The 144,179-nt window shown below is 36.7% G+C and overlaps 1 protein-coding gene across 2 annotated transcripts; it reads right to left on the reverse strand.

The window, feature by feature from the left end:
- Window positions 1–6,387: 6,387 nt before the first annotated feature.
- On the reverse strand, window positions 6,388–79,119 carry PLSCR4 (phospholipid scramblase 4). Of its 2 annotated transcripts, XM_081077002.1 has the most exons (9): window positions 78,901–79,082; window positions 45,638–45,665; window positions 44,291–44,389; window positions 24,317–24,552; window positions 21,396–21,438; window positions 20,203–20,429; window positions 11,150–11,311; window positions 9,702–9,860; window positions 6,388–8,505 (listed from the first exon to the last, which is right to left on the reverse strand). In XM_081077002.1, exons 2-9 carry the CDS (start codon window positions 45,642–45,644, stop codon window positions 8,458–8,460), a joined length of 981 nt encoding a protein of 326 aa, XP_080933128.1. In that variant the 5' UTR covers window positions 45,645–45,665; window positions 78,901–79,082; the 3' UTR covers window positions 6,388–8,457. The 2 variants fall into 2 exon arrangements, with proteins under 2 accessions (XP_080933128.1, XP_080933129.1); XM_081077003.1 differs by lacking the exons at window positions 44,291–44,389; window positions 45,638–45,665 and having other exon boundaries at window positions 78,901–79,119.
- Window positions 79,120–144,179: the final 65,060 nt, after the last annotated feature.

Below are 144,179 nucleotides of genomic sequence, written 5' to 3' on the forward strand. Positions count from 1 at the left end.
TGAATTCCTTCATATGTATATTAGAATGTAGAGCAGATAGTCTTCAATGCCCTTTCTAACTCTAAAATCCTTTGATTCTATTCGTTAAAATTTACAGATTAGTACCAATATATTCTTAGCTGAAAGAAAAAAATGTACAGTTTACTGAAAACATCCATGAGCTGCTGCTGCCCCCTATAGTAGACTGGCATGGAGGGGTGGGGCTGCAAAACCAGGTAAATATTTTGTCTTTCTAATTGCTTTTCTCTGCAGTCCTCTATGTGCCTACTGCTGCATAATCAGGAGTTTTAAAAACTGTGTAATTTCTAGCTGTCTGTTTTCAATCTGTCAAATGAAAACCATTGAAACAAATAAATTATATTTAATGACTGTTAGCCAGGACAATTTGAGCAAACATGTTCTTAAAACTGTTCAAGAAAAGGATTGTTTCTGTAATTTCCCAAAATAAATTTATCTGCGCCTGGATTGCAGAAGAGCTGGCACCATTTTAAATGAGTCTCTTTTCACCTAACAACAGTATTAGAAACATTAAACATATTTTAGGGAATCTGGAATTCAATAATATGATGATACGAAGATAACATATGCTACCTTAAATATAAAATAAAAATTTAGTTGTAAATTAGGTCTCCCAAATAGTAGTAATTTACAAGTTCAAAATTGTTTTAAATTTTGTATTTATATTAAAGCTTATCCCCTGAATATTTCATAATAAAATTGTGTTCTGTTTTTTTTAAAACCTAGGTTATTTCTATTGCTGGCAATATTGCAAACTAGATCATCTTAAACTTCTTGCTATAGAACACCTCGAAAATCTGGCTAAAATATAATAAAAAGTTATTTAAATGCAAAAGTGTAGCTCCTACGAGAGTCAGAGAATTTAGTAGGGGTCAAAACCAGGAACAATCTGAAATATTGGAGTATGAAGCACAGGCTAACACTTTCTTCGGCATCCCAGGTAGGAGATACCCATCTCCATTGGCAAGGGGTTTAGATTTCACCTACAAGATGAGGCAGAAGATGAGGTTTTGTGCTTAAGCAAGATAGACTGTTGAAACAGATTCCCAATAAAATGGGAACCCTTAAAGAGACACACTCCAGGGTAAAAGGTGAACTACAAAAAAATTCACCTACTGGCTAACAGATTAAAAAACATCTAGACTGTTTTGGCCTGTGCCATAGGTAGAGAAACAATTTTTCACTGAGAATTCATAACCCAGAATTGTTCTCAGTTGTTTTGGGGTTCATATTTAAAATACACACATGATTTGAGAAAGCACAAAAATGACAGCATAACATAAAAGTGGTCTTCAATTGGAAACACCATTGAGGTATCCACAGAAGCAAAGCAAACCTCTCAGAGAGCACACCCCCCCACACAAGACCTTTTTGGAGCCCCATGAGCTTCCCAGCCAAAATCCTAAACTTAGAACATGTGAGATAACACACCACCATTTTACTTTATTTCTATTTCCCTATATTTCTGTGTTAACACACAAAATACATATCTCGTAGACATAAAAGAAGCACAGGGCATAGTGGTTTAAGGTGTAGCCTGCAGAGCCACCTTCAGATAACGGTTTTGTGGAATAAGCTAGCTGGATTACTTTGTGCAAGATACCCAAATCTCTTTTTTTGCATCTGAAAATGGGAATAGTTACAGTAATCTATATTATAAAGCTGTGAGAATTAGATCGATTAATAGACGGAAATTCTTAGACAGAATCATGTCTACCTTGTAGGGAAGCACTAAAGAATTAGCTGGTATCATCATCGTCACCATCATTGTTATTATAGGTAGTTGATCACCTTATCCCACCTCGCTCATGATTAGGTTGGCTTTTCTCCATAATGCTCAGGTGTATAGCCTAGCCATCTGGCCTGGAATTAAATCTTGAGGTAAAGCTAGCAAATACACATCTGAAAATTATAGGATTTCACACAACTGGCTCCTGTGTTGAAAAGCAGCCAAACTAAGACCTGTAGGAAAATGTAATGGACAAGCACAAAGCTAGCTCTAATTACAGAATGTTTTTAGAACTTGCTGCTTACTTTTTGTTTAGATATTATGGGCAGAGGCACTACCATCACCCCAGCCTTAGCACTTACACCCGTCCACCACACATACTAGTGAATACTCACCGCCAACCACTCTGAACAACCGGGGAAAATAGTAGGCTGCTTGACCAGGTCTCCAGCTGGAAAGCATTAGCTGAATTCCACCTGTGCTGCTCTCCCTCTCCCTAACGCTTTCATATGTCTCACCTTTTACTCAATCCTTCAGTTCTCCTTCATTACAATTACAGCAGAAAGAAGAAAATCCTTTTCATTTGTCTCCTTGAACACCTGGCATGGTTTCAGACACAGTAAGGCTCTTTTTATTCATTTTCAACAAATGTTCATTGAGCATCGTAGATGTATCACTCTCCTGGGCTCAGCGTTTACTGTAAACAAACAATCCCTACTTTGCGTGATGAAAATGTATTTGGGATGTATTTTGAGATGTGTACTTGCTAGGTTTACCTCAAGATTTAATTCCAGGCCAGATGGCTATGCATCTGAGCATGTATGGAGAAAATAAACAACCTAATCATGAGATAGGTGGTATAATTTGACCTTCCAATTGTATTTACCATGCATTCAGCCTGCAGACAAGACTGTAAAATGCATCATGTATCTTATTCCCTCCAGCAGCGCCAAGAAATTCACCTGGGCATATGACACAACCAGCCAGCCTAAACTGCTGATTAAATGGGACAGAAATACATAGCCTGTGAGAGCTGCTAGTGACACGGCCTCTCCTGAATGGGCCAACATCCCACTGAACACACGTCTTCTGTGGTCCTCAGAGACCACAATGCATTTTGTTTGTTTAAATGTCTGTCTCGTACATTTGCCTGGGAACCCTGAGGGTAGAGATTATGTATTTTTCACCTTTGCATTCCCTCTGCCTTCAGAAATAGCTCAAGTGCCTGAGGTTAGTGGATGTTCCATAAAGGAATCATTGATAGAGTCGAATAGCGGAGAGGAAGAGAAGATTTTTGACTGGCAACTATAACAAATATTTCGGTAACATATTGTCGTGCGGGGCGTCCGGCGGGGCCTCTGGTCCCGTTCCCCACATAAGAACGCAGGACACAGTGAGGCCAAAAAGGAACACCCACGGAGCCATAGGTAGGGGAATCATATCACTATATTTTCACCAGCGGCATCCGCCTCTCAGCAATCCGCTCTTGCTAGCCCCCATTCTTTTTGCTAGCGTAGTCACGGCAGTTATATTAGTGGCCAATGGCTTATGGGTTACAGCTGACGGCCAACTAGCCACAGCTGATGGCCATCCAATCACAGTTGATGGCCATTTACTACCTGAGCCAGCACCTTTCTATGTGAGGCCGAGAGCCTGGAAACAGTTTTTGGGGGCTTTGTCCCCACACATATCCAGACTGTACTGTTAGTCATTAGGCAGATACTGAGTGAGGGTCGCCAAGGGCTGTTATTAACCATGCTAAGTGTTATCACGCTCCTCACACATTGTGATGCCTCACTTTGACTACACCGAGAATGCAGCATCCTGTTTTTCTCTTTTCTGGGAGTTATAAACTTAAGAGGCCTAGGGGAAAATGGGAAATGCATTCTGGGTGGATCAATCAAGTTATGGGAAAATACTCATTTTCAATATTAGCTATCACTACCCAAAAAGCTGAATTTGGTATTAGTTTACTAAATCCAGATCTATGGGTTTCCCAAGCTTGCATCTTTCAATATAAATTAAATTAAACCTTGAACACTGGGCGCAGAGACGAGGGGGAAGAGGGGGCGCGGGAAGGCCTGAAAAGTAGCCAGCTGTCCCAACACAAGCAGAATGCCATTTTCTGGAATCACTTATTCTATACTTGAACTTAACATCCAGTTGGTTAAAAATTCAACTACTAAATTAGTCGGGCAACCAGGTTTTTGTGTAATTTCTGGGAAATCTGGTCATTAAAAAAAGCACTGTTTTAAAATGCATCCTTCACTGACATTACAAATTCTAGCAGCTTTCCTCCATGATATACTGGCATCAAAATCATACTTAAAATTTAAATGTGTTCTACATAAGTGGATTGAAAATAAGAATTTATAAATAACATATATGTATCAGAAAGCTAGTTACTACTATGCAACACTACAGAAATGACTCTATTTTATTCAACTTATATAAGAAATTTGATAATTTGAAATTACTTCAAAAGTCCCTTTGGAAAAAAGTATCCTAAGACTGTCAGTGCATTTGGGCTTCTATAACAAAAATACCGTAGACTGGGTTGCTTATAAGACAACAAAATTTATTTCTCAGAGTTCTAAAAGTTTTAGATCAAGGCCCTGGCAGGTTCTGTGTCTGGTGAGACCCACTTCCTGGTTCCCAGAGGGGTGTCCTCTGTGTCCTCACATGGCAGACGGGGAAAGGGAGTTTGCTGGGTTCCCTTCGTAAGGGCACTTAGCCCATTCATAAGGGCTCTACTCTCTAACCACCTCCTAAGGGCCTCATTGTCAAATACCACCACATTGGGGGTTCGATTTCAACATTTGAATTTCGGGTGACACACACAATGTCTAAAGCATCCAGTCCCTGGTCAGGACAAAATTTCATGTCCTTCTCACATTCAAGATACACGCATTCCATCTTAACAGCCAAATGTCTTAACTTGTTTCAGGAACAATTCAAAAGCCTAAGTCCAAAGTCTCATATATCATCTAAATCGGATATGAGTGAGACTCAAGATATGACTCAGCTTGAGGCAAACTGCTCTCTGGCTGTGAACCTGTGAACCAAACAAATTAGGTGCTTCCAAAATACAATTGTGGGACAGGCATAGCATCAATATTCTCATTTCAAAAGGGAGAAAGAAGAAAGGAGTGACAGGTCCCAGGTAAGTCCAAGATCCAACAGGACAGACACCGTTAAACCTTAAAGCTCAAGAACAAGCTTTGACTCAATGCTCTGCCTTCCGGGCCCACTGGGGTGGCCACATCACCCAAAGGGCTGGGAAACATGTTCCTGCAGCCCCTACGCCTGGGTCCCATGGCTCTCCAGGGTGAGGGTTCTGAGCCCAAGGCTCCCCCAGGTAGCTGTCCTTTGAAATCTAGGTGGAGGCAGCCACACCCCCGTGGCCTGTGCAGTCTGCACTCCAGTGGAGAAGGGGTCACAGGGACACCACCAGAGTTGACAGCCTGTGCCCTCTGGAGGGGTGGCCACTGAAGCTCCTGCCACACCAGAGCTGCATGTGGGGTGGTGGAATAGCATGGCCCCAGAGTGCAGAGCAGAAACCCCATGTGAGGGAGCACCAGGCATGTGCGGAGGTTCCCACAGGGGCTGGTGGCCCCTCTGAACTGCTCAGCCCCCCAACCCCAGGACCTTGATAGGGGGCCTAGAATGTGAGTGGCAGCTCTGCTGATCACTGAATGGCCTTGGGGTCATTTTCCCATTATCCTGGAGAACAGCACTGCGACTCCCTTGGGATGCTGATCCATGTCAATCTCCTTGGCCACACCGAGTGTTGTCATTTGTCCGCAATATGGATAGGATGAGAATTTTGCAAATCTTTAAATTCTGCTTCCTTTCTTGCTTAATTAATTCCATCTACAAGTCATTTCTCTCTGCTCGCATTTTACTATCAGCAGTCAGGGGGAGCCAAAGCACATCTTAGACACTTGACTTAGAACTCGCTTTAGCGAAACATCCAGTTTCATTGCTTGGAAGGTTTACGTTTCACAAAATACTGGAATACGGACACAATTCAGCCACGCTCTTTGTTACTTTATCACAAAGATGCCTCTCCTCCAGTTTCAGGAACCCGTTGCTTATTTCCAGCTGAGACCTCATCAGAATGGCCTTCACTGCTCATATTTCTACCAAGATTCTGTTCGGGGTTACTTAGATAGTCTCTAAAAAGATTTAGCTACAGCTCTTCTCTTCTCTTCTCTTTTCTTTCCAAGTTCTCACCAGAATCATCTTTAAAATTCTGTACATGGCAATCTAGGATTTTTCAAAATTCTTCCAGTCTCTACCAGTTACCTAGTTTCAAGGCTACCTCCATATTTTTAGGTATTTGATACAGTAGCACCTCCCTTCTCAGTGCCAATTTCTGTCTTAAACCGTTTGGGCTGCTTTAACAAAAATACCATAGATGCGTTTGTTTAACCAAAAAGCTTTTATTTCTGGAGGAGGGGAAGTCCAAAGTCAAGGCGCTGGCAGATTATAAGGGCACTAATCCCATTGTGAGGGCTCCACCCACATGACCTATCACCTCCCAAAAGCCTCACCTCCAAAAACCATCACATTAGGGTAATTCGTAAACTTTGGGGCAAATACAAACATTCAGCCTATAGTAAAGACTCAATCATAAGTCAAAAAAAAAAACCTGTTTTATTTTACTGTAAGTCATATTTTATTTATCTAAAAGCCAAAAACAATATGATGATGCATGAAGACACAAATTTCAGAGAATATCTTATTTTTTAATCAGTATCATCAATTTTACATAATGAAATACCATTAAGAAATATAGAACTTATAATATGAACTGTAGTATAAAAATATGGCACATGGTATTAAAGAAAAAGAAATTATAACTATAAGAGACATGTTAATATCACAAAAACTTTAAACAGAAATTTAAAATGTCATACGTTAAAAATAATTTTTTCTTAGTATTATGCAGTAGGTCGTGGAATGAGATGGAGGCGAGTAAAAATGAAAAGTTTATATAGATAAATTTTCTGAATACTATTTGTCTCATTTTCTATAGAAAATGTCAGGCATTATTATAAGAAATAATACGTACGTCTAAAACTGCAACTGCATTTTCAAATATAAGGTAATTAGTATTTTAGAAAGCAGCAGCTTTTACATTTTTCTTAAAAAGCTAGTAGTCACGCATACAAATGAACATTATGAGAAACTGAGTAAAACAAGTTTTGCCATGAAAAGATGAATATAATTAAAAAGTGAGGCACCTTTCTTTCATTTCAATAAGAACTGTGGGTAAGGGCCCTCATCTCAGAATAAACAATCTAAAAACACTCATGTTTCTTTAACACTCCATGTTTACCTCACATGGAGCAGAAGAATACATTCCATCCTCTGTGCTGTGTGGAAAGAACACGGTCCACGTTCCGGTAGGAAGTGCACAGAAGCAACTGCAGATTGATCAGAGTACACTCACTAACACATTCTGCTGTTAATTAGTTAACACAAACAAGTACAATTTATACTTTAACTACGTTGATCCAATACAAACAAGTACAATTTATACTTTTAACTACGTTGATCCAACACAAATAACTACAATTTATACTTTAACTACGTTGATCCTATACAATCTGTACTAATAAGCTATAGATCCCAGATAAGTAGCATGTTTACTGTTTTATTATTTTCTTTGCACAAGTACAGATTTATTTAAAAAGCAGCAAAGCAATATTAAGCAGTGTCAGAATTTATAGTTTGGGCTTTTACAAAGTGCCACACAGACTGTCACATTTCAAAATTTAAAAACAAAATAGCAACTCTTGCAGTTAAAACACCACAGTGAATATCAGGGATCTTCTTGAAAGAAAAAAACAGTTACCTTCTCAGTGTCACATCAAACGAGATACAAAGTTTCCACAGGCAATCTCAGAGATTTGGCCAAACATATTTTACACATAAGGCATCTGTGACCAAGAGAGGTTAAATGTATTAAATGCAAGCTGCTAATAAGGGCACTGATGTCTCTAAGTTGCTAAAAGATATAGAACGACCATGGCCTTGGTCACCTCTCTTCTTGATAGTCGGACCTTGTCTTCACATAAGGCAGCGCCTGATTGTCCATACTAGCGAATAAAGGAACGGGCATGGAAAACATAAACCTTACAATAAAAAAAGTTTTATAACATAATCACATTGCCCATTCAAACTTTTATGAATTTTACAAAATGAGGCTTTGATACATGTACACAAGTGAAATTTTCTGTACAATAAAACATAGTATTTTGGTCTGCCTTTCTTTTGTTTTTAAAAATGAAGAATATCATTCTTTTTACCTCAAATCAAATTTGTCTTCGGTAACAGTATGTTGATGGACGTTACCTGTTAATATGAGAGCTCTGGGATTCGTTTCCCCCTATCTCATGCTAAAGTGTTTTCAAGCTCATTGTACCTATATTTATTTGGTTAATGAGTCATAGCTTTTCCAGCATGACTGAAAGTCATAGCTTTTTCTTAGTCTAAGGAATAGACAAATAGACAGATAGTCAATTGAAACACACATCAGATTGTGTTCTTACTCTCTCAGCCTACCTGTCAAAACTAATACCAATAAAAATAATCTGTAAAAGCAGATAAATGCATTTGCAAATAATTGAGGGTTGACTGTAAGCCCAATCCAACTTTTCTAAACTTTTTTTTAACCATACTTCCTGATTTGCTGTGTCCATTTATCTTGACGAATGTTGTACTGGAGATCTTTCAAAATACATGAAGTCCTGAAATTGGAAAAAAATAATTTTATATATATAATTGTATGTATATAAGTAGATAATTAGATGTAATGTATAAAATACTATCCTTTATAATTTATCTGGCAATTCTTCCATTCCAGTTAAGAATAAATTCTGGGGGTCCCCCAAAAATGTATACAAGTGGACACTTTGGTCAAAGTTGCTCAGGCAGTAGTTCGCCGTAATCAGAAGTGTCTGGATGCTGATGGTAATCACTTTGAGCACCTCTTGTAATTGCAGAAGTCAAATGTGACTTGTATTCATCTTTTGTTGTCAGTATGTGTTGAATATACAATTTTAATACAGTGTTCCTTTCTTAAAATGTCTATACATTTTTTTGGTACCCTCTGTAAATTTACAGAATCTCAGTCCACCCCACCCCCAGGACATAAACTGAATCAGCATCTGAATTTTAACAAGATCCCCAGGGGATTTGTATGTGCAAATAAAGTTTGAGAAAAACTGGAAGAAAAAAAGAGTAAATAAATCTAATAAATCTTTATAAAGTGGACCTAATACCAAAAGCAGGAATTACAAATAAACTTCCCCTTTGGGGTACTAATTAACTAGATTTTTACTGTTCGGAAAGGGAGGAAAAACTTGATAATTAATATCAAACATGTTAAATATACCAATTATAATATGCTAATTAGATTTTTTTGGTAAGTACTGTCAATTTTATTTCTATTCTTTACTTATGAATATTAATAATTAGTCAGAAATAGAGCAAGGAAACTGCACCTAATAAACCTAAGGGTAGAACAACCCCAAGTAGTAGTACACTGACAGAGAAGCTTTAAGGCAGAGGGAGGGGAAGGACCTCAGTATTAGAGTGATTTTCTTTCATTACGACATCACAGGACAGACATTTTCAAGTAATGAGAATAATAAACATGCGGTGACGACAATATACCCACTGGATGCCTAATATGCACTCTCCTGGCCCTTTTTCTCATGATAATTAATATTCATAACCATGCAAATACAAGTATTTTTATCTCCACGTTACAGATGAGGAGACTGAGGATTCCAAGTATTAAACACTTTACAAAACACCTAACTAGTAAGTGGTAGAGACAGAAGTTGGTCTGGTGTTAAAGCATATTGGCTTTCTACTACACAACACGGCTTCTCATCAGAAAGACAATTCTCTCAAGGTAAGTCAAGAACAAAAGGCTTACGATGAGGAAGCAAGCTCCAAAAATCATGGCTTTCATCTTCACATCCAGGTCTAAGGGGAAGCGAATGTCAAAGTGGTCAGCATTGCCCATGCCCGACATCAAACCGTTCCACTTCCTGATGATGCTGCCGATGTTAGACACGCGGTCGAGGGAGGTGACCTGGACAGGTAAGGATTTGACTTTCAGGGACTGAAAATATCATACTGCACGATGTATTCTGCTGGCAAGCAGCTTCCACTGAGATAGCATAAATACAGCACAGGAAATGAATACCGTAATAACATAATTTCAAACTGGGAATGATGGCCAAGAAGGATTCTGTGCTCTGCAATTGGTTAATAACTGAGCTAGGGTACATCAAACACTTCTCACACTGCTCTTTCCTCATCCTCAAACGAGTTAACAGAGAGGTCTGATTGATTCTGAAGTTCTGCTCCACCTAGCAAAGGGGGGAACTGGGGATTGGGAGGGGATCTTGACCAGTCTAGGGAAACCCATGAGCAAAAGCAATGAGGCATGGCTGTGTGCATTTCACAGACTCCACATAATCACTTAAGCTTTTGTGGGCCAAAGGAGCCTACCCCATCTTTTTAAATTACGCCAGGATCTGTAAGGACTTCAGCTTCTAAAAGGAGGACACTGGCACTTGCCAGAGGAAAACACTCAGATACTAACTTGGGGTGATCAGAATGATCCCACACATCCTGCCCTTGGAACTGGCTTATCTACATTTTCTATTGCATTGCATGACCTTTTAAAAAATAAGCAGTGTTGGATGACATGGTGACGTAAGGAAGGTGTCATAGGAAATACCTGAATGAGCAATTTTAGATGATAAGCCTTGCCAAATTGCAAGGCATTTAGAAGGATTAAGAAGCTCAGGAAAAATGTGGAGGAATCTCCTTTGCCAGATTCACAGGATTATAAGCAATCATTTAATATCCAGAGATAAACACAAAACAGAAGGATTTTTCTCTTTTTCCTGATAAAATGTTATAAGCTATTATGAGTTGCACCCATGTGATGAGTGCTGTCCTATTTCTTCAGGACACAGACAGAATTCTATCCTGCAATTAAGCAGTTTGCACAGCCTGCACGCTGGGCACATTCGTTACTCAGGACCTACTCTCTGTCCCTGGAAACCTTTGATAAAAGTGTTTCATTAAATACAATCAAGAAGAAAATAAATAGATTATGTCAGGCTATTTCTTCTCAGCTTTAATGGCTTCATGGTGTCTCTTATCTTTATCAAACAGATCATAAAAAAGGAGCTCACGTTGGGAAACAGGAAGCAATCCACAAACCATAATTTGAAAATCATCTGATGTCAGCCAGTTAACTCTTTCTTCATGAAAAAATCATCTAAAACCAAATCATTCTAAAATCTGTTAATACATGTACATGTAGGAAAATAAAATAGCAGAAACATGGTTTTCACATTTGTTTACCTCAAAAACAGAATCTGAACCACAGCCATAGGTTGAACACGGCCCACGCACATGCATCATGTTTTCTTTCTTTGCGTTTTGGATGCTGTAAACCGCCCTGCACAGGTTCCAGTGCTCCAAGACAAAGCCAATGGTGACACCGGGAGGACACTGCACCTCCAGCTGCAAATGAAGCAGTGACAGAGGTGAGGATGCTGCGTACATGTACACACACGCACACACGCACACACACACACACACACCCCTAGATGTGTTCTTAATCCATTTGAGGACTGGGGAAATTGTTACCGGGGAAGAGTCTTCCATTTTACCTGGGCTATTTCCTAGGCTTGTATTTCAGTGAACAGTCTGGAGAGATGAGATCATGCTTCCCTTTGGGACAAAGTTACTACTAATCATATAATGTCCAGAAGCTTGGCGTTTCTCAGCTACATATGGGGTATCTGCCTGGGCTCCTGAGTCAACTCCACTGGAGTTGGGACAAGGGGACCTAAACACACATGCTAATGTTCATGCTGCTTTTTGTGCTGTAACACGGATCTCTGTCTCTAATGGAGGTGTCTCTGGCATAATCGACACATCTTCTGGCATAATCGACAAAAACGTAACAAGCAAACTTCTTAGACTGACAGACATGACAATTATAATAGAAAACAAGAGAAAGGAGACATTCTGAAAACTGTATATTGGAAAATCAACAGGATGTGTTATGGGTATATAAAGCCATTTTTAAGAGTTTTAAAATACTGTCCACTACTCTCTTTTCAGCTAATTATCTTTATAACATTCCTTTGTGGAGAACTAAGATCTTCATATCTAATTATAACAAAACTCACAAAATTGAATTATTTTGTAAAAGACGCAAGTAAAAGTTCTACTCACAATTATCGTGTCATATATACTTTCCTAAGAATTTTGATTCTCCTGGGTCTCATCACCGGGCAGGACTACCCAGCTCAAGAATTGTCAAACCAAGGTACTATTCATATACATACAATCACACATATATACAAAGAAAGAAATTTAATAGCTTCTGAAGATTGAGATTTCACATAAATTTACACTTGATAAAAAAAAATCAAAACTGTACACAAATAAATTATTTTTAAAATAATTTGTATCAAAATGGCAGACTGAGGTGAGTCTCTGGAAATCTCCCCTAGAATTTACACCAAATCAAACAACTATAACTCCACAAGGGACTCCCTGCACAGCAGACAGGCAAGACAAAGACTCTGACTGCTGAATTCACCTAAAGGTGGGCAAATCTTGTGAGCGGGGGAGGAGGGAAGGGAGAAGTGCAGAGAGGGAGCCACGCGGGTGCAGGACGCAGACCTAGCTCAGTGCTCCGAGCTCGCTGCATCCCAGAACTACCACAGCTGCGGGAGAGGGAAGAACTCGGACTGCGAGGGCTCCGCTTATGGCCCACAGGGCTGAGGGGGCAGCATATAACACGGCTGAACCCAACGCTCACCACAGAAACCTTGGAGAAAAGACTTAGGGAAAAGGCTGAAAACGGTGGTTTAAGCCCTCACTGCCGAGCAGAGAACGAAAGCCTTAGGCACTGAGACTAGCTATCCCCTCCCTACCCTCCCAGAGCTCGCCCAGCCTCCACCTGCCCGGTGCTAGAAGCAGAACAGTAGCAGTGTCAGATCAAAAGAACAGAACATTTGCTGTTCTGAGAACTGTGAACCGCAGTCACAGATTCGCAGCCCAACTACTTCCGGCAAAGGGGAGGGAGCTGTTGAAGTGGGACCAGATCTGGTGGTGGTCGCTGCCATTGCTCTGGGCCACCTCTCACAACTCACCCCGCCCCTGGCCCCACCTATCTGGGTGGATCCCTACAGGAGGAAATAGAACTGCTTGCTAAAACATAAAAGCTCTGAATCTGGTGCAGGAAGAGCTTTGGAACTTCAAAAGCTCTCCGCATGCCCACAGGGATGCAGCCCCCTATAACCCAGGTGGACTGTTAACAGAGGAGAAGCCCGCCTTCCAGAGAATCCCCCTGTTGTGTAAGAAGCTGGAATAGTGCAGAGAAAACATAACACTACTGTGTGAGACAGAAAAAAGGGCTGCAGTCACAGAGAAAATAAAACATTCTACCAACACGTACTGGAAAACAAAAGAAAGAGCTCTTCCTATCAACCTGTTGCAGAAGCCACACTTGTAGATGTCTAGGAAGAGAAATAATAAATAATTAATTGCCACGAATAACCAATGCAACATGACAGCTCAGAAAGAAAAAGTACCTCCAGAAAATGAGGTTAAAGATACAGAAATATGTGACTTAAACGACAGAGAATTCAAGATTGCAGTTCTGAAAACACTCAATGAGATGCAAGAAAACACAGAACGGCAATTTAATGAGCTCAGAAAAACAATCAAAGAACATGAGCATTTTACCAAAGAGATTGAAATTTTAAAAAAGAACCAAAGAGAATTTCTGGAGATTAAGAACTCAATAAAAGAAATTAAGAATGAAATAGCCAGCTTAGAAAGTAGAGTTGACCAGATAGAAGACATAATCAGTGACATCGAAGATAGAAACCTGGAAATTACATGAATGGAAGAAGAAAGAGACTTGAGACTTAAAAGAAATGAAAGAACTCTACAAGAACTTTCTGACTCCATGAGAAAAAGCAATATATGAATAATGAGCATACCAGAAGGAGAAGAAAGAGAGAGGGGAATAGAGAGAATAATCAGACAAATAGTCAATGAGAACGTTCCAAACTTCTGGAAAGAACTGGATCCTCGAATCCAAGAAGCAAATAGAACACCTAATTACCTCAATCCCAACAGGCCTTCTCCAAGGCACATTGTATTGAAGCTGTCTAAAATCACGGACAAAGAAAGAATCCTCAAGGCAGCCACGGAAAAGAAGACGGTAACCTACAAAGGAAAGCCAATTAGATTATCACCAGATTTTTCAGCAGAAACTCTACAAGCCAGGAGGGAGTGGAACCAAATATTCAAACTATTAAAAAAGAGAAGTTATGAACCAAGGATAATATATCCAGCAAAGATATCCTTTAAATGTGAAGGAGGAATACAGACCTTTCCAGTACTACAGAAGCTGAAGAGATGTTCTAATACACGACCTGCACTATAAGAAATACTAAAGGAGGCTATTCAACCACCATCAACAGGGACAACTTTTGGAAACCAGACAGTAAAAAGAGGGAGAGTAAAGGCCTGAACCAGAATATGGGAATGGAGAGAGAAGAAAATGGGATACTCTAAATATCAAACTTTCTTTACATAAACTTAAGGGTATCGGCTCAAAAATAAATCCAGAACTGAAATATATACTGTAATAAATGAAGAAACAGAGGGAAACATCATAGAATACCACCACACACAAAAAAAATAGACAACAACAAAAAGGCAAAGAAACCATGGAGACACAGCCTTACCAGAAAACTAAAGATAGAATGACAGGAAATCTTCACATATCAATAATCACCCTAAATGTAAATGGACTGAACTCACCAATAAAAAGGTACAGACTAGCAGACTGGATCAAAAAACTAAACCCAACCATGTGCTGTCTCCAAGAGACACATCTCAGCTACCAAGACAAGCATAGACTCAAAGTGAAATGGTAGAAATTGACACTCCAAGCAAATGGTACCCAGAGAAAATCAGGTGTAGCTATACTGATAGCAGATGAAACAGACTTTAGGGTGAAAAAAGATAACAAGAGACAAAGATGGACATTTCATAATGGTAAAGGGGACTATACAACAAGAAGACATAACAGTCATCAATATTTATGCCCCCAATCAGGGAGCACTGAAATATACTAAGCCACTACTAACAGAACCAAAGGGAGAAACTGACCAAAACACAATTATACTAGGGGCCCTAAACACATCATTGACAGCTATGGATGGATCATCCAAACAGAAATTAAATAATGAAATAGGAGCCCTAAATGACACATTAGATGAAATGGACATAATTGACATTTATAGAGCACTTCATCCTAAAACATCAGACTATACATTTTTTTCTAGTGTACATGGAACATTCTCAAGGATAGACCATATACTGGGACGTAAAACTAACGTCAGCAATTTAAGAAGACTGAAATCATACCAAGCATATTCTCTGATCACAAGGCTTTGAAATTGGATATCAACTGTACAAAGAAAGCAGGAAAAAACACAAATACATCGAGATTAAACAATATACTTTTAAAGAACGACTGGCTCAAAGAAAAAATTAGAGGAGAGATCAAAAGATACATAGAAACAAATGATAACGAAAATACATCCTACCAAAATGTTTGGGATGCAGTGAAAACAGTTTTAAGAGGGAAATTTATATAGTTACAGGCCTATCTCAACAAACAAGAAAAATCCCAAATAGATAACCTCACGTTAAACCTTAAAGAACTAGAAAAAGAAGAACAATTGAAACTCAAGGTCAGCAGAAGTAAGGAAATAACAAGTATCTGAGCAGAACTAAGTGAAATAGAGAACAAAAAGACAATAGAAAAAATTAATGTGACAAAGAACTGGTTCTTTGAAACGATTAACACAATTGGCAGACCCTTGGCTAGGCTCACTAAGATAAAAAGATAAAAGACACTAATAAACAAAATCAGAAATGAAAAAGGGGAACTTATCACGGACACCACAGAAATACAAAGGATCATCCAAGAATACTATGAAGGACTATATGCCACTAAATTCAATAACCGGGAAGAAATGGACAACTTCTTAGAAACATATAGCCTTCCTAGGCTGAACCATGAAGAACTGGAAAATCTAAACAGACCTATCACCAGTAACGAAATTGAATCAGTCATCCAAAACCTTCCCAAAAGCAAAAGTCTGGGACCAGATGGTTTCACTAGTGAATTCTACCAAACCTTCAAACAGGATCTAATACCAATCCTGCTCAAAGTCTTCCAAAAACTTGAAGAAGAGACAGTACTCCCTAACTCATTCTACGAGGCCAACATTACCCTGATACCAAAACCTGGCAGGGACAACACAAAAAAAGAGAACTACAGACCAACATCTCTGATGAATACAGATGCAAAAGTCCTAAACAAAATTCTAGCAAATCAAATGCACCAATGCATTAAAAAGAGTGTTTATCACGACCAAGTGGGGTTCATCCCAGAGGCACAAGGATGGTTCAACATCTGCAAATGCATCAATGTGAAACATCACATAAACAAAATAAAGGACAAAAATCATATGATTATATCAATTGATGCAGAAAAAGCATTTGACAAGATACAACATCCATTTATGATTAAAACACTTAATAAAATAGGTATAGAAGGAAAATACCACAACATAATAAAGGCCATATATGACAAGCCCTCAGCTAATCTCATAATTAATGGTGAAAAACTGAAGCCATTTGCTCTACGTTCAGAAACACGACAGGGCTGTCCCCTATCACCTCTGCTTTTCAACATACTGTTGGAAGTCCTTGCCAGGGCAGTCAGGCAAGAGAAAGAAATAAAAGGCAACTAAATTGGGGATGAAGAAGTTAAATTGTCACTCTGCCCATGACATGATGCTATATATAGAAAACCCTAAAGACTCCACCAAAAAGCTGTTAGAAACAGTCAACGAATACACTAATGTGACTGGCTACAAAATCAACTTTCAAAAGTCCATTGCATTCTTATATACTAACAATGAAATCTCAGAAAAAGAAATACAAAAAACAATTCCTTTTGCAATTGCAGCAAAAAGAATAAAATACCTAGGAATAAACTTAACCAAGGATGTGAAGGACTTACATGCTGAAAACTATAAGACATTTTTGAAAGAAATTGAAGAAGACACAAAGAAATGGAAAGACATTCCGTGCTCATGGATTGGAAGAATCAACATAGTTAAAATGGCCATATTACCCAAAGCAATATACAGATTTAATGCAATCCCCATCAAAATCCCAATGGCATTTATTAAAGAAATAAAACAAAAAATCACCAGATTTGTTTGGAATCACAAAAAACTCCAGATAGCCAAAGCAATCTTAAGAAAAAATAACAATACTGGAGTTATCACACTCCCTGACTTTAGCTTGTACTACAGGGCTACAATAATCAAAACAGCGTGGTATTGGCAGAAAAACAGACACGTAGACCAATGGAATAGAATTGAGAAGCCAGAAATAAACCCCCATCAATATGGACAGATAATTTTTGTCAAAGAAGCAAAAAACATACAATGGAGAAAAGACAGCCTGTTCAATAAATGGTGCTGGCAGAACTGGAAAGCAACGTGCAAAAGAATGAAACTAGACTGCTATCTGTCACCATGTACCAAAATTAATTCAGAATGGATAAAAGTCTTAAGCATATGACCTGAAAAAATAAACTGCATAGAAGAAAACAGGTACTAAACTCATGGATCTTGGGTTCAAAGAGCATTTTATGATTTTGACTCCAAAGGCAAGGGAAGTAAAAGCTAAAATAAATGAATGGGACTATATGAAACTTAAAAGCTTCTGCACAGCAAAAGAAACCATCGACAAAATAAAGAGGCAACCAACTGAATGGGAGAAGATTTTTGCAAACAGTGCCTCCAATAAGGGGCTAATATCCCAAATATACAAGGAACTCATAAAACTCAACAACAGAAAAACAAACAACCCAATTGAAAAATGGGCAGAGGACCTGAAGAGACATTTCTCCAAAGAGGACATACAAATGGCAAACAGACATGAAAAAATGTTCAACATCACTAATCACCAGAGGAATACAAATAAAAACCACAATGAGGTATCACCTCACCCCAGTTAGAATGGCTATCAACAAGACAAATAGTAACAAGTATTGGAGAGGCTGTGGAGAAAAAGGAACCCTCATACACTGTTGGTGGGAATGCAGACTGGTGCAGCCACTATGGAAGGCAGTGTGGAGGTTCCTCTAAAAATTAAAAATAGAATTACCGTATGATCCAGCAATCCGACTCCTAGGTATCTACTCAAAAATTCTGAAAACATTAATCCATAAAGACATGTGTGCTCTAATGTTCATTGCAGCTTTATTTATGGTGGCCAAGACATGGAAACAACCAAAATGTCCTTAGATAGATGAATGGATAAAGAAGTTGTGGTATATATACACAATGGAATACTATTTGATGGTAAGAAAAGATGAAAAAGGACCATTTGTGACAACATTGATGAATCTTGAGAATATAATGCTAAGCGAAATAAGTCAGACAGAAAAAGCATAGAACAGTATGATTTCACTGATACGTGGTATATAACCCAAAAACAATAAAAGAACCAGACAAACAAATGAGAAACAAAAACTCATAGACACAGACAATAGTTTAGTGGTTACCAGAGGGTAAAAGGGGAGGAGGGTGGTAGTTGAGGGTATAGGGGATCAAATATATGATGATGGAAGGAGAACTGACTCTGGGTGGTGAACACACAGTGGGATTTATAGATGATGTAATATAGAATTGTGTACCTGAAATCTATGTAACTTTACTAACAATTGTCACCCCAATAAACTTTAATGAAAAAAAAAAGAATTCATATCATTCAACCATAAAAAGGAATGAACTATAATATATGTCCGAGTTGCATAAATCTCTCGGTAATGACATTTGAAAACAACCAATCCTAAAAGGTTCCAAACTATGTGATTCTATTTTTGTCATTCTTGAAATAAAAAAATTATAGATGGAGAGCAGATTAGTGGGTTCCAGGGGTTAGGGATGAAAAGAAGGGAGGGAGATAGGGATAGTTATAAAAGGGTTGGTTGTTTTTTTGTTTGTTTGTTTGTTTGTTTTGTGGTGTTAGAACTATTTGGTATTTGAATTGTGGTGGTGAATAAAGAAATGCACATAGTTGATAAAACTAAAGACACACACATGAATACAAGTAAAACTGGAAAATAAAAAAAAATCTAGATAATGTTGTGGACAAAAGTTCCGTCCATTGGACTAAGACTGTAATATTGATTTGTTTAACTCTATCCTGGCTTCCTATAATCTTGGAAGGCTGCACTTAGAGGCATTGATATGCAACGCCCAACTCACAAATACAAAAATATAGTATGCAAAAGCATCAAAGATAGAGGTGCAAATTCACCTCAAATATAAGGTTGTGTGTGTGTGCATGTGTGTATGAGAAAGGAGTAAGATATCTGACAATAGCTAATATCCATTGAACACTATATAGCCAGGCACTGTGCTAAGCAGCTGACATTCATTTATAATACTACTTAATCCTCAAAACAATCATCACATGAGATAGATACTATTAATATCTTTATTTTACAGGTGAATAAATCAAAGCACAGAGAACGCTGTAAATAAATTACTACTGTAAATGCTGGTACTTAACATATCACTTCAATATCCCAGTAATCCGAGGGGGTATTTTTCTGCCCAGCTTATGTACAACACTGAGGCTCAAAGAGGTTAACTAAATTGTACAAATGTAAGTAGGTGACATATCTAAAATTCAGATTCTAGCGGACCTCTCTCTAAACCACTTTTCCTTCCCTGTAGTAAACAACGTTCCCGAAGCTGCACAGGTTGCAGAAGAGTAACCAAACTGTCAATCAGAATACCTGCTGTCTAGTTCTAGCACTGTCACCTACCGAGTATAACACCATCTGCAGGCATTTAGTCTTGTTTTTTCTTTATTTACAGCAAGGTGTAGATTGTGACGGGTAGAGTAAAAGGACCCACAATCCCTTACAATTCTATAAGCGTATACTTACATTTAGCTTACTTTCTTTGGGGACACTTAGATAAACGTGTGTGACTACTGTAATATAGGCGATAGGTTAATTTCTAACTCAGTACACAACTGATAGAATTGTGGTCACTGAATCAATAATTTGTGCTTGAACCACCAAGTAGCACCGAAGAGCCAGAACCCCCAAGGAAAAAGCCCTTTCTAATTTTCCTTAGGTGAGACAATCTGGCTTCCTCCTTCCTCTCTATCTGCAGAGCCAGTGAAAAAAACCTCCTGTGTAGTTTGCAAAGGAGCATAACTATGTTGGGAAGACCTGGATCAGGAAGAAACAATGGAAACTTCCATCCTCTGACCTCTTGCCTGGTGGAGGGACAACAGAAGCAACAGCAGGTGCATCTGAACGGTCTCTGCATTGTCATGATTTCGCGGCCCATGTAGTCAGTGACCCGGAGGACAAAGGGCCGCAGTGTCCGATAAGCATTCCTGGTAAAGTCGTCTGTATCTTCAGTTACAGTGTAAACCATCTGGTCCAGGTTATTTTTAATATCATATTTATTATTAGTTTCAAAACATGTCATCACTAAAAAACAAAATGAGATAGCCATGTTAAATTAGAAGTAGTTAAAATGGGCCTCAAGAGCAATAAGAGGTATAAACCTCCAGTTATTACAAACAAAAAAGTCATGGGGATGTAATGTAAGGAAAACAGTATTATCGTAATAATTATGTGTGGTGACAGATGGTGACTAGACTTATTTTGGTGATCATATTGCAAGGAATATAAATGTTGAATCACTATGTTGTACACTAGAAACTCAACTATACTTTAATAAAAATAATAGAAAAGAAGTCCTTTTAGGGGCTTAAAGCAAAATAGCTTTTTAAAAACTTGAGGTAAAATTAGAAGACCAATATAATTCATACTTCCTATAAGTACTTAAGTAATTTTGAAAATTTAAAACATTTATTTTAAGAAGTTCAGTGTAAAATGATTTTTGAAACTTTTCCACATGACAGCAAAGATTAGAACTATTTTCCTAGAGTACCTGCATTCAGAAAACATTAATTATAAAACCATTTACATATGTAGATCTGGAATGACGGCCCATAATCTTGCAAGGATGAACTGAGAACAAATAGGATTATGTTTCCTGTGATTTCTTCCTACTTCCAAAATAAGGGAACTGGACTGGCACTCAGCACATTAGATTCTATTTCCATCTCTGCCAGATTAGTTGACCCTGGCTAACTAACGTAGCCCCTCAGCTGCCTCCTTTTCTCATCCATGAGAACTTAACATGGAGGAGCTGGGATGGGTAAAAGGTAGGGCGGTTGAGCAGATAAAATGAAAATCCTTTTCAAGTCTGAGTTTACATATGATGCACAAATAAACAAAATAATTATCTTTCTTACTTTCTTAAAAAGCGGATATCCTTTTCTCTTTGAACCACTAACAAGTGGTCAATATCAATAAGGAACTAGATACTGGATAATGCAAATTTCTACCTGATTCCAATACTGCTGAACACTACTGAATTATACGTACTTTCCAGAGGTTCAAAATGTTGAAGAACATGTATGTTGTCCAGCTGTTGGGACAGAACAAAGAAATTAGGGGAGAGAAATAACACAATTAAATCAAACCAGCATTAGAAAAGAAAACTGATGAGATCGATCAATACCGAAATATCTTTTTGAAACTGAATGGAATATATTTTTGTAATCCAGTGGAATTAGCCTATCTGCACCTCACCAGATGGTTATTAGGAGAGCTGTCCAGATAGGAAAAACACTTCTGCAGCTCCATGGTAAAAGATTGAAACATTTGTCTAAAATATCAGAAAATCACCTTCCTGCCACAGTAACAGCATCTAGGAGAAGCTGGTTGACATAGACTGTTCCTAGCTCAGTTCCCCCTCCCTGGTCTCTCCGACGTGTTACCCACAGATTGGAGTGGCTCAGGAAATTCAGGATGGAACTAACACAGCCCTGGCCCTGAGAAAGCACTTTTCTCAGTGGCTCAGGGGAGTGAATCGGCCAGGGTGCACTCCACACAGGAGTGCCCAGGTACTTCTAAGAGATGACTGTACTGATTTCCATCCACTTGAGGCCCTAAGTGCCAAGACCTCCTCAGGGGCACACTGCAGTAACGGAGGGCCCGAGAAGGCAGGAAGCATCTGAGTAAGATTAGGGCGAAGGATGGGAAACTTTCTGGGGTGGCATCCCTGGAGAAAGGAGGTTGGGACTATTAAATAAACTCTACCTTAACGTTACTTAGGAATCACTCTACAGAGAGACAGTTTAATGTGCCCATTATCTGTTATACTTGAGAAGATTCTAGCAGAAGAGAAAAACCTCCATGAGGACAGACTGATCACACCTATACAATTTTAGACACCATAGGTCATTAGATCATTCCTAATTCCTGAGACCGGAACACTGCCCCAAATGCCATATTTCACCAAATTTTTGTTGAATACATTAATAAAAATATACTAATGTAGTAATAAGTCAAATTTAAAATAACTACACATGAATGTTTTGTGATGTGATTGATTACAGGAAAATACAGAGAGCATATAATCCTTCATTAAAATTTTTTTCTATATGAAAACACAATCAGTCAGGTGAGAGGGTCTAAACATGTCTTAAAAGATATCAAAAGTAGGCACTAAAAAAGATCTAGAATATTAAAATCTAGAACTAAGCAGTAAAAATATTCACTGCAACCAATTTCGGGCAAAATATTCTAAAGAAATGATATTCCCGTTAATGTGGAAGAGTTTTGCCCAGTAAGACACTCCGGCTGTTAAGGGGCAGCTCTCCAACAAACTGGGGAATCACTGGCCAAACCAATACTCCAGAAATAACACAATCCTGAAACGACTTGATAGTCCTAAAAAAGATTCACATAATCTGCAATGAGATTGCCAGAAGATTAGGATAAAGAAAATGATAAAAACATGACTGGCTCTGTCTCCCGCTCACATACAAGAACTAATAATATCCATACAGCTAGTACCATCCATTGGGTGAGCCCCATGTGCCATAAACATCAGGCATATTACAAACCTCCTTCAAGGCTGTAGAGTGAGGAGGGAGTAGAGCTAGAATTAAAAACCAGGTTTGTCTGGCTCCAAACCTGCTTTGTTTCTTTTTCACTTTTTTTTTTTTTTTAAGGTCAAAACATTCCTGAAAGGGAAGACAGAATTCATGAAATATGTTAATGTAACTTCCGTCAGAGTAATAGAAGAAACTGAAAAACTGTTATTTTAATATTTCAATGAACAATATTAACGCTATACATTTTTAAAAGAGAAATGACTCCAGATCTTGTATTTCCAAGAACAATTTGTTACTTCTCATCAAGTTGTATAAAGACTTTATAAACTTGATTAACTTAGAAATATTTTATAAGTTTCTAAAATAATATAGGTGTTTAGCACTTTACTTGAATGACTGGCTTCACATTTTGTCAATAGTTTGCCAAAGAATTTAATACAATTTTTGGCACACATAAAATCCAAATTTTCCTGATCCAACTGTACTTTCAAATATCAACATTGTAACATTGTACCAATGGTTTTCAATGCACAGGATTAACAGGGTCTCTGTCAGCATAGAAAATTGAGAAGAGAAACATGTCAACTCCAAGGAACATTTGGTTGTTTATATGGGAAGACACATATTAAATTGGCAAGTCCCTTATTGTAATGCATTTGTATGCTTCCTTTTTTAAAACGTGAAACATGACTCAGTTTCTAAGGGATTCCCAATAATAGCTTTATCTTACTTTCTTTAAGCAATCTTTTTGAGTTTCTGACACGGGTCTATAAACAATACCATTTGGTATACTGGGCACGTTGCCCAGTTCTGATCTGGATATCCTGGTAGTTCCAGGACATCTGTACAGTCACTGTGTTGTGGGAAGGGGTTCTCTGGAACTTGGCCTGAAGCAATATCTTTGGTAAGTCCCCTATTTTTATTTACATTGCATGTTTTGGGGGATGATAGGCATGGATGATAAAAACTATGGGTGGTGAAAAAATGCAATGGACTAAGTAAGGCACTCGATAATTCACTCGCTGTTCACTGCTTTGCTCGTTTTTATGTTGCTTTTCTTGATGTTAATTCTACTTCTAAGCAAATGGCACCCTGATTAGCATCTTTGATACTTTTTCTTATATTCATACTCCTTTGTCAACTTTCTTCAACAGGCATCATAAAGCTTAAATTCAACATACGTCCCTTACAAAAACTACACTCATCCCACCGATATATGCCTATACTTTTTGATCTCCCTTCACATTTCTGAAATTAGCACCATCACACAGTGATGTCAGATGTCACAGCTAGACATCTGTCATCACTGACCCTCATTTTATCCATTCAGTCCAGCCTTTTGTCTTTCGCTGGATCCTCAGTCACACTTCATGAGAAAACATGAATTGGATTTGTGTAGAGTACCTGGGTTAAGTATTCCAGACCAGGAGGGCAGTCTGGCATAAGAGTTGGCCCTGGCATCCATGTTATTGGAGCAGACTGAACTGGCATTGGATATTTGCCAGGCTGGTACTGGATAGGATGGGTACCACCAGTTGGCTGGCACAAGGGGAAGGTACTCGGCTGTTGGGGACTGTAGTACCCCATAGGCAAGCCTCCTGGGGAGCCCGCAGGTGCAGGGACAGCTGCTCCAGGAGGCCCTGTGTTCAAAAACAAATGGAAATGTTATACATTAACAATACAGCATGTTGGAAGTCAGCATGACTTTTCACGTGATGATATGGATCACACGACACCCATTAAAAATAACAAGATTTTCCAATTTCTGAGCGTGTACCATCACCAACAATGTACTACTGGTACTACCTATCAACTCATTCAGTCTTCTTACACTTTATGAGATAATTATTCTCATTTCAGTGCTGCAAAAATAAGGTTTGAAATATCAAGTAACATGTTAAACGCTATGCATCAGGTTCCTCTTCTGTGGATATACCTACTTCATTAGGTTATAGTGGGAATAGCACAAGGTTAGCACATAATTAGCATAAATTGTTATGTTTTTTTATTATTATTATTGTTTAAGGTCACAAAGACAGTAAGGCCTACTTAACTTCAAAGGAGTGCTTTTAATGACTGCTATCTAATTCCAGAATAGTTTCATCACCCCATACCCATTAGCAGTCATTCCCCATCTTCCCCCCCCACCCCACCCCCGCCCATGGAAACAAAGACTTGCCCAACCTAGGTATTTCATATAAATGAAATCGTATAACATGTAGCTTTTGTGTCTGGTTTCTTTCACTTAGCATAATATTTTCAAGGTTCATTCATATTGTAGCAGGTATTAGTACTTCATTCCTTTTTATGGCCAACTAATATTGCATTGTATGAATATGTCACATTTTATGTATCCATTAATCAGTTGAGGAACATTTGGATTATTTCTACTTTCTGGCTATTATAAATAACACTGCAGTGAACACTGGTGTAAAATTTGGTGTGAATATATATTTTCAGTTCTCTTAAGTATATTCCCAGGAGTGGAACTGACCGGGCGGGGCATATGGTAACTCCATGTTCAACTTGCTGAGGAATTGTCAAACTACTTTCCAAAGTGGCTTCACCATTTTACAGTCCCACCAGAAGTGTATGAAGGTTCTAATTTCTCCACAGCCTCAACAATGCTTGCTATTGTCTTTTATTTCAGTTATTTTACTGAGTGTGAAGTAGTATCTTATATGGTTTTCATTTTTTTATTGTTGTTTTTAAAGCAAAAGTAGTTTATTGAATAAAGATCTACACCATAGCCATTTTTTTGATAACTAATGACGTTGAGCATCGTTTCATGTACTTATTGGACATCTGTGTAGCTCCTTTGTAGAAATGTCTATTCAAATCCTTAGCCCATTTTAAAACTGGATCATTTCTCTTTTTATTGTTGGATTGTAAGTGCTATTTATATGATTTGGATAAAAATTTCTTGCCAGACAAATGGTTTACAAATATTTTCTTATTCTGTCCAATATCTTTTCACTTTCCTAATAGTATTCTTTGACACAAAAGTTTTTAATTTTTATAAAATTCGATTTATCTATTTTTCTTTAGTTGACTGTGCTTTAGGTCTCTATCTAAGAAACTTGTTTAATCTAAGGTTATGAATGCTTATATTTATTCTATAAGTTTTATAGAATTCTATAAGTTTTATAGAATAAATATTCTTACATGTAGGTCTTTCATCCATTTTTATTTCTATTTGTATATAGTGTGATATAGAGGTTCGAATTCATTCTTTTGTATATTGATATTTAGTTATCAGTACCGTTTATTTTTTAAAAAATTTTTTCCCCTTCCCTCTACTGCCCCGTCCCCCGCACCCCCCCCAACTGTGAGACAAGCCATTGTTGTTCTCAGTCTAGTTGTGGAGGACGCAGCTCACTGGCCCATGTTGATATGGGCATTGTGCTCTACAGGCTGAGCCAGTTAGTTGTCGTCGGCCGTTGGCTGGCAGCACACGGCAGCTCTCGCCCGCTGCCAGCTCCTTGCAGCAGCCCACGGCAGCCCAGCTCCAGGGCAAGCTGTTGTTCACAAACCTAGCTGTAGAGGGCACAGCTCACCGACCCATGTAAGAATCGAACCAGCGACTTCGGTGTTAGGGGAACAATGCTCCAACCACCTGAGCCATGGGGCCGCCCCTCAGTACTATTTATTGAACAGACAATTCTTTCCCCAATGGACTGTTTTGGCACATTGTTGAAAATCAATTGGTCATAGATGTTTGGGTTTCTTTCTGGAGTATCAATTCCATCCTATTGGTTCACATGTCAGTACTTATGCCAGTATTGTATGGTCTTGACTACTGTAGCTTTGTGCTAAGTCTGGAAATTGGGAAGTGTGAGTCCTCCAAATTTGTTTTTTTTGCCTGAAGAATGTTTGGGCTATTTTGAGTCCTTTGCATTTCCATATGTATTTGAAGATTAGCTTAGCAATTACTTCAAAAAGGCGTACTGTGTAATTGATAAGAATTGTGTTGAACCTGTACACCAATTTGGGGAGTATTGCCATTTAACAATATTTACTTTTCAAATTTATGAACATGGGATATCTTTCCATTTATTTAAGTCATCTTTAATTCCTTTCAACAATAGTTTGTTTTCAGTGTACAAGTCTTACATGTCTCTTATTACATTTATTCTAAGTACTTTATTCTTTTTGATGTTATTATATGCAGAATTGTACTATTACTTTCTTTTTTGCTTTTATTTAAATATTATTTCAATTACAGTTGACATACAGCATTATATTAGTTTCAGGTATACAACATAGTGATTAGACATCTATATAATCTATGAAATGATCACCTGATAAACCCGGTACCCATCTGACACCATACATAGTTATTACAATATTATTGAGCACATTCTTTGTTATACTTTACATCCCCGTGACTATTTTGTAACTCCCAGTTTGTACTTCTTAATCCCTTCCCCTTTTTCTGCCACCCTCAAACCCCCTCCCATCTGGCAAGCATCAAAATATTCTCCGTATTTACCAGTTTTTGTTTTATTTTGTTCTTTAGATTCCACATATAGGTGCAATCATACAGTATTTGTCTTTCTCTGTCAGACTTCACTCAGCAAAACACACTCTGAGTCCATCTTCGATGTTGCAGATGGCAAAATTTCATTGTGTTTTATGACTGAGTAATGTCCCATTGTATATATGTACCACCTCTTCTTTATCCATTCATCCACTGATGGACACCCAGGCTGCTTCCATATCTTGGCCATTGTAAACACTGCTGCAATGAACATATGGATGCTCATGTTTCTTCAAAGTAGTGTTTTGGGTTTCTTTGGATAAATACCCAGATGTTGGATTACTGGGTCCTTCTTTGTCTCTTGGTATAGCCTTTGTTTTGAAGTCTGTTTTGTCTGGTATAAGTATTGCTACCTCGGCTTTTTTCCCCCCATTTTTATGAAACATCTTTTTCCACCCCTTTACTTTTCAGTCTGTGTGTGTCTTTTTACTGGAAGTGGGCCTCCTATGGAGAGCACATGTAAGGGTCTTATTTTATTATCCATTCAGCAACCCTATGTTTTTCACTGGAGCATTTAATCCATTTACATTTAAATTGTTGATAGATATGTAGTTATTGTCATTTTATTATTCACATATTTTTTTTTCTTCTTAAAGAAATACCTTTGATATTGCTGGTAATACTGATTTGGTGGTGATGAACTCCTTTAGCTTTTTCTTGTCTGGGAAGTTTTTTATCTCCCCTTTTGATTCTACAAGATAGCTTTTTGGGTAGAGTAATCTTAGTTGTAGGTCCATGTTTTTCATCACTTTGAGTATTTTGTGTCAATCCCATCTAGCCTGCAGAGTTTCTGTTGAAAAAGCAGCTGACAGTCTTATCGGAGCTCTGTTGTAGATAACTGAGTGCTTTTCTCTTGTGTTTTAAGTATTCTCTTTGTCTTTAACCTTTGGCATTTTAATTATGATGTGTCTTGGTGTGGGCCTCTTTGGGTTCATCTTGTTTGAGATTCTGCACATCCTGGGCTTGTATGTCTATTTCTTCACCAGATTAGGGAAGTTTTCTGTCAGCATTTCTACAAATAAGTTTTCAATTCCCATGATGCAAATGTTGGTACACTTGATGTTGTCCCGGAGGCCCCTTAAACTCTCCTCTTTTTGGATTCTTTTTTCTTTTTGCTGTTCTGATTGGATGTTTTCTGCTACCTTATATTGCAAATCCCTGATTTGATCTTCTGTTTCATCTATTCAATTGTTGATTCCCACTAATGTATTCATTTCAGTTATTGTATCCTTCATTTCTGACTGGTTCTTTTTTGTTTTCTATTCCCACTGTTATGTTTCCTACCTTTTTGGTTAACTTTTCACTTAAGATCACTGAGCATCCTTATAACCAGTGTTTTAAACTCTGCAACTGGAAGATTGTTTATCTCCATTTTGTTTAGTTCTCCTGGATCTTTGTTCTGTTGTCTCATTTGGGACATATTTCTCCTTCTCCCCATTTTGGCTGCCTTGCTGTTTTTATGTACTAGGTAGAGCTGCTATGTCTCCGTCTTAGTAGAGTGGCCTTTTGTAGTAGGTGTCCCATGGGGCCCAGTGGCACAGTCTCCCTGCTTACCTGAACTGAGTGCTACAGGTGTGTCCCTTGTGTGGATTGTGTGCGCCCTCCTGTTGTAGTTGAGCCTTCGATGCTGTTAAACATCAACGGGAAGGAAAGCCCCTCAAGCTGATTGGTTGTGAGGACTGGCCATGATTACAGTGGAGGAGCTGAGGCAGGGGCTGACTCTACAGAGCAGTATTCACTTTAGTGGGGTTCTGGTGCCTGCCAAGTTTGTGCTTTAGGTGTGTCTTTTGTGGAAGTGGTTGGGTGGTGCTCTGGTATGATCTGAAGCTTGCCACTGGGTGTGCTAGTTCTGGGGACTCCTGGAAGGGACTCTTGCAGGCCAATGTCAGCCACTGCCTGTGTCCTATTTGGGGTCACTTGGTATAAGCTACAAAGTGATCTGCAGTTGGTTGCCACTTATGCTGGGATTGGAGGTGCCTGAGAAAGGCTAAACTGCAAACCAAGGCTGGCTGCCACTTGTGCTGGGCTTGGGGCTGCTTAGCAAGAGCTATGGAGCTTGCTGACGCTAGATGCTGCTTGTTTGGGTTTTGTGAACCTTTGATAGATTTTCTGCAGCCTGAGACAAAACCAACCGATTGTATAGAAAAGCCACTGGAAGTAGCTTGGGTGGATCCAAGAGTTGGGAGGGGCAGGGTCTCGGGAAATCACCAGGGAAGGGTGAACATGTAAGCCAGGCTGTTGGAGACTCAGGTATGGCGGCCACCTGTGTCTGCATGCTGGGTTGAAGGAGAGCTCAATAAAGAAACAATGGCTTCTGCTTGCAGTTCAGAGAGAAAGCTGCCCCTCCAGCCCTCTCCTTACAGCCAGACAACTCAGTTCCACCCTGTATGTCCCTGGCACCATTCGAGCTACTGCCCCAGTGCTGGAGTTCAGAGTAAGTCCATCAGCAAGAAAGTCCATGCAAGGGCCCTTTAAGAGGTGCTCCTTGGACTCCAGCAGCCATGCATCTCACTCAGTCACAATCTCATCTGGATTTCCCCGACAGAAGTTATGGCGACTTCTCTTTCTGGCACTCGAACCCTGTGCTGGGGAGTCTGGTGTGGAGCTGAGACCCCTCACTCATCAGGAGGGAACTTCTGCAACCAAGATATCCTCCCGATTTTTAATTGCCACGTGCAACTTTGGGACCAGCCTATTCCGTGTCTCTCCTTCTCCTACCAGTCTCAATGTAGCTTCTTCTGTATGTCCTTAGTTATCAGACCTCTGTTCAGCTGGAATTCAGGAGATTTTCAATGATGGTTGTTCTGTAGTTTAGCTGTAATTTGATGTGATTGTTAGAGGAGGCAAGCAGACTTTTCCTACTCCACCATCTTGACAGAAACCCACAGCTGCACTCATACTATTATTTTCTTTTGGATTGTTTATTGCTAGTATATAGGTATGCCATTGCATATTTGTATATTGATCTTGTATCTTACTACACTGCTGAATTTATTTATTAGTGCTGTGTATGTATTCTTCAGGATTTTCTATATACAAAATCATCTCATCTGCAAATAGAGTTTTGTTTCTGTCTTTCCAATTTGGATGATTTTTTTTTCTTCCCTAATTTCCTGGCTAGAATCCCTACTACCACGAAGAGAAATAGCATGAGAGAACATAGTCTCTTCTTTTTGATTTTAGGGGGAATGCTTTCAGCTTTTATTAAGTATGATGTTAGCTGTGGGTTTTTCATAATTTTATTAGTTTGAGGAAGTTCTCTTTCATTCCTAGTTTGTTGAATGTTTTTATTATGAAAGGATGTTTCATTTGGTTAAATGCCTTTTCTATATCCATTGATATGGTAATGCAGTTTTTGTCCTATATTCTATTAAATGGTATATACTCCAAAAAATTTTTTAAATTAAATTTATTGGGGTAACATTGGTTAGTATCATTGTTTCAGGTGTACAACTTTATATCATATATATATTCTATTGTGTGCTCACTGCCCAAAGTCTATATGACACCCTTACCCTCTTCATCCTCCCCCAAACACCTCCCCTGTGCCCTTTCACCAAAATATCATCTGTGTATATGAGTTTGTTTTATTTGTTCATTTATTGCTTTTTGTATAATATCCCATATATGAGTGAAATCATATGGTTCTTGTCCTTTTCTGTCGGACTTTACATCAACTAATTTTCATATGACAAACCAACCTTTCATTCTTGGGATAAACCCCACTTGGTCATGGTGTATAGCACTTTTTATATGTTGCTGAAGTTAGTTTGCTAGTATTTTGTTGAGCATTTTTGCACCTATATTTATAAGGGATACTGGTCTGTAGTTTTTATTTCTTGTGATGTTTTTGTCTGATTTTGCTAATAAAGTAATACTGGCTTTGTAGTGTGAGTGGGGAAGTGTTCACTATTCTTCCACTTTTTGGAAGAGTTTGTAAAGAACTGTTATTAAAATCTTCATTGAGCATTTGGTAGAATTCACTGAAAAGGCCATCTGGGCCTTGGCTTTCCTTTGCCAGAAATTTTCAATTTCTTATTCAGTCTCTTTATTTTTTATTCATATCTATTCAGGTTTTCCATTTTCTTTTGAGTCAGTTTCAGTTGTTTGTGTCTTTCTAGGAATCTGTGAATTTCATCTAGATTTTCTGATTTCTTGGCATAAAATTGTTCATAGTATTGCCTTATAATACATATTAATTTCTGTAAAATTGTTAGCAATATTGCCATTTTCATTCCTGATTTTAATAATCTATTTTTTTCTTGGTCAGTCTCGCTTAAGTTTTCTTAATATTGTTGATCTCAGAACCAACTTTTGGTTTTCTTGAGTTTCTCTATTACTTTTGTGTTCTCTATTTAATTTAGTTCCACTTTAATCTTTAGTATTTCCTTCTGCTTATTTTGGGTTTGGTTTTTTCCTACGGTGGAAAGTTGGGTTACCAATTTGAGATATCTTCTTTTTTAATGTAGCTGTTTACAACTATAAGTTTTCTTCTACGTACTGTTTTGGATTTATCCCATAAGCTTTAGTATATTGTTTTTGTTTTATTCATCTCAAAGTATTTTTAATTTCTCTTGTGATTTCTTTTTATTCCTTTTATTATCTATGGGTGTGCTGTTTATTTTCCTCCTATTTCTGATTTTCCAAATTTCCTTCTATTATTGATTTCTAATTTTATTCCACTGTGATAGGATATATTCTGTATGATTTCACCTGTTTTAAATTTATTGAGACTTGTTTTATGGCCTAACCAGTAGGTCTAGCCTAGAGAATGTCCTATGTACACTTGAGAAGAACGTATATCTGCTGCTGTGGGTAGAGTGTTCTATACATGTATGTTTGTCTCATTTGGTTTATAGTGTTGTTCACTTTTTGATCTTCTATTTAGTTGTTTCAGCCATTATTGTAAGTGGGGTATTGCAGTCTCCACTATTATTTATTGAATTGTCTATTTCACGCTTTAGTTCTGTCAGTTTTTGCTTCATGTATTTTGAAGCTTAGAGTACAAATAACTGTTATGTATTCTTGAAAGACTGATATTCCCATTACCATAAAATGTCCTTTTTCTCTAGTAACAATTTTTGTCTCAAAGTATATTTTGTGTGATATGAGTATAGCTATTTCATTAATACTTATTAGCAACTAACTCTGATATACTTTAACAGTGTTTTACAAACTGTAGATACATTTGTGGGCTTTGAAATCAATTTAATGATTCATAATTTTTTAAAAATAAGCCAACTAGATTAGAATACAATAGAAAATATCAAACTGTATTGTACTATACTACATATTCACTATATTATGTATTACTTGGTGAAATTTCTGTTGGTTATATATAAATACATATATATGTATTATTTAGTGTGAGTCATAGTAGACTGTCATCAAGAATGTTTGAAAGCCACTGATTTAAAGACCCTTCTCTTTAACCAATATAAAGAAAGGATAGATTCTATTCTAGAGTGGAAATGATGGAGACAATGTTACAAAACTGTGATGCACAATCATGGAGCTTGTCTTCACTGTGGTTAGAGATATTTCTCTATAGATCCACAGGGGAAAAAAATCTTACGAAAATATAGGTTAAATTGTAGTTTCTTTCTGAAAATTACTGTTTGTTCTTATAATGTATGTACGTGCATATATCTATTTTCTAATATATATGTGCTCATAAATTATTGGGATGTCAGTCAGACAGCATAAGATTTGCCTCATGTCCAGGTAAGTAAGCTAAAGAGAACAGGATTGGATAGCAGAAGTCCAACTTGGGCTGTGATGTTGAAGCTCCACAAATGAGATACTATTTCCCCAATAACCCAGGCTTTGGGTACCACCAGTCTATATACTAGGGAATCTGGATCTTTTTATAATCAAAAAAGCAATGCCACAAAACTGCGCAGCGAAGGAACTGACAGCTTCTGAAAAATGTGGACAGTTCCATTGAAAAGGTCACTATTGCAGAAGGAAAAGGTCACTACTGCAGAAGGAAGACTTAGAGAGAGACTTGAGAAAATGGGATAAGGAAGAGATGTTACTCTTTCAGAGAACCCAAAGAAATGAGGTCTGCACACCATGTAGATCTGGAAGGAACTCCTGTTAGAGGAAGCTATCTCAAATATGAAAAAAAAAAAAAAAGATAATAGCTAATTAAACCTTACTGAGTTTTTATTATGTTCTACATACTGTTACAACTACTTTACAAATATTAAATGTCATCATCATTACATCAACCCTAAGTAGTAAGTACTATTATTATCCTTAAGGTACAGAGGAGGAAACTGAGGCATAAGGAGGTTAAGCAACTTGATGAAGAGTCAATAGCTAACACGAGCATGGCAGTCAAAATTAAAAGTGAAACATTCTGACGGCAGAGGTACCGTTAACTAAAGTATGACAAGAGTCTCCCTAGATCAGAGACTAGGAAGATGAACATCCACAGTGGGATTCTGTGGAAGGCCCAGAACTGTAGGCTGGAAGAACAACTGTAGCAAGCAGGTATTTTCAATTCCTAAAATCCTTAGGTTCTACAGACCCTCCCACCACCACAGGACATCACAGTATAGAAAAAATAACGTTCAGCAGGCAGAAAGTTGGTCTCAGAACAGTAAGAGGTGACCAGCATAGAGCTAAAGCAGTGGCCAATGCTGAGAAAGCCAGCCACCATCAGGAAAGGACACTGCCTGAGAAGTTCTTTGGGATGAGAAATAAAACAAAGAAGGCAATCTCTGTAAGGTAAATTAGACAGGCTCAGATTCTGGTGATTTGGGCATCAGAGGGAGGAGTGCCTTTTAAAGCTGATGAAGTCTGGGACATTTTGATTATTCATAAAAATCCCACTCATGAAAGTCATGAATTAGGGGACGTCATCAAAATGGCAGTGTGAGGTGAGCCTCTGTAAAGCTCCCCTGGAATTTACAACTTATCGAACAACAATAACTCCACAAAGGACTCCCTGCACAGCAGACAGGCAAGATGAAGAGGCCCACTACTAAATTCACCTCAAGGTGGCCAAATAGCACTCGCGAGCTGGGGAGGAAACAAGGGAGAAGTGCGGAGACGGAGCCGTGGGGGCGCAGGACGCAGACCTAGCTCAGTGCTCCGAGCTCGCTGCATCCTGGAACTACCGTAGCTGCTGGAGAGGGAAGAACTCGGACTGCTAGGGCTATCCTTATGGCCCACAGGGCTGAGGGGGCAGCATATAACACGGCTGAACCCAACGCTCACGACAGAGACCTCGGAAAAAAGACTGAGGAAAGAAAGCTGAAAACGGTGGCTTAAGCCCTCACTGCCAGCAGAGAACGGGAGCCTTAGGCACTGAGACTGGCAGCCCCCTCCCTCCCCTCTCCAGAAATCGCCCCATCCTCACCTGCCCAGTGCTAGAAGCGGAACAGTAGCAGTGTCAGATCAAAAGAACAGACCATTTGCTGTTCTGAGAACTGTAGGCGCAGACACAGATTCGCAGCCCAACTACTTCCGGCAAAGGGGAGGGAACTGTGGAAGCAGGACCGGCTGTGGTGGTGGTCCCCGCCATAGCTCTGGGCCACCTCTCACAACTCACCCGGCCCCTGGCCCCACCTATCTGGGCGGATCCCTGCAGGAGTAAACAGAACTGCTGAAACATACGGGCTCTGAATCTGGTAAAGGAAGAGCTTTGGAACTTCAAAAGCTCTCCGCATACCCACACGGACAATGCGCCCTGTGACCCAGGTGAACTATTAACAGAAAAGTAGCCTGTCTCCCAGGGAATCCCAAGACTGTGTGAGAAGCTGGAATAGTACAGAGAAAACATAGCACTACTGAGTGAGAAAGAAAAAAAAAAAAAAAAGGCTGCAGTCGGAGAGAAAATAAAACATTCTAACAACAAGTACTGGAAAACAAAAGAAATACCTCTTCCTATCAACCTGTTGCAGAAGCCACTCCTGTAGATGTCTAGGAAGAGAAATAATAAATCAGTGATTGCCATGAATAACCAAGGCAACAAGACAGCTCAGAAAGAGAGTGAAAAGTCTCCAGAAAAGGAACTTAAAGATATGGAAATATGTGACTTAAATGACAGAGAATCCAAGATAGCAGTTCTGAAAAAACTCAGTGAGATGCAAGAAGACACTGAAAGGCAGTTTAATGAACTCAAAAACACAATAAAGAACAACATGAAAATTTTACGAAAGACATTGAAATTTTAAAAAAGAACCAAAAAGAATTTCTGGAGATTAAGAACTCAATAGAAGAAATTAAGAATGAAATAACCAGCTTAGGTAGCAGAGTTGACTAGATGGAGGATAAAAACAGTGACATCGAAGATAGATGGAAATCACACAGATGGAAGAAGAAAGAGACTTGAGACTTAAAAGAAATGAAAGAACTCTACAAGAACTTTCTGACTCTATCAGAAAGAGCAATATAAGAATAATGGGCATACCAGAAGGAGAAGAAAAAGAGAAGGGAACAGAGAATACATTCAAACAAACTGTTGATGAGAACTTCCGAAACTTGTGGACAGAACTGTATCCTCGAATCCAAGAAGCAAATAGAACACCTAATTACCTCAATACCAACAGGCCTTCTCCAAGGCACTGTATTGAAGCTTTCAAAATCACGGACAAAAAAAGAATCCTCACGACAGCCAGGGAAAAAAAGACGGTACCTACAAAGAAAAGCCCATTAGATTATCATCAGATTTTTCAGCAGAAACTCTACAAGCCAGGAGGGAGTGAACCAAATATTCAATCTATTGAAAAAAAGAAATTATGAGCCAATAATAATATATCCAGCAAAGATATCCTTTAGATATGAAGGAGGAATAAAGACCTTTCCAGACATAGAGAAGCTGAGGGAATGTTCTAATACAAGACCTGCACTACCAGAAATACTAAAGGAGGCTATTCGACCACCATCAACAGGGACAATTTGTGGCAACCAAAACATAAAAAGGGAGAGAGTAAAGGCCTGAACCGAAATATGGGAATGGAGAAAGTAAGCATGCTGAAGAAAATGGAACACTCTAAATATCAAACTTTGTTTTACATAAACTTAAGGGTAACCACTCCAAAAACATCCAAAACTGAAATATATACTGTAATAAAAGAAGAAACAGAGGGAAACATCATAGAATACCACCACACAGAAATAACAGACATACAACAAAAAGGCAAAGAACAATGGAGACACAGCCTTATCAGAAAACTAAAGATAGAATGACAGGAAATCCTCACGTATCAATCATCACCCTAAATGTAAATGGACTGAACTCACCAATAAAAAGTCACAGAGTAGCAGATTGGATAAAAAAACTAAACCCAACCATATGCTGTCTCCAAGAGACACATCTCAGCTACAAGGAGAGGCATAGACTCAAAGTGAAAGGGTGGAAATTAAACTCCAAGCAAATGGTACCCAGAGAAAATCAGGTGTAGCCATAATGATATCACATGAAACAGACTTCAGGGTGAAAGAGATAACAAGAGACAAAGACGGACATTTCATAATGGTAAAGGGGACTATACAACAAGAAGACATAACAGTCATCAATTTTTATGCCCCAATCAGGGAACACCGAAATATACCAAGCAACTACTAACAGAACCAAAGGGAGAAACTGACCGAAACACAATTACACTAGGGGACTTAAATACATCATTGTTAGCTATGGATAGATCATCCAAACAGAAGATAAGTAACGAAATAGCAGCCTTAAATACACATTAGATGAAATGGTCATAATTGAGTAATATAGAGCACTTCGTCCTAAACGTCAGACTATACATTCTTTTCGAGTGTACATGGAACATTCTCAAGGATAGACCATGTATTGGGAGATAAAATCAGCCTCAGCAAATTTAAGAAGACTGAAATCGTACCAAGCATATTCTCTGATCACAAAGCTTTGAAATTGGATATTAACTGCAAAAAGAAAGCAGGAAAAAACACAAAACATGGAGATTAAACAACATACTTTTAAAGAATGACTGAGTCAAAGAAGAAATTACAGGAGAGATCAATAGATACATAGAAACAAATGACAATGAAAACACATCCTACCAAAATTTTTGGGATGCAGCCAAAGCAGTTTTAAGAGGGAAATTTATATCATTACAGGCCTATCTCAAGAAACAAAAAAAATCCAAAAAAAAAATAACCTCATGTTACACCTTAAAGAACTAGAAAAAGAAGAACAAGTGAAACCCAAGGTCAGCAGAAGAAAGGAAATAACAAAATCAGAGCAGAACTAAATGAAACAGAGAACAAAAAACAATAGAAAAAATTAATGTGACAAACAGCCGGTTCTTTGAAAAGATTAACAAAATCAACAAACCCTTGGCTACACTCATTAAGATAAAAAGAGAGAAGAAACTAAAATCAGAAATGAAAAGGGGGAAGTTATCACGGACACCACAGAAATACAAAAAATAATCCAAGAATACTCTGAAGGACGAGATGCCTCCAAATTCAATAACCTAGAAGAAATGGACAAGTTCTTAGAAACATATAGCCTTCCAAGGCTGAACCATGAAGAACTGGAAAATCTAAACAGACCTATGACCAGTAACGAAATTGAATCAGTCATCCAAAACCTTCCCAAAAGCAAAAGTCCGGGACCACATGGCTTCACTAGTGAATTCTACCAAACCTTCAAACAGGATCTAATACCAATCCTGCTCAAAGTCTTCCAAAAAATTGAAGAAGAGACAGTACTCCCTTACTCATTTTATGAGGCCAACATTACCCTGATACCAAAACCTGGTAAGGACAACACAAAAAAAGAAAACTATAGACCAATATCTCTGAAGGACACAGATGCAAAAATACTAAACAAAATTCTAGCAAATCGAACACAACAATGCATTCAAAAGATTATTCATCATGACCAAGTGGGGTTTATCCCCGGGGCACAAGGATGGTTCAACATCCGCAAATCCATCAATGTGATACATCACATAAACAAAATAAAGGACAAAAATCATATGATTTTATCAATTGATGCAGAAAAAGCACTTGACAAGATACAACATCCATTTATCATTAAAACACTTAATAAAATAGGTATAGAAGGAAAATACCTTAACATAATAAAGGCCATATAAGACAAGCCCTCAGCTAATCTCATAATTAATGGTGAAAAACTGAAGCCCTTTGCTCTACGTTCAGAAACACGACAGGGCTGTCCCCTATCACCTCTGCTTTTCAACATAGTGTTGCAAGTCCTTGCCAGGGCAGTCAGGCAAGAGAAAGAAATAAAAGGCAACTAAATTGGGGATGAAGAAGTTAAATTGTCACTCTTTGCCCATGACATGATGCGATATATATAAAACCCTAAAGACTCCACCAAAAAGCTATTAGAAACAATCAACGAATACATTAAAGTTGCTGGCTACAAAATCAACGTACAAAAGGCCACTGCATATACTAACAATGAAATCTCAGAAAAAGGAATACAAAAAACAATTTCCTTTGCAATTGCAGCAAAAAGAATAAAATACCTAGGAATAAACTTAACCAAGGATGTGAAGGACTTACATGCTGAAAACTATAAGACATTTTTGAAAGAAATTGAAGAAGACACAAAGAAATGGAAAGACATTCCGTGCTCATGGATTGGAAGAATCAACATAGTTAAAATGGCCATATTACCCAAAGCAATATACAAATTTAATGCAATTCCCATCAAAATCCCAATGGCATTTTTTAAAGAAATAGTACAAAAAATCATCAGATTTGTTTGGAATCACAGAAGACCCCAAAGAGCCAAAGCAATCTTTAGAAAAAAGAACAATGCTGGAGGTATCGCACTCCCTGACTTTAGCATGCACTACAGGCCGACAATAATCAAAACAGCATGCTATTGGCAGAAAAACAGGCACATAGTCCAATGGAATAGAACTGAGATCGCAGAAATAAAACCACATAAATATGGACAGATAATTTTTCACAAAGAAGCTAAAAACATACAATGAAGGAAAGACAATCTCTTCAATAAATGGTGCTGGCAGAAATGGAAAGCCACATGCAAAAGAATGAAACTGGACTGCTATCTGTCACCATGTACCAAAATTAATTCAAAATGGATCAACGTCTTAAGCATAAAACCTGAAAAAATAAACTGCATAGAAGAAAACATAGGTACTAAACTTATGGACCTTGTGTTCAAAGAGCATTTTATGAATTTGACTCCAAAGGCAATGGAAGTAAAAGCTAAAATAAACGAATGGGACTATCTGAAACTTAAAAGCTTCTGCACATCAAAAGAAACCATGGACAAAATAAAGAGGCAAGCAACTGAATGGAAGAAAATTTTTGCAAACAGTGCTTCCGATAAGGGCTAATATCCATAATATACAAGGAACTCATGAAGCTCAACAACAAAAAAACAAACACCCCAATTGAAAAATGGGCAGAGGACCTGAAGAGACATTTCTCCAAAGAGGACATACAAATGGCAAATAGACTTATGAAAAAATGTTCAACATCACTAATCATCAGAGAAATGCAAATAAAAACCACAATGAGATATCACCTCACCCCAGTCAGAATGGCTATCATCAACAAGATAAATAGTAACAAGTGTTGGAGAGGCTGTGGAGAAAAAGGAACCCTCATCCACTGTTGGTGGGAATGCAGACTGGTGCAGACACTATGGAAGACAGTGTGGAGGTTCCTCAAAAAATTACAAACAGAATTACCATATGACCCAGCAATCGCTCTCCTGGGTATCTACCCAAAATATTTGAAAACATTTATGCAAAAGACACATGTGCTCCAATGTTCATTGCAGCTTTGTTTACGGTGGCCAAGACATGGAAACAACCAAAATGTCCTATGATAGATGAATGAATAAAGAAGTTGTGGTATATATACACAATGGAATACAATTCGTCGGTAAGAAAAGATGATATAGGACCATTTGTGACAACATGGATGGATCTTGAGAGTATAATGCTAAGCGAAATAAGTCAGACAGAAAAAGCAGAGAACCTTATGATTTCACTGATATGTGGTATATAAACCAAAAACAACAAGAGAACAAGACAAACAAATGAGAAACAAAAACTCACAGACACAGACAATAGTTTAGTGGTTACCAGAGGGTAAGGGAGGTGGGGGAAGGGAGATGAGGGTAAGGGGGATCAAATACATGGTGATGGAAGGATAACTGACTCTGGGTGGTGAACACACAATGGGATTTATAGATGGTGTAATACAGAATTGTACACCTGAAATCTATGTAATTTTAGTAACAATTGTCACCCCAATAAATTTAAAAAAATATAAAAAATTTTAAAAAAGTAAGTCATGAATTATAAAACTATTTCTCCTAATACTATCTGAGAACAGGCCATGATATAAATCAACATTCCTTTAACGAGGAAACATTCCTCAAGCTCATTTCCAGGACCAGTAGCCGGGCTTGCCACTAGTGATAGGAAGTGGTGTAAAAACATGTCTATCATCAAGGACATCCAGTGCCGTGTAGAACACACAGATTTGTAAGAAAAAGTGAATGGTCACGATGAAGTGAGAAACTGGTGTAATCAGAAGTAGAGGCACAGTGTGTGAAGGGATAAGAAAGGAGGGCACCTGACACAGGCAGAGGAGGTCCCCTCTGATGTAAGTTCTGTCACATTAGACTGGGCAGGCAACTCCAAGGTGGACAGTGTTACAGGGAGAAGAGGTGCAAAATGAGCAGTTGCACAGGGGAGGCTCAGTACTGAGGGAGTAAAGGCCACGGAGGAAGATTTAGGGGACAGGGCTAGAAAGGAAGGTGGAGGGAGTGACAATTATGAAAGACCTATGCTCTGTGCAAACAACTTGAAATTTAAGCCAATGAAATGGAAAGTGGAGTGATTACTTTTACACTTAGAACCTTTATGAATAAGAAAGTTCGATTAGGCAGGAGGTGCTTACAGGAGTCCAGTTAGAAAGCAAGGAAGTTTGACTGTAAGGAAAGGAGAGAAAGTCAACAAATAATATTTAATAGTACTGCCTTGGCAACAGATTGGATGTGAGGCAAGATTCTTGAGGGTCTGACTTGGGTCCCTGTGGGCCTCAGGAGTAGAGAAAGAAGAGAGGGTATGTGTTCGGGAGCATAACGTCAAAGATGGATTGAGAATCACTGAGTTTGAGATCCAGGGACATCCAGGGGAAGTGGTCTATATGCAGTTGGAAATGCCAGTTTAAAGCACAGAAGATCAATGTGGGGATAAGGGAATCATAAGTGGTTAAAGGTAAATAAAATCACGCATATTACCAAGATGATATAGGAGAATGTGTAAAAAGACAGGTGAATGGAGAGGTTACAGAGGGAGAAAGGGCAGGGCCACAAAGGACAAGAGAGTGGACCAAGGAACTCTAGAGAAACCAATTTTGAAGGGAGGGTAGAAGAGAGTTCTTGACAGAGACTGAAAGTCAGAATAGACTAAAGGCAAAATAATGGTAACTAGAAACAGTGTCAAATTAGAGCTAAATGTGGGGGGAAAAAGGTATCTAGTATCTAGTATCTTTATCTAGTATCTTTAGAAAACAATGGAAGAAATTACATGTTTCAGGTTGTCATGGATTCCTTTACTTCCTTTAAGAATTGTGTTTAAGGGTACTCAAGTTGGACTGGAAATCAGCTATCCCTCCCTGCTTTTTTAGAATTGTCGTTAAAAACAATGCAACTAAGAGTCATATAAACTATCTTAAAATACTAATTGTTGTATCATTTCAAAGAGTTGATGATCAATTCTTGTGATATTCACCGTGTGATTTTTAACATTAAATTATTTCATGTAATAATACTTAAAGATGAATAAATCAGAAAGAAAATTACAATTTAGATTGTGGGGCTATTCAGTATAAAGACTACATTTCTAAGAAAAATTATACACAAATTTATGTAATCAAATGATTTAATATAAGTAGATATTATTCAGAGATGGTGTGAGAAGGGAAGGAAAAACTGACAAATTATGTGTGGGAAACCAGTATATTTATACTCCTTTTTGAGCTCTGAAATGCTATTAAGGGTTCTGCTTTGTTTGGCAGAAAAGCTAAACAAAACACGTTTAACTTCGTGTAACCAGTATAACTATAGTGTCCCACACTATTGAAAGAAAGAAGTCTGTTATGAAGCATTGTCCCACCAATACTAGTGTGAAAAATACTGCCTTAAGCGATTTGTGTTTTCTTAGTTATTTTGAACATTATCATCCTTTTTCATTTCAAGAAATTATGTCATTTTCTCTTTAAATAGAATACATAAAACAAAAACTTCTTTAACTATTTTTTAAAACATATTTGGGACAAAATTATTTTGGGGAAGAACACATCTACAGTATTATAATGCAATGGAAATTACATAATTGAATTGAAAGAAATTAATTAAAGCCAAATATTTCAAGTTCAAGTTCCTTAACATGAATCACAGGGATGTGATCTGAGTCACCATATGAAAGTATACAGTTCAGTCAGCAGGTGGCAATCACAGTAAATTTCTATTACTATTTTATAACAAAATTCATTAGTTATATGCATGATAATATTTTCCAACTTATGTAGTTATTTGTTTTGAAGGATGTCTCCTACTGTCTTGCTATTTTTTTTTTTTTTTATTTAGAGAGGAATAGACAAATACGCCCAGATGAGCAGAATATGATTTAAAAACCATTGTTTGCTTTTTAGAAATGGTGGAACTTCTGCTCTAGTGGAATCTAGGTACCTGAATTCCACAAGAACAGAAGCTCCACCGTTGTTCTTCTAGGAATGATTGGTGAAAATAAGAGAGACTATGTAGATCATGTTAATAGTCACTGAAATAAAATGCAGAAAAATGGTCAGATACAGGAAGATTGTGATTAAGGATTGTCAATACCTTGGATTTAGCAGGGTAAGCCAGCAGTGAGGGGTTATGCTGGATCAGATCCACACAGCAGGAACACAAGAGGGAAAGGGAGAAAGGAAGACCTGCTGTTTTCAGAAAACCCTCCCGGGTCAAGGGCTTCCTGATCTCCATGGATCATACGTCTAGAGCCAAAACAACATCTCTGCCGTCATTCTGCGGGACTGGGCTTTCTTCTGCCTTTTCACAGCCTAACTCAATGGTTTCCACCTCTAAATATACATAAATATATATTTAAAGAAATATTACTATATCTATCATTTTCTAAGTCATTACAATGTATTTGAATACAATCCTGATTAGAAGTATTTCCTTAGTCAAAAGTATAATTTTTATTCTTAAAATTTTATACATTGCAAAATTATGTTCTGAAAAGACTAAATCAAATTTCCACTAGTAGTATGAGTATCTCTATTTCCTGAGTCACCAGCAGCAGTGCATTCAGATTTATTAAAATATCTGTAGAATTACGAGCTCCGTAATCAGCAGTCAGTGCTATTCACCTCCATTTCTCTTGCCATTTGTCCCATGTATGTCTCATACCAGATCTTCATGACCAGTGCTTTTGGACATATTGTTTTTTCTGTGAGCCATGGTCCCTTCCCCCTTTGTTTGATTGAGAAATCCCTTATCTTGCCAGCAACACGTGACTTCCTCAGTTAGGGTTTCCCTCAGATCGCTGGTAGATCAGTTACTGTCATCTGTGCCCCTACAACACTCTTCACATTTCCATAATCAAGCAAAGAGAATGCTATCAATGTTTGTGCAGCTTACTTCCTCAGTAGCCTATAAATCCTATGAAGATGGGACTACGTTCTAATTGACTTCTAGTAAACTCTGTGACGTCCTGTAGGCATTCAACATTTATTCAATCACTCAATTAATTAATTTTATAAGCAATTTTAATGATTAGTATGGTTTTCTGGAGAGAGGAGAGACCTTTTCTGAATATTTAACCTACCTGGTACAAAGTGGGAATTGTAGTCAGGAGGGTCATCAGGCAACTTTATGTGATTTTCCACTTCATCTGCAGGTTGCTCGGGGGCTGTGGGTACTACACCTTTGTGGAGAGAGGTGACATGATTTACAATGGAAATGATAATATGATAATAAATTCATTTTTTCTTGTTGGTATGCATCCATGAATGTAACCAATATGACATACACTCATATTTCTTACAAAAAACATAATTCATTAAGTGTATTAGACACTAACCTATTAATATATTTGGTGAATTTTCAGGCTGAATATAGATTAAAAAATAAAACATGGTAATTATACCATGATCAAAGCAACGAGCTTTCAGTAGTTCAGCTGACTGGATGCTGATTCCTACCTCCATAAATTCCTTGCACAGTATCAAGTATTCTTTTTCCTATTATGTAATAGGAAAAAGTCATACATAGAGTGAATCTGATTTTTTTCCTGAATGCTTTTTGGAAAATGGCTTGTTTAGATAAATACAAAACGTAACATAGCAAATACTAAATTCAAACAGAGCACGATGAATACCAAAAGGTTTAAAAACCAGTGGTGCCACACACAGTTCAATTTGAGGTGGTTTAGTCTACATTCCAGTGACTCACACTTTTACCGTATTCTTCCTAAAAGCAACCTAAGTCACTGTAATTGCTTCAAGGGAAGTACTGGAGTCACTTCTCATGATGTTGTACTTTGTCCTCTTGTTGAAATTAGAGAAACTTCTCCCTGGATTCACTATAAGGAGAAGTTCGGAACCTCTTAACTGACCGACTTTTATCTTATAAACCCACAAATCCCAGAAATGTGGTGTTTCTCTCCTTATATCATATCCTACATTGCTTAAAAATGCAGGGGCTACTTCTGAGCCCTCCTCTATGAAGGCAGGCTGTCGTCTTTTTATCACTATCATCTCTCTTTGCAGACTTACTTAGCTTACTTTACCCAAGCTTGCCCACACACTTTAGATCTTTCAGTACATGTGTGCCAGTATGAATCCCTTTACTCCTTTCTGTCAAAGACAGATAGGAATGTTCACATGTATAAAGGAATATATATACATATATATGTACATATGTATATATATATATATCGTCAGGCAACTTTATGTGATTTTGTTTTTGATATATACATATTTGATTTGATTTGATATATATACATATATACGTATACATATACATATATACATATGAATGAATGTATATATTCTTCAAATACTAAACAATAAAAAAAGCTTCAAAATGAAATAAACTCCAATTTTTTAAGGGAAAGTAATCACACAATTCACATTTGAAAATAAAACATTAAAATTTATTCATAAAAACTTACCTGACATTTTGAAGAATTCCAATTAATCCTGAAAAATAAAACATTTCATACCTTAAAACATACATACATAGTTACATTATTACTTAGCGATACATGTAACAAATTCTGGGATTCTTTCAGCCTCCAGTTGCCTCTCACTCATTCTTCATTAATTCAACAACTATTTAGTGAACATGTATTATGTACTAGGTACTATTACAGATGTTGAAAATATAGCAGTAAACCAGATGGACACTCTGCTAGACATTATATTTTAATGGAGTGAGATACAAAAACATGTCAACAAATATTTAAGATTAAATTTAGATAGTATAGTGATGAAGAAAGTGAAAGTTTAAAAAAAACATGGAGAGTTCAGAGAGGCTCAGCGAAAGCCTCTCTCAGGAGGTGATCTTTGAGCTACTTGAACTATAAAAGGAGGCATTACACCAAAAATGTGGGAAGAGTATTCCAGAAAGCCAGAAAAGTAAAGTCAAAGGCCTTAGGGTGGCAGTGAGCCTGAAATATTCACAGGAGAGAAAGAGGTCAGGTGTGACTGGGACAGAGAGGATGAAGAGAACCGAGGTAAGGAACAGAGACAGCACCTGATCTTACCTAACGGCCGTGGCAAAACAGAATTTGTTGTGACTACAGTTGGGTAGTCTTTGGAGGACTTAAATCAGTGGAGCGAGCTGATCGGATTCCTACTTTATAACATTTTTTTCCTACTTTTTTGAGGGGAAAGCGTACAAGCAGGGAACAGTGACAAAGGATGGCAGCAGTGTTCCAGCTGAGAGCTGATGCTGGCTTGAACTGGGGAGGTAACATTGGAGAGGGTTAGGTGTGGTCAGATGCATGACATGATTTAGGAGAACCTACCAATGGCCTAAGAAGAAGGGAAGAGGAATGAAGGATAAGTGTCAGGGTTAGGCCAGGGTAACTGAGTTGATGGCAATGCCATTAACTGAATAGAGAGGAAGATGGTGCGGGAAATGGTGGGAACTACGCAGGGGAGGAATCAAAGGTTCAAATTGGTACGTTATGTTTAAGAAGAGGCCAAAAGAAGACATACTAAACATTTAAGTCCAAAATATGTGTGGGGGGCAGCCGGTTGGCTCTTTTGGTAAGAGCATGATGCTCGTAACACCAGGGTTGCCGGTTCAATCCCCGCAGGGGCCAGTGTGAGCTGTGCCCTCCACAACTAGATTGAAACAACTACTTGACTTGGAGCTGATGGGTCCTGGAAAAACACACTTAAAATAAGTGTTAAAAAAAAAAAAAGAATCCGTGTTCAAAAAATATATATACGTGTGTTTGAACAGTATGAGAATAACTCAAAGAAACAAACTAGAAGCTGAGATTTGAAACAAGGGGGTGGATTTCATTAACTCAATCAAGAAAGAAAAAGGTTATCAGAGACAGGAATTTCAGTATTTCAGGTTTCTGAGCGATGACAAATAACAAGGAGAACAACATCAACAAGACTAGTTTACTGAATGCTTATCAAATGTCAGGCAAATTATGGCGCACTTTTCATATATTACCTCTAGTAATAACAGCATTTCTCTAATATTTCTCAAATGGCCAACCTTGCTAAACTCAGTACTTCTAAATCCGAAGTCTATTTCTTTCCAATGTGTCATCCTGCTTCTCAGAATACAGAAGGTGGTCACTGTTGTTCAAGCAGAGTAGAAAGTCCCCCATATAGAGTAGGGGTGCCAAAGAAGCATTACAACACCACCTGAGTGGTCAATACAGAGGAAGAGCTGACTCAGTGAACGCCATCACGGCATTGGCCAGTGTGTAGATGCCGAGCTCAAATGGCTGCCTGGACAAGCCTGGGTCAGAATTCCAGCAGTCAGTCGTGGACGCTTCCACTCACTTTTGGAGTGGAAGTGAGTTGTACAGTGTCCCATGTGTCTTAAAAGTAAAATAAGTTTTCACACCAAAATGCCAGACCCAACTGTAGGCCTACCAAAGGAGTTCAAAGCATTGATCTGATTCCTTTAATGATGGTACCTTCTGATATTCAGGAAAACAACACCATCTTTCTAGAACCTTAAATTCTGGACACTATGAGGAATATACCCTAAAGTGACTCTTGCACATGTACACAAAGGTTATAGAGAAGAATATTCTTGACATGCTGTTCATATTAAAAGAAACTGAAAACATTCATAATGTCCATCAATGGTACACTGGATTCTGGTACATTCATATGATACCACAGTATGCAGTAAGTCCCCACTTAACGTCATATATAGGTTCTGCTACTTTAAGCAAAATGACTCATAACAAAGCCAATTTTACCTTCGGCTAATTGACATAATCAAGAGTTAAGTTCTACAGAACCTCATCATTATTATAACAAAATGACATTGAATGAAAAGGCGTTATTTGAGAACCTGCTTTAACGTAGGGAAAACAAACTACAGCAGAACACATCAATAGGGATGAATCTCAAAATTACAACACTGAAAAAAATTAAAAGCAAGTCATCGGAGAATACACATGAATCCATTTAAGAATGCTCAAAACCAGGAAAATTAAACACTTTTTTTCCGACACATGAGGGAAAACTTGAAGAAAAGTTAGGGAATAACACAAAATTCAGGGAAATGGTCACATGTGTAGAAGCGATGTATGCGAAGCGTTTAGCAGTGGCCACGAGCGGTTTCACATTCCTTCTAATGTTCTATTTCAGAGTGCTGGGAACAGTGGTGATCGGTTGTTATTAGTCTTTAAAGGGTACATATGTGTTTAAATATGCATATTTATATGTATAATGTTTTTTCATAATAGAACCCTTTGACAGTTCTATGTGGAATGAAACCTTCTAGCTAAACACTTATTGTTGCTTTGTACACCTGGGGATTGCATACTGTCAAGGCACTGATAAGGACACTAATTAGAGAAGACTACTAAGTACCTTAGTGAAAGGGGTCAAATTACCTACCATCCAACCACCCATCCATCCATCCACTTAATTATCAATAGTGGCAGATGGCACAGCATAGTGCAAAAGCGGCAAATTTTAACAATTTCTAAATCTAGGTGAAGACAGAGATCTGAATACTTTTTATTTTCAAAACAAAAACTTGAAGGAAAAAATACAGAATCCATGCACCCAAACGTGGGGTCCAGGCCTGGAAATCTGTATTTTTATCACAGTGCCAGCTGATCCTTATGATCAGGTATGTTTGAGACTGCTACAGTATGAAGAAAAATAACAGTTGTCAATCACGCCAGGCAGAAATTAGAATTCAAATCTGGTTCAAGTGATTGAATAACTTGAAAAAACAAACCAATCTCGACAATTTTAAAATATGTAAAAATGTTTCTAAAAGTAATGTCAATGAATTTAAACAAAGTAAAATCTATCTATACATTGCCTTATAAGCTGCGGGTGCGAGAAGAATTTTTCACCACCCTCCTCCTTCAAACCACTAGTTTTTCTTTTTCACCACACTAAATTCTCTTCCCTTTCTTAGAAACATTTGCAATACAGTTTTATCCAAAATGTTATATATAAGATAATTTAGTTAATACAAGCCTGAATGTTGTTAACTTGATCCTTCCTTAAATATTTTCACTGCGACATTCATCCATAATCAAATGGTATTTCCATGCTGCTGACTGCGGCATCCGACTTGACCCCACGAGCTCAGTGTTTCAGAAAGGAGGTTTAGGAAAGCAGACGTACATTTTTCTATATTTTTGTGTTTTTCAAGAATGAATACTAGTAAATTTTTATACTTTAAAGTAATTATTTATTTTAATAAAATGTAGCACCTTAACTGTATCTACTTAAAAATATAAATGCTATATTTTCTATGGATTTTTGACACATTTTGGAGAACAAACTTGAAATCAATTAACACAGTGAAAAGTTCACTATTCAGTGAATTGTTTTCAGATTTCTCAATCATTCAGCAAGGGCAAAAGGTACCATACTTTTGACTTTATGTCACATGGAAACTAGAGTAGAAAACTGAAATGTACCTCCGTAATAGGTCAGCATGATATGATCCAGAGAGGTCTTAATTGCAGAGGCCTCGGCATTTTCAGGGCTTAGGGGGCCCACAGGAGAATCTAAGCCAATGGGAACATATAAAGACCGAAAGGAGACACTCGGGCTGAACAGCACGAGGTTGATAAAGCTGTGGTTTGCTGCTTTGCCAAACAGCCCTGGTATCGCAAATGGCATCCTACAGCGAAGCAGCATTTATCTGGAGAACGCTTGCTGCATTCAACACTGCAGCTATGTTACATGCTCACTCTTCAACATTGTGTTTGTAAGCAGGAACATGCTAGCGGAGCTCAGTGAAACCACAAGCTCCAGGGCCACACCACAGGCATTTAACACTTAATGACAAAACAGAGAATGACGGTTAGCTCTTTGCAGTTCAGTATTTACTGGAATCCATCCTGGCCTCTTGACAAGGGATCCTCTGGGTGTGAGAATCTTATAATTCTCTAGGCACAAGGCTTAGAAAACTGCACATGCAATCTACAACCCAGTGCCTTCAGCTGTGAGAGGAGAAAAGAAAGCAGAGGTCCCTGTACAATTCCTTCTGCTTCTTAGTAAGGGCAGGAAAAAATAGCTAGTCCATCTACCAAGCTCCCCCATTTGGATTCAGCATGTAATTATTAAGAGATGACATCCTTTGTACAGAAGATAGGCTACTTGGAGGAGGGCAGAAGATTTGGTGGCTGGTAAATGGTGTATGCCAGCACACTGCAGACAGCATGGGCAGTGGTTCAGACAGATTCCAGGTATGCCTGACAGCTGTGTGACCTTGAGTGACCACTCTTCTTGGGTTATCCTATGTCATGGGCATGGTGACAGTTAAATGCACCTCACAGAACTGCTGTGAAGACTAAAATGGTTACACTTAGATAGCACTTAAAACAGTGCCTGGCACAGGTGGTGGCCGGTTAGCTCAGTTGGTTAGAATGTGGTGCTAATAACACAACCAAAGTTGCCAGTTTGATCCCCGCATGGGCCACTGTGAGCTGCACTCTCCTTAAAAAAAAACAAAAATAACAAAAAACAGTGCCTGGCACACAGCAAATCCTCAACAAATATGCATTAGTACAACTTCACCAGGTAAAAAAACGAACTGGTGAAGAGACCAAGAATAAATGTCTATATTTAAATGTAGCACATTAAAGAGCGGTCTGCCATTCAGTCATTTAACATGTATTACTGAGCATCAATGCACAGACTTTATACTGGGTTCCAAGCTGACACCAATAACTCCCATATTTTACCACCAGTGAGTTTTAGCAGATGTGATTTTATAAGCATTGTTTGTAATGAGTTTCAAAATGGAAAGAATGAAGAGAAAGAAAATGGAGACACTGCTGGAGGGCTTTTTCTTATTTTGTAGCTAAATGAAAGACAAATGAGTTAGAATACAGCTTAAGTGTCTCCACTGTTTGCTTTTAGTTTAGGATAGTGACATTAATTATATTATTCAGATGGATTTATCTAGTAATAGACTTTAAAAAGAGCCGACAATTAAAATTACATTAAAGACATCTAAAAACTAGAAGAATATAATGTTCATTACATCTCCAAGATACAAACACAGGCACGTTTGGGAGACTCTGCAGGTTCGTTTCCAGAGTACTGCAACACAGAAGATCATAATAAAGTGAGTCATAAAACTTTTTTGGTTTCCCAGTGCATCTAAAAGGTATGTTTACATTGTAGTGTAGATTAAGTGTGCAACAGCATTATGTCTAAAACAACCCCAATGTATTTTAATTAAAAAATACTTTATTACTAAAAAAAAATAACCATTATCTGAGCCTCCAGTAAGTTGTAATCTTTCCACAGGAAGGTCTTACCTTCAACTTGTAAAAAAATGCAGTATCTGCTAAGCGCAATAATGTGAAGTGCAATAAGACAAAACAGACCTGTATTGAGATTTAAAAAAAGAAACTGTCCTGCACTATGAGCAACTGAATATTGGAGTCTATATTAGTATAGTGCTTCACGTTTAAAATTCAAATGAGATGATATATGTATGTGATTAGTATTACATTTGACTTGAAAGCCTTAGTAAAACTCTTAATAAATGTAAATGTTGGTATTTTTCCAAAGTTCAAATTTTATAAACCTCTTATTTCACAAGGATTCATGTTTGGTGAATGTAAGTTAATGTGCTAATAGTCCTAGGAATGTATATACACCTTGCTTAAAAAAATATATATATATTAGGCTTTGCAAATTGTCTGATGTATTATTAATATTTTCTTCTATCTCCATAGGAAGTGACGGCTGCTCAATTCTAGTAGTTTCAAGTAACTTAGTGTTATATAACAAAGGCTTTGGCCTTTGCCCCAGGTTTTGGGAGAAACTTCTAAACCTTTGGAATTACCTGAGTGACAGGAGTGACTGTATTTGTAATGGCAGGCTCTTGGATCACACCTGGGTTTATGCTAACATGTCAAAGGATAGGAGCTGATCGTGCCAGAAAGATCACCATGGGATTAAGAGTTCAGGCTTTGGGCCAGGCGGTACTTGACTCATCTCCTGGCCACAGGGGAAATGAGGGAGGCTGGAGATTCAGTTCAACCACTTCACCGGTGATCCAAGTAACCATGCCTATGTAATGAAACCCCAATAAAAACGCCGGCCACGGAGGCTTGAATGAGTTTCTGATTGGCAAACACATCGATGTGTTGGGAGGGTGACACATTCTGACTCCACAGAGAGGAAGCATGAAAGTTCCAAATTCGGGATCCTGACAGACCTCACCTTATGTGTCTCTCTTCATTTGATTGGTCCTGATTTGTACCCTTTATAATAAAACTTTAACCATTAATATAATGCTTTCCAGAATTCATTAGGGGCAACCTCTGTGAAATCATTGCTACAGTACACACTAACTCAAATCAGGTTTGACAGGGATATCCAGAATATGGTCTCTGGTGCTTCCCAAATCTTCTACATTTAGGGTTTAACTAGATTTTTGCAGCAAATTCACTAGACTTATTATGTGTTCTTTTGCTTCCTTTCTTTTTACATTTCTTAGCTTTACATGGATGGGTGGAAAAGGTTGGGATGCCCAAGAGCAGATTTTTATTCTGGTGGTTAGTATATCAAATCAGAACCTGGTCTCCCATCATTATTTTTTTAATCATTACAAGACAAAAATGTAATGAAAATTGGTCAGTAGGTATATAATAATCCATAGGCCTAAATACCATGTTTCCCCGAAAATAAGACCTAGCCAGACAATCAGCTCAAATGAGTCTTGTGGAGCAAAAATTAACATAAGACCCGGTCTTATTTTACTATAATACAAGACCGGGTCTTATACAATATAAGACTCAGTCTAACATAATGTAATATAACATAACATAACATAACATAACATAACATAACATAACATAACATAAACAATACCGGATCTTATATTAATTTTTGCTCCAAAAGACACATTAGAGCTGATTGCCCAGCTAGGTCTTATTTTCGGGGAAACACGGTATTTTCCACGGCCTTCATAGCATACTCAACTTGAAAAGGTCTTCCACCAGGAGAGAATGTAGAGGCTGAAAGGTCACACCCAGTGCTGACTGAGCCCACCCTGTTAAAACCCTGGTCTCCCACTACTGATAATCCCTTTTTATCTTTAAATTTTATCTTTAAATTTAAAAAAAACTCTTTAAAAACATCTTCAGAAGCACCTTACAAATGTTAATTCATAAAATGCTTTATAAAAGAAGTACTATAACAGAGGTGGAAACTGAGGCAAGTTTCCTAAAGAAAGAGATTTTTAACTTTTTTTTTCAGTCCTATATTCTCAGTACACAGAGCAGTACCTGCACGTCCAGTGGCCAGTCTGAGACTGGGGCAGTAGGGTCACTTAAGTAAATACTGCTTAAATGAAGCTTATCACCATGTAAAATCCTATGCTACCTCCTCTAAGGAAATCTACGCTAACAGCTGGAATTACTCTTCCACGTCTCTGGGCATATTTTTGTTTCCTCTGAACAGAACGCCCTACACATTCTGGACCATGGCAGACCTCTGGGGGGACAAATAGGAGGTTGTATAGTCTAAATAAATTTAAAATAAAATAAAATAAAATTTATTTAAAAGCTTTTTCATTGTTAGTTGATTCACATGGAGACAGTTCCCTTTCAATTGCTTGTCACTTTTGCACTAGTCTATATTATGGTCATAAAATTATAAAGTGTTATTCTCTTGACGACATACTACTTCTATAACCCTGCTACTTAGAAGCAACTGAAGGTTTAAATTACTTATAACACGTTACTTAACTATATTTTATGTTACATACTTATATATATATTTATATGCTATACAAGGTCAGACAATTAAGTTCCCGAACTTGTTGCAATGATGTTGCTAACCTTTTTTTTTGATACTGGAGGGATTATTCATTATGAATTTGTACAAACTGGACAAACAGTTAACCAAGTTTACTATTTGGAAGTGCTGAAAAGGCTGCATGAAAAAGTTAGACAGAGGAAAGACAAGATGGCAAGGCCAAGCAGCCAGCAAGCCCAGACAGCTCTTTTTGAGGAGTCAGCTGTGTGGGGAGTTGAGACAATTGGCAGCAGCAGGAAGGACATGTGACTATTTTTTAGAAGAGTGACATCATAGGAATGGCGGCAGTGGGGTGCACTTTCTGAGTTCTCCTCCAGATCTTATCACAAACGGGACATATAACCCATCAAAGGACTCTCTGCTCATCACAAAGAACAGCTAAGAGACTTGTGGAAGGATTACTTGAAGGTGGGCAAATTGGGCGAGAAGGGGAAGAAGGAAGGGAGCGGAGTGGAGACACGGCCCACATCTGCGGCTGTGGGGACTTGGCCCGCATCTGCGGCGGTGGAAATGCGGCTGGCATCTGCAGCTGCAGAGACGCAGGGGATCCCAGGACGAACAGAAAACACAAAAGCCAGGAGGTGGGCTCTTTCCCTGTGTCCCACAGCTGATCTCTCCTGCCAAGGGGGCAGTGTATCCAGCATTTGAGGCAATAACTTCAGTGAGACCTCCAGTTGGGCCCTAGGCTGGACAAAGGACACAAAATCCATACCTGGGCACCCCCCTTTACAATCCTACCCCCGTCCTTCCAGAGACTTAAACTGGCCCCTGAACTGAGGAGTAGTGTCAGATTACAGAGGAGCCTTGGTGCTCAGGCTCTGGGAAGACTGGCAGGCAGCTCTGACCCAGGGAAGAGGCTGGGAAGAGTGTGAGTTTTGCTGGGCTAGGAGAGAAGAGACTCCTCCACCCCCAGCCACCACCTTTTCTGGCCTGAGGGAAGAGTGTGACACAGCTGGGCTCCAAACCCAGCCCCCACCCTTTCTGGCCTGCCTAGGGTGGGGCAAGTACAACTGCAGAGGCACTCCCAGGGATCAGCAGTAGGCAGCAGATGCAGCTCCCGCCTTTCAGTAGCTCAGAAATCTCCCGCCCACCACACACACACACACACACACACACACACACACACACACGGAAGAAGCACCCTAAGACTCAGAAGAACTGGACACAGGGCTTGTGGTACTACTCTCAGTGCGCATATGTGCAGGAAAGAGCAGAAACTATACTGACTTTGTAGAAACTACCATCCAGATCCCTCAGCCCCACGCATCTAAATCTGCAGTTCCAACGTCACTCTGGGCACCAGGTGATCAGCTCTGCCTGCACAATACGCAGAGGACTCTTTGGTACAGCAGAGGACAACCTGGAGATTACTTGGTGGGCTTAAGCCAAGACTGGCACTACTTTTTGTTTTGCTTTGTTGAGTTTTGTCTTTATATCTTTGATATCTTTGCCTGTGTTGAGGGGGGGTTGTCAGTTGTTTGTACATGTGAAGGGATTTAATTTTTTCTTTGTTGTTGTTGTTGTTGTGCTTGGTGATTTGCTTTGTTCGAAAATTGCCCTACCAGGGCCCAGCTTAAGAGGCTCAAGATTCAACGTACCCAGAAGCCAACTCCAGACCAACCCAGAGTATTACTGGGTTTGACCTACAAGTCACACATCCAGAGGGAATTCTCTGCAGGCACAAGGGCCCATAGAGAACAAACCACATGTAAGTGGTCAACCCTCACAGAACAACCTGCGGTGGGCAGAGCCAAGTCTCACAACTAGTCAGCCTAGGAGTTAACCCCACCTACTCACAAGCAAAAAGCAATTAAAGATCGTCTTTACCAGGACAATATATACAATGCAAGAGTCAACTTTGGAGCACACGCAGAGGAGAAGAATGAAGTAGTGCAAGTCAAATATAAAGGACACATACTACATAAGATAACCCAGCAAGAACTAAGAACTTTAAGGGATCTACCTAATACATCAAAGCAAACACAGAGTCAGCCATGATGAGGAAACAAAGAAACATGTCCCAAATAAAAGAACAGAAGAAACCTCCAGAAGTGGAACCAAATGAAGCAGAGGTAACCAACCTGTCAGAGACAGAGTTCAGAACACTGATGATAAGAATGTTTAAGGAGCTTAGAGACGACATAAAGAAGGATGTAGAAATCATAATGAACAACCAGTTAGAACTAAAGAACACAATTACTGAAATAAAGAACTCAACTGAAGGAATTACCAGCAGGTTAGATGAAGCAGAGGATCAAATCAGCGACTTAGAAGACAAGTTAGCAGAGATCATTCAAAAAGAACAGAAATAAAAAAGAATAAAAAAAAATGAAGATGGTTTAAGAGACCTCTGGGATAACATCAAGCGCAACAACATGCACATCATAGGAATACCAGAAGGTGAAGAGAGTAAGCAAGGGATTAAGAATATATTTGATGTAATAATGTCCGAAAACTTCCCTAACCTGATGAAGGAAAGCAACATACAAGCCCAGGAAGTGCAGAGTTTCAACTAGGATAAACCCAAACAGGACCACACCAAGACCCATTATAGTTAAAATGGCAAAGTTAAAGACTGTAGTCGCACAACAGCCTAGCCAACTGTCCCTCCATGACTTTTCTTAAGGAAAGAAGAGTTTGTGAGATTGTGCCCTTCTGGGACTCTGTTCCATCCTTGTGTTTACACCTTATGTCTCTCTGTTTGGTCCCCAAAAGATGGTTTGCAGCCAAAGACGGGTAAGATATCTCACTGGAGATACAACCTATCAACCTGATCCCAAAATCAGACAAAGACACCACAAAAAAAGAAAACTACAGACCGATATCTCTAACGAATATAGATGCAAAAATCCTCAATAAAATAAAGAGGATTCAGAAATACATTAAAAAGATCATACACCATGATCAAGTGGGATTCATCCCTAGTATGCAAGGGTGGTTCAACATCCGCAAATCAATTTATGTGATACACCACATTAACAAAATGAAAAATAAAAATCACGTGATCATATCAATAGATGCAGAAAAAGCATTTGATAAAATACAGCAGCCATTTATGATAAAAACCCTTAAGAAAGTGGAAATAGAGGGATCACATCTCAACATAATAAAGGCCATATATGATCAACCCACAGCTACTCAATGGGGAAAAGCTAAACCCATTCCCCTTAAGGAACAAGGCAAGGTTGCCCACTTTCTCCACTTCTATTCAACATAGTGCTGGAAGTCCTAGCCACAGCAATCAGACAAGAAAAAGAAATAAAAGGCATCCAAATTGGTAAGGAGGAAGTAAAATTGTCATTATATGTAGATGACAGGATACTACATGAGAGAACCCTAAAGACTCCACTAAGAAACTATTACAGCTGATAGATGAATTTAGTAAACTAGCAAGTACAAAATGAATATTCAGAAATCAGTTGCATTTGTATATACCAATAATAAAACATCAGAAGGAGAAATTTAAAAAGCAATCCCATTTACAGTTGCTCCAAAGACTATAAAATACCTGGGGATAAATTTAACCAAAGAAGTGAAAGATCTGTACTCAGAAAATTAAAAGACACTGAAAAAAGAAATAAAAGAAGATACAAATAGATGGAAACACATACCATGTTCATGGATAGGAAAAAATAATATAGTTAAAATGTCCATACTGCCTATGGCAATATACATATTCAATGCAATTTCTATCAAACTACCAACAACGTTTTTCACAGAAATAGAACATATAATCCTAAAGTTTATATGGGACCATAAAAAACCCTGGATAGCCTCAGCAATCTTGAGAAATAAGAACAAAGTGGGAGGTATAACAATACCTGACATCAAATTATACTACAAGGCTACAGTAATCAAAGCAGCATGGTACTGGTATAGAAACAGACACATAGATCAATGGAATAGAATAGAGTCCAGAAATAAATCCATGCCTATGGCCATTTAATCTATGACAATGGAAGCAAGAATGTACGATGGGGTAAAAACAGTCTATTCAATAAATGGTACTGGGAGACCTGGACAAACACATGCAAAAAATAAAACTGGACCACCTCCTTACACCATATACAAAAATAAATTCAAAATGGCTTAAAAACTTACATGTAAGATCTGAAACCATAAAATACCTAGAAGAAAATATGGAAGAAACTTTACACCCATTACCTGGAGTAAGATTTTTACTGATATATCCCCTCGTGCAAGGGAAGTAAGAGAAAAAATAAACACGTGGGATCACATCAAACTAAAAAGTTTTTTCACAGCAAAGGAAACCATCAATAGAACAAAAAGGGATCCTACTGAATGGGAAAAGATATTTGCCAATGATATATTTGATAAGGGATTAATATCACAAATCTATAAAAAATTCACTCAATTCAACTCCAAAAAAAACAAACAACCCAATTAAAAAATGGGTAGAGGACATGAAGAGACGTTTTTCTAAAAAGGACATACAGATGGCAAACAGACATACAAAAAAATGCTCAACCTCACTAACCATCAGAGAAATGCAAATGAAAACCACAATGAGATACCCCCTCACCCCAGTCAAAATGGCTATCATCAATAAATCAACAAACAACAAATGCTGGCGCGGATGTGGAGAAAAGGGAACGCTTGTGCACTGTTGGTGGGATTGCAGACTGGTGCAGCCACTATGGAAAACAGTATGGAGGTATCTCAAAAATCTGAAAATGGAACTACCTTATAATCCAGTAATTCCACTCCTAGGCATCTACCCGGATAAATCCAAAACTCCAATTCAAAAATCTGTATGCACTCCTATGTTTATTGCAGCACTATACACAACAGCCAAGACATGGAAACAACCGAAATGCCCATCGATAGATGACTGGATTAAGAAACTGTGGTACATTTATACAATGGAGTATTACACAGCCATAAAGAAGAAAGAAATCTTACCATTTGCAACAACATGGATGGACCTGAAAAACATTATGTTAAGTGAAATAAGTCAGACAGAGAAAGACAAATACCATATGATCTCACTTATATGTGGAATCTAAAGAAAAGAATAAGTGAATGAACTAATCAGAAACAGTTTTGGTGACAAAGAGGAAAAACTGAGGGTTGTTAGATGGGCAGGGAGGGGGTGGGGATAAGGGGGAAGGTAAGGGGATTAGAAAACAGTCAGTAACCACAAGATGAGCACGGGGTTTTGAAAATTAATTTGGGGAACGTAATCAATAATGTTGTAAAGATTTTGTAGGGTATCCGATGGACACATGTCCCATTTGGGAGACCACCTCAGGGATGATGTAGATACCTGATCACTGCACTGTACACCTGAAGCTGAACAAAAATGAATGCCAACTATAATTTTATATATATACATATATATATATATATATATATATATATATATATGTATATATATGCATATACATATGTATGTATATACCTAGAAGAAGCAGAGTACAGCATTAGGAATAGAGACAGTGGAAATGTAATGGCTCTGTGCAATGTCAGAGGGATAGTGGATGGGGGGAGAGAGACTCACACAGTGTGAGGGATATAAATGATAAACGTCTAAGTATTACTTTGTCTTGTGTACCTGAAACTAATAATAATAAAAAAATAACAACAACAACAAAAAAAAGTTAGACGACCTCAACTTTTTGCCAACAACTCATGGCTCTTGAATCACGACATTTCACCAGCTCACACGTCACTGTCTGTGAGGGAGTTTAAAGACAGTAAACAAATAACTATATTGGAACACCCTCCCTACTCACCTGACATGGCCCCCAATGACTACTTTCTTTACCTGAAGATAAAGGAAATATTGAAAGGAAGACATTTTGATGACATTCAGAACATGAAGGATAATATGATGACAGCTCTCACAGCCATTCCAGAAAAGAGTTCCAAAATTGCTTTGAAGGGTGGATTGGGTACTGAAGTTGGTGCATAGTTTCCCAAACGGAGTACTTTGAAGGTGACCATGGTGATAATTCAGTAATGAGGTATGTAGCACTTTTTCTACGATGAGTTTGTGAACTAAATTGCCCAACCTCATATAACACGATCTGTATATTATATACTTATATAATACTAAACCACAGGGCTGGAAACAATAGGCAAACCAGCCAAATTTCTAAATTCTCAAAGAGATAACTGTTGTTACATTTCAATTTAAAACTAACTTGAATGAGGCCAAATAGAAATCATGATTCCTTTAAGTAAAAATTTTAAGATTTTTACCTACTGATTCAGACCTCAAATGTACTGATACGATATGCTTAAAAAACACTCTTTTTATTGGGTTTCAGTTTTAGATATTAATTACGACTTATCTACAAGGTGCTAGAAACTTTTTATATGTTGAGTGAAATGGACATTATGATTTTCATTACACAGGTAAAGAAAGAGAAGCTCACAGAGTTTAAATAAACTGTTCAAGGTCACAGTTTTATAAATTGGGAAAACTACAGTTCAAAATGCCATCATCACAAGCCAGATTACCATGCTAAACCCTAGTGAAGATTACCTTCTGCATCCTTGCTACCCTCTCTCTGCTATCCCAACTTCCTCATATTGCTTTCGAATTATTCAGTTCTCTTTACTACTATACCCTAGATTATGAAAACAGGCCCTTTTTTTGATCTCCCTTCTAAGTTCCATTTTGTAAGGTTTTTGAAATATATGCCTAATTTAGAAAGAAATTATCTATAAACCCAGAAAAAAGTAAAAATCATAATAGATCTCAAGTTCCAGTTCTGGGTAAGCTATAGTAAACCTATACCACCCTGTCTCTCCCAATGAATGCATTTAATAAACCCAGACAAAATAACTAGACAGCTATCTGAAGACCTTCGAAATTTAACAACAGCAAGAACATGGGAGAAGACCAGAATCTGAAGTACATCAAACCAGAATCATTTTTTAAATTTTTCTCTGCTACCCCTGGCCTCATACTATTTCAAGGCAGCCTAAAACACACTAGGAGGTGCCATGCACCAGTAGAGCTCCAGGAGAAGACCTCTGGTTCTTGCCTGAGCAGGGGGAAAGCAGAATTCCTAAAGCTCAGGAAGTGAAGAACTCCCAATATATTTTTTTTCTTTTACTCCATTCCCTCATGTTGAGATCCTGGCAATGCCATCGTGGAGAAAGGAGTAATTACATTTAACCAAAAAAAAAAAAAGGCTCACAAGTGCCTAGAATACTAAGGGAAGGAAATCTTTCCCTGGATACAAGGTGTTGTGGTTCCAAGAAAACGGGGGTGAAACCTATCTCCCACCCTCTTGATATTTTTTCTCTCTGCCTTCCTTGAATGCAAGTGAATTTGTGGGAAGTACACAGCAAAAACAAGGTGAAGCAAACCTAATTTTTCTAACTCGAGAATTGAAAAGGAGACACCCGGAGTATTGGTACGGGGATTGTGGAGAAGAAAGTGTCTCAGTAAAGTTATTTATGAACTTCCAGGTTCATCTTTGAGTAGGGCGTGCATGGATCTGATCCTAAACACCCGATTCTAATAAAGTCTTTGAGAACTGAAGTAAAGGAGACTACTGCCCAGGTCTGACTGGCTACTGGGTTGCATGCATACAAGAGAGATGTAAAGAGCCTGGCAATGACTTCAAAATGAAATTGACACTGAAATCACAACACACAGAAGGCTGGTCAGAACTTGTGGCCTGAACCCAACTGGGTCATTGCCAGCTAAAACAGTAAGAAAATTATTTTCCTCCATAGCATCTAAATAAGATTCAGAATCTCATAACATGATATTGAAAATGTCCAGGATAAAGTACAAGCTTGCTTTGTATACAAACAACCAGAAAAGTCTCAACTTATGGGGAAAAAAAAAATCAAAAGAAGCCAATGCCAAGATGACACAGACGTTGCAGTTAACCTGACAAAAATTAAAGCAGCTATTTAAAAGATCCTTCAAGAAGGAAAAAAAAAAGTGGAAACATTAAGTCTCTGCGAAGAAATAGATGTAAAGAAGCAAATGAAAATTTTAGAAAATAAAAAATAAAATTTACTAGATGGGCTCAATAGAAAAATGGAGATTACATGGCAAAAGTTACTGAGCTTGAAGACAGGTCAATAGAAACTATCCATTCTGAAAAACAGAAAAATTATGGGGGAAAAATCAGCAAAACCTTAGGGGTCTGTGGAACAATACCAAAGGATCTACTAGTCATGGCATCAGAGTCTCAGAAGAATAGGAGAAACAGTATAGTGGAGAAAACATTTTTTGAAAAAATAATAGTGAAGTTTCCAAATTTGGTGAAAAAACAACAACAAAACATCCATAAACCTACATGTGATCTCAGTAATGTGGAATCTAAAGAACAAATTCAACCAAAGCACCAAAACAGGAACAGATTCAAACATACAGAGAACAAACTGATATCAGACTAAAGAGGAGATGAAAAAAGTAAAGGGATTGAGATGTGCAAATCGGTAGTCACAAAATAGTCACAGAGATGTAAAGTACTACATAGAGAGTCAATCATATTGTAATAACTATGTACAATGTCAGGTGGGTACTAGACTAATTGTGAGGATCACTTCCTAAATTATACAAATGTCTAAACACTTCATTGCATGCCTGAAACTTACATAACATTGAATGTCAACTATAATAAGAAAAAAAATCATAAACCTACCCATGCACTCAATGAATCCCAGGCAGAATAAAGTAAAGATAGCCACTCCTAGACACATCATAAACAAACTGCTAGGAACTAAAAAGACAAATAAAAAAATCCTGAAAGCAGCCAGAGAAAAACAATACATTAATTAAGAGAATAACAATTACAATGATTGTGGATTTCTCATCAGAAAATCATGAAGGACAGATGAATATTTTTTAAGTACTGAAAGAAAACAACTGTCAATCCAGAATTCTATTTCAGGAAAAATGTCCTTTACAATGAGAAATAAAAACATTCAACCATAAAGAAAAATGAAGGAATTAATTGCCACCAGACCTACTGAAGAATTCATAAAGGAAATTTTCACATACAAGGAAAATGAAATAGAAGAAGAAAACTTGGAACATGTGAATTGAACAGTAAACATCTGCATAAATCAAATACTGATCTTCTCTCCTTAAATTCTTTAAAATACGTTTGAAAATTGAAAGCAAAAAATTATAATATTGTCCAAAGGGAGTATGCAGGTTTAAGACATCAACAACTACATAAATTGATACGTGTAAAGGAACATGCACGATGATAATATTTTTGCATTCTACTTGTAGTGGTAAAATATGAATTATGAGAAAACTGTGAAAAGTTAAGTACATGTGCTAAAATCCCAGGAGCCACCACTAAAAACACAACTCACAAAGATGGAATTGAAAACACTGTAACAGACTAAACAGTACAGAAAGATTAAAATAACCACAAAGAAGACAGGAAATGAGATGCAGAAAACTGAAAAAAAGAACAAGCATGTATAAAATCAAACATATCAATATTTACAATAAAAGTAATTTACTAAGCATATCAACGAAGAGGTACAAATAGAATGAGTAAGAGAACATTTTTTTAATTAAAGTTTATTGGGGTGACAATTGTTAGTAAAATTACATAGATTTCAGGTGTACAATTCTGTATTACATCATCTATAAATCACATTGTGTGTTCACCACCCAGAGTCAGTTCTCCTTCCATCACCATATATTTAAGTGGATATATTTTTTTAATGACCCAATTACATGCTCTCTAAAAGAAACTCACTACAAATGTAATGATGAAGTGGACTAAGGGGGAAAAGATGGAAAAGACATACCAAGTAAATATGTTTAAAAAATCTGGATTGTAAGACATAGAAAACAAGTAGCAAAATTCTGACATAAATACTACCTTGTTATTAATAATTGCTTTAAAAGGTATGAATTAAATAATTCAATAAAAAGTCAAAGATTGGAAAAATAGATTTAAAAAGAAAATAAAAAACATGATCCAACTATATGCTGTGTACAAGGGACACAATTTAGATTAGAAATCAAACACGTTGAAAGTAAAAGAATCAAAAAGGTATGTACTATGAAAACGGTAACCAAAAAGTGCAGTGGCTATAGTAATCTCAGAGAAAATCATTTTAGGACAAAAACTATTACAGAAGATAAAGGATATTTTCATAAAGATAAAAGGGCAGTCATCAGAAAAATGTAACAATTATACAGATATGTGCACATAGCAATAGTGTCCCAATATACCCTAACCAAACTAGACAGAATTGAGGAGAGAAATAGGCCATTCAAAAATATCAGTTTGAGACGTCAATATCACATTTTCAAAAACACATGACTCACCAGGCAGGAAATCAATGAGGAAATAGCAGACTTGAACATTTTCATAACCACCTAAAACTAACAGTCATCTATCTATATAACACAACACCCAACAGTAGAAGAATATATTCTTCTCAAGTGCACATGGCACAGGCTCTAAGATAGATCATGTTATCAGTCCATAAAACAAACCTCAACACATTTTAAAAGACTGAAATCATAAAACGTTCTCTAAAAACAATGGAATTAAATATAGAAATCAACAACACAGCAAAATTTGGTGAATTCAAATTATTTGGAAATTAAATAACAACTTTATCTTTTTAATTTATTGGGGTGACATGTTAGTGAAATTACATAGATTTCAGGTGTACAATTCTGTATTACATCATCTATAAATCCCATTGTGTGTTCACCACCCAAAATCAGTTCTCCTTCCATCACCATGTATTTGATCCCACTTAACCTCATCTTCCACCCCCACCCCACCTTACCCTCTGGTAACCACCAAACTACTGTCTGTGTCTATGAGTTTTTGTTTCTCATTTGTTTGTCTTGTTCTTTTGTTGTTTTTGGTTTATATACCACATATCAGTGAAATTATAGGGTTCTCAGCTTTTTCTGTCTGACTTATTTCAGACAGCATTATACTTAGCATTATACTCTCAAGATCCATCCATGTTGTCACAAATGGTCCTATATCATCTTTTCTTACCGCCGAATAGTATTCCACTGTGTATATATACCACATCTTTATCCATTCATCTATCGAAGGACATTTTGGTTGTTTCCATGTCTTGGCCACCGTAAACAAAGCTGCAATGAACATTGGAGCACACTTGTCTTCACAGATAAATGTTTTCAGATTTTTTGGGTAGATACCCAGGAGAGGGATTGCTGAGTCATATGGTAATTCTATTTGTAATTTTTTGAGGAACCTCCACACTGCCTTCCATAACGGCTGCACCAGTCTGCGTTCCCAACAGTGTATGAGGGTTCCTTTTTCTCCACAGCCTCTCCAACACTTGTTACTATTTGTCTTGTTGATGATAGCCATTCTGAATGGGGTGAGGTGATACCTCATTGTGGTTTTTATTTGTATTTCTCTGATGCATTAAAAAGATTATTCACCACGACCAAGTGGGGTTCATCCCCGAGGCTGTTGAACAAGGATGGTTCAACATCCGCAAATCCATCAATGTGATACATCACATAAACAAAATAAAGGGCAAAAATCATATGATTATATCAATTGATGCAGAAAAAGCATTTGACAAGATACAACATACATTTATGATTAAAACACTTAATAAACTAGGTATAGAAGGAAAATACCTTAACATAATAAAGGCCATATATGACAAGCCCTCAGCTAATCTCATAATTAATGGTAAAAAAACTGAAGCCCTTTGCTCTACGTTCAGAAACACGACAGGGCTGTCCCCTATCACCTTTGCTTTTCAACACAGTGTTGGAAGTCCTTGCCAGAGCAATCAGGCAAGAGAAAAGAATAAAAGGCATCCAAATTGGGAATGAAGAAGTTAGATTTTCACTCTTTGCAGATGAGATGATGCTATATATAGAAAACCCTAAAGACTCCACCAAAAAGCTATTAGAAACAATCAACGAATACAGTAAAGTTGCTGGCTACAAAATCAGCCTACAAAAGTCCACTGCATTCCTATATACTAACAATGAAATCTCAGAAAAAGAAATACAAAAAAACAATTTCCTTTGCAATTGCAGCAAAAAGAATAAAATACCTAGAAATAAGCTTAACCAAGGATGCTGAAAAGTATAAGACATTTTTGAAAAAAATTGAAGAAGACACAAAGAAATGGAAAGACATTCCGTGCTCATGGATTGGAAGAATCAACATAGTTAAAATGGCCATATTACCGAAAGCAATATACAGATTTAATGCAATCCCCATTAAAATCCCAATGGCATTTTTTAAAGAAATAGAATTAAAAAATCATCAGATTTGTTTGGAACCACAAAAGACCCCAAATAGCCAAAGCAATTTTAAGAAAAAAGAACAATACTGGAGGTATCACACTCCCTGACTTTAGCTTGTACTACAGGGCTACAATAATCAAAACAGCATGGTATTGGCAGAAAAACAGACACATAGACTAATGGAATAGAACTAAGAACCCAGAAATAAAACCACATAAATATGGACAGATAATTTTTGACAAAGAAGCTAAAGACATACAATGGAGGAAAGACAGCCTCTTCAATAAATGGTGCTGGGAGAATTGGATAGCCACGTGCAAATGAATGAAACTGGACTGTTATCTGTCACCATGTACCAAAATTAATTCAAAATGGATCAAAGACTTAAGCATAAAACGTGACACAATAAACTGAATAGAAGAAAACATAGGTACTAAACTTATGGACCTTGGGTTCAAAGAGCATTTTATGAATTTGACTCCAAAGGCAATGGAAGTAAAAGCTAAAATAAACAAATGGGACTATATGAAACTTAAAAGCTTCTGCACAGCAAAAGAAATCATTGACAACATAAAGAGGGAACCAACTGAATGGGAGAAGATTTTTGCAAACAGTGCCTCCAATAAGGGGCTAATATCCAAAATATACAAGGAACTCATGAAACTCAACAACAAAAAAACAAACAACCCAATTGGAAAATGGGCAGAGGACCTGAAGAGACATTTCTCCAAAGAGGAAATATAAATGAGAAATAGACATATGAAAAAATGCTCAACATCACTAATCATCAGAGAAAGAACAACTTTCTAAATTAGCAATAGTCTAGCAAAAAAAATTCACCAGGATAATTAGAAAATACTTTGAGATGAATGAAAATGAAAAGACAAAATGCCAAAGAACTTATGAGATGCAACTAACGCAATGCTTAGAAGCATATTTACAATTGTAAACACACATGTTCTTGAAAACATGGCTCTCAAATCAGTAACCCTAACTTCCATCTTAAGAAAATAAAAAAGAACAGATTAAAACCAAAGCAAACAGGAGAAATAGTAAAGATTAGAGTAGAAAGAAATAAAATAAAGAATAGAAAAAAATAGAGAATAAAAAAAAAAGTTGCTTTGAAAAGATCAACACAAAGTTTTAACTAGACTAATGAAGAAAAAAGAGAATACCCAAATTACTAAAATCATAAACAAAAGGAGGCATACTAACATCAAACTTGCACTGGGGAAAAAAATAAGAATTATAAGGGAATAATATAAACTATTATATGCCAAAAAATCAGATAAATTAGATGAAATGATCAAATCCTAGAAAGACATAAACTACCAAAACTGACTGAAGAATAAATAGAAAACCCAAATAGAAGCATAATAAGAGGTTAATTAGTAATCAAAATAACAGAGATTCTAAGCACAGATGCATCCATCCAGATTGAAAATAAAGAAGTGCGACCTATCTTGTATATAGAAGTTCCTAAGGAATCCACTAAAAATTATACAAAATAAGAAACTAGTTTGGTAACATGGCAGGACACAAAATCAATATGCAAAAGTCAATTGTGTTCTATCGACTGGCAATGAACAATGTAAGAAACCAATTCCATTTATAAGAATATTAAAAAAAATACCTAGGAATAAATTTAACCAAAAAACTGTAAGACTTGTCCATTAAAGACTATGAAACAATACTTAAAGAAATTGAAGATTTAAATAAAAAGAAAGACATCCCAAGTTCACGAACCAGACAACTTAATATTAAGATGGCAATGTTCTCCAAACTGATCTATAGATTCAACATAATCCTTATCAAAATTCAAATTGCCTTATTCTATAAATTGACAAGCTAAACATATAATTCATATGGAAACAAAACGAAACTTTAATAGCCAAAATGATCTTGAAAACAAAGAAAACAGATGGCCGACTCACACTTTGATTTCAAAACTTACTACAAAGTTACAGTAACCCAATGTAGTACTGGCCTAAAATAGACATATAGACCAATGGAACAGAATTTGGTACCAATGTTATTCAATAGGAAGGAATAATCTTTTCAACAGTACTAGGAAAGCTGTATATCCACATACAAAAGAATGAAGTTGGACCCTTAAAGCATCCCACACAAACTAAGTCAAAATGACCAAAAACCTAAATGTAAAATATAAAACTAAGAAATCCTAGAAGAAAATACAGGAGTAAATCTTCATGACTTTGGGTTAGCCAATGGTTTTACAGATATGACACCAAGAGGAAGCAATGAAAAAGAAATCAATACACTGGATTTCACCAAAATTAAAAAGTTTATAGTGCAAAGAATACCATCAAGAAAATAAAAAAAAAAATAAAAAAACACTCAGAGTAGGATAAAATATTTGCAAATCATATGTCTGATGAGGGACTTTTATTGAGAATATGTATATAAACAAACAAACCCAGAAGTCAATAATAAAGACAACCCAACTGAAAAATAGCAAAAGGATTTGGACACTTCTCCAAAGATGCTATATGAATGGCCAATAAAGATATAAAAAGATTCTTAACATTATCAGTCATTAAAAGACATGCAAATCAAAACTACAATTAGTTACTTTTCACACTTATTAGGATGGCTATAATGAAAAAGACAGACAATAACAAGTGTTAGCAAATATGTGGAGAAACTGAAACCCTCCAACATTGCTGGTATAGCTGCTCTTGAAAAGTCTGGCCATTCCTTGAAAGATTAAACAGAGTTTAATACGGTTAACACAATTAAACATATTACCCAGCAACTGTATTTGTCAGTACATACTCAAGAGAAATGAACATTGTCATAAAAACATGTTCATAGCAGCATTATTCAAAATAGGCAAAAAGTAAAAAGAATTCAAATGTCCACCAATTAATGAATGGATAAATTTTTAAATGTGATATATCCCTACAATGGAATAGGTGTGATCAAACAATATGGTGAATGTTTAAATTAAAAAATATATATATTAAGTGAAAGACACATTAATCCCCCTCAAAATACTCCCCCTTGCTTCGAACACACTTTCCCCATTGTTCTTGCCACTTTCTGAAGCAGTGCTGGAAGTCCTCTTTCATGAGTGTCTTTAGTTGAGCTGTCATGGCTGCCTCCGTGTCCTGAATGGATTCAAAATGTTTTCCTTTCATGGTCATTTTGACTTTGGGGAAAAGCCAGAAGTCGCACAGTGCCAGATACAGTGAATAAGGTGGATGAGGACACACCGTATGGTTTTATTTGACGGAAATTGCCCTAACAGAAGTGATGTGTGACACGGAGCCCTTTCGTTGTGATCACAAAATACGGTGAATGCTGCTGCCGAGTGCCATCCAACGGAAAGGCAGGGATCTTCAATATGGAAAGCGGCACATTGAACCTTGGTAACAATGTATGACAAGCTTCAACTTGTTTGGTGCAGTCAGTTGAGAGCTATGGTTGAGAGAAAGTGTATTTTAAAGAGTGCTGTAAATCATCCTTCATCATGACAATGCTCTGTGTCACACATCACTTCTTGTACAGCAATTTCTGTCCAATAAAAATATTACAGTGTGTCTTCATCCACCTTATTCACTGGATCTGGCACCATGTGACTTCTGGTTCTTCCCCAAAGTTAAAATGATTCAGGACATGCAGGCAGCCATGACAGCGCAACTAAAGACACTCATGAAAGAGGACTTCCAGAACTGCCTCAGAAAGTGGCAATAATAATGGGATAAATGTGTTCAAAGCAAGGGGGATTAATGGCAATGTGTCTTTTACTATAATTTTTTAAATTTAAACATTCACTGTATTTGTTGATCACACCTCATTATTATTCAGCCATAAAAGGTAATGAAGTACTGATACATGCTACAACCTGAATGAACCTTGAAAACTTTAAGTGAAAGAAGTCAGTCACAAAAGATTGTACTTTGTATGATTCTCTTTATACGAACTATCCAGAATAGGCAGGTCTCTAAAGATATAAAATAAGTTAGTGGTTGCAAGGGGCTGGAGGAATGGTGACAGTAATGTGAAATGACTGCAAATGGGCATCGGTCCTTTTTTCTTTTTGGAATTATAAAAATGTTCCAGTATTAGATTGTAGTGATGGCAGCAAAACTGTGAATACAGAAAAACTCAATAAACTTTAAATGGATGAGTTTTATATGTGAAGTCTATCTTCATACATTTATTGAAAGAAAGAAAAGAGGAAAGGAGGAAAAAAAGAGGTGGGAGGGCGGGAGACAGGGGGATATTAACATTCCACAAGTATACTTCAGAGCAAAGAAAATTACAACAGATAAGAGGTCCATCATTTAAAAGTGGGAGTCAAGATACCAGTAAGACGTAGCAATCCTAAATGTAATTGTACCTAACATGACCATCAAAATACATGAAGCAAAAACTGACAGAACTGAAAGAAGAAACAAGTCCACAGTTATAGTTGGAGACTTGAACATCTCTTTCAGTAATCCACAGAAAAGGAGAAAATCAGCAATTACACTAACGAACTAGAACATCATCAACCAACATTAATATCTGTGGAACATTCCACTCAACAACATCAGAATACCTATTCTTTCAATGCATGCAAACTTCACCCAACAAGACCATATTCTGGATCATAAAACAAACCTTTAAAAATTACAAAGAGCTAAAAGCAAACAAAGTTTGTTCTCTGACCTTAATGTAATATAGCTAGGAATCACTAACTGAACAATAACAGGCAAATCTCCAACCACTTAGAAACAACACACTTCTAAATAATCAGTCAGAGGATGTCTCAAGAAAATTAAGAAACTATTTTGAACTGAATGAAAACAGGTCATAAATGTGGTGAACTCTCCAGAGTATGTATCTTTTCCAAGGATCTTATAAACTCAAAGGAATTCATAAAGCAATTTCCCCAAGACTGACCTTATCATAATACTGGATTCCAACTGTTAAGGTAACTTCCTATATAGCTGAAATCTTACCAGTGCCATCTTTTATTCTTTACTTGCAAACTAATTGATTTATGTTGTCCATGATTTATGTTGTTCATTTAAATTTAGAGAACCCTTAATATATAAACAGAAGATTTCCTTCTCTTCTTAAAAAAGGTGATTGCACCATGTAAGTTTACCAAGTCAATAGCTTTCTGGGATTTAGCTATTGCAATTATCACATATATTAGAGTGCAACTGTATGGGGTCAATTTGTCTCACAATGATGAAATCAGCTGCAAACATACTGCACACACACTTTACATTAAGGACTTTCCACATGAATCATAAAGCATCATGAACCCAGAAAAATCCGCCTCATCACCTTTCATTAAAGTCATCACCTGTTTAAATACATCCTATTATTCCTTCCTTGGATAAGGGCCTGTCACAACCACCAAAACCCAGTGGGGAAGAAAGTATTTTTTTAAGTAATTTAAAGTATCTATGCTACTGTGCAGCTTTAAGTATTCAAATATATAAACATATACTATTTATGTGCCTTATAAACTAAGAAAACGATTCAAAAAATCTGGAATGTGATCAATTTGCAGAAGTGTTCTACTGGGAAAACTTTTAAAACTTTTATGAGTATATAAGCCTGCAACATTAAAACAATATAAAAACAATTGAGAAAATAAAAATTAACACCTTTGGTAGCCAAATCTGAAAGTGTGGAGTTTTGGACCAAGTTACTAAGATATTTTTAAAGAAAATATTCTTTGACTATGATATTAAATCAAGTGTATGTTTGGTTGTTTTGTTTTTTTTAACTTTTGTTAAAAAAGCTATTTGACTATTGTGAATAGGGCTGCAATAAACATAGGGGTGCATATATTTTTTTCGAATTAGTGTTTTGGATTTCTCTGGATAGATACTCAGGAGTGGAATTGCTGAGTCATAAGGCAGTTCCATTTCCAGTTTTTTAAGATACCTCCACACTGATTTCCCTAGTGGGTGCACCAGTCTGCAATCCCAACAACGCACCAGGGTTCCCTTTTCTCCACATCCTCGCCGGCACTTGTTGTTTGTTGATTTATTGATGATAGCCGTTCTGACAGAAGTGAGGTGGCATCTCATTGTGGTTTTTATTTACATTTCTCTAATGATTAGTGAGATTGAGCATTTTTCATGTCTGTTGGCCATCTCTATGTCAACTATAATTTAATATACATAGTGTAACAGGATGTGGAGTACAGCGTAGGGAATAGAGGCAATGGAATTGTAACAGCTATATACGATGTCAAGGAGTATTAGATTCAGGGAGGGGAGTTATCACTTTGTCAGGGGTGTAAATGTCTATTACACTGTTTTGTACACCTAAAACTAATATTTTTTTTAAAAGCTATTTGAAGGTACTTGACATAGTAGAAATTTTTTAAAGCATGATGAATAGAATATGCAATTTTCTTACAAGGATTTTCCAAATATTACCTCACCATTTGATGTTACTATTTCCAAAATGAATGTACACTTATCTGCCTTCCTAAACACTCCGATATTACCAAGAATATTTAAGAATACAAAGTCAAATTTGCTTAATATAGTATTAAATAATACGTTTGAGTTTGTTCCCGCGACAGTGTAAAAATTACAAAATTTTCATTGTGTCAAATAAAACTGAAGGAAACCTACGTAAATGTTTCATAGAAAGAGCTGCAATCACATACAGAAGGCGGACAAGTATATGTCAAGTATATAAGTATGAAAGTTCAAACTAATTTACGCGTATTTCCAAAGTTCCTTCCTGCTCAGCAATTAAGCACAATAATTCTCAAGTAAGAGGGTGGAAGGCATATAACAGAAATTTGGAAGTGTTCCACAATTGCCTTGGACCGCATCAGACCAGGTAATGCTGATGGTTCTGGCTCAGGGTCACACTTCGAGAACCACTAATGAAGGGGACTTCTTTCCCTAAGTACATGAGGTTTGAAACCATTTCCCAAGTAATTTTGATATACCCCTCACCACCACCCACCACCACCACAATTACAGATCTGTGACATCCCTTCTCCATTCAAATAAAAGTCCATCTTCTAAAGGAATCATATTTTAATAAACTCAATTAAATCTTCAATTTACTAATAAAGTACCTAAATTTTCCCTCAAACCTCATTTGTAAAACCAAGTGAATTTCCTCTAAAGTTCAAAAGAAATCCAAAATATGTTGTAAGACTCCCAAATGACACATTCTCATTCTCATAAAAGGAATAGAGAATAGAAACAGTAATAACTGTAAACTACACAAATACCTAGCACAATAGTTAAGAACATACATTACAGTAAAACCTTATAAATCATATTTCTTTAAAAATATGGTTATAGTTTTGTAAAAATCATTAAAATGCTTACAATAATCTGGATAATTATAATGCATTTTGTTAAAAAGTACCTAAAACTTAGAGAATATGCTAAAATATAAACAATGCTTCCGCTTCAAATTTTGTACCAAAATGTATATATTTTTATAGTCTGATTTGAAAAAATAAACAGTAATAAATCGAACTGGCAATCTCTCTTGCAGCGAATCTGTGACTAAATAGACCCTGGGTTCATCAAAGATGAAATGTTTCACACACCATTATAAGTACAATTCTTTTTATAAGCTTTAAGCCAAAATCTTGGTTCCTATGGTGTACTGTGTTGAGTAGTTTTATGGATTTCTTGGTTACCAGGGAACTGGAGAGTTGAGTGGGCTCAAGATGAACGGATTGAAGTACAAGGCCTGTGAAGGATTTCAGTCATTCCTGTTTCTCCCCTTGGCAACTTAATAGGTTGCTGTCACAAAGGGTGGAATTAAGAAACCATCTTACTTCAAAAAGCAATTAGAGACGCTTGCACTAACAAGATAAACCTAGGTTTGTTACTTTGGGATAAAATATGCAGAAATGTCCCAGATATCCAGGATCTTTCATTAGAACTATATGTGGAATATGTATTTAATTGTATCTTTGCATGAAATCAATCCCACAAGAAACTTGAGAGAAACAGATTTTCACTATGAACAAATGAAAATGTTGGCAAAACCTATTCAACTGGTATTGTGATGTTTTTATAACCTATATAAACATATTTCTTATTTTAGTCACACTATTTCTTCCAAACAAAAGGTCTATGGTTGGCTCTCTCCTTTTTAACAAATGTTAAGAATTTTGGAAGTTGGTTATTTGGATCTATTTTAAAATAAAAGAATGAGATTAAATGGGAGCAAACTGATACCCACAGTTCATAGATAACTTTTTTAAACATAATGCAAATTCGTTTAAATCGTTTAAAGAGAATATCAGGTCTCTCCATGTTAGCTTTCAAGAGGGAAAATGTTATTGTTACTTGGAGTCTCAAAAATTATCGAAATAATATTATCATGATGTTCCTATAATACACTTAAGGAAACATTACCATGCCAATTATGATATCTGGAAGGTTGCCAGATAATGCCTTATTGTGTCATTTTCTCGCTAGTCTTAAAGTATTAAAAACTGGCAAAACAGGATGTCATGTGACCTACAATTAAATCATTTGGTAAGAAACCTTACATTTATAAAAACAGATATCTCTAAATAGGTGTTAGTATCTGCAAATACTGGAATAAATCAGTAGAGCAGTACATACATTTATACCACAAAAAAGATGGCCTCCTACCTAGATCCCCATTTTCCATCTCAAAAGACAACCAGACAAATATATATGTATATATGCCTTTTAATACAAATTGCAGTTTTCCACATACTTTTATCTCGGTTTGATGTTGATTACATTTTCTGTATCTCCTCTTGATGCTGATCACATTTCAGTTTACATAACCTAATTTTTTTAATAGCTGCACCCCAATTTATTTAACTGTCTGCTTAATGACGAAAATTTAAATTGTTCCATAATGTATGCTGCTACAAACAATGCTGAAATTAACATATACTTCTTTATGTACCTAAGTATTAAATTCCTGGAAGCAGAACTGCTGGATCAAAATTTTGTGCATTTTCATTTTGACATATATTGTCAAACTGTACTCCAAAACATTTGAATTAATTCACATGCCAGACAAAAATGTGTTACACTACTGGGATGCTTTATCAAAACTTTTGTAATTGCCAATCTGAAAGGTAAATACATTTGTTATATTTTCCACATCTTATAATGAAAAAGTTGAGTTTTTATTATGTTTCATCAGGTGTATCTCCATTTCTGTGAATTACCCGTTTGTCATCTGTCCACTTTACTGCTAGCTGTTTAATTTCCTTTTTGTATTCTTCATATGAATGGTATCAGAACTTTAAGAATTCTTTTCAAATGTCATTTATTTTTACTGCATTTTTGCCATGCATTCTTTATTTTTTTAATCCAGTTTGAGATGTTTTCCTTTTTAAAGGATAGCATCTTTCTGTCATCCTCAAGAATGAGTACTTTAAAGGTGAATTTTAGTACAGTGCTGCTAAAATATATAATATGAACAATTCTGCATTTCCAGTTAACAGATTGTGAAATCCCTCAGGCAAAACTTTTCAACTGTGTGCCTAGAAACTTCATAGCAATCATATTAAGGGAGGAGATGGAGGTATTTTCAAAGGAAGAAGCTGAAAAACCACACTTAAAAAAAAAGTAAATGAAAAGAACAATATGAAAGCTTTGTGAACATATTTCTTCTACAGTTAATGACAACGAATACATCCAGAAAGGAACTGTTCTGTATAAATTACTAATTATGCTCTCAGGGTCTTTATTATTACTTTTCCTATTGTAACATCATTTTTTCCCTTATAAACATGCATACATTATAGAACTATGTAACAGAACATGTATACATAATATAATAGTCTTTTTTACAAAAGTATTGTTACTGTATGTTTTATATAAACAGTATGTATGTTTATATAAAACATATATGTATATATATATATATATACTGTTTAAACTTGGTTTTTGTGTGTTTGTTACAACTTATAATGTACTTTGGACATATTTCCAAGTTACATTTAGAGCTATCAAGCGTTTTAAACTACATACGAGTATTTTTCCACCTTTGAATGTACTATAAATTATATAACAAATCTCAATCAATATTTATAGAATTGTTTCCAAGTTACTATGTCACCAAAAATCGTACTGTTAGAAACATGATAAATTCCAGTAAGTGAATGAATATTCAAAAAATTTAATACCATATTTTGCTATGTATAATGCACACTTTTTTGCCCAAATTTGTAAGGCAAAAATAAGGATGCACATTTTACATGGGTAGTACTAATTCCATATCTATATGAATGTTTTTAATTATTTTATTTATGCTTATGAATTAAAAGTGTAACTCTAGAAATCAATGATACCTGTATATAAAATACCATCATCGGTTTTGTTGAACTTACGATGAACCTGCAACAACGAATAGTTCTTGGCCTTCTACGATGTGTAAATACCGTAAATTTGTTACTGGTACATAAAATTTCTTGCACCTTGTATCTGTTCGTGTTTTATAATTATTTGTTACATAAAATTTCTTGTACCATATGTTAAAAAATAAATGCTAAAAGTCCTTTATAATACAAAAAACAAGTACCTAAATGTAAACAAATAAAAATTTGAATTAAAAAATTAAAACAAAACATTTTTTTCCCCTGAGTTTGGGCCAAAAATGTGGGTACCCATTAAACACGGGAGAACATTATACACGGCAAAATATGGTAGTTATCACCATATAAAAGTCCTACCAATACATTCCACAAAGAGTTTTTAAGAATGTATTTCTCTTCTCACATCAACAATACCGAGTATGATCAGACTTTTAAAATTACCAAAACAGGAAAATGCTGTCTTACTTTAATTGCATTTTTCTGATAATTAGTGTGACTGAAAGTCTTCATACTGCTTGCCATTTGCATTTCTGTTGCTATGAATTGACTTGCTTTAGGTTTTGGTATCAACTTCAGAAATGCTTTTCTCACATGCCATGCTCACAAATATTTATTCAGGTTTTCTTCTTTTACTTTTAGGTTTCATATATTTAAATTAGTAAATCATCTAGATTACATTTGTGTGTTTAGAGTGGGGGAAAGTTCCAGTTTTATTATTAGTTTTCCCAAAGAAATACCTCACTGGCCAACCATAATCAATTCAATATTATTTCTTCCCCACCCCCTCATTTAAAATGTATGCTAATCAAACGTCAGCTTTCCTATTATTCTTAAATATGTCTCTTCAGTTTCACTGATTTGTCTAGCAGTCGGTCTATTCCCTCTTCCATTGCTTTTTAATCACTATAGCTTTATAATACCTTTTATTATGCAGTAAAGTTCCCACATATTTGAACATTTTTCTTTTAAACTGAAATCTTCCTGACAAGTGTTTTTCTACATGAGCTAAACAGTTGCTTTGAAAACAAACAAACAAAAATGGTGAGGAATGCAATTAATTTATACATTCTGGTAGAGAAATGATATCGTTACCCATAAAAAATGTATTTTATTGTATTTTTACCTATACACACTCATATATATATGATGTATTTTCATACGTCCCTAGAGTTTTATATCTTTTTTAAATACGTTTTTCAATTTTCTGTTATTTCATGCCAAATTGAACAGTTTATTTTGTTCTATTGCATTTTCTAGTTTATGTATGTAACATCTATTGAGATCTGTAAATTACGGTTAGAAGCAATTGGACACAATCAGATTCTTATTTTTTTTCCTATGAGACTTTCAGTTCTTTCCTGTAGACATTCAAGGTATACAATCACATTATAGGTAAAAGTGATCATTCGGTCTTTTTTGCTAAAGAGAATATTAATATCCTCTTCCGCCTAATTCACAACAATGGCACAGAAGGTGATGATGAGCGGTCTTGGCTTTTTCAGATTTAATGGAAATAATGCTGCTGTTTCAAGATTAACCATGATAGATGGAGGTCATCTTTCTATTCCTAATGTAGCAACACCCAACTTAAAATACAGAATCTATACCCTTTAAAGGAGGTGGGAAATCAACCTTAGTGCGTTATAGTTGGGGTGGCTACATTTGAAACATGCAATACAAAATTAAAAACTCAATTAAATTCTAGATCCTAAGAGAAGATAACCAAGATCAGAAAACAAATGAAAGAAAAAAATCTAAGTCTTGAAATGCATACGTTTTATTTTACAGAAACAAGTCAAGTACACCCTGGAATTGATCCCATCTCCCCAGTGTGCCCTCACGGCCAAAGTGAGACTGCAGCCCCGCCCCTCCGCCCTCCAGCAGGTAACGAAGTTACCATAAACCCTTTGACCTGTCAATCGGCCGGGCTCCAGCCCAGATCGCTGCACCGAGGGGAGCCTGCGAGACGCCGGCGGCGCCCACCAGCGGAGCCAGCCCGCGGGCAGAGGCGGGCGGGTGGCGCGGGCGGCCGCGCCCGGCAGAGAAGCCGGAGGGGGCAGGGCGGCCGGGCGCGCAGCCAGCCCCCCAGAGCGCCTTTCTCTCGGGCCCAACGGGCTCCCCAGCACACAGCCTCCGTCCAGGAGCCACTGCCGCGGGCGTTAATACCCAGGAGCCCGGGTCCCAACCCAGACTGGACGCGTCCCCCTGCAGACGCGCGCCGGGAGCCTCCACACGTCCGCGACCACCTGAGGATGCGGCGCCGCGGGCCGGGCACTGCGGGGCCAGACGCCGCGCGCCCCCCGCGGCCACCCGCCTCGGGCCTCCACCCGTGTCGCCGCCCGCCCGCCCCCACTCACCGCCCGGCCCGCCGTCGGCTCGGCTCCCGCGACGCCCGGCCTCGGCGCTGAGCAGATCCCCGCAGGAGCGGGAAGCGGGGGCGGGAAAGGGGAGAGACACAGGAGGATGTTTCCAATTAAAAACAAAGGAGGGCGCGGAGGGGAGGGGGCGGTGCGGGGCTCAGACTCAGGGGCGTGGCCCTGGCGCGGACACTCCCCCGGCGGAGGGTCCCCGGCCTCGGGCTCCGCCCCCCACGCTGGGACGGGGCGGGTCGGTGGTCCTGGGGGCGGGGCACGGCTGTGAGCACCGCTCTGGGCGGATTCCAAATGGAAACCAGAGGGAGGGCGAAATAAAGCTAACAAGTTGTCAGGGCTCTGAGGAGAGGTGACAGAAAAAGAGCAAGTCGACAGTTGCCTCTAATCAGGAGAGGCAGTTTCCAGAGCTGAGCTGGGGGGATTACTGAGCAGGATTACAAGCAAAGAAACCAGCCTTTCGCAAGAGCTGCTTCACTTGCATGAGCTCCCACCCCACCGTCTTGGCTTGGGGATTTTGTTTCCTATTCCAAAGCATTGGGGAGGCCAGTTTGCTGAGGGAGGAAGGGAGAGAAGGGGGACAGGAGAGGAGACCAGCAGGTCTTTGTGCTCGCTGACATTGGAACAAAAATGCCGTTTGTTAATTACCCTCGTTAGGCACTAAACCCTTTTTCAAACTAATGGGGTTCAGGTCTGTGGTCCACCGGGAGGAGCACGGCCCACTGACAGGAACTGGGAGAATCTAAATGTGCCAGACCTTATTATAAAGAATCGGAATGGGACTGAAGTATATTAGATTAAGCTGGGAAGAGTGCTTGGAAGTGCCTCTCTATGGGACAAGTTTGGATGGGGAAGTTTGGAGAGGAGTTCTGGAATTTCCGTTTTCCTTTTTTTAAAAAAAAATCTTTATTTAAAATATAGTTAGCATACAATATTGTATTAGTTTCAGGTGTACACCATAGTTATTCAACATTTATATACCTAAAGAAGTGATCACCATGATAAGTCCAGCAACCATCTGACACTGTACCATGCTCTCACAGTACTATTGACTATATTCCCTATGCTTTACATTACATCCCCATGACTTATTTGTTTTATACCTGGAAATTTGGGCCACTTATTGTCCTTCACATTCCCTCTCCTTTTAATTTTTCAGTTACAGTTGACATTCAGTATTACTTTGTATTAATGTCAGGTCTACAGCGTATGGTTGGACATTTATATAATTTAAGAAGTGACTCTCCCTGACTAGTACCAAACTGGCACTATACATAATTATTACAATATTATGACTATATTCCTTATGCTATACTTTACTTCCCCATGACTATTCTGTAACTACCAATTTATACTCTTTAATCCCTTTCCCTTTTTCACCCACCACCCCAAGCCCATTCCCATCTGGCAAACATCAAAATGTTCTTTGTATCTATCAGTCTGTTTCTGTTTTGTTGGTTTATTTTGTTCTTTAGATTTCACATAAAAGCAAAATCACATTGTACCTCTCTTTATGTCTGACATACTCCACTCAGCACAATACCATCCAAGTCCATCCATGCCACCACAGATGGCAAGAACCCATTATACTCCATGGCCAAGCAATATTCCATTGTGTGTGTGTGTGTGTGTGTATATAGATAGATAGATAGATAGATAGATAGATAGATAGATAGATAGATAGATATAGATATAGATATATCATCACCTCTTTATCCATTCATCCATCGATGGACACCAAAGTTACCTCCATATCTTGGCCATTGTAAACAAGGCTGCAATGAGTATGTGGAAGTACATGTTTCTTCGAAGTAGCATTTGGATTTCTTCAGAAAAATCCCCAGAAGTGGGATTACTAGCTCCTTCTTTGTCTCTTGTTATAATCTTTGCTTGAAGTCTCTTTTGTCTGGTATAAATTATTGGTACTCCAGCTTTTTGTTTGTTTGTTTGTTTCCATTTTCATGAAATAACTTTTTCCAGCCCTTTACTTTCGGTCTGTGTGTCTTTTGATCTGAAGTGAGTCTCTTGTAGGCAGCATCTGTAAGCCTCTTGTTTTGTTATCCATTCAGCAACCCTTTCTTTTTTATTGGAGCATTTAATCCACTTACATTGAAAGCAATTGTTGATACATATGTAGCTATTGTCATTTTATTATTCATATTTTTTTCCATCTTAAAAAAAGACCCTCCAACATTTCTTGTAATACTAGTTTGGTAGTGATGAACTCCTTCAGTTTTTTCTTATCTGGGAAGATCTTTATCTGTTCTTTGATTTTTAAATGATAGCTTTGCTGGGTAGAATAATCTTGGCGCTAGGTCCTTACTTTTCATCACTTTGAATATTTTGTGCCAGTCCTTTCCAGCCCGCAAAGTTTCTGTCAAGAAATCATCTGACAGTTTTATGGGAGCTCCCTTATAAGTTACTAGTTGCCCTTCTCTTGCTGCTTTTAGGATTCTCTCTTTGTCTTCAACCTTTGCCATTTTAATGATAATGTGACTTAGTGTGGGCCTGTTTGGGTTCATCTTGTTTGGGACTCTCTGCACTTCCTGGGCTTGTGTGTCTATTTCCTTTGCCAGGTTAGGAAAATTTTCAGTCATTATTTCTTCAAATAAGTTCTCAATCAGTTGCTTTCTCTCTTCTCTTTCTTTTACCCCTATGATGCAAATGTTCTTACACTTGATACTGTCCCAGAGGTCTCTTAAACTCACCTCGTTTATTTGGATTATTTTCGCTGTTTTGATTGGGTGTTTTCTACTATGTCTTCCAAATTGCTGATTTGATCCTCTGCTTCATCTACTCTGTTAGTGATGCCTTCTAGTGCATTCTTCATTTCAATTATTATATTCTTCACTCTGACTGGCTCTTTTTATGGTTTCTATGTTCTTTTTTATGCCTGCTATCTCTTTGTTGAAGTTCTCACTAAGTTCCTTGAGCATCCTTATAACTAGTGTTTTGAACTCTGTCTCTGGTAGGTTGCCTGCCTCCATTTTGTTTAGTTATTTTTTTGGAGTTTTCTCCTGTTCTTTCATTTGGGATGTATTTCTTTGTTTCCTCATCTTGGCTGCCTCTCTGTGTTTGTTTCTATGTATTAGGTCGGGCTGCTATGTCTCCCAGTCTTGCCAGGTGGCCTTATGTAGTAGGTGCCCTGTGGGGCCCAGTGGCACAGTCTCCCTGGTCACCTAAGCTGGGCTCTCCAGGACTGTCCCTAATATGGGTTGTGGGTGCCCTCTTGTTGTAAGTGAACCTTGATCGCTGTTGCCATGTCAGTGGGAGGTATTGACCCTCAGGCTTACTGGCTGTGGGGTTTGGCCACATCCACAGCTTATGGGCTGCTGTGTGGGGGACTAACCCCATGGAGCGGGATTCACCCCAGTGTGCTTTGATGCTCGTTATGATCACCCTTTGTGTCTGCCACTAGTGGAGCTAATTGGGTGGTCCTCTTCTATTGTCTGAAGCCAACCTCCAAGTATGTTGATTCTGGGGCCTCTTGGGAGCAGCTCTGATGTAGGCCCAGGTCAGCCCCATCCTGTGACCAGCCAGGGAGTACCTGGTAAGAGCTACAAAGTGAGCCACAGATGGTCACTGCCTGTGTTATACCTGGAGGCACAGTGGGGGAGGCCGCCACCACCAGTTCTGGGGTAGTTCCACAAAAAGCCAGGACATTCCAAGGCCTGCTGGCTTCCATAAGGTTCAGAGGCTGATAAAGCCTCTCAGAGGTGAGGCAGAGTCTCAGTGTGTCAGCAGGGTGGAGCACCGGAGCACACCAGGCCAATCAGATTCAGATTTGGCCTGTGGGGGAGGGCTCAACACAGGAAAGATGGCGCCCGCCTGCCAGCTGCATGAGAGAAGGGCCCCACACAGGGTAAATGGGGACTGTGCCTCCATTCCTCGTCCCAAAGTTACATAACTCATATGTCTCCAATGTCCCCAGAGCCATGGTCCCTCTGCCAGAGCCTAGGGTAAGTGCCTGTGTGGGCCCTTTAAGAGGATGTCTGTGTTTCCCACAGCCTTCTGTCCCACCCAGATGATTGGAATCCACATTGTGTTTCAAAGCCAGATGTTGGGGGGGCTCTTCTTCCCAGCAACAGTACTCCAGGGTGGGAAGCCTGGTGTGGGGGGCTGCGGTCCCTCACTCCTTCATGGGGAACCTCTGTGCCTGAGATACCTCTCCCGATTTTCAACCACCACATGGAGGTTTAGGGTCAGCTAGTTTCTCATCTTTGGCCTGCTTACCCACCTCAATGTTGGTTCTTCTTTATATCTTTAGTTATAAAATTTCTGTTCAGCTGGACTTCAGATGGTTCTTCAGGTTGATTGTTCCACAATTTTGATGTAATTTTTATGTGTTCCTGGGATGAGGCAAGCACAGTGTTTATCTACTCTGCCCTTTTGGATCTCACACCCATTTTCCTGTGTATGCATGCTATTTGTCAGTGTGTGTGTGACAATTGAATTTTAAAATCATATTGTATTTTTTATTAGAAGTTGCACAGGATATTTCTCAAATGTAGAAATAGTGTGTTAAAGTATGAAAGAAAAAAGCAGGTACCAAAGCTATAGTGAGCCAAACACAAGACTTAAAGTAATGATCTGGTGATTTTCCACCTTGAATAAGTCAGGCAATGATAACTGCATTACTTTTTTTCCCCCAAAGTATTCTATTTTACTTGTCTTCATGCTTTTCAGCTACATCTTTTCAAATTTTTATTATTATTTTTAACTGGTCGTGCTTATGGTGCCACAGTCCACTAGAGTCAATATTATATGATTTAGTACAAAATTAAGAAATTTGCAGTATATATTTCAGTTTCTCAATCTTCTGTGCCACTGTTGTAACATCTTACGTGTCCATGATATATAAACTCCATATACATTGCCATATTATAATTTTGACTTAAAGAATCAGTAGTCTTTTACAGAAATTAAGAGAACGAAAAAATATATAGCTTTTCTATATACCCACATGTACCCAATTCTTTCCTGGACATTTCAGTTTTATATAGTGTCACTGCCCTTCAGACTGAAAAATTTCCTTTTGGATAGCTTAAAGTGCAGATCTGGCAATAAATTCAACTTTTATTAATCTGAAAATACATGCTTTCTGAACAGTTTATCAAACTAAATATAGTCAGAAGAAAATTGTAGAACATTTTTTCACTTTTTCATAATTCTTATTCTCCCTTTCATTTTCTTTTTCCATGTCTTGAACCAGAAAATTTCTTGGAATCATGTTAGAAGACTTACAAGTTTAATAAGATAATAAATCACTTATTCCTTTTAAAGTATGCACCATGTCTTATTTGGTTTTGGTATTTCAAACAGAACATAACTATGTCAAATAACAAAAAGTTATCAGTGACAAGTTATCAAAAGCAAATGCTATATTTCATTATAGTTGTGGTCTACTTTTTCACCTCTTTATTGTTCATTTAACAAATTCATTCCATTTTTTGGCTTTCTCCAGGCAACTTCCTGACTAGCCCCCTTTCTCTTGTGTTTACCCTCAGAGTAAAGTGGGGATTTAGATATATCTAGGATGACATTCTGTTCTGCAGATTATTTTCCTAAATACAGTCTTTATATTTACGTTTTAAATTTAGCCTGGAGTGCTTTATTTCATACACATCATATATTTCACCTATGTATGTTTTACTGTATACAATATAAACATATTACCCAGGGGACAGATAAAAATTGTTTCAATTGAATATATAGGGTATTTTGCAAAGAGGAAGAATCTAGAACTAGAAACTAATAAAGTTGTACAAGGTTCAGAGCTCAATTTATACAGTTAAGAATATCAGCTAGATCTCAGAATTTGGAGTTAATAAATTCAGTTTTTAGATAAGCACTAATGGAACAAGGAAACTGAAGCACATCAGGTATCTATTTTGATATAATTTCATTAACTAGATATTTTTGAGTGTCTACTATGAGCCATATATTTGGGTTTCTTGGATATTGAAATAAGGATGAATAATGAAATAGCACTTCCTTTTGAAAGCATAGACTTAAAAAAATATTTTGTGATAAAACATAAATAACAAAACTGACTTGGTAACATGTGATCGCTGTGTTACACTTGTGAAGATCTGAGTTATAGAGGCTCTGGGCTAGGTACAAGTGATACACACTCTATAAGCAACAATTGCTTCCCACCTCCCTCCTGATAGCCACCACCTACTCCCACTCTTACAGATATACAAGGCCAGACACACTAGTTAAAGTGGTAAGATCAGATTTTAATTGGCAACATACCGCTGCAATAGGGAAAAGATTTCAGGGTAAACTTAACTTCAATTTGTATAGAGGTGACCATTATTTTAAATGGTGTACGAGGGAATAGGAAGAGGGGGTGTCTGGGGACTCAGTAGAGTCAGGAAAGTAAAAAATTACAAAAAGCAGGGAGGGGGGAAATTGTCCATGTGAAACCTCTCTGTATTTGTTTTTTTAAAATGAGGCTTCTGCCCTCTCAAAGAGGCTGGAAGACAAGGTCCTATCTTCAGGTGTTGGCTGGAACAAACAGTAAATTCTTATGGCAGTCCTGATTTTTTTCAGGTGGGTAGTTTAAAGCAGGGGTGGGTGTTAGAATCATTCCAGGAATATGACTTTGGTCTGTTAGAAATTATGTTAGTGTTTTGATCAAGGCTTTATAGGTTAAGGTTAAAGCTTAGTCAAGAAATGGACTTAGAGGAACCTGACTAGTTTGGTCAAGGAGAGAATCTTTGTCACCACTGCACCTTGATGTTCCAGGATCTTTCCACTCTCAAGTATCAGTTTCTATTTTCACGTCTGTTCCATATAAGTACGTTCCACCTACATACCAAGCTGCAGGATGAACACACCGTCTATAGAAACAAAAATATAAAAAGGAATTCTTGACATATGAAAGGAAAAATAAAAGAATTGTGATTATTGTTACCTTTTATTTTTCAGTTGCACCTCAATCTTGTCATATATTGTGGGTAGAGAAGAAAGGAAGGAGGTCAGGGAATGGAGAGGCAATGTAAGACAGTGTAGCCTGAAACTATTAAAGTTCATCTGGAAATATACAGTTGTTATGTGTCTACAGGACCCATAGTAATGTAATAAGCACTTAGGAAGCTTTCTAATGAGGAAATCAAATCCTTTCTTTAGGAATCGTAAAATGTCGTGGAAGGCGCAAAAGTAATTCAGTCATAAAAATGTAAATATGGAATTCAACTTCATAAAAACAAATCTCAAGTGGGCATTTTGACATGTTCATTACATTGTATGAAAGAGACTTTGGGGTGGATGGGTAACAATTTTATAGTGGAGAGGAGATAATGTGCTTATATTGGGCTAAAGCGTGGCGATATCGCTTAATGCGTGAGAAGTCGTTTGACAATGCCACAGAAGCAGGGACACTACAGCTTTATAAAGGTAAATGAACAGAGCTCATGACGTTCAGCTTAGTTAGGATGGAATGTAACTGTTAGATGCAACAAGAGATGAAAACAGAGGAAGAAGGATTTAGTGAAACGAATATCCTGTCAAACGAATATCCATAGAATAGAAAGTCTATGCTGGCTCTTTCATTATCTTGGAAGAAGTTGAAGTGAGACCAAGAAGAGTATATGATACATATCTGCCACTAACTTATTAGTAGAATGAAGGAATGAATCCAACTAGGAAGCAATGGGTAGCTTGCTTGGAGAAGATGTTATTTCAAAATAAGCAACCAAGTTACATTAATTCAGAGTATAAAAAGAACCAAAACAAATGGTTCTATTTCTTGTGTTGTCTTTCTTTACTTATTCTTGGTATCTTGATATCAAGATTTTTAAAAATTACAGTAAATTTGCATTGTTATATATTGGAAAACCTCAAAACAAGAAAATGAAGATTTACATTCCAGTTTGACTCTGACTATAATGGCATTGAATATTTACTTGTATCTATTATTGACATAGTAATGCCAAACCTCAGGTTTCAAAGAATCCTTGTGAAGGTTAAAAGAGAAAAGGCTGCAAGCCCCCTACCAATAGCTTCTTCACATCTGTGTCCAGGGATTAGTACAGTCCTGGCCCAGGAGGTGAGTAATAAGTACTTGCTGAATATTTCATAATTAATTGAATGGTTGTTCGAATGAAGGCTTTTTAAAAAAACATTGGAAAGAACACTTCCCTTTTGGATCTTTCTAGGTTGCCAGTTTGATTACTTTTGTGTTTTACTTGCTTCGATTACCTGCTCATCTTCTTTCATCAAGAAGATGAAAGAATTCTGTCATGTTTACTTCTGTAGTCTTCGAAAACAAACAAAGGTTTGCAGAAGCCCATAAAGTTTCTGACACATTAAAACTGCATTAGGAGAGAAATTGTAGTTCTTGGAAAATCAGGACAGATTTAAGATGGGGGCGGAGGAGGAGCGATAGTTGCATTAATTCTGGAGTACAAACTATTAGAATGAGGTAATGAAAAAAATAATAGCAAAACTGAAAAGCAATGGTGGTCTATGACAAATAATTTTTTATGAGAAAAGTAAAATGTTGCATGATCCCACTGTGGTGTTCTAAACAATCTTGAGAACTGAGAACAAATTATCTTTGCTGGTTTTTATGTCAGATTCTAGAGAATTGAAATGTATATAAAATGAAAAGAAAAAAAAAGAAACCTACCAACTAAACAAAACATACAAGAACTATATTTCAAGAAAGAACGACTAACTATAATGACTCTGATTTGAACGTACAATGTGTTTGTAGTAAAAGTTGTTATTCTGATGGACAGATACACCCCCAGAGAGGACCTTGAAAGACAATGTACCTGGTTCCTGTATTACTGTGAGAAAAAAAAACACACTCTTTAGAGAATGGAGACATTGTGATATTTGTTATCATTTGGATTAAAGAAATGTTGGGGTGACTGACTATACCAGTGTGATTATCTTCATGACCAAGCAGATTGGTGGGCACAGGCATGATCTAAGTATGTGCAGATGCCCTTTGCACATGTAATTGCAACCCTTACTCAGCAGAGGGGGAAGAGAGGCAATGATGTATTTAACAATGTGAGTGATGCAGTAATGCTCCTTCCTACTTTTGATGGAGAGAATTCTGAAACAAGTTACCATCATTTGCCATATATAATGCGCACCCACATTTTTGGCCCAAACTTTCAGGGGAAAAAAATCTTTCATTTTAATTCTTTTAACTCAAATTTTTATTTGTTTACATTTAGGTACTTGGTTTTTTATTATAAAGGAATTTTAGCATTTATTTTTTAACATATTATGATACAAGAAATTTTATGTGATAAATAATTACAAAACACAAGAACAGATACAAGGTGCAAGATATTTTATGTCTATGGTGACAAATTTACGATATTTACGCATCATAGAAGGTCAACAACTCTTCGTTGTTGCAAGTTTGTCATAAGTTCAATAAAACTGATTATCATATTCCAGGGTATTGTTTTGTATATGATATTGTTATTGATTTCTAGAGTTACACTTTTAACTCATAAGCATAAATAAAAGAATTAAAAACATTCATATAGATATGGAATTAGTATATACCCATGTATAAAGCGCATCCTTTTTTTCCTCTCACAAATTTGGGCAAAAAAGTGCACATTATACACAGCAAAATATGGTAAATAGAAGGAAATTATAAAAATAAGATAAAAAGAAACTGTCAAAATTGGTTAAATCCTCTAGTGTGTACCAAACATGAGAGCAAATCCCAGGAAAAAAAATACAACAGCTTATCAAAGAATAAAAAAGATAAAAATTTAGTCTAAGGCTTGAAAGGAGGGAAAACAAGCCAAAAGACGTTTTCAAGCAAATATAACAAAATCAACACTTGGAAGTTGATTCTTCCCAGGAAAAAGAAAGAAAAAGGGTAAATTTAAAAATAATTTTATAATGTTCATTTTCCCCAGAGAGTGTACTCTACGAGTGTATATGGGGTTCCCACATATAAAGCAAGTAAATTTGATGAACATGTCACTTTCATCAACAACTGAGAAAACTAATAGTGCTTAGGAAGTAACTGCTGGCTTTGTTCTCTGGAGGAGTACACCTGGGAATTACTGTATTGTCTTATACTCCTGGAAAAGGCAGAAGTAAATTGTTGGAGGAAGAACCTGGAAATCTCTCATCTATGTTGAAATTCCATGGGGACAGATGCTCTGATTAAAGAGAAAAAAAATATTCAAAGCTGAAAAAAACAACTAGATAAGGGTGATGCAAAGGGTGGAGGATAAAAGGAAAAATAGATTTAAGATCCCATATATTGTAAATATATTTAAATGAAAAGATATACAAGTGCTTTGCTATGAAAGCATTAGGATCAGATGAAATAGTATATATGAATGTATTTTGGAAATGCATTGAGCTTACACAGATTTGGATTCATTGAACATTAACCTGAAGTTGAATATTCTGCTGAGCTAATAAGGACCAAAGATAATATTTATTTTCTTCTTGTAGTCCCCTCTTTGTTCTTTCCTCATCTAACTTTATCTCTAAGATAATGTGGACAGTGAATAAGAAAGCAGATAAAAATGTAGGCTAAAGATAATATAACACGTTCCCCAACTACTTTCCCTTTATAGCCACCACGCAGGTAAAGAGGGTTTTCTGTTAGGACTGTGCTGTTAACTTATTAATATATTTTGAACTCAGGCAAGTTTTACATAGAATGAGGTTTATCATGCCTTGGACCTGAAACTCAGACTCCTACTAAACCAATTCAACTATATATATTTTGTGTGTTCATATAGAACTACTAGGTCTTTTCCCTGTGTTTTAAAACCCCTGGTCAACAGATACACTGTAAGTATATGACAAATTTCTTTTTGAACCAACTTACAGAATGTAGCATTGCATTAAAATGGTATATATATAGGGGGCAGACGGGTGGCTCAGTTGATTAGAGCATGAGCTCTGGGCAACGGGCTGCCTGTTCGATTTCCACATGGGCTAGCGAGCTGCGCCCTCTGCAACTAGAATGAAGTCAATGAGCGGCCACTCAGCTCCCGCGTGGCCTGATGACTCAGTTGGTTGGAGCACGAGCTCTCAACCACATGGTTGCTGGTTTGACTCCTTGACTCCCACCAGGATGGTGGGCTGCGCCCTCTGCAACTAACAATGGCAACTAGACCTGGAGCTGAGCTGCGCCTTCCACAACTAAGATTGAAAGGACAACAACTTGACTTGGAAAAGTCCAGGAAATACACACTGTTCCCCAATAAAATCCTGTTCCCCTTAAAAAAATGGTATATATATTTGTTGTTTGCTTTGCTATCTGTCTCTGCAGCACTCCAAAATTTTGGAAGGGAAATTATATTAATTAAGAGTAATTTATTGGATGGCTTCCGGGGTATCTTTCAAGCTCCACGTGGGAGATGCATTTGAGCCTCAGCATCTGTCTAGAAACAGATTCTCAAACCTGGCTGCCCCTTAGTCTGGGGTATTTTTAAAAAAACCCGGCTCCATCCACAGAGACTCTAACTTCATTGCTTCGATGCAGGGCCCAGAAACCAAGTCCTGCTTCCAGCTATTGTACTTTGGTGGAGCCAGTGTATCTACTCTCTCTGTCTCTTTTCTCTGTTTCTCTCTGTTCTATTTATTATCTAATTACAGGCTGACTTTTTCTGCCTCAGAGTTCGCATGGCAGAAAGTGATCCCTAAACCAATTGACTATGAAGAGAGGGGAAGGTCGTCTTATAAGAGCTTGGTTACTTCTGCAGGAACCTCTAGATGAAACGTGGTTCTTGGTAGATGTCCAGTTTCCAGAAAAAGAGGCCCGGAGCAGGAATTATAATTGTGTCCACTTATACAGGGATTACCTAGGGCTTTTACTTCTATTTCCCCTGATGAAATGGGAAATAGAACAATGCAACAAAACTTCTCTAGCTACATTTTCTGATAATATTTTTGATTGAAGTATCTGCACTTTGATAGGTAAAGTGAATTTTTCATAATGAGATTTTTTTTTTCCTTTTTTTTTCCTTTTTTTTTTCCTGACTCAATTCTGTGTTTATTGGTTTTCATGAACAGGCTTTTTTCTTCTGTTGTGCAGATGTGTCTGCCACATGGTGGCAGCTATCATGTTCTTGAACTTCACTTAGTTGTTCTGATGGAGTGGGCGGTGATATGTGAAGGGAGCTTTGAGAATTCTCTTATAGTCTACGCTTCTTTGTTGGAGATGTGGTTTGCAAATGTTTTCTCCCTCTCTGTAGCTTCCATTTTCGTCCTCTTCCTTCCTTCTTCTTTCATTGAGCTTATTTAGCCTCTGATTTCTTGAGTTAGAAATTTAGATTATTGACATGAAATCTTTCCTCTTTTGTAGTGTAAGAATTCAATGCTATAAAATTTCTTCTCAGCACTGCTTTAGCTGCACCCCCATATTTTTATATATTGTATTTTTATTTTCATTAATTTCTGTGTATCCTCTTTATGCTATCTTTCACCCATGGGTTAGTTAGAAGTTTGTTTTTCAATTTCTATGTGTTTATAGGTTTTCCTCTTGTCTTTCAGTTTCTGATTTCTAGTTTGATTCCATTATGATCAAAGAACACATTCTGTATGATTTCAACTCTTTTTAATTTTTTGAGCTTTTATAATCAAAGATACCATCTATCTTGATGTGTAGTCCATGACTTGAAAAAACATTAGCTTTGCTGTCATTTGCCTGAGTGTTCTTTGTAAGTTAATTGTGGCCTGTTGGTTGTGTTCTTTAGGTCATTTACATCCTTGCAGATTTTCTGTGTAGTAATTCTCTCATTTGCCGCCTGATATATGTGAGACTCTAGGCCTTATTTTAATATTTTATGTTTAGCAGACAATCACCCTCTTTAGTTTTGGCAAGCAGGTCCTGGCCTACTATTTTGGACTGTGATTCTAATAATCATTTAAGATTCAGAAACTTTGCGGTGTTACTTTTTTTTGCTTAATTGACCCAGTGCTGATGGAGTCACCTAGTCTGTGTTCACACTCCTGGAGGGTGAAGTAGACGTATCCCCAGGCTGGGCTGCTGGGCTGCCAGATGTCAGCCAGATGGGGAAAGAGTCTCAGGCCAACAGGATGAAAGAGGTTTCTGGAGCCAGGCTTCTTGTGGCTGAGTCCCAGTTGCCAGTTCTGCCTGCCAGCCTTGGTAGCTCCCAGTTGAGGAGGGGAGTCCCAAGTCCACAGATCAACAAAACATGTATCGTTTTAATGTTAACACTTTATTGTTATTCACACTTGTTACCATAACCACTAACTCTGAATTCATTAGCTAATTTGGCTAGAAGCCTCTCCTTTCCTCTTAGCCCAAACCTACCATCAGTTCATGAGCATGGTGGCTAGTTTATTTATCTAAACACACAGAGACAAAGAGGAGAAAAATAGCACGTCTATATATGTGATATTTATAACATGTTGACTCCACCAACCACTGAATGTGACCCAAATAGCACTTTGAAATTAGACAAATCAAATTAGCCACTCCGGGATGTAATGGGACAGAAGGAACAAGGAGGTGACTGGCATAGGGCAGTGATTTCTTTCTTCTTACCCCTGGATGTGCAGTTACATTCAAGCAAACACACATGTAATACATGAATTTGTCTACAAATTGCACACTAAGGTGTTGGGTACTGCCGCATGCCAGGTGCTTTGCATTTCTCACCTCATTTAATGCATGCTTAAACAAGCATATGATGTAGGCCTTATTATTCCAATTTTATTGATCAGAAAGCCAAAGCTTGGAGAAGATATACTTGCCCAGGATTAGGCAGAGCTGAAGCAGTCAGCTACTTGCATTTCATTGTACGATACAAACTTGAAGACAAGGAAAACTAGGGATAGGGTCAGTACAGTAAGGAAGTCTGAACACTGACATCATTCACATATGAATGATTTAATGTTAGCAGGAAGGAATTACATATCTGCAAATATCTATATTCCGTGCATCATTTTCATTATATACTCATTAGTTTTCATCTACCAGTTAGTTAAATAATGATTCAGTTAATAATTCTTCAGAAAATGAGCAAGATTTTAGTGGAGGTTGGGCAGAGTACTTAGTGAGGAAACAGCCAGATCAAGGCATGGTCTCTGCTCTTGATCCGTTCCCAACACTACTCAGAAGGACGGCATTCTAGAAAGGGCTCAAATTTCAAGTTAAATTGTGTGTGCCCAGGAATTTCTGACTAGGAAACCTGCCAGCCCCGGGCAAACTAGATGGTTGGTCTCCCTAGGTCATAACTACCTTTGAGCTTCAGTCTTCCGATTTTAAACCTGAATCTCATAGTTCACAGTGTTGTCTCAAGAAATACATGGAATAATGATCATGAAAACCTTTTGAGAACTACAAACCACAATAACAGCAGGGATGTTCATATTTATTAGTGGTTACCATTTGTTATTCATTGTTCTAAGTGAGTCCCTGAATAATGGATTATTACATTTTATCTTCCCAGGACTGAAATTAAGTAGGCTCTCTTATGAAACCCAATTTACAAATGGGTGAATCAAAGTACAAAGAGGTTACTAAGCTACCCGTGACCACATGGTATCCCTGGGAGGGCCAGGATCTGAAGCCTGCTGCCTCACTGCAGAGCCTGTGTGCTGCGCCATACCCCATCATTTGTCCTTCGTGATGGACCTTAAAAACACCTGAGGAGTTTTTCATCACTACTGATGTTAGGGCTGCAGAAAAATGACAGAATATCAGGAGATGGGGCCCAGAAATTAGTACTTTTTAAAGAAGTTCCCAGGTAATTCTTATGTGCAGTTGTGTTAAGAACCACTGCTTCATTCCTTCTCTTTTATAGTGATTAACAAGTGTTAGAAAACGTTAAAACTGGGGTCAGATACATGGTGATGAAAGGAGAATTAACTCTGGGTGGTGAACACACAACTTGATATATAGGTGATGTTCTACAGAATTGTACACTTGAAACATATGTAATTTTACTATCCCTTGTCACCCCAATAAATTTTAACTAAAAAAAAGAAAATGTTAAAACCTGGGCCTGGATTCTTGGTCCACTATTGACCAGCTGTGTGACCTGAATCAAGTCACTTCTCTTATGCTCGTTGTTTTTGTCTTTACAGTGGAGAAAATGATACTTTCTTTATCCACTTTATTATATTGTGAGATCCAAATACGATAAAACACAACTATTTAATGAATATTGCATATCCTAAAACCCAGCATTATACTGTTTATGAGTAAAACTTCAAGGGTTCTAGTGAATTTTCAATGAATGAAATGGGAGCCTTGAGGCTTAAAGGTGAGGAGTGTATTGGGGACAGAATAAACCCAATGGGACCTGCAGCACCCTGGGCTTTTGTCTTACGTTTATGTCTTTCTTTTTAAGAGGCTATTGTTGACCCTGAGCATGTGAGCCTGGCTGAGTTTATATTGTTTCGTCTTCAGTTTCGGCTGAGAAATAGTTCATTTTCAGTGGGAAATGTATCCAAAGCAGCATATCAGTCTATGATCTCAACCGTCTCAAGGGTGCTCAGACTTTAGCTTAAAAACATTAGTTGGCTAATGCAAATCTTGTCATCTCTTATGGCTGAAATCAAAAGCAGCCCTTACCAACTGCATTCAGTGACAGTCAGGAGAGTCTGGAGGATGGAAATTCTCTAGTTGTGTTTCTGACGATCAGCAGCATTGATAAAGTAATGTACAAAACAACTGTGGAAATATTGAGGGATCTTTTTAAATAAATGATTAAATAACCTACTAGTTTGGGGTTGTGTCCAGAACTTTATGATGCTTTAATTCTTGTTCCAAAGGTAGCCATAATTTCCAAGAACCAGTCATGTAAGTCACATATTTATATGTGAGTAATAGAAATTCAGTAATTGAAATGGAAATAAACAAACAGGTCAGCTATCTCATATAGCTGCCAAAGAGATTGATGCCAACATAATCTATGTTGGTAAATTAGTACACCGCACAGATGAGAATGTACTGGGAATATCATGTTTAGTTCTTGGTGCCTCATTTCAAATGGGGTTAGGGGAGGTGAGAATGACTTTAAGAATAGCCATCAGAGTAAGAGAGCACCAGGAAACGGCTTCGTTTGAAAAACAGCTAAATTCAGGGAAACATAGCCCAGAAAAAGGAAGGTTTAAGGTAGAGGATGAGTGGGATCATTGTCCTGAAGCATTTGAAAAATCTCTTAGAAGTGTCTTTGCATCTCAGTGTGTTAGAGTTGAAAACACAGAAAATAATTTTCAGGGACGGACAACAGATTTTCGCTTGGTGTAAGATGTCACTTCCTAATTATTATAAAAGCTTTAAAGAGCTACCTCACTTGCAGTCACTAAGGGCCTTCTGGCAAGTGTATCATATAGAAAATTCCAGTCATGCATGTTCCCTGCCCAGCCCCCAGCAATTTAACCTGAGAAGAGAGGTTCACTTCTTAGCACGAGTGATCATACACAACACGTGAATCATGGAGCTTCTCTACAAATATCATGAAGATGATAGGGATAATATTAAATTATGCAGAATCATGTACATTTGGGCTTGACGGTTCCTGAAAGCTAGCACTCACGTAGCATCACCAATAAGAACTTGACCTTCATGCCCCTTTGTCTAGGAGAACTCTAGTAGATTTGAATGTTGAGAGTCTTCCTCCAGCTGCCTCAGAAAAACACAGGTGACTTGCCTACTTTTTTTTCTTTTTTAGCATTTTAAACTATTTTTTTAATTGAGTAACTGTTTCTTGCAAGACCCATCAGATCCAAATCAAGTGGTTGTCCTTCAATCTTAGTTGCAGGGGTCGCAGCTCACCATCCCACAAGGGAATCAAACTGGCAGCCTTCTTGTTAAGAGCATGCGCTCTCATCAACTGAGCTAATGCCCTGTGACTTGCCTACTTTTCTCCCACCAGTCCACTCAAAATATATACCAAAGTCCTTATAATGATGTGTACAATCTGGCAGCTCAACCTCACCTCTTGTTGCTTTCTCACTCTTGCTTTTACTCAAAAACACTGGCCTCTTTCTGATTTTTGAACATCTAAGCCACACTCCCACATCAGGATCTTTGCAAATGCTGCGACCTCTGACTGGAATGTTCTTTCCCAGAGAGCCACATGTTTTGCTCTCTGACCCCCTCAAATCTTTCAAATCTTTTTCATGAAGCTTTTCCTGATTATTGTATTTAAAATTGTAACCCCAAGGTATACTTTTTATCCCAATGCTTTGATCTTTTTAAAATGCATTTATTAATTTTTCAAATACTTGTACTTATTGTTTTGTCAAATACTATATATTTATTTTACTTATTTACAATCTGTTTAGTTTATTAATATATTCATTAAATTTATATTCTGCTTCCCCAAGGAATATGAGCTTCAGTAGTTTTAGAAAAGTAAAAAATATATATATTTTAGAATTTTTAAAAATTAAATTTATTGAGGTGACAATGGTTAGTAAAATTACTTAGGTCTCAAGTGTACAATTGTATAATATATCATCTATATGTCACACTGTGTGTTCACCACCCAGAGTCACATCCTTCCATCACCATATGTTTGACCCCTAAAATATTTTTTTAAATCTATGTACAATATAGACAAATTTAGGATTTAAGAATAAATTTTAAAAGAAAGGTATAAATATTCATGAGAAAGACTAAAATTTTAATGAATGTTGCAAAACATAGAAAATGCTCTTGGATGGGATAACTTAATACAATTTGTCAAAAATTAATGCATTGATACACAAAAAAATCACAGGATTCTAAAAAATTGCCTAAAATAATGTTCAAATTGTGGGGAAAATAAGTGCCTCAAAATAGGCAAGAAAAATGTTAGAAATATAATTTACATGATAATTTAAAGTAATGGGATCATTGAATATTTTGTACAACAGTGTTTCCTCATCAGAAATGATTTTTTCAGTGCATACTCCTTGACTTGCAGAGTGTAACTTCCCTGCTAGTGGCTCAGTGCTCAATCCTCACAAATATATGACAATTGTTAAGTTTTGATAATCTATTTTATACTTTTGCTTGTTCAACCCTCTTAGTGTATCTCATTCCTTCATAATCATACAATTATATGTTTTGAATTCGGGGAACATACGACCGCTAGAAATTGTTTGTCTATAGGCTTTAGAAATAAAGAGTGAAAATGATAGAGTATTTTGAAAAATGTTTATTACCAGTGAAGTTGTAGAGTTTGGTTCCTTTCCATTTTGGGATATATTTTTTTCAGATTTAGCATATGTTACCTGTGGGTTTAGTGCCCTCTAAGTTAATGTTACACAGAAAGAAACTTTATCCATTTCTTATTCATTAGTCACATGTTTTTCTTCAACTTTCCTAAGCCATTGATTCTTGTTCCATAATAATGTGTATTAATCAGGGTTCTCCAGAGAAACAAGACCAATAGGTTATCTATCTATCTATCTATCTATCTATCTATCTATCTATCTATCTATCTATCATCTATCTATCTATCTATCTATCTATCTATCTAATCACCTACCTATCACAACTGGTTCATTGCAAGCAATTGGCTCAGGTGACTGTACAGGTTGGTATGCCCCAAACCTGCAGGGTAGGCAGTAGGCTAGAGGCCCAAGGAGGGGCTGACACAGTAGCATAGGCACTGTGGCCAAAGACATATTGTTTGTTCCATTTTTCTGATTTTCACTTCGTTTTAATTATATTAAAATGAAGAACCATTTAAAATGCATGCTGAAGACTAAAAATACACTGAATGTATCTTTGTTAAGTGTTTCTATGTCAGTTGGTAGGGATAATTTTCTCTTTTCTGCCACAATAATCATCCAAAGATAAGGTTCCTTTTCACGTATCTTCAAGGGGGCTCCACCAAATAATAATGTTTTTGGACACAGGAAAAATATGAGTAATGTTATTGCATCTATCGCAAAATTAGACTGAGTTTCAGCTTTGATTTGAAAATATCCATTACACCGTATTTGTTTTCCTTTTGAATATTTACCTGTGTTGTGCAAGGCCTCACCAAGTCTTAAAAGTCACTTGTTTGGGTAAATCAAGAGGTGACTGAACTTCATGCTGGCAAGAAAATAGTGGGGAAGTATGAAAACTACAAAATACATGTGTTTAAAATTAATTATAAGTAAACAACATTTTATACTGCCTTAAAGAAAATGTTTTATAAAATCTTACTAAATTTGTAAAAATATGAATTTTTAGACTATATCTTCGGTATTTCTAGTGACTCTGAATACATCAGGATAGAAAATATACTCCTTACTTTCAGAAGCCAAAGGTATTAGCATTATGCTTTTCAGACCAGGAAAACTTGTGTAATACATCTGCTCCTTTATCAGATCTCTACTGCCTGGATCTCAGACTTCTGGCTGTGCTAGTATCCATGGCTGGGAGCTGCTACGATACTGTGGGTTCTGTATATCTACAAAGATGTTGTGTTAACATTTAAGGATTTGGGAGTGCCAGGTGCACAGTCTTACAACTGAAGTATTTGTTTTAAGTGTATAGTGTAGCTCTCAATTAATTCCAAATAGGACTTCAAAATACAAAAACTCGCTGGGATACAGGTTTCCTGGATTTCCCTGCACACCAGCCTGAACTTCAGTTCCCTCTCTTCAGGATAAACTGGTTGGGAACAGACACACCTGGGCAGCTCTCCCTTCACTGGGAAAGGGTTCCTGAGCAAGTATGGAAGTTCAAATACATCTCGAAAGTAAGTACATGAACTCTGGACTCAGACCACCTGGGTTTAAACTCAAGCTTTGCAACTTGCTAATAGTTAAGATGTCTTTGAGAAAAACCACTGAATTTCTTTTTGCCTCAGCTTCTTCCACTCTAAAAGGGAGCAATAGTATTACCTGTTCTAGAGGTTTGTTGCAATATTAAATGTCAATAAATGTTTGTGCAAGAATCTGACGCAGAGTAATGTGTTACCTATTTTATTTGGAAGCCTATATCACTGATGTTTCTCCTGGAATAGGGAGGTCAAATGCCACAAGAATGCTGACTACTAGATTTGTGACTGTGTGTATTTCACGTCATTCATCTGACTTTATGTTTCTCAGTAGTAAAAGGCGAGAATTATTTCTGCCCTGTTATCCCACAGTGACTTCATAAGGGCTGTCTTGCAAAGGCTCAGGCACACAGCAGCAAGCATCACACGATTTTCATCAGCAGCGCAAGTCCCTTATTATTGCAGTTTCCTAGAGAGATACGCTTAGACTATGGGGCTGGGTAGCGGCCAAGGTTCTCTGTCCCCTGCTGCTTTCTCTTTTTAATGGGAAGATACAGGGATCTTGTTTAGAGGAAAGATACTTGTGCTTCCAGTTTTTTAATGATGCGCTGGGAAAAAGCCAGCTGTTTGATACCTAACAGGAATTAGTGAAGGAAGTTGCCAGGCCACGCAGAGCAAGCAGTCCACAGTCAAGAGCCAGCACTCCTGTTTTTTGGTACAAGAACGAAAGACAAAATATAAGTAGATAATAATTGTTTTGTGGTTCTTTTTCTTATTGAGATATAATTGACATATCACATTATATTAGTTTCAGGTGTTCAACATAATGATTGGATATTTGTATATGTTGTGAAATGATCACTACAATAAGTCTAGATAACATCAGTCACCATAGATAGTTACAATTTTTGTGTGTCGTAAATTTTAAGATCTACTCTGTTAGCAATTTTCAAATATGGAATATAGTATTATTTATTGTAGTCACCATACTGTACATTATATCCCTAGGACTTATTTATTTCATGACTAAAAATTTGTACCCTTTGACCCCTTTCTGCCATTTTGCCCCTTCCCTCTGACCCCAACCACTTATCTGTTCTCTGTATCTATAGCTCATTTTTTTAATTCCACATATGAATCAGATCATATGATATTTGCCTTTCTCTGTCTGAGTTGCTTCATTCAGCATAACGCCCTCAAGTTCAACTATGTTGTCACAAATGGCAAGGTTTCATTATATATTATGACTGAATAATATTCTAATAAATGTATGACATTTTCTTTATCCATTGATGGACATGTGGTTTGGTTCCATATCTTGGCTATTATAAATAATTCTGCAATGAACGTGAAGGTTCATATGTCTTTTGGAGTTAATATTTTTGTTTTATTCAGATAAATACCTACCCTGTTTCCCTGAAAATAAGACCTAGCCAGACAATAAGCTCTAATGCATCTTTTGGAGCAAAAATTAATATAAGACCTGGTCTTATTTTCTATAACATAAGACCTGGTCTTATTTTATTATAATATAAGACTGGGTCTTACATAATATATATAATACCCAGTCTTATATAATTAATATAATATAATATAATATAATATAATATAATATAATATAATATAATACCAGGTCTTATATTAATTTTTGCTCCAAAAGACACATTAGAGATGATTGTCCAGCTAGGTCTTATTTTCGGGGAAACACAGAGAAATGGAATTGCTGGATCGTATGGTAGCTCTATTTTATTTTTTTCAGGAACTCATACTATTTTTCATAGTGTCTGCACCAATTTACATTCTTATCAACAGTGCACAAGGGTTCTCTTTTAACCACATTCTTGACCCTTATTATTATTTGTATTTTTGATAAAGTCATTCTAACTGGCATGAGGTGATATCTTGTTTTAGTTTTGATTTGAATTTTCCTGATGATTAGTGATGTTGTCCATCATTTTATGTACCTGTTAGCCATCTGAATATCTTCTTTTGAAAAATGTCTATTCAGATCCTGTAGGGAAAATGGAGTCAGTCAGGCTCCCTCCCCGGCCAGCTGCTGGCCCTTACCGGGCGACCTGCCGGTCGGAGATGACGGAACACAGCACTAGCCCTGACCCCGCGACCTGCCGGTCCAATAAGATGGACGCAGCAGAGGCACCGTCCATCTTGCAGATATACTGTTGACACTCTTATGTAAGCACCCTGGCTGTGAGCCACCTTTGTCTCTGTATGGTATAAAGGGGCCCAGCCATTTTACTAGGGGGGCTGCTGAGACATGACGCGCGGGCTGCTGGCTGCAATCACTGATGGGGCTGATTATGCCCAACAAGGCTGAATAAAGAATGTCTACTTTGCTTACGGCTCCACACATCTTCTTCCAGCTCTCCGAGCTGCGGACCCCTTACCTCAGGACTTCTACCCACTCAGACAGATCCTCTACCCATTTTTAATCAGCTTGTTTGTTTGTTTTTTTACTATTGAGTTGTATGAGTTCTTTATATGTTTCAGATATTAACCCTTTGTCAGATATGTGATTTGCAAATATTTTCTTCTATTCCGTAAGTTGCCTTATTATTTTGTGTTGGTTTCTTTTGCTATGCAGAGTGTGTTTAGTTTGATGGAGTTTCACATTTTTATTTTTGTTTTTATTCCTTTGCTTTTAGTGTCTAATCCAAAAATCCATCATCAATACTGATGTCAATTTACCATCTATGTTTTCTTCTAGGAGTTTTATGGTTTTAGGTCTTATCTTCAAGTCTTTAATCTATTTTGAGTTAACTTTTGTGTATGATGTAAGATAGTACTGGTCCAGTTTCATGTTTTTGCATGTGGCTGCCCAGTTTTCCTAACAGCATTTATTGAGGGGACTGTTCTTTCCCCATTGTATATTATTGGCTCCTTTGTTGGGAATTAGTTGATCATATTATGTGTGGGTTTATTTCTGGGCTCTCTGTTCCACTTCTCTATGTGTCTGTTTTTGTGCCAATACCATACTGTTTTAATAAGTGATTTTTTAAAATTATTAAAGACAATGTAAACTAAAGTAACCTATCTATGAACACTTCAAAGTAATGGTGAAATATTATAATAAAGAATGTAATATGCAGAATATATAATGCACAGGACATTATGTTCTTAATCTTAAATATGTAACTTTTATTTAAATTTTTTTTTAAATCTGATCTTAAAATGATCTTTGAATCAAACTTGTGATTGGTAGTTCACAACTGAAATAAGGGATGCCATCAATGGACAATAAAACTGGAAAAAAAGAAATCAAAAGATTGTTTTCATTTAACATAATAATTGTTCTAAAACCAATAGCAATATTATAAAGCCACTAATTTGTACAAACTCTTTTTTTATTATACACTCCATTTTTTTGTAAATTCACCAGAAGAAAATTTACATCTATTTATATATATATTACTGGAGCTTGCAATGGTAGTTTGAATTTGTATGGCCACATTTCAGTGAGGAAATGGAAAATTTCATAACTTGTCTAACATCTAGAAAGTGACAGAGGTAGGATTCCAACTTGTATTTCCTGTATTTCAAAGCTTATGTTTTCTCTGTTTAGACCAAATGAGAAAGATTTAGCTTCTCTAATATATAAAGTTATACTGCCCTCTGGTCATGGCTGGCTTCATGGTCCCGGGAGCTGTGCAGTCATACAGGGTCCCATGATTGGTTCAATGTGCTTCTGTTGCCATCTAGAAATTTTAATCATATTTGAACAAATGGCACTGCATTTTCAGTTTGCACTGGGCCCCACAAATTATGTCGCTGTCCCTGCTTCTGGAAAATATCTCAACTGCTCTTTTAACAGTCTTCATGTTTAAAGATACGATAAAACAGATCTTAGTCAACAAACAAGATTGTTCTTGGACAATTTTGGGACTGATCCACTCTTCTTCATCATTATTAAAACAGCTTTACCTCTCGAATATCAGTTTTCTCATTCCTATGAGAATGGTACTCATTGACCCTGAATTTGCTGTTGTTGCTGAAGTGCTGTCCACCCACGGGAAGGCTTCTGGAGTTCTCCAAAGGAGGGGGCGTTCCCACTGGGAAGGAATGCTCCTTCATTTAGGGTGAGCAAACCTCTTAGCAAACCACAGGACTTGGAACAAAAGTGACTTTCTCTAGTTTACTAAAGAGATACTTTGACACTTCTTTAAATTTATCTTTGAAATAATAAATCTATGTGAGGGGGAAAAGGAGGAAGAGTGAGAGTGAGAGTGAGAAGGAGAAGGAGAAGGAAAGGGAAAGGAAAAAGGAGAGGGAGAAGGAGAGGGAGAGGGAGAGGGAGAGAAAGGCTATAATGCTGTCAGTAGACGTCGTCTTCCACCTAGAAAGAATGGATTGCTCTCCTCTCGTGTTTCTATAGCACTTTGTATAAATCTCTTTAATTGTCCTTATCACCTGGTAGAGTTGTTATTGGTTTGAATGTGTTACTAGGCTCCTTAAATAATGAAATAGAGCTTTATCTTTTTTATCTGTGGAGTGCTAAAATTTAGTCCGATTTTTTGATGGAATATTTGGTGAAATGAAATGCCAACTTCTTCTTTTATTCAGATTTTGGCAATTATATATCTCAGTCAGTTATGCATTTTTCAAGTAATTTATGTAAAAACTTGCCCAAACTAAAACTTAATGAATCCCCAAAATTGATGTGTAAATGATTTATAACCTAAAAGCAATGTTTCCAAGTAGAAAACATTGGTTTTTATTTTCTGCCTCTGGGTTTTATTTTCCCAATGTGATTTAGCTAATGTTTTAGCTAAAGAGAAAGTGAGCCACTGATTAAACTAATCTTAGCATAAGACAGAGTGAATCATTAATTAGCATAAATTTTTCTTCAATAACATTTGACAAAAACCACGGCCAATTACTTAGCCAGCTACAAATGTACTTGTCAGGCAGTAGGATCATGAGGTTCTTTTTGCCTTCTTTTATTTGATTTTCTTTTTCCTGGAGTATGACAATATGGTTCTTATATATTAAATAAGAGTTTCTCTTGAAAGGCACAGTGCAACTGTGGACATGTTCTTTGTAGGAGAAGGAAATATTTTTACATTAATAAAAAGAAGAACTATATATATATCTATATCAATTTCAGAAGTGATAGGATTAATGTTCAAATTCATTAATTAAAACCCTGTGAATGCTAACAAAAATTTAAAGCAGGAGTAGAAATAGTAATATTACACCAATTCTTTCAGAATACAAAGCATGAAAGAACAATTTCCCCCCTTTGTTTAGGTCAGAACAGTAATACACTGGAGCCAATTTGCACAAACCAGGAAGAGCCAGTTGTGAGAATCTCTTCCTAACTCTGCATTCAGTGATATCGTATTGGTAGATTGAAATCAACTGTAATGGGAGTATGTTCACCAAGGTAATAATGAATCACTATAAATTGAAGCCTTTTATTCCCCTGGAAAGATTTAATGTTTATCTGCACATCACTGAGGTAGGTTAGCCCTGATTCCATAACTCATCAATGATATTACAAGAAGAGAAAATTATAAACTAAAATCACTTATTAACATAGATGTAAATATTTTCAACGGATTACATCAACTGTTACAACCCGGTGAAAACAAATAAAAGATGATCAAGTGAAATATGGAAATATGATTTATATTTTAGGAATTCAAAGTTAGTTAAGTAATCCAAAATCAATTGATGTAGTTCACCAACTTATTAGAAGAATAAGAAAAAAAATGACTTTATTACCAAATGCATAAAATTCCTTAAATTAAATTAAAATTGGTAAACAATTTCAGCCGTTTAGGAACAGACTTAAACTTCTTCAGTCTGATTAAGCATATCTATTAAAAAACTAGAGTTAACAACTTATATAAGAGTGAAATAGCAAAAGGTTTTTTCCTTAAAGAAAATTGGGAACAAAGCAAAGATGTCTACTATCAATACTTTTATTCACCTTTATGTATTTATTTCTTTATTCATTCATTCATATTAGTTTCAGGTGTAACTTTTATTCACCATTATAATGGAGGTCCTATTCAACTAAAAAAAAAACAGAAAAACAACAACAAAAAAAAGAAAATCCATAAAGATTGAAAAGTGTAAAGTATAATTATTTTTATTAGCAAATGACTCTACAAATGACTAGAACTAATAAGTAAATTTATCAGGTCATCGTATGCAAGTCAATGTGCACAAGTCAATTGTATTTCCATATACTAGAACAAAAATTATAAAATATAATTTAAAAGATGTATGTACAGCAGCATCAAAACATCAAATACCTAGTTAAAAAAAACAAAAGGTAATGAAAAATGTGTAAGACCTCTACCGTGTTAACTATAAAACTTAGATGACAGAAATTAAAGATCTATACAAAAGAGAGATATACCATGTTCTCAGATTGAATGTTTCAGCATTGTTAAAATGTCAATTCTCCACAAATTGATCTATGGGCTCAATGACATTCTAAATAAAAATCCTAGCAAGTATTTTGTTTTGTTTTGTTTCCTAATCTTTTAGCAGAGTTTGGCTTTTTAGTCATTAGTAAATAAGTTAATTTAAAAAAATTCTCCATGTGCTTCCAATTTTTCTGTTACTGATACGTGACAAGCTAGATAGTGCAGAAGAGAGCCTAAGATGAAAACTTGAGGAACATCCACATTTAAGGGATGGGCATAAGAGACATCTAATAGAGACTGAGAATAAGTGGGAAGAAGAGAATCAGCCCCAGAGAATGGGATGTCTGGAAACCAGCGAAAGAGAAGTGTTCAGGAAGCAATTGTCAATAACGCCAAATGCCCTAGAGAAGTCAAGTAAGATACAGTTTAAAGGGATCCCTTGATGAAAATAAGGGAATGGTGGCAGCGCAGAGGGAAGAGAAATCACAGTGACCTTGGTGGTATTCATAAATAGGAGGTGAGCAACTGGAGAAAGAAAAAGTCAAACTTAGATATGAAAGAATAACAATAAAATGGAAAGGTAGAGGTAGATATGTGATTGAAGGATATTTGAGGAAAAATAAGAGAATCCTGAGCACGTTTAAACACTGATAAGAAAAATATTCTTGGGAGTGTTTCACAAACTTGTTTGCACGTGAGAATCACCTGGAATGCTGAAAAAAAAAAAAATACCAGGGCCTGTGTGTAGTGGGGGCAGAGGGTGTATGGGAAATCTCTGTCATGAATCTAAAACTACTTTTAAATGAACTTCATTAAAACAAAACCCACGTGCACCCCTATGTTGATTGCAGCATTACTAGTTACAGCTAAGATATGGAAGCAACCTAGATGACCATCAATAGATGAATAGATAAAGAAAATGTGATATACATATATACATATTTGAATGTTATTTAACAATAAAAAAGAATAAAATCTTGCCATTTGTTACATGAATAGACCTAGAAAGTATTATGCTCAGTGAAATAAGTCAGACAAAGACAAATATTGTATGATATCACTTATACATGGAATCTAAAAAAGCAAAACAAATAATAAACAAAACAGAATCAGACCCATAGATAAGGAGAACAAGCTGATGGTTGCCAAAGAGGAAGGAAGCGGGGGGATGGGAATAAAATAAAATGAAATACAGTGGCTCAAAAGAAAAACAAATCCAGTGCCCAGGTGGTACCTTAGATGAATGAAATTCATTGCTGGGGATAGGACAAAATTATCAATAGTTTTTCAAAGCTCCCAGGTGATCCCAATGTGCAGCTCCATCTGAAAACCACTGCACTATTCTAGAGCTTCTCTTTCTTTAGTGACAATTAAAATTACCTGAGTGTTTGTTAAAACACAGGTTGCTGGGCCTCATGTCGAGTTTTCGATTCGGTAGATCTAGCGTGGGTCCCACGAATTTAACTTTTTTAGAAACCCCCAGATTATGTTTGTGTTGCTGAGTCAAAGACAACACTTTGAGTAATACTCTGCTCTGGGGAGAGGAAATGAAGATAAAGGCAAGAAAGGAGACAATTGGGCAAGGTGTTTTGTGAGGACGGAAACATCTAGAGCTCCAGTGCTTTGGTTGCCTTTTTGATGGGAGGAAAGGCAGATGCCTCTTCTTTGGTGCCACGGAGGGAAAAAATAAAGTATGAATATGAATTCAAGTAAGCTTGTTGGTAAACTCACAGGAAGTTAAGGAAGGTCTGCTGTGATGACTGCAAGGATTTTAGGCTAGTACTGTTAGTGTAGAATTGTTACATGTATTGACACGTACATAGTAATGAAGTAATAATTGACAATTATGTGGTCACAGAATTAAATTCCAGACAGCTACATCCTGGTTACGTTTACATGTGTAACTAGAACATACTCCTATTACCCCAAGAAGTGGGTACAGTTGTAACCATATTGATTCTAGCATTTGTTTTCTCACATGAAAACCAATAAAAACATGCTGCACTACCAGTGTCTCCAATATCTGCACAATAACAAAAGTGACTCTTTTGCTTAGATGTAGGATTATCTTTGGACAGTCATTCAATAGATATTTGGGTTATGGAATTCAATCTAAACTAAACTAATTCAAACCAAAAACTCCTCCAGTTATCCAGTTGTTTGAATACTGATAAATGTCCAAAATAATCTTACAGGCTTTGCATGTGGAACAGATGCTAACTGGTCTAACTGTATAGCTAGTTGCAATAGGAATGACGATTCCTACAGATGGTCTGGAACTGTTCTGAGAACATAGTCCTTCAAGGCTGGAAAGAGTAAAGTTGACATCCCACATGAACATTCAAAGGCAATGAACACCAAAGTTCTTGGTGGAGATGAGGAAGGAATTGCAGTGGCAATTGCTGTGAGTTGACATGTTATGATTTCATTAAATCAATGAAACATTATGTAGGTATACCTGAAGATCCCCAACCATGATGTTTGAAGATGGGGCAATAGGAATGATTTCAGTGATTCTCTAAAATGTTATCATGATTTGCTCAACTTGGTTCCTTCAGCAGGTTTCCAAATTCTGGCTGAAATCTGGGGATTTATTCTAGTGGCAAGGTTCTCAAAGTGTGGTCCCCATCAGCAGTAGCAGTTGCTTTACCTGGAGACTTATTAGAATGCAAATTATCAGGCCCCACCCTAGACCTACTGAGTCATATAATCTGGGGATGGGGTGCAGCAATCTGTGTTTAAAAAAATCCATCCAGGTGATTCTGATGCATGCTAAAATTTGAATACTAGCATTTCAGTGAATGACCCAGAATTAAAAACTGAGAACACTGGAGTTTCTCAAAAATGTCAGCACCCATCTGTTAGTGAATTATTTTGGGGGATGATTTGGAAAGCATTTTCTAGCATAATCTACTTTTCTCAGAGAGTGGCAGGGTGACATATTCACAGACATAGCTGGTGAGACTAACAGGTAATATATTTTCATATACAATAACATCTTGTTTTGAAGTGTATTTTAAAATTCCAGTTAGCTTGCTCTAAAATTCTATTGGATTGGTTCTGTAAGATAATTGAAAATCTCATTTACTCCCTATCAAATGTATTCACTAGCTGGTAATTTGGCGAGCATATGTGAATCCCACATATTCACATACTCAATAACAAAGAAAATGAGGCCCCCAAGGTTAATGCTGTTGCTTGGCTGTTTTACATTCAGAAAACAACACACAAAACAACAACAAAATCCATTCTGGTTTATGTAGCTAAGTTATGTTCGATAACTGATAGAAATCAAATCTTCTTTAGAGTATTAACAACAACAACAATTACAACTTAACCCAAATACTCACTGGCTCAATAGTTTCCTACTAGATATTAGCAGGGCCTCCCCACTCTCCAGCCCCCCCATCATAGCATCACCAAGTCATACCAGAGAGGATACTTTAAGGGCACTTCATGTGTTTTCCAAAGCCAGTCAATCTCAGTTTACCATTGCTTGCTTTTCTCTGCTCTTTGTGCTCTAGCTCCCACTTATCCATCTCCAATGTCACCTAAAGAAGTCTCACCTGTGTCATGACCTGCTTTGAAAATGTCAATAATCATACCAAGGACTTTGGGTACCACTGCTGTCAGAGCTGCCAATCCTGAGTGTGCTGTAAGAGCGCCACATCATCTATAGAGGTAGGGGTAAACGTTGTCCCCAAAACAATTTCTCCTGTGTCGAAATGCCTACATGGTCTCTTCTTGATCAATTTTACCAACTTCGGACCTTCAATGCCCAAATCATAAAGAACGAAAATGGAAAGAGACACCAGAGCTTATATTTCATCTTTCTCTTCCTCCTATAACTATTTTATTGCGTGAGATGTATTTGACAAGTTTTGTGCTGAAGTCAAGTTTATTTTTTCTTACATATCCCACATCAATAGTTTAAAACCTTGTTCAGGAATGTGAGCATTGAAATCTTAATGTTTTGTGCTTAGCCTTTGGAAGCCTGACCAAAACAAAAGCAAAAAAATATTCTATTTCAACATCCTGTTAACAATGTCAAACAAAACTCCTTTATCCTCCAAAAAAGTGTCCACATTTATATACTGTGTTTTCCCGAAAATAAGACCTAGCCAGACAATCAGCTCTAATGCATCTTTTGGAGCAAAAATTAATATAAGACCTGGTATTATATTATATTATATTATATTATATTATATTATATTATATTATATTATATTATACCAGGTCTAATGTTATAGAAAATAAGACCCAGTCTTATATTATGTTATGTTATATTATATTATAAAGACCAGTCTTATATTATAGTAAAATAGTATAGTAAAATAAGACTGGGTCTTATTTTTTGCTTCAAAAAAATGCGTTAGAGCTGATTGTACGGCTAGGTCTTATTTTCAGGGAAACACGGTAAATGGAGGCAAACATACAAGATACTGGTCAACAAGTTCCAACATTTTTCACATACTAATATTTCATTGTGGGTATGTGAATATCTGAACTATCAACATTCAATTATTTATATATGGTTTTAATAATATTGTCTAATATATACTAAGCATTCCATACGTACCATGCACTGCGCTAAAAATTGTCTAATTTCATATTCCAAACAATGCTTTAACTAGATACTATTACCAAACACCAAGGTTAGAGGGGCTGAGTACCTTGCCCCAATGGTGCCAAACTTTGATTTAATCAGACCTGAATGGAGAGGGAAAAGTAGATGTGTTTTCCAGGGTTTGTGGCAGACACATTTCATAGAAGGAACTGTGAATGAGACAGATAATTTCGAAATGAAATTGTTTCACAAAATTTGGGAGCAAAAAAGTCATGTTAAGAATATTTTCTTTAATTTGGTTCCAAGTCTCTTCTCATCAATGCAGTAAGCGATTCAGTCTCATACTTTTTGAGGGTGTGTATGCTATCTTCCTAATAAAAGGTCATAAAAGACTCCCAAGGAATGTTACAAAGCATAGACAATTCAGGAGAAGTTCATAGGCCAAGGTCCTACAGTCCTTTGGAAGACAGGAACCTTCACTTTCTCCTGACTAGGCCAGAATTTGGGTTTTTTACGTGTATCTTCCAGGCCACAGCACCCAGTATACACCTTTGGCATAGGTGTGGGTCCATTGAGCTCTGGATCACTGAAGGGCAGTAGGCAACCAGTCCTGATTGCTGGGCATCGTACCCCTCAAGCCATCCGTCTCTCTTTAGATAAGCCACTTTTGACCCCTTCACATTGTTATATTCTATCTTTCTAGTATGATCTATGTCATACCCACTCCAAGAAGGAGCTTTTGCAAACAAAACCGTGCTATTTTCTTCTGTGGACAGAAATCCTTCCCACCAGGATATGATTTATCCAGAACATGAAATGGCAGCCCTTGCATGACAAGAGCTGCTCTACTCAGACTCCTTTGTAAGAAGGAACAGTAGCCTTTGTGTAGAAATATTCAGGACTTGTTTTGTTATATTCTCCTGAGTCTTTATCTCTTTTGCTCCCCTTAGGACAGTGTTTTTCTAGTTCTGATGTAGGATGACCTGTTCTTTGGACCTATCTCTCATTGAAACCAACCATATCTAAGAATCATCATGAATAATTATTGGTTAGTTAATTACACAATGAGATATAATTGAAAAATAAAATCCTAGTAAAAGCTATAGGTAACACTGCCTTGGTGCTTGGACTGTGATAACACAATGCCATAGACTGAGTGGCTTATAAACAACAGAAAGTTATTTCTCACAGTCTGGAGGCTGGCTGTCCAAGATTAAGTAGCTGGCAGATTCGGTATTGGGTGAGGATCCACCTCCTGACGCCTCGTTAGCTGTCTTCTTGCTGTAACTTCAAATGTGAAAGGAGCAAAGGAGCTCTCTGGGGCCTCTTTTCTAAGGACATCAATCCCTTCATGAGGGCTCCACTCATGATCTCATGATCATCTGCCAAAGGCCCCACCTCCAAATGCTATCACACTGGGGATTAGGTTTCAATCTATGAATTTGGGAGACATAAACATTCAGTCTATGGCCTATGCAAATAGAGAAAAATCACCTTTAAATAATGTGATAGATTGTGAAGAAAACTATACACAATATTTTACAACATCTCCCATCAAGGAGTGGGATCTCTTTTAACATCCCTTGAGTGTGGAGTTAGCCACATGATTTGAATTGGCCAGACGACAATAACAAAATTGATGTAAGCAGAGTCTTAAAAGGTGCTTGTGCATGAAGATGTTTTCTGGCTGCTTTTGGAACCAAGCCATCATGGAAACAAGCTAGGTTAGCTACAAATAAGTCCAGAGACAGAGCCTATCTTAAAAAGAAGAGTAGATGTGGCTTTTTAAAGTGGAATAGACTAAATCTGATACATGGGAAGCCACACAGTTTTTAAGGGAGGTAAATCAGTGTAGACTCAAAGAGACTGAGACAGTTTAAAATGATAAGGGAGTCTCCAATTTTCTGTGGGTAAGAAGAAGGCTGCAAAAGCTACTCAGCTAAAACCATAGCCATTTCATTTAGAAAATGTAAAATGTTTCAGAAGGCAGAGCCAAAATCCCAGAAGGCACAGCCGTGAGAACAATGGAGTAAGAGCCACTGTCAGAGGGCAGAATATTCCCTGTCCCCAGAGTAAGAGGCACATGTACCCATCTCAGTTCTGAAATTGCTATTGACCAGTGAGTGCCATGAGGATTTCATTTGTTCATTGTGGTTATTTTGCCCTTGGCTCACTATGGAATGTTGGCCGTGTCTTTTTATTTTTGAAATCTCTGAATCAAGTGATGCTGCATCCAAGTATCCTCACTTGCATTCACAAAAGATGGAGATCATGTAACACTGGACTTGAGCCAAGTGCCATAATTGAAAAAGAGACTTTGGGGAGTCGAGGGAGGGTTGAGGCTATTTTGCACGTGGGGAGAATGAAATAATTGTGACCAGATGATGGACAATAGTAGATTGGTAGGGGGAGGGACCAAAAAGGCCATAATATTTTGCAGCAACTCCCATAAAGAAATTGAGTCTGTTTTTCCACTTCTTGAATCTGGACTTGGTTATGTGACTTTGGCCAATGGGACATTAATAAATAGAAGCAGAGGGTTGAAATGAGCTTGAACATTTGAACTCATTTTCTTGCTGCTTTTGTAACATAGTCATCATACGTAAAAGCTTTGACTAACCTCCCAGACGATGAAAGATATGTGGCCTGTTGGCCCTATTGCCTCAGACAGAAACAGCCACACATAGGAATGAGGCCATCTGGGATGAGACAGCCCCTAGTAAATCATTAACTGACCACACATGCATGAGTGATCCAGGTCTGACGAGGAGAACTATACAGCCGAATCCTTATCTACATAAAATGATCATTTTAAGTTCTAAATTTTTGTGTGCTTTATTATAAAGGAAAAATGATACAAATAGTTTTAGTAAAATAAAATTTTATTTAGATCGTCTCAGTGAAAGTTGTTGATTTTGCTAGGAGCTGGCAAAACTTGATGCCAGTAACTTCTGGCCTACTCTTTTAGGCTGATTCTTACGGCCAGAGTTCAAAATACATGTAGTCCTAGAATGGAAATGAAAAATAAATATAATTAGATTGGCTTGATAGTACAAACAGGTACAGATCTTAGATTTGAGAGTGTTTTTTGAGTCTTGTTTGTAATACCATGATTATAAAACATATTAAAACAGAATTCTGAGAATCGGACCTATAAGCAACCAACTTCGAAGGGTGTAAGAATGATTATTTTCCTATTCTTAAATGCCCCCCAATGATAACTTTGTGTGGGGAGCGGGCTGTGAGCTGACAAGGGCCTTGCAGCGGCAAGGGCATTCCCATGGGAAGCCTCGCCTCAGCAATCTTCCCAGAAAGTACAAGATAACACTAATGCAGTCACAGACATACAAAATGGCCAATACACAAAACAAAATGTTCTAATAATACCTGCTTGTTCTGCTAATACTTGTTTGTATAGGTAGTTATTCTAAGACTGTATAAAAACTGTGTGTGAAATAAAGACTGCGCCACTGCTCTGCCATCCGTGGACAGTGAACCTCCCCATCCCAGCTTTCCTATCTCTGTGTCTTTTCTCAGTCTCCTCACCCTTCCCCCTCAGGCAGAGCCCTCCTGGTCGCCAGCTGCAACAATTTTGAATATAAAGACCCTTAGAGAAAAAAAAAAACTAATTCCACCTCATTTTATTTCTCTCTATATATTTTTAATTCATATATATGCAGTAAAGAAAAGTATAGGAATAAAGAAGGGAAAAAGTTATATTTTAAGTCCTTCCAAAATCTACCATTAATATTTTGGTTCAAATTCCTTCCAGACACACACAATTGGTATTATATTAATAATACGCCTATATCCTGATTTTACACTGCATAATATATCCTGAGTATCCGTGTCATTAAAGTGCATTTACTGAACATTTGAGTTTTTAACATTAACATTCTTTTTTAGAGATAACTCGTAATCTGCTTAATATATTGCATACTTTAAATTTGGGGTTGTTTTAACTTTTTTCTATTTATTAGAGTGAAGGTTGCTATATAGAGCATACATTGCTATTTCCTAGAGTATGCATAATTATTTGTCTGCATCTCTATTTTTTTGGAAGAAATTAATACATGAAAGACTATGAACATCAAAATTTTTGATTGATATGTTCAGTTTATTCCCCATTAGTTGTATCTGTAGCTCATGAGTTCCTGATTACCCAAATCTTCACCAGCATTGAGAGTTCATCACTAGAAAAAAATGTTCATTATATCATAAATGAAAAAGCATATTTCATTTTTTTCTTTTAAGTTCTCATTATAAGTTTTTGAAAATCTCTTATGGTTATTTGTTGTTTGTATTCCATTTTTAATCATTGTATGAATTACTATTCTATATTCTTTGTCCATTTCCACTGGGAGTCTGATATTTTTCTCCTAATTTAAATAAAATTTTTTTATTAACATAAGGATATTATTCTTTGGTTATATTTAAAGCATATATTTTCCTTACTTTATTGTTGGCTGTTGAATATATCATATTATGATTTGTTTTGAGATACGGAAGTTTAAGATATGCAAATTTAGCAGCCTGCTACTTTGTGATTTATTTGCTTTGAAAGTTCTTTTCCAGCGAGGGACCAGGTGAGGATGCCCTTTGTTCTTTTGTCTTTGATCAATAATTCAATATCTCCTTCTTATGCTTCTTTTAGATTTGTTCTGTTCTTTTACTAACTTTTTAGAGATGGATACTTAGCTCATTAGTTTTTCTTTTCTCTTCAGTAAGTATTTACAGCTATACATTTTTCTTTAACATCTTTAGTGGCATCCCAAAACTTTTGATATGTAATATTTCAGTTATTATACAATTTTATGGATTTAACATTTTGTTCGTTATGCTTTACTTTTTAATCCCTGCATTGGCTACACATTTCCAAATGTACAAAATATTTTAAAATGTGTATCTTTATCAACTTCTAATTTAGTTCTTTTTGCTCAGACACCAAAATCCAATGAATACTAATTTATGAAATTCATTGAGACAAGTTTTCTTATAGTTATTATTTCTGTTTTACTTTTACCCATATTCTCTTCCTTTCCAAATTTTTGTCATTAAGTGTGTCTCCTATAAAGAGCCTACGAATACGAATACTTTTAAATCCTATTTAAAAATAGGATTTAACAATTTCTTCCTTTTAACTTGCAAGTTTTGCCCATTTACATTTATTGTGGTTATTGTATAAATAATATTAATTGACATCTTGATATAGCTAACTATGTAGATATTTTCTACCATTTTAATTTTCTATTTCTGTTTGTCCCACTTTCTCTATGGTATTTTTCTTTTTTTTTTTCTAATGGAGTTTTGTTTGTTTGCTTGATTGTATTTTATTTCCATTTTTCCTCTCTATTAGTTTGAAATTTATATAGTCTTTCTGCTGTTTTAGTGGTTATCCATAAAATTCTAACATGTGCATTTAACTCATCTATTGAACAATACAAATAACCTTAGAACACTTTAATTCTAATTACTTCCTCACAACTTATATACTCTTGTTGGCTAGTATTTTAGTTTTGCTTGTTTTTTACCTCCAAAATTAGACATTTGCTATTATTTTACTTTTAAAAACATGTTAATGTTCACAACTATGTTAGCATTCTATTTGCTCATGAATGTTATTGGACCTCAGATGATTCTTCTCAGATCATGTTTCTTCTTCTGTGAAGTATCTTCTTTACAAAAGATCTTGTGTTGTAAAACTCTGGGTTTTAAAATATATATACATGTTTATTTATTTTACTCTCATCCCTGAGTTAAAGTTTTGAAGAAAATAAAATTTGAGAGTTAAGATTGTTTTTTTTGTTTATCAGTACTTTTAAGATATTCTTCTGGCTTCCACTGTTTCTATGAAAAGTCAGTTGTCAGTCTAATTGCTTGTGGATTATCTGGTGATTGGTCTTTTTCCTGGTTACATTTTTGTTTGTTTGTTAATTTCTTCTCTTTCTTTCTTTCTTTCTTTCTTTCTTTCTTTCTTTCTTTCTTTCTTTCTTTCTTTCTATTTTATTTTATATACATTTTTTTGCTTTTCTGTTATTTCACTCTGATTTATATAGGTATTAATTTTTAATTACATTACATAGGAGATATTGTCCTTTCTGAATTACTGTATTATTGTTCTGGAAATTGTTTAGCAGTTACTTATTCTCTGTCCAGGTATTATCTGGAACTCGTGGCTTTCATATTTGTCTCTCTGTACTGCATTATGAATAATTTCCTCAATTATATCTCTCAGTTCACTAAGCTTTTTCTTCAGCTATTTCCAGCATGGTATTTAAACTGTTTATTATTCTGTTTCTCCAAATTCCTTAATACTTTCAGGCTATGTATGACCCATTCCTGCATACTTCTCTTGGCATTTTCGTTCATTTCATAATAATTTGGAGAATGAAAGTAGTTGCTTATGTTTATTTTGCCCCTAAGACCCAACTATAATCAAAAGTGACATTTTTCCTTTTTAAAATTTTTACAATCTATAGTTTGCAAATTAACAGTGCATTAATTTTATATAAAGTGTAAAAACATATTTATGAAATTTTAAATTGTGGGAAATAACAGTAAGTTACATTGAATGAGCCATTTTGTTCCTGTTGTCAGTGACTTGGTCTTGTTTTTCTTCAAGGGAAATGATTTCAACTTTCCAGGACACTCTAGATTTTACTTCTGTTACAATGTGAACATTGAATCCATGATGTGATTTGAGGACTGAAGACTATACCAAAAAAGGTATAATTTGCAATTGATCTAGATGATTTGAGGAGATGTATTAACAAAGCTGCAGTGATAATCTCAGAAATTGTAATTTTTAGCTAAATAGAATCAAAATAGACTCACAATGAGGAAACTTGCTCCAAGTAGCAATGCTTTTATTTTAACATCAAGATCAAATGGAAACTGGATCCCAAATTTATCAGCATCGGTAAAGAGTTCCCTCATAAATCCAGCCCACTGTTTTGAAATCTTACCAATAACTATTTCTTCATCCATAGACAATAGCTAAATAAAAAAAATAAAAAAACAGATAAAATCTCTGAAGTAAAAGAATGTAGATATTCCTACATCAATGTTACAATTTTACCAATTAAATATGACCCATATGAATTATAATCATATTGATTGTACCCTGCAAAAAATAAAAAGAATGTGCAACCGGGTACATAATAGCTTGGAGAAACACGTGCAGACAATTTCTACCTAAAAGGAGATTTTTAAACTGATTGTATACAATTTATATATAATTTATATAAAGTAAAAAACTATATAAATTGAAATATATAATAGAGATCTTAATTTTCTGGATCCCTCTATCTTTTCCTCATCCTCTTTTCTCCCTTACTCATCTAGACTCCCTAGAGCATCACTTCTCGTACTACGTAATATTCATTTCTCAACATGAGATACTCATTTAAATATAAAGCAATAAATCTGTGATAAATCCTACTACTCTTTTGTAATGAATTCCATAAAGGACAATGTAGGGTGATATGATGGAGTACAATAGAGAGGTAATAGGCAAGCTGAAAAAATTGGGGGGGGGGTTTAGAGAAAGCCCCTGAGGCAAAGCACAATTTAAGACGAGACTTAGAGGATCATTAGGAATTAGTGAGCAGAAAAGGAGGAGGATGATAGCATCCCAGAGAGGGTCAACAACATGTGAAAGGCCCTGAGGAGGGAGGGAGCATGGCTGGAGTGAAGTGAGGGAGGGGCTAGGGGCAAAAAATGAGTGAGAAAAGAGAGGCATGCAGGGCTAGGTCATACATAGCCTTGTATGTAATGTTAAGGAATTTGGGGAAAGAGAAATATGGTGAGTTCAGTTTTTTCTGAACTCTGAGCATACTATTCTACCTCATCCTCAGCAAAACATATTTTACATTGTAGAGAAAATAGAAGCTACTAGACAGAACTTACTAAACTCCCTGACACCAAGCCTAGAAAGTTATTGTATCCATGCCAACACTCTATCTACTTCCTTACTGTTATGATGAATGGGCCATCTCTATGCCTCTTTGAGACTTGTTCTCTATAGGTGCTTTAGGTTCCATACCAAGTAAGAGATAGTGTTCTTCAAATATTCAGCCTCTGCTGTTTCTCCACACTTTCCCTCCCATTTGGCTCCTTTCCTTTAAAATCAAAACATACTAAGGACATCCCTTTCATAACAACACCTTCCTGTTTACCCTGAGCCCCGTAGAGCCAGAACAGGATTAGGGCAAGGCAGTGATGTAGGTCATGTGATTGCATAGTCAGCTTCTGTCTTCGCTTAAATTTTTGGTATTTTTCATAATTTTTTTGCATTCATTTAGATTTTACAAATATTACATTCAATATCATTTACTTAATTACTAAGTTTTTTGGTGCTCCCTTCTATCTTGTACCTGAGATAAATGCCTTATTTGCCTCACCCTATTCTTGGCCCTGTAACTGGTTTCTTCGTTCTCTCTCTCCCGTTCTTCATAGCCAAAAGTATGAAAAGGATTGTCCACGTTTGTGCACACGATGACTTTTTCACAGAATCATAACCTCCCTTCCTTGGCGCTTACCCAAGTGTGCCAGCTTTAAAATGGTTTTGCTTCAAACTTAGAAGAAATGGGAAGTATTTCATACACCGTAGAGAAAGTTCTGAAGATACTAGAATGAGGTAGGATTTATTGTATAATAATGTGAGATATAATATAATGCACAAAAAGCACTTTGGTTTTTGGTGTCATTAAAAATGAGCCAAGGTAGTTTTGGCTTCCAGAGTGTTATACATAGATCACACTTGTTCCATTGGTTTCCAACTTGAAATAGAGGAGACTAGAGTCCTGTGTGCTCATTTTATTAAATTTTTCCAAACTACACATATTGTTACAATTAATTTCCTTATGTATGTTTTACTTAACCAGTACATGCGGGTTCCAATCAGAGTCAGTGTTACTGAACTAAATTGACATAATTCTTGAGTAGAAAAAAAAATCAATTTTACTGACTAGACATTTTAGATACTTAAAAAAAATAATCAAACATGTCCTTGGGGAAAGAATGAGAATTGGTACTTCTTTCAAATTGAATATCTTATCAAACCAAGATAATATTTTCTGTTGCTTAGGAATCTTCAGATTGTTTAGTTTTATTAACTATATTTAATATAGTATTTAGTAGTTATCTTCCCCCGTCATTATCTGAATGTTGGCCATAATCTGAGAAATAAATTAATAAGCACAAAAATTTAACAAAATTGCATCATACCAGTTTCAGAATTTTATAAAAATTAGCATAAATATGTTACTTATAATTAATGCCAGATTATGTCATTGTATGTTCTAATAACATTTAATTTTCTCTTTAAATATTCCTTGAAAAATTAGATACCAAAGTTATTGTTTGATAACTGTATACGTAAAATCTAGCTTAAAAAGATGCCCTATGAGCTGTATAAACCTGTGGGGTTTTAAGCAAGGAAACTATGAATTACAAATTCAATTTAAAAAAAATAGGCAAATAGAGTGACACCATGATAATATGTTTTTATTTTCTTTTAATCACATTTATCAATTATATGTATTAGAAAACAACCAAATAACTAATTTGAACATGATAATCTTAAAACATAATGAAATACTCACATGAAAATTTAAATCCTTGAGACATCTGGAAACCACACATGGCCCTCTGATTTTCATTACATCCTCCTTATTCTCATTTTTTATTTTAAACTTTGGCAAAAAAGGGTGAAAGTATTGATAAACATATCCAATTGTTTCGCCAGGAGGGGCCTCAACTTTTAGCTACAAAAGATTAAAAAATATAATACCGATTAAATCAAATATGTTTGACTTGTAAATAACACTGTATTTAGTCTTGTGCTACCTTTTAACTTAACCTTTTAAATATGTGAATAAAACTTTCCGTGTTTAAGGAATGCCGTATATTTGGGAATGGACATGGACATGAAAAAATTCCAGGATTTAGATGTTGAAACCCCTGAATTGAGGCCTGATGCTGCTTCTCACTAACCACATAAAATGTGGACAAGACACGGAACTCTATGAAATTCATTTTTCATCTGCGAAGGGGGGATAATAACAACCTTCTTTATGTACTTATGAGGATCATTTTTTTAAAATTGCCATGTCCATGAGATATGCCTTAAACACCAAAAACTGTTTATTACCCAATATGCCAAGGATTTTTGTACCTTTATGTAAATGCAAATATAAATTCATTGAAATTCTCTATGCCCATTGTGATTTAAAGCCCAGTTTGTCAGTATAGATTACATACATATTCATAAAATAATTCTGGAGGCTTAGGAAATAGGAGTTTGAGAGACATTGTTTTTCCTGAATATACTTCTGTTAACTAGCTTTCCATTTTTCTTTCTTTCTTCCATTTACTTCCTCCCTCCCTCTGTCCCTCCCTCCCTCCCTCCCTCCCTCCCTCCCTCCCTCCCTCCTTTCCTTCCTTCCTTCCTTCCTTCCTTCCTTCCTTCCTTCCTTCCTTCCTTCCTTCCTTCCTTCCCCAATATAAATATTACTCATTCAAAAAATAAGTGAAGACTACTAAGTCAAGATGGTGACAGTGGTGATGTAGTTTGTGAATCTTCTCAACACCTTCATAGAAAAAAAAAACAGAATACATATGATAACTAAACAAAGGCAAAGCACTGTCAAAATCTTTTTCAAAAGTAAGTGGAAAACTTATAGCTCCACATCTCAAAATACAAGTAGGTATAGTGAAACAAGTGACAGCAACAGATATTTCTGAGATCCATGGAGTCCAGACATCACTAACAAGTATTCATCACACACACACAAAAAAAAGAAAGGGATCCCACTCAGTAAAAGCTCAAAGGACCACTCTGAGAAAGATAACTGAAAAGGATGGAACTTCACATTCCCTCATTTGTTGGTAGTACAAGAAGACTGTAGGAAGACGGAATGGTGCTAAAGTCATCTAGACATAAGAACTCTTTAAAACATCACCCATCCAAGACTCCTTTCATGATAAATTCTTATACTGACAAGAAATTACTGGGAGTAGAATCAAAACTGAGCATAACAGGAAGACCCAGGGTTAAATAAAGAAGTTCAGGTAAAGGTGGAGGAGGTATACAGAGAAGGTAAATCTCAAAAATAATTAAGAGCCAGCTTTCTAACATTTCACAGCAAAATCAAAGGGAAATCTCTAGGTTTCCACCCTCCTGTGACAATCTCCTAAAATGATCTGCAAACAAAAACTGGATGTGTTCTCAGGTTAGAAAAAGGAAATGGCACTGGTTGAGTTCCTTGAGTTCTGTGCCTTTGTATTTGACGACTGGCCCGAGACAGTGTGGCATGGGGTTGTGGAAACTTTTTGATGAAAGTTTCCATTTTAAGGAGCTAGGGAAAATTGTAGAAGAAAAGAAATAATAAAGATTAGTGGGGGAAAATCAGTGAAATAGGAAATGGACCAGAGAGAGAGAGAGAGAGAGAGAGAGAAAACAATGAAACCAAAAGCTAATTCTTTAAAAAGATCAATATCCTAAGATCAATACCAAAATACCCTAAGCTAAGCATGAAAAGAAAGAAACACAAATTGCTAATGTCAGAAATGAAAAGGGCTCTATTACTATATAATATGCAAACTTAAAACTAAAAATAAATGTTAACTTTATCATAATTAATTCAACTTAGAGAAATTCTTTGAAAGACACAAACTATAAAAATTACTCAAGAAGAAAAAGAAAATTTGAATAGTCCTATATCTATTAAAGGTTTTGAATTTAAACCTAAAAGCCTTATACACACATTACTCCAGGCTGAAACAGATGCACTGATAAATACAATCACATATTTAAATATATTTAAATATATATTTATATATGTTAATAAATATATAAATCTATTTAAATATAAATATATAATACTAATCATACACAAACTCTTTCAGAAAAGAATAAGGAACACTTCTCAACTCTCGAAACCAACATTATCATGATACCAATTTAAAGGAATATCACAGACCTACATTTTATAAATGTAGACAAAAAAAAATCTTAGCAGAGTGAATACAGCAATATTTAAAAAAAATAACACATATGTCCACATGGATTAATCTCAAAAATGAAAGGTTGGGGCCGGCCTGGTGGCTGAGGCAGTTGGAGCTCCATGCTTCTAACTCCGAAGGCTGCTGGTTCAATTCCCACATGGGCCAGTGGGCTCTCAACCACAAGGTTGCCCGTTCAACTCCTCGAGTCCCGCAAGGGATGGTGGTCTCCGCCCCCTGCAACTAAGATTGAACAGGGCACCTTGAGCTGAGCTGCCGCTGAGCTCCCAGATGGCTCAGTTGGTTGGAGCACGGGCTCTCAACCACAAGGTTGTCAGTTCGACTTCTCGAGTCCCACAAGGGATGGTGGGCTGTGCCCCCTGCAACTAGAAATAGCAACTGGACCTGGAGCTGAGCTGCGCCCTCCACAACTAAGACTGAAAGGAAAACAACTTGACTTGGAAAAAAGGCCTGGAAGTACACACTGTTCCCCAATAAAGTCCTATTCCCCTTCCCCAATAAAATCTTTAAAAAAAAATGAAATATTGGCTTAACAATTAAAAACATCAATTGATGCAATTCCCATATTTACAGATTAGAAGAGAAAAAATATATAATTAAATAAATAGATATGGGAAAATATTTGATAAAATATAAAATTTATTTGTGATATAAACTCAGAAAATTAAGAGTAAATGGGATCTTCCTCAACCAGGTAAAGGACCTCTTAAAAAAAAAAACACTACAACTAACCTCATACTTAATGATAAAGATTGAATACCTTTCTTCAAATTGGGACAAAAGCAAGTCTATCATCTCTCCTACTTCTACTCTACATTATATTAGAATTCCAAAATGGAACAAAATAGCAATAAAGAAATACAACATTTATACATATAAGCATATAAACAAAAAGCATACAGATGGTAAAATAAGTAAAACTTTATATTATATAATTGTATAACACCTTAGGGAATCTACAAAACCTATAAAAATTCAAAGTGATTTTTGGCAAAATCAAGGGTAGAGGGTCAACATACAATGATTAATTGTTTTTCTATATATGAGCAACAACAACGGAATATTTAACTTAAAATATATTTTTAATTGTATCTGAAAACATGAAATACATAAATATATTCCTAGTAGAATATTTGCAAGACTAAGCACTGAAAACAACTAACCATTACTGGAAATTATTAGGTCTAGAGACCTAAATACAAAGAGAAATATCCATGGTCATTGAGAAGATACAAAAGATACAGTATTAGTAAGATATCAATTCTTCCTGAAATTTACAAATAGGTTCAATGTCATCCAAATTAACATCTCAGCAGGAATTATAAAGTAATACAGAAGATTCTTCTACAATTTATGTAAAAATGCAAAGCACTTAGTGGAGCCAAACAATTTTTAAAAAGTAAATCAAAATTTATTGATATTAAGAGTTATTCTAAAGGTAGGCAGTCAAGACAATGCAGTATTGGCATAAGGATATCTATCTATCTATCTATCTATCTATCTATCATCTATCTATCTATCTATCTATCATCTATCTATCTATCTATCTATCTACATATCTGTCATCTATCTATCTATCTATATTGATCAATCAATGGAACAATAGGAGAAAGTACATTTCAGCAATAAATACATACTTATAGTGGCAATATATTTTCAAAAAAGTAAACAGACAATGTGATGCAAAAGGATAGTCTTTTCCAAAACATGGTGTTAGAACAATTGGATATCAAATTGGAAATAAAAAAATGAATCTCAAACTTCACATTTACATAAAATTAACTCAAAATGAAACGGACAAAGCATAAGAAGGAGTCTCTGTCATTTTGCAGCAGCAAAGGTTTCTTGAACAGGTCATAAAAAGCATGTACCATAAAAGAATATACCTGATAAATCGATTTCATCAAAATTGCGACATCTGTTTTTCCAAAGACAAGAAAATAAAAAGTGAAGCCATAAACCTGCAGATAATATTGGCAATACATACATCTGACAAAGGACTTACATCCAGACTACATAAAGAACTCTTATAACTTACTAATAAGATAAACAGACTCATCTTTTAAATGGACTTAAGACTCGATCACTTCATAAAAGATGTTCAATAGCTAATAAGCACATGCAGGGAAATGTAAATAAAAACCACAATGACGTTATAGAATAGAAAACTTCTAAAAATATAAAGATTTTTTAACCTTCAATTACCTGAAAAACATTTAGCACTTTGTGCTTGATTCTCACCGTGCAGGAGGTATGTGTTACAAATATACAATTCTCTCTGTGGCATATTTCATTCCAGACAATTCTTTGTAGACAAAGGCAATGTTTTCATTTTACATACTGCATAGTGTTGAGGCTTTTTCGAAGGAACTCAAATGCTTTCTAAGTCACATGGTAGACATAATATATACTAACCTTTTGTAGGTAGCAGCTACTCCAGCAAAAGCTACATCTCGGAACTTTATGCACAGTAATGAAATCGCGGCCTACATAGTCGTAAATTGTCATAGTTAAAGGCCTCGAAAGTGCACAGAGGTGTCGGAGGAAACAATTACTTGTCTCTTCTGCAAAATAAATTCTCTGGCCTTCATTGTTCATGACGTCATATTTTTTACTAGTTTCAAAACAATTGGAAGCTAAAGAAGTAAACAATGTGATGATTTGTTAGTAATACTGATGTGAAGCATCTCAAATTACCTTCAAATATGGAACTTATGTTGGGTAATAAACTGCTTGGCTTTGAGTCACGTGTTCAGTGGTATCTGAGTTTCTCCATACAGGAAAACAAAAGAGATGCGCTAGCTACTTACTCTCTGCTTCCTTTTACTGCTAAAATTCTATGCATAGCTTTCTTTTTTAATCAGTTTATTTCAGAGAAATTAACCCGTTACTATTATGTGTTATGTTAAATTTTACTCCTCTCTTTATCTTGTCCTTCCTCCAGAACATGAAAAAGACTTCATTAGATCTTCAATCTGGATAGTAGAAACTAAGAAAAATTATTTCCCTTATGTGAAATAGAGGGAGACAATAAGCACTTTCATATATTATCCACATAAGATAATAATCAAATTCACCTTTTCCTGTGAGCAAATGGAAATATAATATTATTTTTGTGATCACAAAAACAAAACAATTCTAAAATTTAAAAAAATGCTATCTGCAGCACTGTTCACTATTGCACTACTTAAAAAAGAAAAAATAAACTGGAAACAAATATCCAACAAGAGGGAACAGGTAGTATGCCCTCATGAAGATTACTGTGTACCTATTTAAAATGTTGGGTTTTAAGATAAATAAAAAGAATGAAAAAACAAGTGAACAAATATAAAAATTGCATGGACAATGATTAAAAGTGATTTTAAAAACTGCATTAAAGGAATATTTTCAAAAAGCCTTCAGAGGAAATGTATAAATACTTGTGCACAGATGCTTTTTATTTCTCCCATCCTTTTTAATTTCAAATGTTCTTGAATGAGTATATGTTAAATGAATACATATTATTCTAAAATACATTTAATATTTTGTTCAATGTTAACCATCGAAAAACTTAATTACAGAATTTCCTTACATTTTAATAATTTAATGGGCATATGAACTTAATTCTGTTTTTATGTTATACAACATATTTGAAAGGTATTCATTTTATTTAATATTAAAAGATATATAATAATTCAAAATTTATGACAAAAATTCCTGGCTGACTTAAAAATTTTTGTTATTCTTCAATTACAGTTGACATTCAATATTATTTTATAATAGTTTCAGGTATGCACCATAGTAGTTAGACATTTATATAATTTATAAGGTGATCACCCCAATAAGTCTAGTGCCCATCTGGTACCATACATAGTTATTAAAATATTATTCATATTCCCTATGCTGTACTTTACATACCCATAAATGTTTTTAACTACCAATTTGTACTTCTTAATCTCTTCACCTTTTTCACCCAGCCTCCCAACAACCTCCCATCTGGTAACCATCAGTTTGTTCTCTGTATCTATGAGTCTGTTTCTGGTTTGTTTATTCATTTATTTTATTCCTTAAATTCCACTTATAACTGAGATCATATTGTATTTGTCTTTCTCAGTCTGACTTATTTCACTCAGCATAATACCCTCTAGGTCCATTGGTGTGGTTGCAAACGGTAAGATTTCTTTCTTATGACTGAGTAATGTTCCATTGTGTGTGTGTGTGTGTGTGTGTGTGTGTGTGCGTGTGTGTGCGTGTGTACACACCTCTTCTTTATCCATTCATCTATTGATGGGCACTTAAGTTGCTTTCATATCTTGGCTATTGTAAATAATGCTGCAGTGAATATATAGATGCGTATACCTTTTCAAATTAGTGTTTTGGATTTTTCCAGCTAACTAACCAGAAGTGGAATTGCTGGGTTATAAGATAGTTTTGTTTTTAATTTTTTGAGGAACCTCCATGTTTTCTTTCTTTTTTTTTAAATTTATTGGGGTGAAAATTGTTAGTAAAATTATATAGATCTCAGGTATACAATTCTGTATTACATCATCTATCAATCCCATTGTGTGTTCACCACCCAGACTCAGCTCTCCTTCCATCACCATATATTTGATCCCCCTTACCCTGATCTCCCACCCCCCACGCCCCTTACCCTAAGGTAACCACTAAACTATTGTCTGTGTCTATGAGTTTTTGTTTCTCATTTGTTTGACTTCTTCGCTTGTTGTTTTTGGTTTATATACCACATATCAGTGAAATCATAGGGTTCTCTGCTTTTTCTGTCTGACTTATTTCGCTTACCATTATACTCTCAAGATCCATCCATGTTGTCACAAATGCTCCTATATTATCTTTTCTTACTGACGAATTGTATTCCATTGTGTATATATACCACAACTTCTTCATTCATCTATCGAAGGACATTTTGGTTGTTTCCATGTCTTGGCCACCGTAAACAAAGCTGCAATGAACATTGGAGCACACGTGTCTTTATGGATAAATGTTTTCAGATTTTTTGGGTAGATACCCAGTAGAGGGATTGCTGGGTCATATGGTAATTTTTTGAGGAATCTCCACACTGCCTTCCAAAATGGCTGCACCACTCTGCATTCCCACCAACAGTGTATTCCCACCAACATTTTCTCCACAGCCTCTCCCACACTTGTTACTATTTGTGTGGTTGATGATAGCTGGGGTGAGGTGATATCTCATTGTGGTTTTTATTTGCATTTCTCTGATGATTAGTGATGTTGAGCATTTTTTCATATGTCTATTTGCCATCTGTATGTCCTCTTTGGAGAAATGTCTCTTCAGGTCGTCTGCCCATTTATCAATTGGGTTGTTTGTTTTTCTGTTCTTGAGTTTCATGAGTTCCTTGTATATTTGGGATATTAGCCCCTTATTGGAGGCATTGTTTGCAAAAAGTTTCTCCCATTCAGTTGGTTGCCTCTTTATTTTGTAGATGGTTTCTTTTTCTGTGCAGAAGCTTTTAAGTTTCATTTAGTTCCATTCATTTATTTTAGCGTTTACTTCCATTGCCTTTGGAGTCAAATTCATAAAATGTTCCTTGAACCCAAGGTCCGCAAGTTTAGTACCTATGTTTTCTTCTATGCAGTTTATTGTGTCAGGTCTTATGCTTAAGTCTTTGATCCAATTTGAATTAATTTTGGTACAAGGTGACAGATAGCAGTCCAGTTTCATTCTTTTGCATGTGGCTATCCAATTCTGCCAGCATCATTTATTGAAGAGGCTGTCTTTCCTCCATTGTATGTTTATGGCTTCTTGGTTGAAAATTATCTGTTCATACATATATTTGGGTTTATTTCTAGGTTCTCAGTTCTATTCCACTGGTCTGTGTGTCTGTTTTTCTGCCAATATCATGCTGTTTTGATTATTGTAACCCTGTAGTACAAGCTAAAGTCAGGGAGTGTGATACCTCCAGTATTGTTCTTTTTTCTAAAGATTGCTTTGGCTATTCGGGGTCTTTTGTGATTCCAAACAAATCTAATGATTTTTTGTTCTATTTTTTAAAAATGCCGTTGGGATTTTGATGGGATTATATTAAATCTGTATATTGCTTAGGGTAATATGGCCATTTTAACTGTGTTGATTCTTCCAATCCATGAGCACGGAATGTCTTTCTATTTCTTTGTGTCTTCTTCAATTTATTTCAAAAATGTCTTATAGTTTTCAGCATATAGGTCCTTCACATCCTCGGTGAAGTTTATTCCTAGGTATTTTATTTTTTTTGCTGCAATTGCAAAAGGAATTGTTTTTTCTATATCTTTTTCTGAGATTTCATTGTTGGTATATAGGAAAGCAATGGACTTTTGTACGTTGATTTTGTAGCCAGCAACTTTACTGTATTCGTTGATTGTTTCTAATAGCTTTTTGGTGGAGTCTTTAGGGTTTTCTATATATAGTATCATGTCATCTGCAAAGAGTGATAATTTAACTTCTTCATTTCCAATTTGGATGCCTTTTATTTCTTTCTCTTGCCTGATTGCTCTGGCGAGGACTTCCAACACTATGTTGAAAAGCAGAGGTGATAGGAGACAGCCCTGTCGTGTTCCTGAACGTAGAGCAAAGTGCTTCAGTTTTTCAAAATTATTTATGAGATTAGCTGAGGGTTTGTCATATATGGCCTTTATTATGTTAAGGTATTTTCCTTCTATACCTATTTTATTAAGTGTTTTAACCATAAATGGATGTTGTATCTTGTCAAATGCTTTTTCTGCATCAATTGATATAATCATATGATTTTTGTCCTTTATTTTGTTTATGTGATGTAACATCACATTGATGGATTTGCGGATGTTGAACCATCCTTGTGCCCCAAGGATGAACCCCACTTGGTCGTGATGAATAATATTTTTAATGCATTGTTGTATTCGATTTGCTAAAATTTTGTTTAGGATTTTTGCATCAGTATTCATCAGAGATATTGGTCTGTAGTTTTCTTTTTTTGTGTTGTCTTTACCAGGTTTTGGTATCAGGGTAATATTGGCCTCATAAAATGAGTTAAGGAGTACTGTCTCTTCTTCAATTTTTTTGGAAGAGTTTGAGCAGGATTGGTATTAGATCCTGTTGGAAGGTTTGGTAGAATTCACTAGTGAAGCCATCTGGTCCTGGACTTTTGCTTTTGGGAAGGTTTTCGATGACTGATTCAATTTCATTACTGGTGATTGGTCCGTTTAGATTTTCCAGTTCTTCATGGTTCAGCCTTGGAAGGCTACATGTTTCTAAGAACCTGTCCATTTCTTCTAGGTTATTGAATTTGGAGGCATATAGTCCTTCATAGTATTCTTGGATGATCCTTTGTATATCTGTGGTGTCTGTGATAATTTCCTCCTTTTCATTTCTGATTTTGTTAATTGGTGTCTTCTCTCTTTTTATCTTAGTGAGTCTAGCTAAGGGTTTGTCGATTTTGTTAATCTTTTCAAAGAACCAGGTCTTTGTCACATTCATTTTTTCTGTTGTCTTTTTGTTCTCTATTTCATTTAGTTCTGCTATGAATTTTGTTATTTCCTTTCTTCTGCTGACCTTGGGTTTCACTTGTCATTCTTTTTCTAGTTTTTCAAGTTGTAACATGAGGTTATTTATTTGGGATTTTTCTTGTTTTTTGAGATAGGCCTGTAATAATATAAATTTCCCTCTTAAAACTGCTTTCGCTGCATCCCCAAAATTTTGGTAGGATGTATTTTCATTGTCATTTGTTTCTATGTATCTTTTGAGCTCTCCTCTAATTTCTACTTTGACCCAGTCGTTCTTTAAAAGTATGTTGTTTAATCTCCATGTATTTGTGTTTTTTCCTGCTTTTTTTTTGCAGTTGATATCCAATTTCAAAGCCTTGTGATCAGAGAATATGCTTGGTATGATTTCCATCTTCTTAAATTTGCTGAGGCTGATTTTATGTCCCAATATATGGTCTATCCTTAAGAATGTTCCAGGTACACTAGAAAAGAATGTATAGTCTGATGTTTTAGAATGAAGTGCTCTTTATATGTCAATTATGTCCATTTCATCTAATGTGTCATTTAGGGCTGCTATTTCGTTATTTATTTTCTGTTTGGATGATGTATCCGTAGCTGTCAATGATGTACTTAAGTCCCTTAGTATAATTGTGTTTAAGTCAATTTCTCCCTTTAGTCTGTTAGTAGTTGTTTGGTATATTTTGGTGCTCCCTGATTGGGAGCATAAATATTGATGACTGTTATGTCTTCTTGTTGTACAGTCCCCTTTACCATTATCAAATGTCCATCTTTTTCTCTTGTTATCTTTTTCACCCTGAAGTCTGTTTCATCTGATATCATTATGGCTACACATGATTTTCTCTGGGTACCATTTGCTTGGAGTGACAATTTCCACCCTTTCACTTTGAGTCTATGCCTCTCCTTGTAGCTGAGATGTGTCTCTTGTAGACAGCATATAGTTGGGTTTAGTTTTTTGATCCAATCTGCTACTCTGTGCCTTTTGATTGGTGAGTTCAGTCCATTTACATTTAGGGTGATTATTGATACGTGACAATTTCCTGACATTCTAGTTTTCTGGTAAGGCTGTGTCTCCATGGTTTCTTTGCCTTTTTGTTGTTGTCTATTATTTCTGTGTGGTGGTATTTTATGATGGTTCCGTCTGTTTCTTCTTTTATTACAGTATACATTTCAGTTCTGTTTTTTTTTTTTTTTTTGGTTACCCTTAAGTTTATGTAAAAGAAAGTTTGATATTTAGAGTATTCCATTGTCATCAACATGCTTACTTTCTCCATTCCCATATTCTGGTCCAGGCCATTACTCTTCCCCTTTTTATGTTTTGGTTGCCACAAACTGTCCCTGTTCATGATGGTCGAATAGCCTCCTTTAGTATTTCTTGTAGTGCAGGTTGTGTATTAAAAAATTCCCTCAGCTTCTGTATGTCTGGAAAGGTCTTTATTTTTCCTTCATATCTAAAGGATATCTTTGCTGGATATATTATTCTTGGCTCATAACTTCTCTCTTTCAATAGTATGAACATTTGGTTCTACTCCCTCCTGGCTTGTAGAGTTTCTGCTGAAAAATCTGATGATAATCTAATGGGCTTTCCTTTGTAGGTTACCATCTTCTTTTCCCTGGCTGTCTTGAGAATTCTTTCTTTGTCGTTGATTTTAGACAGCTTCAATACAATGTGCCTTGGAGAACGCCTGTTGGGATTGAAGTAATTAGGTGTTCTATTTGCTTCTTGGATTGAAGGATCCAGTTCTGTCCACAAGTTTGGGAAGTTCTCAACAACAATTTGTTTGAACATATTCTCTCTTCCCTTCTCTCTTTCTTCTCCTTCTGGTACGCCCTTTATTCTTATATTGCTCTTTCTGATGGAGTCAGAAAGTTCTTGTAGAGTTTTTTTCATTTCTTTTAAGTCTCAAGTCTCTTTCTTCTTCCATCTGTGTAATTTGCAGGTTTCTGTCTTTGATGTCACTGATTCTTTTCTCCATCTGGTCAACTCTACTACCTAAGCTGGTTATTTCATTCTTGAATTCTTCTGTTGAGTTCTTAATCTCTAGAAATTCTATTTATGTGTTGTTGTTTTTAAATTTCAATCTCTTTTGTAAAATGCTCATGTTGTTCTTTGATTGTGTTTCTGAGTTCATTAAACTGCCTTTCTGTGTTTTCTTGCATCTAGTTGAGTTTTTTCCTTGGATTCTCTGTCATTTAAGTTACATATTTCCATATCTTAAGTTCCTTTTCTGGAGACTTTTCACTCTCTTTCTGAGCTGTCTTGTTGCCTTGGTTATTCATGGCAATTACTGATTTATTATTTCTCTTCCTAGACATCTACAGGAGTGGTTTCTGCAACAGGTTGATAGGAAGAGGTCTTTCTTTTGTTTTCCAGTACTTGTTGGTAGAATGCTTTATTTTCTCTCTGACTGCAGCCTTTTTTTTCTCTCTCACACAGTAGTGCTAGGTTTTCTTTGCACTCTTCCAGCTTATCACACAATGGCAGGTTTCCCTGGGAGACAGGCTTCTCCTCTGTTAATAGTTCGCCTGGGTCACAGGGCCCAGTGTCCGTGTAGTTATGCCGAGAGCTTTTGAAGTTCCAAAGCTCTTCCTGCACCAGATTCAGAGCCCCTATGTTTCAGCAGTTCTGTTTACTCCTGCAGGGATCCACCCAGGTAGGTGTAGCCAGGGGTGGGGTGAGTTGTGAGAGGTGGCCCAGAGCAATGGCGGTGACCACCACCACAGCCGGTCCTGCTTCCACAGCTCTCTTCCCTTTGCTGGAACTAGTTGGGCTGCAAATCTGTGTCTGGCGCCCACAGTTCTCAGAACAGCAAATATTTTGTTCTTTTGTTCTGACACTGCTACTGTTCCGCTTCTAGCACCGGGCAGTTGGGGGAGAGGCGAGCTCTGTTAGGTTAGTGAGGGGGTGGCTAGTCTCAGTGCCTAAGGCTTCTGCTCTCTGCTCGGCAGTGAGGGCTTAAATCACCGTTTTCAGCCTTCTTCCCTCAGTCTTTTCTCCGAGGTCTCTGCCATGAGCGTTGGGTTCAGCTGTGTTATATGCTGCCCCCTCAGGCCTGTGGGCCATAAGCATAGCCCTATCAGTCCGAGTTCTTCCCTCTCCTGCAGCTGCGGTAGTTCCGGGATGCAGCGAGCTCGGAGTACTGAGCTAGGTCTGGGTCCTGAGCCCACGCGGCTCCGTCTCTGCACTTCTCCCTTCCCTCCTCCCCCGCTCGCGCGATTCTCCCACCTTTAGGTGAATTCAGTAGTGGCCTTTTCGTCTTGCCTGTCTGCTGTGCAGGGAGTCCTTTGTGGAGTTATTCTTGTTTGATTAGTTGTAAATTCCAGGGGAGCTTTACAGAGGCTCACCTCACGCTGCCATTTTAATGACGTCCGAGTGTAACCTCCATGTTTTCCATGCTGGCTGTACCAATTTGCAGTCCCACCAACAGTGCACAAGGGTTCCCTTTTATCCACATCCTTGCCAAAACCTGTTGTTTGTTGATTACTGATGATGGCCATTCTGAAAGGTGTGAGGAGGTATCTCATTGTAGTTTTAATTTGCATTTCTCTGATTAGTGACATTGAGCATCTCTTCATATGTATATTAGCCACCTGTTTGTCTTCTTTTGAGAAGTGTCAATTCAGGTCCTATGCCCATTTTTTAATTGGATTGTTTGTTTTTTGGTGTTGAGTTGTATGAGTTCTTTATTAATTTTGAATATTAAGCCATTATCGGATGTATCATGAGCAAATATCTCCTCTCATTCAGTAGGTTGTCTTTTCATTTTGTTGATGATATATATATATATATATATAAACTATGCTGTGCAAAACCTTTTTGGTTTGATGTATTCCCATTTGTTTATTTTTACTTTTGTTTCCCTTGCTTGAGAAGATATATCCAAAAAATACTACAAAGAGCATTGTCAGAGATTATTGCCTATGGTTTCTTCTAGGAGTTTTATGGTTTGGTTCTTACATTTAAGTCTTTAATTCATTTTAATTTTATTCTTGTGAATGATCTAAGAAGATCGTCTAATTTCACTTTTTCCGCATGTATCTGTCCAATTTTCTCAATAAAACTTATTGAATAGACTGTCTTTACCCCATTGTATATTCTTGCCTCCTTTGCCATAGATTACTTGACCATCTAGTGATAGGTTTTTTTTCTGGGCTCTCTATTCTGTTCCTTTGATCCATGGGTCTGTTTTTAAGCCAGTAACATGTTGTTTTGAGTATTATGGCCTTGAGGTATAGTTTGATATCAGGTATTGTGATACCTTCAACTTTGTTCTTCTTTCTCAACATTGCTTTGGCTATTTGGGTTTTTTTGTGGTTCCATATAAATTTTAGATTTGTTTTAGTTCTATGAAAAATGCCATCAATATTTTGATAAGGATTGCATTTACTGTATCAATTGCTTTGGGCAGTATGGACATTTTAAGGATGTTAATTCTTCCTATTCATGAGCAAGGTATATGCTTCCATTTATTTATATCTTTTTCTATTTCTTTCTTCAAAGTCCTGTAATATTCTTAGTACAAGTCTTTCATTTTTTTGTTTATTTGATTCCTGAGTATTTTTAAAATACAATTTTATGAGTAAATGGGATTGTGTTTCTAATTTCCTTTTCTGATTATTGGTTTATAAAAGTGCAACTTATTTCTGCATATTAATTTTGTATCCTGCTACTTTACTGGATTCATTTATCAGTTCTAATATTTTTGTGTGTGTGTGTGTGGTGTAATCTTTAGGGTTCCTTATGTATAGTATCATGTCATCTGTACATAATGACAGCTTTACTTCTTTCTTTTCAATTTGAGTGTGTTTTATTTCTTTTCTTGACTGATTGCTGTGGCTAGGACTTCCAACACTACGTTGAATAAAAGTGGTGAAAGTGAAGACCCTTGTCTTGTCCCTGATCTTAAGAAAAACATTTTTAGCTTTTCCCCATTTAGTGTGATGTTAGCTATGGGTTTGTTTTATATTGCCTTTTTTATGTTGAGGTATAATAGCTCTATCCCCACTGTGCTGAGAGTTTTTAATCACACATGGATGCTGGATTTTGTTAAAAACCTTTTCTGCATCTATTGATAAGATCATATGATTTTTATCCTTGATTATGTTCACGTGGTGTAACATGTTAATTGATTTTTGGATATTGAACCAACCTTACATGTAAGAATAAATCTCTCTTGACCATTGTGTATAACCTTTTTAATGTACTTATGAATTCAGTTTGCTAATATTTTGTTGAGGATTTTTGCATCTATATTCATCAGAGATATAATTTTCTTTTTCTGTAATATCTTTGTCTGTTTTGGATTCAGGGTGATGCTGGCCTTGCAGATTGAGCTTGGGAATCTTCCTTCTTCAATATTTTGGAATAGTTTGAGAAGAAGAGGTGTTAATTCTTCTTTGAATGTTTCTTAAAATTCACCTGTGAAGCCATCTGGTTCAGGATTTTTGTCTATTGGGAGTTTTTTGATGACTGATTTGATTTCATTAGTCGTAACTGGTATGTTCAGATTTCTGTTTCTTTTTCTTTCAGTTTTGGAAGATAGTATGTTTATGGGAATTTACCCATTTCTTCCAGATTGTCCAATTTGTTAGCATATAATTGTTCATAGTATTTCCTTATAATTTTTTTGTAACTCTGTTGTATCAGTTGTCACGTCTACTTTTTCATTTCTGATTTTTTTTTTTGATCTTCTCTCTTTTCTTGATGAGTCTGATTAAAGGTTTAGTTTATCTTTTCAAAGAGCCAGCTCTTGGTTTTATTAACCCTTTATATCAATTTTTTAGACTCTATTACGCTTATTTCCACTATGATACTTATTATTTCCTTCCTTCTACTTATTTTGGGCTTTGTTTGTTTTTTCTTGAGGTAGGCCTGTATTGCTATGTTTCCCTCTTAGGACAGCTGTCACTGTCCCATAGATTTTGGGTCATTGTGCTTTCATTTTCATTTGTCTCAAAGTATCTTTTGATTTCTTCTGTGATGCTATTGTTAGTCCATTCATTGTTCACTAGCATGTTATTTAGCCTCCATGTGTTTGTGTGTTTTTCAGTTTTCTTCTTGTGATTGATTTCAAGTTTTACACCATTGTGGTCAGAGAAGACCCTTGATATGATTTCAATCTTCTTGAATTTATTGAGATATTTTCTGTGGCCTAACATGTGGTCTGTTGGAAAATGTTCCATGTGCACTTGAAAAGAATGTATATTCTGCTGCTCTGGTGTGAAGTGCTCTAAAAATGTCAATTAAATCCATCGAGTCTAGTGTGTCATTTAAGGCCATTGTTTGCTTGTTGGTTTTCTCTCTCAAAGAGCTGTCTATTGGTGTCGATAAGGTGTTAAAGTCCCTTGTTGTGACTGTATTACTGTCAATCTCTCACTTCATGTCAGTCAATATTTGCTTTATATATTTACGTGCTCCTATGTTGGGTGCATAAATGTTTACAGGGATTATAACCTCCTGTTTTATTAATCCCTTTACCATGAAATGACATTCTTTTTCTCTTATGGCCTTTCTTTTAGTCTAGTTTGTCTAATGTAAATCTTGCTATCCCAGCTTTTTTTTTGTTTATTTTCATGAAATACCTTTTTCTATCCCTTTACTTTCAGTCTGTTTTGTGTTTTTCAATCTAAAGTGGTCTCTAGACAGCATGTGTTTGGGTCTTATTTTCTTATCCATTCAGCTACCCTTTATCTTTTGATTGGAGAATTTAATCCATTTCCATTTAAAGTGATTATTGATAGACATCTAGTTATTGCCATTTTATTATTTATAGTCATGATCTTGGTTTCCCCCTTCTTCTTCTTAAAGAAGTTCCTTTAACATTTCTCGTAATATTTGTGTGATTGCGATGAACTCCCTTAGCTTTTTCTTTTCTGGGAAGCTCTTTATCTCTCTTTCAATTTTAAATATTAGCCTTGCTGGATAGAGTACTCTTGGTGGTATATCGTGTTTTTCACCCCTTTTAGTATTTTGTGCCAATCCCTTCTGGCCACAGAGTTTCTGTTGAGAAATCAGCTGACAGTCTCATGGCAGATCTCTTTTATATAACTAACTGCCTTTACCTTGACACTTTTAAGATTCTCTCTTTGTCTTTAACTTTTGCCATTTTAATTATCATGTGTCTTGTGTGGGCCTCTTTGGGTTCATCTTCTTTGGGACTTTCTGTTTCTTGGATTTGTATATCTATTTCCTTTGCCAGATTTGGGAAGTTTTCTATCATGATTTCTTCAAATATGTTTCCACTTTCTATCTCTCTTCTTCTGGTTACCCCTATTATGTGAATGTTGTTACTCTTATTGTTATTCCAGAGGTCCCTTAAAGTAGTCTCATTTAGGGGTTTCTTTTTTTTCTTTTTGCTGTTCCTATTGGGTGTTTTCTGCTACTTTGTCTTCCAAATTGCTGATTTGAGCTTCTATTTCATCTAATGTGCTGTTGATACCTTCTAGTGCATTTTTCATTTCTGTTATTCTTCATTTCTGACTGGTTATTTTTTATGATTTCAGGTCTCATTTTTATGCCTACTGTCTCTTTGTTGAAGTTCTCACTAAGTTCCTTGAGCATCCTCATAACTAGTGTTTTGAGGTTTGCATCTTATAGATTGCTTATCTCTGTTTTGTGTAGTTTTTTTGGGTGGAATTTTCTTCTGTTATTTCATTTGGGATATGTTGGTTTTTTTGTCTCCTCATTTTCACTGCCTCTATCTGTATTTGTTTCTATGTATTAGGTAGATCTGCTAGGTCTTGGCAGGGTTGTCTTATACAGTAGATGTTCTGTGGGACTGTCGTGGAGTCTCCCTGATCACCTGAGCCAGGTATTCTAGGAATGTGTCTTGTGTGTGTTGTGTGTGCCCTCCCATTGTAGTTGAGGCTTGATTGTTCGTTAGTGGATAGGATTGACCTTTAGGCTGACTGGCTGTTAGGACTGGCCATGACCACAGCAAACAAGTTGTCATGCAATACCGAAACTCACAGAGAAGGATTCACCCCAGTGGTCTCTGGTGTCTGTCGAGACCACCTTTTGGGTGTGTTGCTTGTAGGGCTAATCAAGTGGGGCTATGTTGTGGTCTGAAGGAGTTGATTCTGGAGTTTCTTGGGAGGGACTCTGGTGCAGGCCAAAGTTTGTCAATGTCTGTGACTGGCCCTGAGCTACCTGGGAGGTGCCTGTGCTGGACTTGGAAATGTGCGGGAGTAGCCATGCTGCAAATCAAGACTTCCTGCCACCAAAACCAGGTCTGGGGCAGCTCAGAAAAAGATTTAGGGCACCCTGAGGCCTGCTACTGCTGCCTGCCAGCTGCCTATAATGTTCAGCTGCTGAATGAGCTCTGGGAGGTGGGGCGAGTGGGGTCATAAGGTTAACGTAGATTCAGATTTGGTGCCACTGCTGAGCCTGGGGCCACTCAGCAAAAGGTTAGCCGCTGCCTGCTTGGGGCCTGTGGACTTTGGAAAGTTTTTAAAGAAACATTGCATGGAAGGCCAAGGCTAGTTGCCTACTGCTGAAAGAGGCTCTTATAGAGAGTGAATTGGGTTGGGCCAGTTCTCAGCATGTCATCAGAGTGGCGTGTTCACCAGGTTAATACAGACTCAGATTTGGGCATGTAGGGGAGGGGTTCAGCAGAGGAAAGTTGGCACCTGCCTGTGGCTGTGTGGGAAGAGTATTCAACACAGGGACAATGGTAATTGTACCTCCAGCCCTTGCTCTGAAGCCATACAACTCGATTTCTTCCTGTATGTCTCTGGCAGCCCCCAAGATGCTGTCCCTCCACTGAAGCCCAAGGTGAGTGCCTGCCACCAAGTGAATCTATGCACAAGCCCTTTAAGAGGACACCTGAGTTTCCTGAAGCCCTCAGTATAACCCAGATGGACAAAATCCCTGCTGATTTTCACAGCCAGGTGTGGGGTCTCTTTTTCGCAGCACTGCTTCTCCAGACTGGGGAGCCTGATGTGTGTGGGACCTCTTGTTCCTCAGCAGGGACCCCTGTAGCTGAAATATCCCTGATTCTCGATCATAACATACAGGTGTGAGGTGAGCCCTTTTCACATCTCTGCTCTTCTTACCAGTCTCCAAGTGGCTTTTTTTCTTTTTTACATCTTTCATTATCAAACTTCTGGTCAGCTAGTCTTTAGACAGTTCTCCAGGTTGATTATTCTATAATTTAGTTATAAAATTTTGAAGTAGTCATGGGAGGAGGTAAGGATTGCATTTATCTACTCTGCTACTGTGTTTCCCAGAAAATAAGACCTAGCCGGACAATCAGCTCTAATACGTCTTTTGGAGCAAAAATTAATATAAGACCTGACTATATTATATTATATTATGTTATGTTATGTTATGTTATGTTATGTTATGTTATGTTATATTGTATTATATTATATTATATTATATTATATTATCTAAAACCCAGTCTTGTGTATATATATATATAATATAACATCAGGTCTTATATTATTTTTTGCTCCAAAAGACACATTAGAGCTGATTGTCCAGCTAGGTCTTATTTTTGGGGAAATGGGGTATCTTGACTAGAACATTCTTGATTGACTTTTGAATTTAATTTCTTTTTTATGAGTAGGAATTACATATTCATGAAGAAAATTTAAAAATGCAAGAGAGGGTATAAAATTAAGAACAATTCTTCCAGACCTATTCTGTTTCCCCTTCCTTCTCCAATTTCATGTGCATCCTTAAACATATGCAAAGACTACATATATTTTACATGTACACACATAGTACTATATGTACTACTTTGTAATTGTTTTTTATACTTAGCTATATACAAGTAGCTTAGAGATATTTCTGACAATTCTTTAGAGCTGTTTTATTCTTTTAAATAATGGCACAGTGTTAAATTATGTGTAAGTATCATTTAGAGCAATAGTTCTCACATTTTAGCCTGCATCAGAAGCATGTATAGGGCTTGATGAAACAGACTGTAGAACACCACCTCTGGTTTTTATGATTCAGTGGGTCTGTGATGAAGGTGGGAATTTGATTTCTAACATGTTCTCAGAGGATGTTGCTGCTGATCTTGTGACCATATTTTGACAATCACTCCTTTGGAGAATTAGTTTCCTATAACATGAATGGTTAGATCCCTCTGAATATTTTTGCTAGTTTTGTAATTACTTAAATTATAAGTAACTGGCTCTTTCTGTCCTATGGATCCCCACGATTTGTTTTGACCTCTCTCTTCACTTTTACGACTCCACACCGTGTATTTTATTTAAATATATTCAACCTAGTATTTCAAGGCAAGCCCAGGTCTGACTCTCCTTTGATTCTCTCAAAATAGCTAGCACATGCCTTGTTCATTATAGGTATGTGATGAGGATTTTGGAATAAATGGTCTTTCATAAAATAAAGCATTTAGTCTAAAGCAGTATGAAAAACCCAAAGAAAGCATTCATTTAAATATGCCTAAATTAGAAAACTTTTATGAAATTAATAAAACCACAAATGCCTATTTTAGTCTTAGATCCTCTAATGTATATAAGAAAGGTCATCAATGGTGATAATACTATTTTTAAACTAAACACTCATTTTGTTTTATTTATATATATTACAGCTTCATTTACATGAATGAAATACTTGTACTAAGTTGAAGAGATAAAGGTAAACAGTTATATTCTTAAAGGACAGTTTAATTTCTCAGACTTGGAAGTGGAATTGTACTGCCCCAAAACATACCTGCATTATGCATCTACTAGCAGAATTCCTGAAGAATCTGAAATCATTGCTTCTCTGAAATTCCTGTATTTGAGAAATTCATGATGGGAAAACCCTTTCAGGAAACAGATCTACTGTTTAACAAGAATGAAAGTATACACTAGAATTTTCAGGAATGATTTAGAGCTGATATCTTTCTCCTTTCCCATTAGAAGTCTACTATCATATTCACCTTCTCATCATCTAAGGACCTTCTATATATTCTCTTCATATTTCTAGGTTTAGTTTTCCTAAGACAGAAGAAGCATTTTAATTTGTAGGAGTTGGCCGAACTACAGCAAAATCAGTTACATACTCAAGAATGAATATATAAGTGTTTTGGTACATACCTTCCAGAAGATCAAAACGCTGACACACTAGTAACTGATTTATCTATTAGATCAAAACATGAAAATAGGTGGTATGTAGTAATTAAACTAAATTTAAAGCATATACCAATACACATATGCATTAATGCTTACATTTAGTATATTTAAAGTAATTGATCTGTGATCCACATCTCATTTTTTTCTCTGTCAAATATCACATATTATACTAGTTTAAGTTTGAAGTTTTAACATTTTTTTGCCATACAAAAGGGAAATTAAAACATTATCAGATAGTCTATAAAGTGTATTATCTTTGCTCTATTATTAATGTACTTCATATTTTGGTTCATAAAAAATTTTAAAGACTTTTATTAAAAATATTTTTAAGTTCAGTGAGAAATATCTACACTGTAATTTGAAGTAGAAATTTCAAGGTAGTTTTAATCCACATACAAAAATGTCTTGTTAGCTATATATCATTGTTTGTGATAAGTTTATAATTAAGCACTGAAATGTTAACAAACTTTTTAAAAAGGAATACACATAATGTTTCATTTTAAAATAATTAAAAAATAAGATATGGCCAATGATTAGTCATGTGAAATGCCAAACTTAATTAGTCAGAGATAGCACTACAGGAAATTAAATCAGAATTGATAGCATAAAAATTGTAAGTTAGTGTCATTAAGTCTGATAGAGAACTGGAGACATTTTCCTAATATTAGTGTCCACATTTCACATTTGCTTCTAATACCTAAGCAGTTAGGTGAACTGAAGATTCCTGAAGTTAATTTTTACTTACATTCTCAAAATCCAATGGGTTTCTCAAGAAATAAATTTGTAAATAACTATTATATTATTTAAAATGTAAATATAGTACCTCAAATATCCAAATTCAAATTAATAAAAATGTAAAAATCTTAATATTAAAATTGTAGCATTTTAATCTATAGTCTAACATTTTTCCTATAAACACAAATTATATTTTGAAAATAAATTCATGCTATAATCAATCAAATAAGTTAGAAAACTATTACCATACCTGAGTCAAATTTTCCAATCCAGGTGGACAGATAGGTATTTGTCCTGGTGTTTGCAACCATGGCATCATGTGTTGTAGATTACAAAAATCCATAATGTGGATTATATAACTGCTCAAGAGTCTGACAGATTGAAGAGATTTTTGCCTTTACCTTTAAAATCTAACATTACAAAAACATTAACCTCGTTAGAGACAAGAATTAACTTCAATTTGAGGTTTAGTTTTTCTTCATTTAATGGTGTAACATCATCCATACTTTACTTTTAAAATAGTTTCCAACTGAAATATTTACAATTTTATTTATGGAGTGTATGCCTCAACTGAAATAAAACAGAAACCTTCCGAATACAAGCAGTCCCAGTTAATACCAGTATTATAAACTAAGTTTAAATTATTACACACATTCCTAAGTGACCTTGATCTATTTAAATACAATTAAATCTTTAGGTTCAGAATCATTTCATAATGGCTGGATAAAGTCTCTTCCTTTCAATGTTGAAGGATATGTTACAGTGGATACGACAACATTTTGTTCTGGGTAAAAAACAGATAAAAAATTTTAATATAAGGTTTGGGGAATTATCTATACTGCAATGATTGTAACAAACTTAGAAAAATATATGTAGTCAAAATTTTCTTATTGGCTGAAGGAAAGTCTCATTACTCTCTGTATTTTTCTGAGTTTGTGTGTGAATTAAACTTGTGAAATAGATTTGCAAACATATCCTTCCAGCTAAAAGTCTGAGGATGATTGTAGCACTGTCTATAAATACATTGAAGGAATTACAGAATTTACTTACATTGTTTTGGGGCAAATATAGTGAGATCTACTCTTATTCAGGTACGTTTTAAAAAGCAAACAAATAAACAAGATAAACAAAAGAGATGAACACAAATCATGATAAGAAAAAAAATGTATTTTGTCCCAGAAAAGGAAAAGATAAGGAGTTCATCACCACTAAGTCAGTATTACACGAAATGTTAAAGGGGCTTCTTTAAAAAGAAGGGAGAAATAAAAACATAAATATGAATAACAAAATGACATTAACTACGTACCTATCGATAATCACTTTAAATGTAAATGGATTAAAAGCTCCCATCAAAAGACATAGGGTGGCTGAAAGGGTAAGAAAACAAGCTCTTACATACGCTGCCTACAAAAGACCCACTTCAGATCAAAAAACACACAGGGATAGAAAAAGTATTTGACCATTTGTTAAAAATTGTTGTTGACATTCAATATCATTTTATATGTTTCAAGTAAAAGTGTAGTGGTTAGACATTTATATAATTTATGAAGTAATTCCCTCAATAAGTCTAGTACCCACCTGACACTATACATAGTTTTAAATTATATTATTGACTATATTCCCTGTACTGTACTTTACATCCGTGTGACTATTTTCTAACTACAATTTGTATTTCTTTTTTTTCTTTTTTAAAAAATATTTTATTGGGGAACAGTGTGTTTTTCCAGGACCCATCAGGTTCAAGTCAAGTCATTGTTTTCAATCCAGTTGTGGAGGGCGCAGCTCACTGGCCCATGTGGGAATCGAACCGGCAACCTTGGTGTTATGAGCACCGCACGGCACTCTAACCACTGAGTGAACCAGCTGCCCCAACGTTTTTTCATTTTATTCATTGTATTCTTCAGCTCCTCATTTTTGTTTTGTCCTCATTTATTATTTCTATCTCGATGTTAAACTTCTCATTTTGTTCATGTATTGTTTTGCTAATTTCAGTGAATTGGCTTTCTGTGTTTTCCTGTGGTTCACTGAGCTCTCTTAAAGCAACAGATCTCCATTTCTTGTGGTTTGATTATTGAAAAATCATTTGGTGTCAGGTTTCCTTAATTTTCATGTTCCTTGAAATTTCATGTTGCAGTCCTTGCATTTGGAGAAGTACTTCAAATCTTCTAATCTTTAGTGACTGGCTTTTGGAGAGAAATACCTTGTCAGCCCTATTAGGGATTTTGAGGCTTTCTCATAGGTTTTCTGTAGACATGCCAGCTCCACACTTCTTGTTCCCTCTTGGGGGTAATGGTGGTAATTCTTAAGGTTGTATGTGTTTTTTTAAGATTTTATTGGGGAAGGGGAACAGGACTTTATTGGAGAATACTGTATACTTCCAGGTCTTTTTTCAAGTCAAGTTGTTGTCCTTTCAATCTTAGTTGTGGAGGGGGCAGCAGCTCAGCTCCAGGTTCAGTTGTCATTGTTGGTTGCAGAGGGCACAGCCCACCGTCCCTCACGGGAGTCGAACTGGCAACCTTGTGGTTGAGAGCCCACTGGCCCATGTGGGAATAGAACCAGCAGCCTTTGGCATTAGGAGCATGGAGCTCCAACCACCTGAGCCACCGGGCCAGACCCTGTATGTCTTCTTTTGAAGCTGCAAGGCCAGGCCAAGTGCTGAGAACCTACTATTTGCTTTCCTTAGGGCAGAGCTGAATGTTCAAGTTTTTGTGATTTTTTTTCACATCCCACATAGTCAGTTATGCTGTCTGTGTGTACCTACTAGCTGTCTGCCAAGTTCACTCTTGCCACCTTTGGAGCATGCACAGGGAGCTGGCCACAGGGTGGGGATGTATGTAGGTGAGGCACACAGAGTGTTGGGGGTGCCTGTGGGCTGGGTGGGGGGAATCTGCAGGTGAAGCATCCCCAGTGACTTGTGGGGTGCTACCTAATGGAGTCTGCAATGTGGTTAGCATGACCCATATCCCTTTGATGCCCTCCAAGAGTTCTCCCAGCCGCCCTCTCATTGTCCTACACATCTCAGCATTCTGGATAAGGTGAGAAACAAGTGGGTCTCTTTGACAGCATCCTGTACATCTGGGGAAAGAGGGCACTCACTTGCATGTTCTACTTTCCCCTGATGGAAAAATCATAGGCCAAGAAGTTCTCCTTTGGTGCTGAGCTTTGCTGCCTCGGAGGAAGGGCTAAAGTGAAACCGTTCCTCCTGCCCTCTTCAGTAAAACCAATCTCTGATTGATGGATGGATTTTTTGCTTCACCAGTGAGCTAGAATCTCTCTGCTGGACTCCTGAACC

The sequence above is a fragment of the Rhinolophus hipposideros genome (assembly GCF_964194185.1).
Source record: "Rhinolophus hipposideros genome assembly, chromosome: 2".
Classification (NCBI taxonomy): domain Eukaryota; kingdom Metazoa; phylum Chordata; class Mammalia; order Chiroptera; family Rhinolophidae; genus Rhinolophus; species Rhinolophus hipposideros.

What these genes read in the sequence shown, in the direction of transcription:
- PLSCR4 (XM_081077002.1), bottom strand. An exon ending in GTCCCTCCACCAGGCAAGAG is followed by an intron (nt 11,312 to 20,202) that starts GTCAGAGGATGG and finishes CTTCATTTGCAG; the next exon opens with CTGGAGGTGCAGTGTCCTCC. An exon ending in GTTCAGATTCTGTTTTTGAG is followed by an intron (nt 9,861 to 11,149) that starts GTAAACAAATGT and finishes TTACCTGTCCAG; the next exon opens with GTCACCTCCCTCGACCGCGT.